Source organism: Mastigoproctus giganteus, chromosome 8 (genome assembly GCF_048544385.1).
Source record: "Mastigoproctus giganteus isolate SK-2022 chromosome 8, ASM4854438v1, whole genome shotgun sequence".
NCBI lineage: Eukaryota > Metazoa > Arthropoda > Arachnida > Uropygi > Thelyphonidae > Mastigoproctus > Mastigoproctus giganteus.
Window position 1 is genome coordinate 13427404 of NC_143582.1, and position 140173 is coordinate 13567576.

Sequence of the window (140173 nt, forward strand, 5' to 3'; positions counted from 1 at the left end):
ATTATGAAACTTAACTGTAAAGTTAATGTCTTTTGAAATTATGTTGGACATCATGGCAAGCTCCAACATTACATTTTAATGATAATATAAGCTTTAAAACGGGTTTTGAAGGCTAGCCACAAGATAGCTTATAGGACTGAATCTACTGGTAATGCCACCTGGTTCAGATAGTGAATAATCTTGCTGCCTCTACTCTGCCAGCTGTGAAGAAGGGAGTTTGAATAGTATGCATTTAGGCAGCACCAGCAAGGTCACATTATATTAAGGAGCAGAGCTGAAAATATCTTGCTGTGTGTAATAATTCATACACCAGGTATTTGCTAAGCACAGTGGTGAAACTACCATATTGCCAGGTCTGCCACCTTGTAGGCCCAATGGCTGGTCTGTTATGGTTGTTAAAGATCGTGCAATGGCCATTCAGCAATCTGGGGGGAGGGGGACCAGAATTTAGTTTCACCGCTGGCTAAGTCAGTCTTATTTTTCCTGAAAGAATTATTGGTTAGTTCTAATATGCTCAATTACTAGTTGCTTCAACTACCATCAATTCTCTATTATTCTAATTATTGAAGCATTGATTGCTCTTGCTCCCTTAGTTGCCCCTCAGTTGATCTTGTTCCAAAAAGCCTCTAACAGTATACTGGCTCTATGATTCCATCTGCTTTAATATTCCTTGTCAATGACTTTGTAATCTGGAATCTTCTCTTTCTGGTCTCCTTTTGCTAAGAAATCTCTTTATCCTATTCTGTCAAACTCATTTGTGGTCTCTATCAACACTTACAATTTGACAAATCATTCAGAATGTTTTGAATTTCTCTAATCTAACTTTCCTAACAGTGAAGTAATTTTTCTTGGTAATTTCAATGTTTACAACTCCAGGGGGTTAACCATCTAATTAATATTAGTACAAGCCATACAGTCCAAGGAAGCCAGAGGCTTTTGCTGTACCAAGCCAAAAAAAAAAAAAAAAAATAATAATAATAAAATAAATAAATAAAAACCAACCTTTGTGTGTGTGTGTGTGTGTGTGTGTGTGTTTTGCCTTTCTCCATAGCCACACTGATCCAGCAAGCCTTTGAATTTTGAACGATTAACAACTCATGAGCAAAAAGAAAACTTTCTACAATTCAGTAAACAATTCATCACCCTTAGTTTGAATTTATGCCCCTGGTAACTGTCATTTAATACCTTGAAAATTTTACCTCATTCAATTTCCTATCCCCTTTCAAAGCCTTATCAGCCTTGATTAGATCCCAACTAAGTTACTTAGTTACCATACTCTGTAGTCTGAAGTTTTATCTGAAGTCACTAAACATCCACAATCACCAGTTGCATTGCCTGTCACTGGACCTTTTCACGAAGCTTGATTTTGTTTTTTATTTTTTAAGTATGGCATTCCAAGTGTAATCTCACAATTCTCTTTCTCTTATACTGTAGAATTATAATTTCCCTATCTTACAAACAACTGTTGAATAAATCAACAGAACATCAGGGTGTAAGTTCTAGCATTTTCTGTTGAACATCAACAGAAAATGCTAGAACCAGAACAGTTCTAGCATCTTGATTTAAGTTAAACAATTAAAGTTAAGAAAATGAGTACATCATCCAGTGTGAAAAAATTATTTTATTTCCTAAGACATATACAAAACACATTTTTGGTATGATATTCTATCATTACTTCAGTGTCTTATTACTACCTCTACATGTGATCCCAATATATTCTCACTTCATGCAGGCCCAAGTCGAGTATTTTGCTAAAATCCAAACAATTTCAAAGTGTTTCCTGCATCCAACTAATGAGCTACACTATTATAACAGTTTATTGGGTTAAACAAGATTTTCCCTTTACAAATCAATGTTGCATTTCCCTGGGAATGCCATTTAAATAAAATAGATTTTCTGTTCCTACTCTTCACTCAAGACAGAATACAAGGCTCACCATATTATTAGTCACATGGACTTGACCCACATGTACTTCTATATCCATGCTCTTTGACACTTCATGATTTTCCCTGCTAGTGAAATCAGAACAGTCTAGTTGACAACTTTCCATTAAACCCATGTAGTCCTCATGGTTAACCACAATGGTCTGATACATTCCTTCTCCTTTTCCTTTAAAATAATTGGATATATGCCATCTATCTCAGGGCTTTACTTGACTTTGGGATCATAAGTTTCTTTTTGTCATTTCGGATTTACCTGTTGCATGCACCAGAAAGAAGAATCTAAATTAGGAGCAGTGTTCCTGCTATCTGACACATTATTCATAGCTAATGGTGCGCACACGGCAGGTTCCAATTATGCTAATGTTCAAACCAGAAGGTGCAATGTATTGCTGTTTCTGCTGAACATCTGAACCAACTGGAACGGTGAGAGCTAGTTATAATAAGACATGGCTATACTACTTCACTGTAGCATGGCATGGTTTACAAAGGATCCCCACCACCCAAAAAATTTCAGATAGCTCTCAGCTGACAAAATCATGGTGTCTTTGAGATTTGAAGGGTTAATTCTTGTATTTTCTGCCACACCATTCAACAGTTAATGCTTGGCATTACAGTAACTTGCTTCTTAATTATGTACCTACATCAGATCACAAAAAAAGGATGCAAAACTGTCAAAATGGAATCACTGCAAATTTAGCAACAGCAACCTTGGATTAGGAAATCACATGCTGCCCTCCTTATAGTCTGGATTTAGCCACCAATGTTTATCACTTGTCTGATCCATTAGAAGAGCACCTGGGAAGATAGAAATTCAAAACAGATCTTGAATTAGCAATACAGCCAGCCTACTTTTTTCTATGTTGCTGGCATTAGCATACCTTGCCCCAGTGATGGTAAAACCGTATCAGTGAAGAGGAAAAATAACTTGAAAAAGAGTAAATCAGGCATAAAAGAAGGATTCTGGCACATTTGCGTAATTTGTAAAATATACACATACATATTTTTGGATCAATCTTGCCCATCTGGGTGGTCCAGGTAAACCCTTAATCAGTAACTAACCTATAATTTTCATATCACTGTTTTCACAGTACTCAAATTCTTGTCATGAAGGGAATTTCATCTGTGAAGATCAATGAGAATTACCCACTCAATTAATCAGCTAGGCTATCAATGGCTTTCCTGCATCCATTACACAAGAGGCCCAATATTTTTTCCCTTCTTTGTGTTTATCAGTGTGTAAAACTTCATCCCTTTTCTTTATTATTTGGCCTATGATTTCACACATTTGGCCTGCACCAACTGAACCATTTCTATGGTACTGTTATGAATCTAGTTATGGCTATTATTATTATTATTATACATGAGCCATATGGTGCAAGGAAGCTTGAGGCTTATGCTGCACCAGCCAAAAAAAAAAAAAAAAATTTCTGAGTCACCCTGAGAGAGAGAGAGAGAGAGAGAGAGAGAGAGAGAGAGAGAGAAGTAGAAGGGAATCATCAAGAAAGAAGAATGATGATTATATATTATTATTAATATCTGTTTATTGCTCTGCTCTAGAGCCAACCCCTGGAGAGCAGTAAGCTATGGAGGGGGTGATTATTACATTCACAGGTTAAGGCAGGGACATGTGCCTTGGGTTACAAGGAACCACATGTGTGCTTAACCTGAAAGGAACAGTATTTACAGAATTCTTTAATTACATACTTGAAAATTGTGGAATACCGTAGCATCCCAAATTAAGCAAGATAATATTTGATCAAAAGTGCTGGATAAAACATGAAGTATATGTACAAGCAGGTATTTCCTTAGTTGAGGCAGTCCATATTTTCCTTCTGGTGGTTTCCCTGTGAATCATAATGATTTATGTATGTGTCCATTAGGTTTCTGGCATCTGTAGGTGTGCTGCTGGCAGATAAATTCTGCCAGCAGCACACCTAATATGCTCTATAACTGCTCCAAGCTCATTTTGTCCTATCAAACTAGTCAGTTCCTTATTCAATCTCGTTTTTTATTCCACCTCAGCAGCCTTCTTCTGAAATTCTCTAGGACTCACACAATCACTGAGAGATTGTGTAGGGCCCTAAAGAATGTAAGAAGAAAGCATAACAGCTTTCTCCTGGGACTACGACAGAAATCACAAGATGTCCACAGCCTCCAATAACTCCTGGAAACAGTAATTGCTGGAAAGTACCCTGCAGCTCCCATAGATGTCTGCCACAAGTAAAGACCAATCACAATCTTCCTCCTATATCTGTTTGTTGCTGCTGTCAATTAAGTATTTCTTGGGAAATAAATATGTCCTGTGAAGTTTTTTCAGACTAACCCCCCTCCAAAATCTGCTGAAGGGCATAACATACAGTAATTCCCCCCATGCTTACCTTCTTGTTTATTTTATTCTGTTTTATTTTCCTTATTTCAGTTCTGTTTACTGTTTTGTATATAGTTTAATGCATCATTATTTTGCCTGTACTTCAAAGAGTGGCAATTACCATTCAATAAATTTTTTTACAATCAAACTTCAGCACAGTAGTGTTCTATCTTTTATACTTCCTGTTACCTATGCATTTCAATTCCTATGTTATTACTGTTTAGATTTTACAATTTCTAAATTTAAATTCTGCCTAATCAACTGCTTTCTACTCAATAGGAAAGTTGGTCATAGTCCTTGGTTCGATCTAAAAATGCTAAGTGTACTTCTGAAATAAATGTAAACCAATTTCATTTGGGAAAAAAAAAAAAAAAAACTAATGCCTTCATAACCTCATTAGCATATACAATAGCATACACAATATATATATATATATTATAAGTATGCATACTTATTATAAGTAAGCAGATCCTTGTAATTTCTGATTCATGTGTTATTCCATGACTTCAAACAGACTAATATGACCTGTTGTGAATGTGGCGGCAGGGTTGGGGGGAGACTTTTCTGAAATGCATCCAGTAATTTGAAAATGTAAATTTCCAATAAACATATGACGTGGCTTTTGGGAACAGAGCAGATGGAATCTGTCATGGGCTGTCCAATCACTTCTAGCGCTAGCACAGAAATGCCAACTGAGCTTTTATCTGCATGACACAGAGTAACATTCTTACTACTAAGTAACCAGTACCAGAAGAATGGCACACAATAAAGAATAATCAAATCATGATGGTAAAGTGAAAACATATATCACATGCCTACCAAACCTTCAAATTACTATTATTTTCCAAAAGCTTTTCTGAACTCTATTTCAAGCAGAAACAAAATCCCTGGTATATACTATACGACACCAAAAGTATTTGGACACACACAGGCAGTGCAAAAAAAAAAAAAAAAAACTTAATTCAAAAACTTAACACATAGAGGAGCCACCTTTGTCCTGTCAAAAGGTGACTCCACTATGTGTTAAGTTTTTGAGTCATCTAAGCATACTTTCTACCAACTTCTGTTAACTGGTGACTGAAATTGGTCTCCATTCCTCCTGAGAAACTTCTTCCAAACTGCCACACAGCCAGTTTTGGAAAAGAACTATGTTGGCTGCAGAAACATTTCATTAATGATGAATTAACCAAATTCATTGCAGATGAATTTGATTAATTCATCCTACAAATGTTCCAGTGGGATGTTACTTAATGAGAATTAAGTAACATTAATATCTGTTTATTGCTCTGCTCTACAGCTAACCCCTGGAGAGCAGTAAGCTATGGAGGGGGTGATTATTACATGAGTTCCAGTCTCTGTGCCATCCAGTCCTATATGACCCTCACTGTATGCCATGCTGTGCTAATACTGACATATCTCATTTCCATATTACTGCTATAGTAGATAGCACATAATTGCCCAAAACATCCAAATAGGTCATGGATTTCACGGTTTCACATATTACGACCAAAGAGATCAAGTCTAAACAGTTCTAAACCATCAGACCACATCCGCCAAACTTTGTGGTTAAGATGATGCACTCAAGCAGGAAGTGCTCTCCAGGTAATCTCCACATACAAACACATCCATTAAAAGGGAACACCATGCAATGAGATTTGTCACTCCACAGCAATTTCTGCCACTGTTCTAGAGTCCGTGGTCAGAAATACTACTCCAAATGCTGTTTTGTAATGGTGATCGTGATATTGGTCTATGTATAGTTACTAAACCACTGAATCAAAGGCCATGCATCTCCCTATGGATGACTGAGGTACTGATTAGTGATGGGCATAACTGAATGATTAGTAATCAAGAGATTTCAATAATCAGATTCAAATGATATAATCGATTATGACCTCTTGCTTATGCCCATCACTAATACTGATGAATGTTCCAATGTCCTTTTGAACCTGCTCTGTGACGTTTCCTCTAAACAATATGCACGAGACACAAACTACCCTCTTTATGGTTCAATGAACACCTACAAGTTTGAGGCCATCCAGTTTTTTTGGAGACATCACCTATGGTCTTCCATCTTTGAATAACATCTGCTACAGTGAATTTTGGGTGGTACAGATGAAAAGCAGTTATGCACACAGAAAAATTATTATTGATGTGGCATCCAAATACATTCCACACTGGAAGTCTATAAGTTTGATCCACAACCAATATTAGCTGTATAAGCAGATCCACAAGATTTATACTGATAAGTCTAAGCTGATATGCATGTGCATACTTTTGGTCACATAGTATATAGAGTTTTGTATATTTTCAAAAAACCTAAGGACCATGAATTTTATTCATTAAAAGAGCTGTTAAGCAAATAATGACATTGCAAAAATTAGATCAAGACACACAAACAAATGTACATACACTACCTATATACCTTTAACATTACAATTTTTTGTATATTAGTACACAAAAATGTAAACTGCATGTCATTAAGTTTCAATTTTTCAGGTAAAAAAACCTTGAGTTTAGTGAAAAAGCTTCATAACTGTCCCCTGAAACAAAAAACAGTTCCTCCAGTCACATTTTCTAATCAATACAAAACAAAACACACTGCTGTTGTTACTGACAGTACTTGAAAAAGGATAATTTGTTTCATTCAAAAATATTCATGTATTAAAGAGGTGGAGAGTCTTTCTGAGCCGCCTCCAGTTACTGTTATACTAGGTTTGGCTTTTAAATAATATTAGTAATATACAAAATTATATATACGCAAAACAACAAAAAACACTCACCTCTTGTTCCGGATCCACTGCATTCTAAAATATTGGTTCACTTCTGTCATAAATCAGTATCTTCAAAATCAGAGAATGAATAAGATGTCTTCAGCCATAGATGAGTTCACCAATGATCCTGCATCTCTTTGATGTTTTATTTAATGAGTACCATTTAATAACATACCATTTCTTGCCTCAGATCAATTTACATTCTCTCTCTCTTTCTTGACACTTGTACAATTCCTCCCAAGGTTTATTTTAACTTCAACAAGAAATTATCACATTCTTTTGAAGGGATTAGCTTTCATTAATCCACAACTGATATTTACTGACTAGGTAATTATTTGGAAGTTTGATAAAAAAAAAAAAAAAATGAATACTACAGTAATCACACACTTCTCTACACTTTGGTTATTTATATTTAAAATTTAAATTAAATAAAACATAACATCCTTCTGTTCCTTCCTCGGCAAAAAAACAAAGGACCATTTCTTTGTTACAGCTACAGCAGGACTTTAAATAGAATGTAAGGCAACTATTTACTTTTAGTATTAATATGTCAAAAGATGCTAACAGATGCTACTATGCATTCTACTTTTCTGTCATTACTGTGTTTTAATTTGAATAGTAACACCAAAAGTGGCAATTTCAAAAACAGATGCTGCCACTGGCATAAGTAAGAACAGATATGTAAGACTTTCGGTTCAGATGGCTTCAAAACCCTTGGTTCTTCTGGCTTAGTGATGTTTGGGATATTAGAAACAAATGGCAAATCCAGCCTGCAGGACAGTAGCAATAATAGGCCAGCAACAAAAAGGGCAGCTGCTCTATTTGTACATTCTGAATATTCTTTAAAAAAATTTGGGTGGTTATATCTATATTCTGGAACTTGCTTCAAGCAAGTTCCAGAATATGCATCCTCCCATCCAGTTTTACTAATTTAACTAACAGAAATTTTAAATAAATTTCCTATCAATTATGTTCTGATTAAGATGATAATAAACAAATTCACTATAATTAACTACAAAATTTTCATATTTTTTGTGGGGGGGGCACATTATTTAAAAATAATATTTGCTCATATAATGCTTGAAAATTAAATTATAGATCTGGAAACTAACATAATAAAAAAAAAATGACATATAACAACATGCATGTTGTGAGGTATTGCAAAATACATATGGATAATTTGTCTAGAAAACCTAAAGATGTACTTTTAAAATCAGTTAATATTTATATTTATTTGAAAAAAGCTCTTAATACATGGGAGGAATAAAAAATGTCACAAATATGATAACACAGTTACATCCAGGGAATTTAATATAAGTGCACATTTTGCTGAAATATGGACTCTAATGAAACCATAAGAACCACCAAAACACAAACCAATCAAAGACATACTCCAAGATTTCCATGCTCCTGTATAATTTCCATAAATTGTCTGAATGGATCCATAATTTGAATAGCCCTTTAAATTTCGTTGCATAAATGCTAACTGGGATAAGATATGGGGGATAAGATAAGATATGGTGAAGGGAGTGGCTGATCAAGGAGAGAAAATTCTTTCATGTTCTTTGGACACTTCTGTACATTCCTAATAATTACACACTCTTGTGCTGGAAAATACCATCACTAATGGGTACTACCAGGTACTCCTAATCTGCAACAAATGTACATTAGTGCAACCTGTAGCACATAAACAAGGGGCCCAGAGATTTCTCAAAAACACCTTGCTCCCTTGTGCTGTCTCTACATGAAGGGATCACTGACCCATTTAACCCCAGGGACTCACATCTGGTGAGTATGGGCTTGGCAAACCCAGGGTCCTGAGCTGGATATCATCATTGTTCTCTTTCTTGGTGATTCCCCTCTCCCTCTCTCTCTCTCTCAGGGTAACTCAGAAAATTTTTTTTGGCTGGTGCAGAATAAGCCTCAGGCTTCCTTGCACCATATGGCTAATAATAATAATAATAATAATAATTTGTCACATAACTGTCTTACTCCACATGTGGTACAAAAAAGATAGTCATTTATCAGATTAGCATTAATTTTTCAAATGATGAATGTGATGCTATGCAAATATATATTTTTTGGATGGAACTCTATTTCAGAAAAGTAATAGCATCCCTTGGTATGTTGGATCACAAGAAACAATGTGATCCAGGGGGCCTCTGCTACTACTTTCTCGTGACGTTTCCGGTTATGGGTTCCTATGCGATTCACATTCCAGGGGTAATGTAGAGGAATACTTGCACACATTGAGCCCACACTGCCACAAAATGTGCACAACCCATTGTTAACTGTTGCACCGGCTGCAACAAACAGTTACAATGAATTTTCAAACTCTTCTGGCCTCAGCCATCCAGAGGTACAAAGTGAAATTTGTTTTATATCCTAACCAGAGGAGGAGGTGGAGGTTGGCCTCTTGTAATGGTGAACAGGCACACCAATCACCACCAATGGTGGTGACACTGTATTGTCAGTATGTGGAAAGTTCCTCCACTGTCCTGTTATCATTTTAATTTAGGTGGTGGCAGATTGCCACCTATGATGTGACAGTGACTCTCACCATTCTGGCAACCTCATGCCCCTTCAAAAGTCCACATAACATATGATGATTAGGGATGCCCAACACTAAATACTACCTATGAACTTACATATGCAATGCATATATAAACATTTCAGTAGAAATGTTCACAGGCAGATGGGTGGGGTATCTCTCTCTCTCACACACATACGCCATGAAATTATCTTAGGAATACCTTAATTTAAAGTGCAGTTAATTTTACAATTAATTAATAATAAGTTAACTTTTCAATGCCAGTCCTGGGGGAAAAAATGATATCAGGACTGCACTTAAATTTTTAAAACAAATATCTTCTCACAGTATTTTTTTAATCATGCAAATCTGCATATTATTATTAACTACTAAAAAATCAGTTCACATACTTCTTTATACACATACCAGGCAAACAAGAAATCTTTGCACTGGAAATGCAAGCCTTTTCACATATAAGATTGACCTCTCATAATTTTGAGGTCATTGTTATGAATTTATGAAAAATAAAAATTCTTTTCAGTGCAGGATTTTGTGTTCCTAACTTATGAAGAAGAATATAAAGTACATTTCCTGAATTTTAGTAGTTAATAACAATAATATTTTAGCAAACCTTAAAGCTGATATCACCTAAACTGCTAGAATTTGGCTAGTACACCTTTTGGCATTCAAATTGGCCATCTCAGCTTTCAGTACAAATAAATAGCATTATACTTCTTTCTTTGGGAAGTGTTATTTCTTCGTAGTGAAATGCTGAGGAAATTCATAATTGCTACTGCATAATGAGATCAATGCCATACATAAAAAGCATGATGACAAGTCAACACAAGTCTTTTCTAGCAAAAATGCTTGTTTTCTTAGCCTAAATATAAAGTAGTACTTGCACTTTGATATTTCATAGCTTTTAACAGGGGTTCTCATATTTTGCAATACTGCAGCCCCCTAAAATGATAACTGTTTGTTATTTGGTTTTTAGGAGCATTAGCAACTAAGGCCATATTGCTCCAGGGATATGCGGTGGTCATTCCCTGACCTTTCCGCATCCTCCGTATTTGGTGGTCATGGGCTCGAACCCAGGTCTAATCAAGAAGCGTGTGCTACGCACTGCTGCTCCTGCCCACCTGGCTACGGAGAAAATGAAAACTAGATTTGCATTACCTCCCCCTTTCCCCCATGAATAAAACTAACGATTTCATTTGGGTTAGATTTAGGCAATAAATAAATATATCACTTACTTTTAATGATTAAATTTTTATCTATATATCAAAACAGTATTAGAATCTAACTTCTTTATAAAAGAAAACCATTGCATTAGAAATAAACAATCGATTTAAAACAAATTTTTAAAAATTTTGCAACCCACAGTTTGAGAATCCCTAGCTTATAACTTTAGTAAGCTTTAACTATTATCATATAACTATTACAGCATATTTATTTTTAACATTACAATCTTACTATATAAATAGTAAAATTATGGCATTGAATTGCATAGCAAGTTAAAGAGTAACAGTACAATTCAAGTACTGGGTCTGTGTTATTTATAGAAATATGTAATTTAAATGACTATTCCAAAACCCAGAGCCAATCAAGAGCGTTTGGAGACACTACACAACTTTCAGTGATGTTATGCTCTTCAACTACTTGGTTCGTACAGCTGAAACTCTCAACACCTTCCAATAAAAGTTTTTTCTTTTTTTATCATTTATTTTTCCACTGAAAATTCCAAAAATCTTTGTCAATTATAGTGCAAAAGTAACTAGGCCTATTCTAATTACATGCATGTGCTGAAAAAAAAAAATTAGCACACACGCACACCTCTCACATCCGATTATAGAAGCCTGCACTCTTTTTATGCTTTATGGCAATGCATATTGTTACATGCTCTCTGGCTTTGCATCATCAAAGAGCCTGGCTAGTGTCCAATTATTGAAGTACATGGGTTTTCAATTGACATTTCACTCGCTGTTAGTCAAAGATAAGGGAAATAATATTGAAGAGAGGATGAAACCCATGTCTATAGCCCAGAGATGTTTTATTTTTAAAAAATAATTAAAAGTATGTTTTTTAATATAAAATATGGATGTTATATTCAAAAAAGATTGACAATAAAGGTAACATCAAAGTGTGAATTTTGAATTATTCCTTGCCAATTTTTAACCAATTAAGTGAGTGGGTGGGTTTGTGAGAAACAAAAAAAAAAAAAAATCTCTAGTGCACCAGGTTACAGGTTAAATAAGTATTCATGTTAAGTATTTACTAATTATTACATTGCAATAATTACTCTAGTTATCAGCGTCTCACATTCCAAAACTACTACCTGTTCCCTGGTAAAAAATATATTTTATAAATATTCGGTATTTTCTGGAACTATTCGTAAATTACAATATATGAAACCCTATGTAATCTAAATGGTACATGCACGAGGATTATTTTTACACACTTATTTTTTTAACTTCTTTTTGCAATCTAAAACCACTCCATTCACCCAGCTAAACTTAGAATATTTTTCAAGAAAAATCTTTTCTTCAGTTTAATCAAAAATTCAAAAAATCTCCAATGAATTGTCAAAATAATTTCCCCCCCCATAGGCACCTACATGTTTTTGTGCACTGGGTTAAGGTCTTATTAGTTGTCTGTTTTCAAAACAGATTCATTTACCACTGTTTTAAACTTATCAGTGCAATTTACGTCAAAGTTCTGCTCAAAACTTATCACTACAATTTCAATTTACTATCGAAACTGGTCAATTGCACGCAACCCAAAATAAAAGCAACTTCTAATATCCCAGGAAGAGCGGTTTTATTCTGCAAAAAAAAAATTCTTCTAGATATTTCTGAATGACAGATAAGGATTTAATGAAAAAATACTCTACTAGCTATACGGATAATAATCTAATAACTACTACGGAATATTCCTTAACTCCAATACCTTAACCTAATGAATCTCTTAATTAAGCAAAACAGCTAGTGTATCTAAAATTATTATATGCTTGCATAAATGGCATATATACATTGATAACCACACATACAAACATGACAGGGTTACATGAAACACCAATGAGCCATTCATTTTGTGATATGCAAAAATAAATATTTAATCGAAAACAACTGCTTTTTAGTTTAGAGCTTTTCAGTAAAATGAAACATTTTAAGCTATCAAACAGATAGAAAATGCTATCTGAAATTAAAGTGGTGCAGGCAGTAATAAAAAAATCATCCAAAACAAAGTATACCTTTAAAAATTGTATAACTCATACCATAGTCAGTGAGTTAGCATCACATGGAATCATAGCCTCACAAATAAAAGGCAATAGGTTGGATTTCAAAATGGGTTAGAAATGTTTATAAATCTACTGCAGACAATCTGGGTATATATTTGGAATAGCAAGAAAACCACCTGCTATAAAATGACTACTTTGCTTTCTAATTACTAACTTTTTTTGTATTTAAAAAGCAAAGCAAACAATGGTATAAATCCATGCAACGACCCAAACGTTTTAATAGAGAAGATGGCCAAATTAAAAATAGCAGCTGTGTATAGTTTACAAAGAATGCTGGCAATTGTTACTTTTCATGTTTTCATTTCTGTGAAATGCAAGTTAAAACGAGGAATTAAATAAACAGTGGTAAGAATATGACAACGATGAAAAAGTTTCTAAACATTTAAATTCTGCTATCAAAATAATGCAAAGAACACACATTAAAAAATCTATAAAAATAAATTGTATTTGTCGATATCACTATATTCAGCATGGCTACAACTGGAAATTGTGGCTTTGCTGTAATTAAGAAATAAGTATTCTACTTAAAATATTTCACATTGAGCAATCAAGAAACATCAAAAATACCAAAATATTTAAGATGGCTTCAGTTTATAAAAAGCAAACCCGTGTTTAAAAAACATTTGTACATGCATATATACAGACATATTTTCATATAAAAATATATTGTGTGTGTCTGCGTGTATATATACACAAATACCCATATTGTATTATGTAATATATATATCACACATCAATGGGTTGTACTTTATTTGGTGTATTATATGGAAACTTGTTTTTATTCAAATGAGTAGGCACTTGCTATTCACATTACAAAAATAAGGCATTTGTTGAATTTTTAATTCACAATTTAAATACGATCTTGCACTTCAACTATTTCAAAAGTACAAAGAAATGAGAACTGTACATATTTATTTCATTACTACCTGTTAAACAGACAAATATGTGATGGTTTACAGCAGTTTATTATGTGATGTTGTCTTTCAAGTGAATTTACAATCCAATTTAAGTATCAATTCTCTTGTCACTAGCTGTGAACTACATGACAAGAAAAACAAGTACTTGGATTTATGGTAAAAGAGAACTTCAAAGAAGCCAAAAAAAAAGAAAGGAAAAAATACTTTAAACCTCAATGTTTTATTTTGCATTTTGAAATGCAAAAATATTATTCCCAAATAAACTCCTGTACAACTGAAGTCAGGAATCAAATGAACATTTTTTTTTTTCCCTTTAAATTAAAAGGTACACAACTGTGCACTCTTTTCAGGACTGTATAAAATACAACTCGTTATGTATCCTCTTATGTCAATGCTTTGCAATATGCAATTATACACATTTTATAGTTGTTTCGTTTTTTTTATTCCATATATCCTCCTCCTCTTCCTCCTCGCACATTGCCCCTGTAAAATGACCGGCTGCGAAATGAACCTCGAAAACCCCGACCACCTCCATGAAACATGGAATTTCCTCCTCTTCCTGCCTGACCATTATGGTTGATTTTTCTTTGTTTGGATTTTTCATTATCATTTGGAAAATAATTGTCAACCAACTCTCCTTGCCGTACCCTTTTATTGGAATTTCCATAATTAATTCCTTCTGGTGGCACCACCTGGTTTTCCATAACCATTCTTTGTCTCAAGTCACTATCCTGAGGACCTAAAAATCTCATATCCCTGTCCTCTTTTGGGAAGGGATCATCAAGTGGGTAATGGGGCACTCCTCCAACAGAATTATGTTCTGCTTTTAAACTTGGGTGAGAAGCAAATTCCTTTTCCTCTTCATACTCTTGATTTTCAGACAATTCATGATTTCCATTATCTATCCTGTAAGGATCCTCATGGCCAAGATACCCAGATCCATGCCTCAAGTCAGATGTGTTTGTATTTGCTGATACTTGGCTATTATCTGCAAGTCTCATATCTCTATCACCATGATTATTGACATAAGACCACTCTGCTGGAGAAACTTCCACAATATTTTGCCCAAAATTAGGAACCTGCCGTTCATCATAATCTCTGTGGGTTTCCTGTTCCTTCATTTCACTCATGTGAAATGTATTTTCTTGGTCAGTATGAGGAACCAGTGGAGGAGGCTTGTTAGCTATCAAAGGAGTAGCCCCAGGTCTATCACCTAAAAGTGGAGCTCTAGGTGGATTTGGAGGATTACTTCTCTCTCCTTCTGAAACAGGCGGTCGAAAATATGATCCCTGATGTTTGACTCGTGCTGGACCAAACCTTGTTCGAGGACTACCTCTACCTCTATTTGGGTAATTAAATTGTGGTTGCTGATCCTGCATGCCAGCATTTGTGGTTCCTAATAGCGGCTGGGTGCCCATATTTGGAGGAGGATGATCAGGTAAAAGAGGCATTGGTGGCGGTGGCAACGGTGGTGGTGGTGGGGGTGGTGGTGGAGGCTGACTTACAGGAATATGCGTTTCCTCATTTCTTTGACTTTCCTCAGTAGGTGGTGCTAAAAGCAGAGGCTGCTTACTTTCCATCCACTGTTGTTGAAACTGCTTAGGTATTGGTTTTGAAAATGGTATCTTCTTTGTAACTTGAGATTTTTCAGAGGATGTTGTATCTTCATTTCCAAAATCCAGACCTGGTATCATGAGATTCTCATCTTCAGGTTCTGGGTCAGGAGGACGTAAATGGTCTGGTAAACCATGTTCTAGACCCATACCTGGAATGCATAAAGTAGTGCCAGATTCGTCATACTCCGATGATTCTTCTTGCCCCTTTGGAAGTGTGTTCAAATTGTACTTGTCACGCATTTTATCTCCTGGTCTATTTCTTGTCCAAAATTTACTAGTATGATCATTGGAGCCTGAACACAAAATATGGCCTAATGGATGCCAGGCTAGGGACCATACACAAGACTCATGTGCTTGTTCCATACCACCCACTTCTTTATCAGCCCCAACAACCCAAAACATAATAGAACCATCTGAACCACCACTAGCAAATAAATTCTCATGAATAGAATGCCAAGCTAAACTTGTAGCTTCCTTTTTATGACCACGAAATGTCTGAACCTCTTGGCTCATGTTTCTAATATCAAACAGTTTCAAAAGGTGGTCCCGTGATGCCGTGAGCAGCCAGTTGCCATTTTGGTTCCATTTAGCTTCCATCACAGTGCTTTTATGAGCATGAATGGTTGCCAGACTTTGGCCTGACTTTGGATCCCACAATTTAATGGGTTGTTGACTATCTTTGCTCCCAGAAACAATGAGTGATTTTTGTGGGTGCCAGTCAACACACTTAACATCTGCTCCATGACCTCGTAGAATCTTTTCTTCATAGCATTTCAGAAAATCCCAAATTCTAACAGTTCCATCATCTGAACATGTGGTAAATTTTGTATCTGTTGGGCAAAAGCTTATTCCACGAAGAGGTTCCTTATGAGCTTGAAACATCTTAACATTATTCATGTTACTTTGCCAGTATTTAACAAAACCTGCATGATCACCTGTTACCATCCACGAATCATTATGGCTCCACACCATACAACGTACTGGGGAATCATGGGCTTGAAGGATGGTCTCAAAATTAAACGTTAATCCATTCCACAAGGTAAATTCTCCGCTAGATGCACCAGTCACCAGTCGACGGCCTTCAGGAGTCCACGCTACACAAAATATCGGACACCGCATCTTATTAGTTGATATCCTAACAAATCTTGTAGTTACGGCATTTATGGGATTTTCCAACATACTTACAGTAGGCAACATCTCTATATAGTATCCCACATCTGGCTGAACAGCTCTTCTGTCACGGTGATCTCTCTGCCATACCCGATATTCGAGATATTTAACAATCGCAGAATTATAATCGACTGTTTTACGGGCAACAGCTTTACGCAAACGTTTACCATCAAATTCCGTATTTTGTACCTGTTGTAAATGTGGCCGATGTTGTGAATTGAAATAGTTCTGCGGCGGTGGAGGTTTTTGGTAGTTCTGAGTTTGATATCTTGGTCCGTGAAAAAACCTCTGCTGCTGTACTTGAGTAGTCATAATCACATAAATCAAACTATAATTAAGAAGTAAACAGCAAAACTAAAATAAAACTAGACTAAAGTTAAACGACTCTTTTGTCCCAAAGCATCACACACACACAACCCTCATTCCCAGCAAACTATTAAAGATGGCGCTTCTGCTTACTACTTCAAGCAAATGGAGGAAGGATATCTTTCTTGCTAATGGCAGCCTTAAAATAATGTCACATGACATGTTGAAAATAAGAAATTATTATTGCTTTTAAAAATACCAGTAGGTGCACAGTAAATACCCTCTAATAAACATTACTCTAATTTTATTAATTGTATTGATTTAATTGCGTAACAATATAAACGCTGCTGAACAATATATATATAAATCTAATGAACTAATACTAATATTTTACATAGGAAGACAGTAAGTAATATACTAATGTGATGTGTGGCATAATTTTTTTTGATATATGTTTAACCATCTGATTTACACCGTACGAAACAGGTTAGCTAGCAGGACATTCATATCCAACTTTTCAGTTTATAAAAATTTCTTTATTTATCACATGACTTATTTTACAACAAATGCTACTCTCAGTGGTTGCAGTAAATTTGAAATTTGGAATAGCTTTATAAACCAGTGCATGTAATATAGTGCCATTATTCAATTACGGGAATAAAAAGTTATCGTTCTTATTACTTTTCAATTTTTTTTTATTTTGTTTGACTTATTGATTTTATGCACAGATATCTGTTATACTGCACTATAAATATAGTACATTATTAGAAATGATTTTTAAAATACATTCTAAGCATAATGGAAGGTGACAGTGTGTGCCTTGATGTAAATATTCAGAACTGTACAGAATTATAATAATGCAGTAAGAAATTATAACGATGTGAATGAGATGATAGAATTTCTTATGGCGTAGTCTAATTACGTATATTTTAAGTTTATACTCCTATACCTGGAGTGCTAATCCCCCCCAAAAAAAAAAAATTGGAATTTTTTTTTCCCTTCACTGAAATGTATGCATAACCAATCGAAACTGAAAATACTCCGCAATAACATTGGGATATTGAATATATCCACTGGCATTAAAATTTTCAAAAATGTTATGCATTATTTACTTTTCCTAATTTTAAATAAGACGGGGGAAAGGGGTATTGACCTGAAAGGCTGTTGGATAACAGTTTGAAAGGGAAGTAATAATAATTTCAAAAATGTTCTACATTAACGAATTATTCACTTTTCCAAATTTTAATAAAATTGGGTAAGAAAAAAAAAAAAAGGCAGGTGGCTGCAGTGGTGAACATCAGCAGAGAGAGAACTAGTTATTTTTGTTATTGCCGCACTTAGCATTAGCAGAGGCATATGATGCAAGAAAGCAATCTTATACAGTATCAGTCAAAAAAAAAACAAAAAAACTTCCCATTTCACCCATCACTCCATGAGTCTGTCCACTTCTTCCTTGAATTTATGCTATCAACTTCCACAACAATAGATGGAAGTTTGTTCCAGCAATCAACTACCCACTGACTAAAAGCAATCTCTGCACATATATTCTGCAACTGCTTTCCTCAATTTGAATTTATGCTCCCTCAAGATGTAATCTGAGCAAGAGAAAGAATCCCATCAGCATTGAGCCTGCTCAATCCATTCAGGGCCTTATTCACCTCATAGGTACCTAGTCTCCAGATGCGGCAATTTGCAGAACTTAAGCCTTTATTGTAAAATGATCCCTTCGTTCCCCTCACTAATCTTGTTGCCTTTGTCTGCACTCGTTCTAGCAACTCTACATCCTTCCAAAAATGAGGCCTTCAGACCTATACGCAGTACTGAAGATGCGGCCTGACCATTGCCTTATACAAGGGGATAATCACCTCCTTATCCCTACTAGCAAAATTCCTGTATATCATTGACAAGACCCCCATGACCAGCTCTGGTAGCTTTTCTGCACTGCTGAGAAAACTTCATATCTGACTGCACAATTAGCCCCAGGTCTCTTTCATTCTCCACTACCCTGAGTGGAACACCACATAGTTGGTACATTTCTCTGAGGTTACTACTACCCATATGTTGCATTTGTCAATGTTAAACTTCGGTTGCCACTTCTCAGCCTATTTGCCCAATTTATATAGATCCTGTTGCAGTAGCATACTGTCATTAACAACCCTGCCAACCTTTGTATCATCTGCAAACTTTGACATTAAGCCTGATATACCTTCATCAATATCATTGATGAATATACAGAACAACAATAGGCCCAACACTGAACCCTAGGGGACTCCGCTAATAACATTAGTCCACAAAGAGCAGTGTCCGTTGATTACCACTCTCTGTCTTCTTTCAGTCAACCAACCTTTTATCCATTGTTTCAACTTGCTCTTAATGCTTTCCTAAAATCCAAGTATATGATATCAAAATTATTTTTTGCAACCAGTTCCTTTGTGACCATCATAGTATCCAATCAAATTGGTCAGACACGACTTCCCCTTAACAAACCATGCTGTGTCTGAATTATTACTTCTCTCATTTTGATACAATGATGTAGATAAAAAGTTAAAAACTATAATGAAGGAATAATAAAAATCACAGTCATTATACAGATATTAATTTTTTTTTATCGAAAATACATTAACTCTTCCACTTGATGGTTAAGGAGTGAACAGTAAAAATAAAACTATACTGAAGTTAAACAACTTATTTTTTGGCACAAAATCGTCACTCATACACACAGCACTCAATTCCCAACAATGGCCATTTTGTCATCCATTTGAAAAGGTCTGTATTTAAATCCTGTGACTGACTGGAGAAATTCTTAAAGGTCTCTTGAATTGAGGCTATAATTAATCATTCTCAGTTGGAGGTAGTTGGATTTTCCCCATGAATGATTTCAGATTTTTCCGGTTCTCACATCATACAAATTGGCCTATAAACACACATTTGGATTGACATAATGCCCAATAAGTCATATGAAGTTGACTACTGTATGAAGTGTTTTTGGTCGTGCTATGAACAAAGCTGTGAATTCCACAAAAATTCATAAACAACAATACAACTAGCAAAATTGCTGTATATCGATGATATGAGTTGAATCTTGTGAGCTGTCCTGGAAATAGGTTTGTATTAATTTATATTGCTGAAACAAAAAGTTTTCTGTCCGGTTAACCTCTTAAGTTATTTCACTTGATCTAGAACAGTGTTTCTCAACCTTTTTTTAATTATCGCCCCCTAAAGGACTTTTTTAGACACTTTTTTTTTTCTATTTGCCTCCCATGAAATTTTAAACAAGAAAATACTTTATACTTTCTCTTTTTATTCAATGGGATCCCTGAGTCTGATGCTTCTTAGCTAAAAGTTCAATGTTTGGTATAATGTAAATAAGTTTAATTCTAATGTCTCCTCTTGAACATATAACAATTCTGTTTCTTTCCTTTGTTAATATTTTATCTACTGAACTAAAACCACTTTCAACCCTATAAGACGTTGGAAAACAGCAGTGCTTTGGCCATTTCAGACCACATTGTTGGATAAAGAAGTTTAGTTGTTTTTCATTCCCCACAACTCACCATTCCACCTTTTTCGAATTTATATTTGCATTCTTCATTACATTTTAATTCAATGAGTTCTTGAATTTCTTCACTAGAAGACCCAGTATCACAACCTATTGGATCTAACATCCATGGCTTCACTTAGAAAGAAAATAAATCTGAAAATCTATTTTTAATTTCACCTTTTAAAGAATACAAATGATCTGAATAATTCTTACGATCATTCTCAGTGAGAGAATCATTAATTTCAGCTAACTCTTGCATATCATGAAATTGTTTTCTCATTAAATTGCTCTCAAATATTTCCAGTTTTTCAGTGAAGGCTTTTAATACGCATTTGCAGTCTATCACTGTAATTAATTTCCTTTGAAGCTGAAGTGATACTTCATTAAGTTTTCAAAAAATCCAAGCCATATAGTATATGTTGTTTTTGTGTTTGCTGATCTCCTTTGCTAAATCTGTCTCCTTCACTTTCTAAAAAACTAATTATTGTATCAAAAAGGTATATAAATCTTATTAGTTTCCTTTAGAAAGCCATTTGACTTCTATATGTAAAAGAAGCCTCACATACTGTTCTTCATTATCAACACAAAATTTTCTGAAAAGATGATCATATTTGCTATGTGACTTTATTTTATTGATGTTTTAATAACTGTACTGAGAGATTGATAAAGAACTGGACTGGACTAATATTTTTTGCAACCAGATGATGTCGGTGCACAATGCAGTGTATTGCAAGAACTTCAGGACATTCTTCCTACTTTAGGTGGACTATAAAACCTTTGTCTTCCAACCATGGAGATAGCACCATCAGTGGCACAGGATATCAAATTTTCCGATGGTACTTGTTTTTCATCAAACCATATTTTTACAGCATCAAAAATGGATGCTCCAGTACAGTCAGAGTTTCTATAGATTTTACAAACAACATCTCCTTGCAATTTGCAGTCATCATCGAAATAACGAACGTATGCCATTAGAAGGGTCTTATTGTCAGTAATGGATTCATCAATCTGAATAGAAAATTTTCTCATTTTTAGTTTGTCAATTAGCTGCTCTTCAATGTTAACTGATATCTCATCGATTTGTCTTCAAATCAAATCGTTGCTCAATAGCAATGCTTTTAGAATACTGGGAGGATTTTGATGCATCACTATTGAAATTACAGTCTCTAATGCGGGTCGTATCACAGTCTCAGCAACTGTATGAGCACTACCAGTTTTTGCAATGATTTCTGAAATTTTAAAAGATGCAATCATTCCATCGTCATTTATTTGTGTGTTCTTCTTAAATAAGGAAGTAACAGTGTTGCATTGCTCAAAATTCTGTTTTAAATTTTTAAAATATTCGATATGCTTACCAACTTTATCAGAATGTTTCTTTTAAGTGATGTAAAAGCCTTGATGTTTCATAACCTCATTTGAAAAAGAACTATTACACATGAGACACATAGGCTGTCTTGAGTCGAATGGGCTTTCAATAAACCGTAAGCTAGATATTCATCCAGATACTGTCAACACTTTTTCTTTTCAGCACTTGATACGATTGATGATGGATTGAATAACTACAAAGAATAAAATATAAAATATTTTTATTTAACTCTCATAGCCTGTCACTCACAAAAGCACCATGGATCAAGTATAAACAACTTCCACATGGAAACAATAAATCAATACTAATTGTCGCTTAGAAAGTAGAAACAATAGACTGAAACATTTCCTCATCCCATCCATGCCTCATATATTACCAATGAAACAAAAGAATAAATAAATAAACCATGCTGCCACCAAGGTCGCAGCTGTTAGAAAGGCACAAATGTGGAGAGGATTGTGGAGACATTACCTCTGAAAGCACTTAGGCATTTAATACCTATGAAAAGCAAAGGTGGTTGAATTAAATCAAGCTCACTATCTTCCTTTTATCAAAATTTCTGAGTCACTCTTAATATAATATACTTATATGTTAAAAATCAGTTGTCCCAGGAGAAAGGAAAACTCAATGAGAGAAATTAAATATTAAGGAATAAAATATCATCAAGTAGGGTTGATTTTTTTGCTCCCCAAAAACCAATTTTCGTCCCCATTGAGAATCCCTGATCTAAAAGGTTGAAATTTTGCTTGTAATACTCTAGCAGTGTGTGTGTGAGGACAAAGACACAACACGGTACCTGCCCACCCACTGATGAGAAACCAATAAGCTTCGAAACGGTGCTGCCTGGGTGGTGGTATCCGCCGAGAACAAGTAACATTAATCTTCTCCATAGGTGAAGCGTTACTTATTCGAGGTAATGCAATACCATGGCAACTTGTTTTTGAAAGTATTTACAATATGAGATAGAAATTATGTGTGCATTACCCATTCATAAGTAAACTCCTTCAACTAAAATACTGTTCAAGGCTTAGACCTAAATGGATGTCAGATGAACTGATGAGACTTGTGGCAGAGAAGAAAGATGCGTTGGATGCATATAAATTATCATGTGATACAGAAGCCTATGATATATATAAATTAGTCTGTAATCAAGTCACAAAGGAGGTTAGGCAACCTAAGGTAGGTTATGAGAAGTCTCTGGCAAAGAACAGCAGCCAAGACCTCTATGCTTATATTAACAGTAGAAGGAAGGGGTTGAATCACATTGGGCCACTCGATGTGAATGGGTTAACTGTTGATGATCCTGCTCAGGTTGCCGATAAATTGAATAGGTATTTTGCAACTACATTCACACAAGGAATTCTTTAAGGAAGGCAATGCCAGAAGTTTATCAAACTCTAATAGGGAGCTAAATGATTTTGTGATGACTGAAAGGAATGCGGAAGAAAAATTGTTGAAGTTAAACATGGAAAAGGTACTAGTAGTAGTAGGATAGTAGTAATGGCAAATGATGCAAGAAAGCAACCTTAGGGCAGTATTCCCAATGCAGACAAGCTGGAAATGGGGGTTAATATCAAATTTTAATAATAACCAGTAAATGAAACCCAAAAAAAACTGAGTTCTATCCTAAAAATTTCCATCTGAAAAAACACCAAAAGTCAGTGGCAAATTCATAGGTATGAACCTCATAGTAATAAAGGTCATGCACTTGAGATGAGAACAAAATTTATGCTGAAACTAAACACCAAGCTCATTAATTAAAGGTTAATATTGAAAAGGGGCAAGTCCAGAATTTTTTTTCTGCATGCCTTTTCAGTGGGTCACACATCAGGATTAAAGTTAAAAGGTGGCCTGCCAATGGTGAAACTATAAATTCTTCTCCCCAAATAGGATTTCCACGAAGTCCTCATGTTTACGAATAATAACCACAGCAAACCAGTAACAATATTGTAGAACTGGTTCTCAACCTTTTTTTTGTAATAATAAGAGGGAAAACTCCAACTCATGTCTGCATATACATATGCAGAGATGAATTAGAGAGATAGAAGCAGAGGGAAGGAATATTAATATACTAAATAAAGGAAAAGTTTTCCTTAATAAATATAAGTGCTGTGTATACGCAGGCCACCACAAATACATTTAAAATACTTTTATATATCTATAAATAACATTTTATATATGCCCTTCCAGTTGTAGAAAAGGCTGGTTTCAAGTTACATCATGATGAATGGATGGACAGAACTTTTATGGACTTTTTTTTCTCTCCCCGCACACTACGGCCAAGTTAGTCAGTCTTCAGTGATCATTGCATGGTTTTCCCCTCCTATAGACTTGGGTTTTTCATCCAGAAAGGACAAACTGACCATAGACCATGCAATTTATAGATGCAATATTCAATGACAACAACTAAGTTCATGGTTTTAGTTGTTTTGAGTTTTTATCAAAGCAACTAAGACCACAAGACCATTGTTTTTCATTTTTATATGTAAAATAATGAATTATTATGAAAACTGATATATTAAAACTTTATATAAAACATTAATGATAAACAATTTAACATTTTAAACGTGTGGAACGTGAGATCATGCTGAAATGGCCTGTGAAATGTGCAAATCTCTCTCCTCTACCCGGGCCGTTTTAACGCATAAGTGCACCCGGCGGATAACAGGGGCCTCGGCCTACTGGGGGCCTCACTTAGGGTTAGGAATGTGACTAAGAGAGACCCAGAAAAAAATTAAAACAAAATTTAAACTGAATTAGAGTAACATATCAACTCTGGTACTACACTGACAGTGGTAGAGAATGAAAAGAACCTGGGGGTAATTGTGCAGGCAGATATGAAGTTTTCTGAGCAGTGCAGATGGGCTGCAAGAGTAGCTCATGGTGTCTTTTCAATGATATACAGGAATTTTCTAGTAGGGATAAGGAGGTGATTATCCCCTTGTATAAGGCAATGTACTCAAGGCCACATCTTGAGTACTGTATACAGGTCTGGAGGCCTCATTTCAAGAAGGATGTAGAGCTGCTGGAACGAGTACAGACAAGGGTAGATGACTTTCATCAACCGGTGAAATACCACCACTTTGCTTATTGGAGACTTGAAGTGGTGAAACCCATGTTTAGTCTCTAGAGCAAAGTTTCCAGCATCCCCCTCCCCCCATACTTCTCCTTCAACCCATGCACGGTACTAAGTACTATAGGTTTTGATACCTTTCATGTTTGGGGTTTTCATAAAAAAAAAAAAAAAAACAAGATTAGTGAATGGAACACAGGGTTGCTCTTACGAAGAAAGGCTTAAGTTTTGCAAATTACAGTGTCTGGAGACTAGGCACCGGCGAGGTGATGTGATAGAGGTGTATAAAGCCTTGAATGGTTTGAGCATGCTCAGTGCTGATGGGATTCTTCCTCTTGCTCAGAATAATCACCTGAGAGGGCATAAATTCAAATTGAGGAAAGACAGATGTAGGATAGATGTGCAGAAATTTGCCTTTAGCCAGTGGGTAGTTGGTTGGTGGAACAGACTTCCATCCCTTGTTGTGGAAGTTGATGACCTAAATAAATTTAAGGCTCAGCTGGACAGGTATTTCAAATGAACAAGAGGGGTGAAATGGGAGTGGATTTTTTTTTTTTTTTTTTTTGGCTGATGCTGCATAAGCTTGCTTTCTTGAATCATATGCCTCTCCTGTATCCCCATCTTCTGTAACATCCTCACTACAACTGGTGCTGTCTGATAAGGATATTTCTCTTAATGTCACATTCCCTGATATAGAATCCATTCTTGTTGGGATCCACTCCCCTCATCTCATCCCCCGAAGCCAGTGTGTCAACTTTTATTGCTAAATATGGTCATCACATAATTATTTAAAATCTTGCCTTAGCTATTAATAAAATTTTATTGATTTTGTTTTAGATGTAATTAAATACTGTAAAAGTAATGATTTAAATGTAATTTGGATTGAAAATGGGTCTGGAACACTTCCTTTTGGGTTATGGAATGCATTATGATTTTCTCCATTTAACTAATTATTCATTATATGGGATTTCCATTTATGCATGGATTTTCAGGAATATAACCCTTACTTGTATTGAAGATACCCTGTACTTTGTATTGATCTTATTATTATTATTTTGTTTATTATTAGTAGTGCCATATGATGCAAGACAGCAAGCTTATAAAGTATCAGAAAAAAAAAAAAATCTCTTCCCACATCACCCGTTTGTCCCCTCCAATAATTTGTGTAGTTCTTCCTTAAATTTACTCAAACTACACACCACTACAACAGCAGTCTTCACAGTAGAAAGTCCCTTTTGGACTACAGAATATTGTATTGATGTACCTGATTACTGTAATATAAACAATATTGATATTACAGAGTTGAGCTAAGAGACAAACTATTTGAGATTGAAAATATGCCAGATCCCATGTACTATTAATGTTTACTTGGTCATATTTAAAGAGGCTGTGATGGAGTACACCAAACCAATAGGTTTGTTATTTGTTATTTGGTTTTTAGGAGCATTAGCAACCAATAGGCTTAATCATGAGATCATCTTTGAACTTGAGGGTTGAATTGAATCCTCTTGGATTGAAGAAGTGCCAGTTTCTCACCAGTCTACAAAGGAGAAGCCACGAATGGGATAGGCAACCAGATCATTCAGTTTGATCTTAGTGATGATGGAGGTCATGGTAGGGACACCAGATTTAAAAAAATAAAAAAATAGAAACATACCTGCCAAACTGGCAGCACAACACATGAAACTACATAGTACATATGCAAATCACAAAAACACATGGCTGTCACTTTACTTAATTTAGAAATGTACAGGTTCTGTCACAGATACCTTGTTTGATTTTTGTTGCTTTGTGCATTACAAACTTATTTCTATTGAGAAAAATGAGGAATCATTAAATATTTTATTTTGGTTGTTTTCTTTAATTACCTTAGTCTGAAATGTCATCCTTTAGAATTCATCTTACTTATAAAACCAAATTACAGATATAAGAAATTATAAATGTTTTAGTCCCAATAGTGTCAACAATTATTTCCTGCTGGGCAATTAACATGGGTAGCATCTAATAAATTTGATTTTAAAAAAATATCACTTACAAAATGCATGTGTAAACAAAATTTTCTTGTAACTTCTAAATAAAATGGGACTATTTGGTAACTGTTTTGTGTTTGTCAAAGCAATGGGACACCTCACTTAAAAACAGGAAATCTGGTAACTCTAGTCTCTGATCAAGGGTTCATTACAGGATCATCTTGAGAGCTATATTCTAAATGCACTATAACACATCTTTGTAAAAGGAAAGTGTTGCTTGACCAACCTGGTAAACTATTGTGATGTGGTCACACAAGAATTGGATACAAGAAACAAGTTTGATATTATATACGTTTAGATTTCAGCAAAGTATTTAATATCAGTCAATATGAATGGTTGTTATATAAGTGGGGGCATATTTGGATTACAGGCAAGATCTTCAGGTGGATTGAGGGTGGCTGAAGGATGGGAGACAGTGTTGTTATTATAAATGAATATTCTTCAGAAGTGGACCAGGTTTATCAATAGGATTCCTCAAGGTTTTGATGCTACATGAGTGGCCCAGCTAGGGCCACTCATGTTTCTGATTTTCTTGAATGATTTTGATGAGGGGATAAAGGGTTCAATGTTGAAATTTATATGTGATATGAAGATTGGGAGGGCATTTAACATTGCAAATCAGCCGGAGTTCCTTCAGAATGATTCGGACAGGTTTTATGGACACTCAAAGAAATGTTTTAACGCTCCTAAATGTTCTATATTTGGAAAACAATAGCCTAGTAATAACTTATATGCTAATTGATGTAGAGTTGGATGTTATGATACTGTCTGATATGAAGATTATCTATCATAAAATCATAGATAATCATTGCATCTAGGGAGGAGGATATTGTCCTATTATACATCATTGGTGAGACTATATTTGGAATGTTGTGTTTAAGGCTGGATGCTGCATCTAAAGAAAGGTATTCCCTTTATTTGAATGAACTTGGGGAAATGTTAAGTTAATGGCAACTCCAAGAACTAGAGCCAGCCTGTAGGCCATAGCTTTCTCACCTCTGCTTTAAATTAATCCTATTACATTCATAAAATTATAGTAAGCAGACTATACTATAAAATTCTATCAGTTGTTTCCATTTTAATTATACAATTGTTAATGACATTATGGTTTCAGTTGGATTATTTTATAATTTACAATATATTTAAATTTTGTGTGTTAATATTTTTCTTTTTCCTTTCTTTTTTTTTGCATTTTTTCATGATGTATGATACAGATCACATAGTCAATATGGTAAAGCTTCATGTCAAGCATCGTGATGAAAGTCAGTTTCTTTATGAAACCTCAGCTGGCATTGAAATATCAGAACTTCTTAAAGATATTGTTCCTATATATAATGGTAGACTTAAAGTTGAAAGAATTTGTGCAGGTATGCAACATCCTTTGGTATCCTTGATTTTTAGGTATGGAATTTTAACTATGCACATACTCATAGTGGAAGCTAGTTAGCATGAAATGTGAGAGCTAACACAAACATTTTGTGTGGAAGGTTTTAATACTGAAATTTTTTTGTTTTTTAAAATTCACACTTGTGGTTAAGCAATAAATGAATGAAGTGTATTCATGGTATGAAACAATTTGTACTGTGATTAATGAAACTAATTACTGCAGACAACTTATTTAAGATTTAATTGAGTATAGTTTATAAATAATTTACAATACACATTATTTGTTTATATCTGCCGCAGTGATTAATAGTTGGACAGAAGTTGTATAGGGCGCCTCCATAGCCAGGTGGGAAGGAGCAGCAGTGCGTAGCACACGCTTCTTGATTAGACCGGGGTTCGAGCCCATAACCACCAAATACAGAGGATGCGGAAAGGTCAGGGAATGACCACCGCATATCCCCGGAGCAATATGGCCTTAGTTGCTAATGCTCCTAAAAACCAAATAACAAACAAACAAACAAGTTGTATAGACACCCAAAATTAAAAATTTATAGTGTGAAGACATTTCTAGTATACTTTTAGAGTACATATTTCTAGATTGATAATTATACAAACACTGTAATACAAAATCATTGTTGCTTATTTTGTTGTTGTTGTTGCTTATTATTATTATTGCTCTCATTGTTGCTTATTTTTGCATACATTATTGAGATGCTTACATTTTGGCTGCAATTAGATTTATTTATTTTCATAAAAAACTTTTTAAAATGAAAAATAAGCAGCATTCAACTAGTAGCACTATTTTAATTTTTAATGCTGTGAATATTAAAGATTTTTTGGGGATTTGGCTTTCTTGCTTGCGTAGAAATCATTTTCTTGATAATTACTGGTTATTTATTGAATTTTTAATAAAAAAATTACGCAAAGATTATATCATTTTAAGTTACAGTTGTGAGGAAACAATTCCTAGCCAGTAATCAGATCCACTCACAGTCCCAACTAGGAGTTATTATTATTATTTTTTTGTTTAATAAGACTGTTGTTTCTAGTGATATTTTGTGATCTTCTTCTTATTATTATTAGCCATATAGTGCAAGGAAGCCTGAGGCTTATGCTGCACTGGCCAAAAAAAATTCTTATTTCTTATATTTCTCCCCCTCCCCAAAAAAAACCTGATTAAGTAATAGTAATAGTCATATAGTTCAAGGAAGCTGCAAGCTTTTGCTGCACTGGCAAAAAAAAAGTAGATAAGAAAATACAAATTATTTTATTCCCTCCTCACATAGAGATAACTCTTCAATTGACCTTTGAATTTATTCAAAAACTGTCAGCCTCACCTACCTGCAAAGGCAACTTATTTCAGCAATGAATGACTCACTGGCTAAATGTAAACTACAATCTAGTCTAAACCTCTTCCACTGTAATTTTAATTTATGCCCCTGAGTTCTGCAATTCTCTGTAACGAAAATTCCGCCATCATTCATTAATTTGATTGCTGTATAAAATTCACCAATACTTATTGATGGATTTAAATTAAGCACACTAGCTGGAGGTTTAAATAATGTTTTTATTTTCCATTTCTCTTTAAACCAATAATTATAAACTGAAAATTATTTGCATAGCAGCAGACTGAACACACACATGCTAGTCAATGTTGTTTCACATTAATCATTTTCATATATTTTTCTTATTATTGTCTATACGATATGTAATCTTTAAAAATACATCATAGACTTCTGAGAATTTCATTTCTTATAGTTCTCAGGAGTTAAGTATACATTTTTATTTAGTGGAGATGCACTTATAGATTTTTCTAACTGGAAGACAATTTCATTGTGCATTATTTGATATGTAATAAACCCTCAGTTTAACTCGCTGTGTGGAGATCTATTTGCTAAATCTAATTGTTCATTAAACTCAAAACAAATACATATAGTTACTGAAGTTGCTAGAACGTTATGAAGTAGTGCTATATAGCAGTTATTTGCATCCTTCTTGTTTAAAGTTGCCACATCTTGGGTTTGATATGAAGTCAAGTTTAAGTGTGCCCTGTTTAGGTTCAGGTTTTGTTGTCATTTCTCCAGGCTGTAGAATGGTATGAGGAAAAAAATCCATTCTATTTTGAGGCAAATGTGATATTATTGTATATTATTATATGCCTTTTTTTTTAGAATGTGTGTTAACTGAGAACTATTTAGTGCTTGCATCATAATGTTTACAACTGTTCCATTGATAATTTCTAAAACGGGAAATTGGAAATATATACAATTAAATATTTATCACAGAAGGCCTTATAATAGTTATTTTTTCTTTAATAATATTTAGCAAATTAATTTGTTTAGTTATAAAGTAATCTTAAAAATCTGTATTTTTCATGAAAAAATTTCAGGATAACCTTCACTACTTCATTGGTCCTTGAGGTTGTCACAGACATTCTCTCAGATATGCAAGACAAGCTGTACTTGCTACCTGGGAGTCTAAAACGTTGATGGAACTGATATTCGGGTGACACTCAAGTCAAGTGGACCCAATTTTGGCAAAGTCCGGACGGTCTGTGACAGCCAAATCCTCTGCTTGCACCTTCACGATGGTGGGACTGTTAGTAATCCTGGGTATAACCTCCAAGCACAATTACATGGTGGGTGACCACCCAGGTGTGAACCAACGTAAGCAGGGGTCGAGGTGTGGCACCCACACCACATGGAGGAACGCCACCCCTCTATGTTACCAGGCAGTACTAGGTGGTAGATGACTCTCATCAACCGGTGAAATACCACCACTTTGCTTATTGGAGGCTTGAAGTGGTGGAACCCATGTTTAGTCTCTAGAGCTAAGTTCCGGTCAACCCTTCCGTATCTCTTCCATCATGCAGTATGATTGATGACTTTTGAGGTTATGATGAACTTCGTGACGAGATCCAATATTCCTTACATTTCGAGGGTACAGTTCTAAAACGGTGTTCGCAGGCCGGCCGCTAGTTAGTACACCAGACCGAACCTATTCATAACTCTCTAGGAGGCTTCCAGATCAGCTAGTGTATAATCTTGCTACCTCTACTCTGCCAGATAGTGACTGGAGGGAGTCCGAGTAGTGTGTATGCGGGGAGCATTGTCGAGGCCACGTTATGTCAAGGATCTGGGTATATTCTTACCACATGTACGCCATATCCAAAAATTTCATTACTTCATACAGCATGTCCCACCCACTTTTTCTTACTATTGAATACACCATGAATTGTCAAACTAATAGAGCAAGCTTATCTGCGAAAAGATCTAAACCTCCCAAGGACTTCCTAATTCATTTCACAAATATACGTGGTCTCAATTCTAATCTCAACGATGTCCATTTCCACTTTCAGTCCGCCAATCCCCATGTACTTTTTCTGACAGAATCTCAGTTATCGGTTGATTCAACTTCTGCTCATCTCAGATGCCCAAATTATTCGCTGTATGATTCCTTTCGCCTCAAAGGTGGTACTTGTGCATATTTCCGTTCTGATATTCCCTGTCAGAGACTTGGCAATTTGGAATCTTCTCTCTTTGATCTTCTCTGGCTTAAAATCTCTCTACCTCATTGTGTCAAATTCATCTGTTGTCCCTACCGTTCTCCCAACTCCACTAATCACTTGAAGCTCTTTGACTTCCTCTCTTTGAAACTTGACTTTCTCCAGTCCAACTATCCTAACAGTGAGGTAATTTTCCTTGGTGATTTTAATGTTCACAACTCCAGCTGGCTTCCGTTTTCTAGTCACACCGACCCAGCTGGTCGAGATGCTGAGGCTTTTGCAATTACTAATGACCTAGCACAGATTGTTCATTTACCTACAAGAATACCAGACAGTCCTAATCATACAGCCAATACACTTGATCTTTTTCTCACAAACAACCCTTCTAAGTACACGGTCGAAGTGAGAGGTCCTTTAGGCACTTCAGATCACAACTTGGTGATTGTCTCTTCTCCAATGGAGCCTTTATCTCATGGCTATTCCCAACCTCGTGTTGTTTGGCATTACAAGAATGCAAAATGGGTTGACCTGCGAGACTTCTTTTCTTCTTTTCCTTGGTCGGATTACTGTTTCAAAACTTCTGATGTCAACGTTTGCTCAGATCGTGTCAGTGAAATTATTCTTCCAGGAATGGAATCCTTTATCCCACACTCCACTTTAAAATCTCGTCCTTTATCTAAACCTTGGTTTTCCAATAAATGTGCTAAGGCTGTCCAAGAGAAGAATGTTGCATATCATAATTGGCTTGTTTCTAATTCTTCAGTTTCATTTTCTGCCTACACCAAAGCTCGCAACAATTGTAAAGCAGTTATTAATCAGTCCAAACTAGAGTTTGAACAGGCTAAGAGTAGAAAACTTGCATCTTGCCCTAATGGTAGCCGAGCATTCTGATCTCTTGCCAAAGCTGTTGGCCGCAACTTTTGCCCATCTCTGCTCCCAACTCTGTCCAAACCAGATGGTTCTATTGTCACTTCAGCCAAGGATAAAGCTGACCTACTAGCATCCTATTTTTCTTCCAGCTCATGTATTAATGATCTTGGTAAAACACCTCCCACCATTCCCAACACGCTCCATTCAATGCCTCCTGTGGTCTTCCGCCAAAAGGATATCAGAAGGATTTTGATGAATCTTGATGCTAAGAAAGCTCCAGGTCCTGATGGTATTTCTCCACTTGTTTTCAAAACCTGTGCTCCTGAACTTACTCCTATTCTTTGCCACCTTTTTTCACTTTCTTATTCCAAAGGTGTTTTTCCTTCTGCTTGGAAATTTGTTCATATCTAGCCAGTTCCTAAAAAGGGTGACAAATCCCTCCCATCCAATTATCGTCCCATTGCAATTACTTCTACTCTTTCTAAAGTAATGGAGAAATCAATTAACCGCCAACTCTTAAACTACCTAAAAACTTTCCGTCTGATCAATGATTGCCAGTGTGGATTCCGTCAGTGTCGATCCACTGGTGATGTTCTGGCTTATGTTACCCATTTATGGACTAATTCAATGGAAAGGTTCGGTGAAACACAAGTAGTTGCTCTTGACATCTCAAAGGCTTTGAATCATGTTTGGCATAAAGGTCTTCTAAACAAGCTTCCATCTTATCGTTTGCCAACTGTTTTTAGTAATTGGGTATCCAGTTTTCTCTCTGATCGCTCACTGAGGGTGATGGTAGATGGCTCTCTGTCTTCTAACTTCTCCACTAATGCCGGTGTCCCCCAAGGTTCAGTTCTTTCCCCCACTCTTTTCCTCTTGTATATCAATGACCTTCTTCCATTGACTGGAAATCCTATCCATAGTTTTGCCGATGATAGCACATTGCATTCAACTTTCCATTTTGAGAAACCTTGTCCTGCTCAATCAGCTTCAACTTCGCGAAAATCTGCTACCAATTCTTTAAATGCCGATCTTCAGATAATTCTCCAGTGGGGCAAAGACAACTTAGTTGATTTCAACCCTTCTAAAACTCAGTCTTGTCTTATATCTCGCAAAAAGGATTCTTCTGCTCCTATGCTTATGTTTAGTGACACTCCGATTTCTAGGCAAAATGATATATCTCTTTTGGGGATTACCCTGACTTCTAATCTCTCTTGGCACAAGCACATTACAAATATTGCTTCCTCTGCATCTAAAAAACTTGGTTTTCTCTTTCGCTCTCGCCGTTACTTTTCTTCCAAACAGCTGCTCACTCTGTATAAATCGCAAATCCGCCCTGCCATGGAATATTGTTCCCACATCTGGGGTGGTGCCCCCAAAACCTCTCTCAGGCTTCTTGATTCCATTCAGAAGAGGGCAGTTAGGTTAATTAATGATTCATCTCTAACAGAGTCTCTCCACTCACTTTCTCATAGACGCACTGTTTCTGCTGCATGCCTCTTCTACAGATACTTCCATGGGCACTGTTCTTCTGAATTGGCTTCTATAATTCCCACTCTCTCTTTCAAAACAGTCCGAACACGTGCCGCCACCAGCCAACATCCATTTGCTGTTCAACTTCAAATCCACAGAACCAACTTTTCATCTTCCTCGTTTATTCATTCAACTGCCGTTTTCTGGAACAACCTTCCTTCATACATATTTCCTGAAAATTACAATCTACAGAAGTTCAAGTCCAATGTCAACAAATATCTTCTTTCATCTTCTCAACCTCCAACCCAAGCATGGTACTAAGTACTATAGGTTCTAATACCTCTCGTGTTTGTCGTTCACATAAAAAAAAAAAAAAAAAACTATCCCCCCCCTCCTTCCAGTCATTTTTCAGGTCAGAGATTTTAAAATGGTGGAATCTATTCATTGTCTGATAGTTTATCAACAGTTAATTTATATATTTATTAACTTATGTATCCTTTCTATATACAATGTATATAGAAAGGATAGACAGGACAGGAGGGGAGGAGGGGTTATGATATTAATTAAGAAACACATAAAGTCAAAGGAAGTGAAGCCAGTTGACATCGATGGACAGGGCAGTGTCGAGTCAGTTTGGTGTGACATAAGCATAGGGAAATCAAAATTGAGAGTAGGAGTGTGCTATAGGCCTAATGACTCTGATGAGTATAATAAGATATTGTACAGGGAAATAGAGTGGGCCAGTAAATCAGAGAGTCTTATAATGGGGGATTTTAATTTCCCAGATATTGACTGGAATTTGTGAGTTGGTCACTCGCACACTAGCAAGGCTTTTGTGGATTTATTGGATGATTGTTTTCTACATCAGCATGTTCGTGAGGCAACAAGAGGGAGCAATACTCTTGATCTGATTATCAGTAGTGATTCTTCATGCATTAAGAACCTGCAGATAAATGAACCACTAGGTGGCAGTGATCACAGTGTGTTGAAGTGGGATTTACTCAAGGAGGTAACTACCATCAGAGGTAAAGGGAAGGGCTTTTGTTTTCGTAAAGGCGACTATGATGGTCTGAGACAGTATTTAAATTCTATACAGTGGGACCAACTGATGATGTTACCAACAGCAAACTCAAAATGGGAAGCATTCAAGGAACTAATCTTGGTGGCTACCAGGCTTTACATACCAACTAAGAAATATTGTTCAAGGTTTAGGCCTAAATGGTTGTCAGATGGACTAATGAGACATGTGGCAGAGAAGAAAAATGCATGGGATACATACAAATTAATGGGTGACATGGAAGCCTATGATAGATATAAGTTGGTCTGTAACCAAGTCACAAAGGAGATTAGGCAGGCAAAGGCAGACTACGAAAAATCCTTGGCAAAGGATGCAAAGAAAAACAGAAAGGAGTTCTTTACATACTTGAACTCGAGAAGGAAAGGGATGAATCAGATTTGTCCACTGGATATTGATGGTTCAACAGTTGAGGATCCTGCTCAGGTGGCTAACAATCTAAACGAGTATTTTGCATCTACATTCACGCATGAGGAGTTATTCAGGAAGGAGAATGATGTAGGTAAAGTAAACATTGGCAGTGAGCTGGATGATTTTGTAATAACCGAGAGGAAAGTGGAGGAGAGATTGTTGAGGATAAACATAAAAAAGGCACCTGGGGTGGATGGGATCTATCCAGTTATATTAAAGGAGGCAGCAAAGGAAGTATGCAAACCCCTAGCCATAATTATGAGAACTTCTTTGGACTCAGGGGAGGTACCCATAGACTGGAGATGTGCAAATGTAACCCCAATTCACAAAGGAGGATCAAAGGCTGACACAAGTAATTATAGACCTGTTAGTTTAACTTCTGTTCCAGGTAAATTAATGGAGGCACTGGTTAAAGAAGCACTGCAGGATCATCTAGACAAGAATTCAGTTATAGCTCAGACGCAGCATGGTTTTGTTAAGGGCAGGTCTTGCCTGACCAATTTGATTGGATACTATGATGTAGTCACAAAAGAACTGGATGCAGGGAATAACTTTGATATTATATATTTGGATCTCAGAAAGGCTTTTGATACTGTTGCACATGGAAGACTGCTGCACAAATTGGAGCAGTGTGGCATTGGAGGCAAATTGCTGCTATGGATAAGGGGATGGTTGAGTGGCAGAAGACAGAGAGTGGTAATCAATGGACACTGCTCAACGTGGACTAATGTTATTAGTGGAGTTCCTCAAGGTTCAGTGTTGGGTCCATTGTTGTTTTCGGTGTTTATGAATGATATTGATGATGGGATATCAAGTTTAATGTCTAAGTTTGCAGATGATACAAAGGTTGGCAGGGTCGTTAAGGACACTACTGACGCTATGCTGCTGCAACAGGATCTGGAAAGGTTGAACAGATGGGCTGAGAGGTGGCAAATGAAGTTTAACATTGACAAATGTAAAGTACTACATATGGGTAACAGTAACCCCAGAGCAATGTATCAACTCTGCGGTACTACACTGACAGTGGTGGAGAATGAAAAGGACCTGGGGGTAATTGTGCAGGCAGATATGAAGTTCTCTGAGCAGTGCAGACGAGCTGCAAGAGTAGCTCATGGTGTCTTGTCAATGATATACAGGAATTTTTCTAGCAGGGATAAGGAGGTGATTATTCCCTTGTATAAGGCAATGGTTAGGCCACATCTTGAGTACTGTATACAGGTCTGGAGGCCTCATTTCAAGAAGGATGTAGAGCTGCTGGAACGGGTACAGAGAAGGGCAACAAGATTAGTAAATGGAACAAAGGGTTGCTCTTACGAAGAAAGGCTTAAGTTTTGCAAATTACAGAGTCTGGAGACTAGGCACCGGCGAGGTGATCTGATAGAGGTGTATAAGGCTTTGAATGGTTTGAGCATGCTCAATGCCAATGGGATTCTTCATCTTTCTCAGAATAATCACCTCAGAGGGCATAAATTCAAATTGAGGAAGGACAGATGTCGGATAGATGTGCGGAAATTTGCCTTTGGCCAGCGGGTGGTTGGTTGGTGGAACCGACTTCCATCACTTGTTGTTGAAGTTGATAGCCTAAACAAATTTAAAGCTCAACTGGACAGGTATTTCGACCGAACGGAGGGGTGAAATGGGAGAGGTTTTTTTTTTTTTTTTTTTTTGGCTGATGCTGAATAAGCTTGCTTTCTTGCATCATATGCCTCTACTAATGCTAATGCTAAATGCTAACTTTCTCAGCCAATGCTTTCCTCTGAAATTCATTCATTCATTGGCTGAGCAACAACACTGAGCCAGTGCTTTCAGAGGAAAAATGAAGGTTTGGTGGGGACTATTTATCTAGCTAAAAATTATATTACCACTGTTTTTTGGTCTTTCCTGATTGCCTGGCATTAAATTTTAAATTTAATTTAAATTTAATGTTTGCTCTTTAGAATAAAATAATAGAATAGAAACAATACAGTAGAATAAATTATATCACTTTACACAATGAATGTACCTTGAACATCAGAGAAATTATAAATCTCTCTCTCTCTCTCTCTCTCTCTCTCTCTCTCTCTCTCTCTCTCTCTCTCTCTCTCAATAGTTATTTTTATGAATATATCCAAATTAATTAACTGTGGTTGCTGCCTGCTTATGGATCTTGTACTTAAATCTTTCAAATAATTGTTAGAAATGACAGCTCATTAATGTTCCTTCCCTTTAGAATCTCTGACTAGTTGGCAGAGGTGGCAGCACATAAACCTACTAATAACAGATCCTTTAATGTTTTTCCTTGTTAATTTAAAAGAAAGGGATCAGTACAAATCATAAAATATTATTCCTTCTTTCATTCAGTACAGAAATAAATATTTTAAAAAATTATATTGTAGTATCAGTGATCCATCCAGGGCCTAAATTCATGTGCATTTAATTTCAGAAATGGAAGAATTAGCCAAACATGGTGTTTTGACTCCTCCTAACATGCAAGGATTAACAGAAGAACAAGTTTCAGAATTAAAACTGAAAGACGAATGGGCAGAAAAGTGCATTCCAAGTGGTGGTGGATATGTTGAAAAGAAAGATCCCATTGGAAGAAGATGTGGAAAAGGTGAGTTCTATGTATTATATTTTATATATTTAGGTATTTTTTTTGTATGCATCCATTTGACAGTCCTTAATCAGAATATAATAAGTGACTGTTAACAAGTCAAGAAACAATAAGGCAGTTATTGAGACAATGATCTTTGCACTGCAGTGATGGGACAGAACATATATCACTTGCCACTTGGTTCAGATTCCATCGTTGATTAGAAATTTCTTAGTACCTGCATATGGAATTATTATTATTATTATTATTATTATTATTATTATTATTAGCTATATGGTGCAAGGAAGCCTGAGGCTTATGCTGCACCAGCCAAAAAAAATTCCCGAGTTACCCTAAGAGAGAGAGAGTCAAAAGTAGAAGGGAAAGGGAATCACCAAGAAAGAGAAGAATGATGATTTCCAGCTCAGGACCCTGGGTTTGCCAAGCCTATACTCACTAGATGTGAGCCCCTGGGGCTAGTTTAGGAAGCCATGCCCTCTCCAATCTGTCATTTAATATATTTTTATATATATTTGGGCAGTTTTATTAGAATGCTGTTATGTTCTTAATTTTATTTTCCCAAATATCATCAATCAGTAACTAATGCTATTCTGTGTAAATTTATGTTTATTTCTCATGTTTATTTAATGAAAAAAATTTTGAGCCTACAGGCCAGTAAGGCTCCTGGGGTTGATGGCATATACCATATAATCTTTCAAGGGAGGCAGCAAGTGAGTGCATTGAACCATTGAGGCTAATTATGTGAGCATCACCTGACTCGGGGAGTGATTCCGTTGGATTGGAAAAGTGCCAATGTATCTCCAATACATAAGGGTGGTTCTAAGAGTGAAGTAGGAAATTACCAGCAGGTTAGTCTAACTTCAGTAGTAGGGAAAATCATTGAGACAATGATCGAAGTTGGAATTCAGGATCATTTAGATATAAATGGAATTCTTAAGGATACTCAGCATGGTTTTGTAAAGGGAAAATCATTAGCATTAGTAGAGGCATATGATGCAAGAAAACAAGCTTATGCAGCATCAGCCAAAAAAAAAAAAAAAAAAAAACCCACTCCCATTTCACCCCTCCGTTCATTCGAAATAACTGTCCAGCTGAGCCTTAAATTTATTTAGACTATCAACTTCCACAGACTTCCATCCCACAACAAGGGATGGAGTCTGTTCCACCAACCAACTACCCGCTGGCTAAAGGCAAATTTCCACAAATCTATCCTACATCTGTCTTTCCTCAATTTGAATTTATGCCCTCTCAGGTGATTATTCTGAGCAAGAGAAAGAATCCCATCGGTATTGAGCATGCTAAAACCATTCAAGGCTTTATACACCTCATGTTTAACTAATCTGGTTAGCTATTTTTGACAGGGTCACTCAAGAGCTGGACTTTGGGAATAATTTCGACATTGTTTATTTGGATTTCAGCAAAGCATTTGACTCAGTCCCACGCGAGCAGTTACTTTGTAAGCTGGAACAGTTTGGAATCATAGGGAAAAATCCTTAGATGGGGGCCGACCGGGCTAGCCGAGTGGGTAAAGTACCTGCTCGGCAACCCAAAGGTCGCGGGTTTGATTCCCGCCTCGGGCTTGGATCAAAGTACTGCAAAAAAACCTTGGGAGGTGCAATATGGCCACAGAAGCCGATGCGCCAACAACTACCAAATCAATCAAACCTTAGATGGATAGCTGGATGGCTTCAGGGCAGGAGGCAGAGGGTTGCGATAAATGATTATTCCTCAGATTGGGTTGTTGTAAAAAGTGAGGTTCCCTAATGATCAGTATTAGGACCACTGTTATTTTTGATTTTCATAAATGACATAGATGAAGGGATAGAGGGTGAGATGTCTAAATTTGCAGATGATGTAAAGATTGGTAGAGTAGTTAATGATCGCTGCCAAGCAGAGCTTCTTCAGAATGACCTAGATATACTTCAGGGACGGTCAGAAAAATGGGAGCTATGCTTTAATCCAGCAAAGTGTAATGTATTGCACCTGGGGAACAGTAACCCCAAAATAACTTATGCACTTGGCGGAGTGGAACTAAAGCTGGTAGTGGAGGAAATGATATGGTCAGACATGAAGTTCTCTGAGCACTGTAGACAGGTTGCAAGGAAGGCCCATGGTGTCCTATCGATGATTTATCAAACAATTGCTAGTAGAGATAAGGACATCATAATCCCATTATATAAGGCTATTGTTAGACCACACTTTAAATACAGTCAGTCCTCGTATAACACGTGTTTACACTACACGAATTCGATCATACACGATTTATAAATAGGGGAACGATATCTTATATAACACGAACCGAATTCGCTTATGCACGATTCGCCTTTGTGTTTACAAGAAATGGCAGTTGAACGCAGAATCACCCCAACCGAACGCAACACGATAGGAATGAAGAGAAGATTCTGAAAATGTATTTGTGTTTTTTATATCAGTGAAGGGGAAACACATTTCACCATAATAACGTAAAAACCAACACAATTCCAGCTATCGGTATAATCGCAAATGCAATTAGATCAAGTTTAGTACCAGTTTATAACAGATTCCACTAGCAGAAACGCAACTGGAAATTGTTTTTATTGTTTTATGGTAGTAACCCCTAGAAATGTGAGGTGTTAATAGTGTATCTCTGCCTTTATGGTGTTGTTTATTCAGTTGCTACACGCGCGCAGCTTTGTTTATGTGTATCAAGCGTGCCTCCTCGTTTTGTAATTGTGCTTTATTCCCTAAAAATGAGTAAAATTCTTAATTAAAAGGTGTGAAAAGGAAGCGTCCTGGTGAAGACACTGCAGATTCAGAGAGAAAAAGAAAAGCAATTATCGATAAACAGAGGCGGACTGGGTCAAGAATTCTTACCCGGGAAAATTTATTGTGGCCTCATAATATGGTTTATGGCCAAAATCACACCGGCCTCCGGCCCACCGGGGTTTCCCTGGTAAGGCTTATGGCCAGTCCGCCTCTGTCGACAGAGAAAAAATATGAAATTGTGAAACGCTTTGAGCGAAATGAAAGACCAAGTGATATTGCACTACAGACCTAAATGAGGCAATGCCGAGAATTACAAAGAATGCAGAGAAAATAGAAACAACTTTCATAGCAGGAACAACTCAAAGTGTAATTAAAATCCATTAGATTAAGACACAAAGAACTGGAAGAGATGGAACGGCTATCATCTGTTTGGATAGAAAATCAAACAAAAAACAAGTTTGCTTACGATAGAAGCAAAAGCAGTAGCAATATTTTATTACGTAGTAATAGTCGTAATAAAATACGGAAATATTTTATTCGTAAAAATTACTTACGTATTTTTTATTATTTATTATATTATAATAAAATATAATATAATAATAAAAAATATTATAAAAAATTATAATATTATTTTTTATTACGCATTTTAATCGTTAAAATACGTAAGTATTTTATAACGATTAAAATTACCCGATTATTTATTGTGTTTGGTAATGTTTTGGTTACATGTGTTCAATCTTGGGTGGTCAGCACCTAACCCTACTTTTCCCATAGGGCCTGTTGTTTATATTGCATGATTTTGCATTGCACGAGGGTTTATAGGAACACAACTATCGTACTATAAGAGGACCGACTGTACTGTGTTCAGGTATGGAGACCGCACCTAAAGAAAGATATTGTGCTTCTTGAAAGAGTCCACAGAACGGTAACTCTCCTGGTGAGATCGGCAAAAAGGCGTTCATATGAGGAAAGACTTTGAATGTGTGGGTTGCAGAGCTTGGAAACTAGGCACTTTAGAGGAGACTTGATTGAGGTGTTTAAGGCTCTGAGAGGCATAAGCAAAATGAATAAGGACAAAATTTTCATGGTTATAAATGATTCTAGAACTAGGGGCCATAATTTCAAGTTATGGGGGGAGTTGTTTAGACTGGATTGCAGGAAGTTTTATTTTAGCCAGCAAGTTATAAATTACTGGTTGTGGTGCATATAGTATTCATAATTGTCTCCAGTGTGCTGTTGACTATCTACCGATCGATATTGATTGTTTTGCAGTTAACATATACAAATACTTTTTTTATATACACAGTTAGAGTCAAAGAACTTAAAAACTTTTGTGAATTTGCAGGAGACAATTATTCAAAATTATTGGAACATGGAAATACAAGATTTTTGTCCATAGGACCATCAATTGACAGAATTTTAAGCATGTTTGGTGGACTTCGTTCATATTTTCTTTCTCAGGAGAAATGTCCTGTTGAAAAAATTATTTGAAGATCCCTGTTTGAAATTATGGTTGTCATTTGCAAGAGATCAAGTTTCAACATTCCAAACATATATTAGTTTTTTTGAAAAAGATAATATTTCAGCTACAGAAGTAGCTATGAATATTGAAAATCTTACAAACATATTAGAAGCCAGAAAAAACAAACTTTTTATAAAAACAGATGTTAAAAATAAACTAAAAATGTTAATAGATGGAGGTGAAATTAGTGAGGTCAAGTTTTTTGAAGTAGTTAAGAACTTTTATGAAACCAGCTTAGAATATGTAAACAAGTGGAAATGCAGCTTGGGAAATACTGAAAAATTTAAATGGGTATCACTGAGAAAGGTACCTGAATATAAAGAAATACAGGACAGTTTCAACGAGGAGCTTGTTACACAAACAAGAGCAGACAAAACTTGCACATTTGATCAGTGGGCATTTATAAAAGCAATAGTTGGACATATGGAATGAAGAAAACATTTCTGTATCTGATAAATGGGTTCAAATAATTTCTGAAAAATGTGAAAAATTAGCATTAGCAAGGGTATATGATGCAAAAAAAACAAGCTTATATAGCATCAGCCAAAAAAAAAAAAAAAAAAAAAAAAAAAACACACACACCCCCTTCTCATTTCACTCATCCACCCGCTCCAAATGTTTATCTAGTTCTGCCTTGAATCTGTTTAAGCTATCCACTTCTACAACAACATATGGAAGTTTATTCCACTAATCAACCATCTGCTGACTAAAGGAAAACTTCCACACATCTATCCTACAACTGTCTTTCCTCAATTTGAATTTATGCCCTCCCAGATGATTATTCTGAGCAAGAGGAAGAATCCCATCAGCATTGAGCATGCTGAAACCATTCAAGGCTTTATGCACCTCAATCAAATCACCTCGCAGGTGCCTAGTCTCAAGACAATGTAATCTACATCCTTCTTAAAATGAGGCCTCCAGACCGGTATACAGTACTCAAAGTGTGGCCTGACCATTGCCTTATACAAGGGGATAATCACCTCCTTATCCCTACTAGAAAAATTCCTGTATATCATTGACAACACACCATGGGGTACTCTTGCAGACCATCTGCACTGCTCAGAAAATTTCATATCTGCCTGCACAATTACCCCCAGGTCCTTTTCACTCTCTACCTCTGTCAGTATAGTACCACACAGTTGATACGTTACTCTGGGGTTACTGCTTCCCATATGCAGTACTTTACATTTGTCAATGTTAAACTTCAGTTACCACCTCTCAGCCCATCTACTCAACTTTTCTAGATTCTGTTGCAGCAGCATAGCGTCAGTAGTGTCCTTAACAACCCTGCCAACCTTCATATCATCTGCAAACTTGGACATTAAGCTTGATATACCATCGTCAATATCATTTATAAATACAGAAAACAGCAATGGACCCAACACTGAAACCTGGCGGACTCCACTAATAACGTTAGTCCACGAAGAGCAGTGTCCATTGATTACCACTCTCTGTCTTCTCCCACTCAACCATCCCTTTATCCATAGCAGCAGTTTGCCTCCAATGCCACACTGATCCAATTTGTGCAGCAGTCTTCCATGTGCCACAGTATCAGAAGCCTTTCTAAGATCCAAATATATGATATCAAAATTATTCTTTGCATCCAGTTCCTTTGTGACTACATCATAGTATCCAATCAAATTGGTCAGACAAGGCTTTCCCTTAACAAACCCATGCTGTATCCAAGCTATAACTGAAGTCTTGTCTAGGTGATCCTGCAATGGTACTTTAACCAGTGCCTCCATTAATTTCCCTGGAACAGAAGTTAAACTAACAGGTCTGAAATTACCTGTGTCTACCTTTGATCCTCCTTTGTAGATTGGGTTCACATTTGCACATTTCCAGTCCATGGATACCTCTGCTGAGTCCAAGGAAGCTCTCATAATTATGGCTAAGGGTTTGCTTACTTCCTTTGCTGCCTCCTTTAATATAACGATAGATTCCATGCACCCCAGGTGCCTTTCTTGTGTTTATCTTCAACAATTTTTCCTCCACTTTACTCTCAGTTATTACAAGATTATCTTGCTTACTGCCAGAGTTGATTACACCTCTGGCATTCCCCTCGCTGAATAACTCCTCATGTGTGAACGTCGATGCAAAATATTCATTTAGTTTGTTAGCTACCTGAGCAGGATCATCAACAGTTGAACCATTGATAACAAGTGGACCAATCTGATTCATCCACTTCCTTCTAGAGTTTACATAAGTAAAGAACTCTGTGCCGTTTTTATTTGCATCCTTTGTAAAAAGGTTTTCTCGTAATCTGCCTTTGCCTGCCTAACCTCCGTTGTGACTTGGTTACAGACCAGCTTATATCTATCATAGGCTTCTGTGTCACTTTTTCATTTATATGTATCCCATGCATTATTCTTCTCTGCCACATGTCTCATTAGTTCATCTGACATCCATTTAGGCCTAAACCTTGAACAATATTTCTTAGTTGGTATGAAAAGCCTAGTAGCTTTCAAGATTATTTCTTTGAATGCTTCCCATTTTGAATTTGCTGTTGGTAACATCGTCAGTTGGTCCCACCGTATAGAATTTAAATACTGTCTCAGATATTTAAATAAGTATTTAAATATCTGAGACAATTATTTAAATATTATAGTATTTAAATAGAATTTAAACACTATAGTCACCTTTAGGAAGCAAAAACCCTTCCCTTTACCTCTGATGGTAGATACCTCTTTGAGTAAATCCCACTTCAACACACTGTGATCATTGCCACCGGGTGATTCCTTTTTCTTAATGCATGAAGAATCACTACTGATAATCAGATAAAGAGTATTACTCCCTCTAGTTGCCTCCAAAACATGCTGATGTAGAAAACAATCATCCAATAAATCCACAAAAGCCTTGCTAGTGTGTGAGTGACCAACCCACAAATTCCAGTCAATCTCTAGAAAATTAAAATCCCCCATTATAAGACACTCTGATTTACTCTCCCACTCTATTTCTCTGCACAATTGCTCATTATACTCATCAGATTCATTAGTCCTATAACACACACCTACTGTCATTTTTCCTTTCCCAGTGCTTATGTCACACCAAACAGACTCAACATTGTATTGTCCACGAACATCAATTGGTTTCACTTCCTTAAATTTTTTGTGTTTCTTAACTAACAGCATAACCCCTCCTCCCTTCCTGTCCTGTCCTGTCTTGTCCTGTCCTGTCCTGTCCTGTCTATCCTTTCTGTACACATTGTACTCCCCAAATTCCAATTCTGCACTGCTTATGTCTGTGTGACACCATGTCTCTGATATCCCAACAATATCTGCCTTTGAAGACTTGACTAGCACTTCAAGCTCATCAAATTTATTAACTATACTCCTAGCATTGGTGTACATGCAATTATACATGCACCTGTTTCTACTCTTAGTTACCCTAACACAGTCCATATATTTACTTGTTCCACTATAACTTCCAGCAGTCCTGGAAATCCCCATTGCCTTGCTTTCCAGGCTGCTGCTCAATTGCATTTCAATAGAAGCAGTGCAAGAATCAGTTTCACCTCTGCCAGTGGCTACTGTTAATCTATTAGTCCGTGTATCCCCCCCAAGCTAGCTGTTTTTCAACCCACCTAACTCTGCCTCGATAGCATCAGCAAATATTCTTGCATCCTTTCTATTTAAGTGTATCCCATCCCTGTAGAAGCAGTCTCTCCTATTAACAAGCACAGACCAGGCTGAAAAAAATTCTACCCCTTGAGCCTTGCACAGTATCTCCAGGCCCGAATCGATCGACAAATGTCTAGCTTTCCAGGATTGTAGTAATGTGAAATTTGTTCTTTGCCTACCTAGAAGTACAGCTTCAATGGAGAGAATATTTTCCATAATGTGGTAAAAGGAGAGATCCAAGATAAGTGCTGAAACCTTGAAAGCCATGTTAATTATAAAGCAAAATTGTAATGTGGAGTGTGATAAGTTTTACGACAAGATCTTAAAAGACCAAAATTTGTTACGCAAAATACGTTCATCTGAAAAATATTCTTGGTGTGTCAATGTGACCTTGATGATGTGCAATTCCCCTCCACGTCGAATTCAAGAAGTGGACAAACTTTTGAAGTGAATGTATGGGTGAAATGGAAAGGTTTTTTTTTTTTTTTTTTTTGGCTGATGCTGTATAAGCTTGCTTTCTAATACTAAAAACATTTTGTCGAATATTTTTTTCTGCCCTTTCCGAACAACGTTTCTTTTACCCGTCCCATTTTGGCCTCAAGGAATTATGGTCATCCATGAGTCATAGAGGTAGGAGTGACATAGCCAGAAACATAAGGATGCTGAGAAAAAAAAACTTGGAATTTGGTTCAAAGCATCAGCTTGTTTATCATCCCGTTTTCATCGTTCCCCGTTGCATTTTGGTCTCAAGGAATTATGGTCAGCCTAGCAATGGATAAAGGGTTGGTTGAGTGGGAGAAGACAGAGAGTCAATCAATGGACTAATGTTATTAGTGGAGTTCCCTAGGGTTCAGTGTTGGGCCCATTGTTGTTTTCTGTATTTATCAATGATATTGATGAAGGTATATCAGGCTCAAAGTCCAAGTTTGCAGACAATACAAAGGTTGGTAAGATTGTTAATGACAGTAAGGACGTTATGCTACTGCAACAGGATCTAGAAAAGTTAGGCAGGTGAGTTGAGAGGTGGCAACTGAAGTTTAACATTGACAAATGCAAAGTACTGCATATGAGTAGCAGTAATCCCAGAGAAATGTACCAACTGTGTGGTACTACACTCAGGGTAGTGGAATGAAAAAGACCTGGGGGTAATCTTACAGTCTGATGTAAAGTTTTCTGAGTAGTCTAGACAGGCTGCCAGAGCAGATCATGGGGTCTTGTCAATGATATAGAGGAATTTTGCTAGCAGGGATAAGGAGGTGATTATCTCCTTGTATAAGGCAATGGTTAGACCACACCTTGAGTACTGCATACAGGTGTGGAGGCCTCATTTTAGGAAGGATGTAGAGCTGTTGGAACGAGTACAGAGAAGGGAAACAAGATTAGTGAATTGAACAAAGGGGTGCTCTTACAAAAAAGGCTTAAGTTCTGCAAATTGCAGCATCTGGAGACTAGGCATGTGCATGGTGAGCTGATTGAGGTGTATAAGGCCTTGGATAGTTTGAGCAGGCTCAACCTGGTGGGATTCTTCCTCTTCCTCTTGCTCATTACAAACCTGAGGGGGCATAAACTCAAATCAAGGAAAGACAGTTATAAAATAGATGGGTGAAAATTTGCCTTTAGCCAGCGAGTAGTTGATTGCTGGAACAAACGTCCATCTGTCATTGTGGAAGTTGAAAGCTTAAATAAATTCAAGGAAGAAGTGAACAAACTTTTGGAGTGAATGTATGGATGAAATGGAAAGTTTTTTTTTTTTTTGGCTGATGCTCTATAAGCTTGCTTTCTAATACAAAAACATTTAGTCTTAATTGTGTCTACAGTAATTTCAGGAGTATTATCAATGAAATGAGTGAATTCAAACTTCTAATTAGGAAAATTAACATTGGTATAATAGAGCTAACAAAAATTGTGCATGCTAGTATAGAACCTATGAGGAGCAAATTAGCTAGAATCAGAAGTATAATGAGAGAGATTGGCAGTAATCTTCAGATCAGAAAATTGTGAAGAGTATGACAAGAGACTTTACATTCAGATGGAATGGGCAAGCAAGGTTGAGTGTCTTATTATGGGTGATTTCATTTTTCCCCTTTATTGATTGGAGCAAGTGGGAAGGTAATTCACCATGGGGAAAAATTGAAAAATAGATAATTATTATTTGCCTCAGCATGTTAGGGAAATTACTAAGGACAACAATATTCTAAACTTGATTGCCATCTACAAACTAAATGATGATTAGGTTATAATACAGGGCTGGCATTACAGGAACCATTAGGAGGCCAACAGAGCAAAAAATAGGAATAAGGAGTTTTTCACAAGGGTCCAATCACATAGATTGAACCCTTGCATAATGGGTGCATGAAAGTCTTGGATAACCCAGTTGATGTTGCAGATGAATTGGGCAGATACTTTACACCAATATTTACAGATGAGAGATCCTTCAGGGTGAGGAGCAAGTGAAGCATGAAATGAGCAATATTGAAATCACAGAAGATTTTTTATTAGAAAAATGTTAGAGAGAGAGAGAGAGAGCTGTTAAGATAACCTGGGAGGGATTCCTTTCTTTGGGACTAGAGAAATGCTAATGTATCACCAATATCTATTTAGTATATTATAATATTTTCATAAAACAGTAAAAAACCATTTTTAAAATAAACCTGATTTTTTAAAATTCTTATCATGTAGCTCCTAATGAAAAGATGGCTGAAGTTATTAAAAAAACTGTTAGTGAAGCAAAAGCCAAAGTATCCAAAGTGAGTAAAACTGTTTTGTATTTTAATTATATTAAGGTGGTAAGATATGCTAAATGGAGTATTATGTGTGCTTTCAAGTAAAAATTATTAATAACAGATGCATATATATTATGATTATATATAATATATAGGGTGTGTCATTTAACTATTTGGTTTTAATTTTTGGAAGATTTTAGCATTAGTAGAGGCATTTGATGCAAAAAAGCAAGCTTATGCAGCATCAGCCAAAAAAAAAAAAAAAAAAAACCCACTTCCACTTCACCCTTCTGTTCGTTCAAAATACCTGTCCAGCTGAGCCTTAAACTTATTTAGGCTATCAACCTCCACGACAAGGGATGGAAGTCTGTTCCACCAACCAACCACCTGCTGGCTAAAGGCAAATTTCCGCACATCTATCCTACATCTGTCTTTCCTCAATTTGAATTTATGCCCTCTCAGGTGATTATTCTGAGCTAGAGGAAGAATCCCATCAGCATTGAGCATTCTCAAACCATTCAAGGCTTTATACACCTCTATCAGATCACCTCGCTGGTGCCTAGTCTCCAGACACTGTAATTTGCAAAACTTAAGCCTTTCTTCGTAAGAGCACCCCTTTGTTCCATTCACTAATCTTGTTGCCCTTCTCTGTACTCGTTCCAGCAGCTCTACATCCTTCTTGAAATGAGGCCTCCAGAACTGTATACAGAACTCTAGGTGTGGCCTGACCATTGCCTTATACAAGGGAATAATCACCTCCTTATCCCTGCTGGAAAAATTCCTGTATATCATTGACAATACTCCATGAGCTACTCTTGCAGCCCGTCTGCACTGCTCAGAGAACTTCATATCTGCCTGCACAACCACCCCCAAGTCCCTTTCATTCTCTACCACTGTCAGTGTAGTACCACAGAGTTGATACGTTGCTCTGGGGTTGCTGTTTCCCATGTGTAGTACTTTACATTTGTCAATGTTAAACTTCATTTGCCACCTCTCAAGCCCATCTGCTCAACCTTTCCAGATCCTGTTGCAGCAGCATAGTGTCAGTAGTGTCCTTGACAACCCTGTCAACCTTCGTATCATCTGCAAACTTGGACATTAAGCTTGATATACATACAATATCATTTATAAATACAGAAAACAATAATGGACCCAATACTGAACCCTGAGGGACTCCACTAATAACATTAGTCCACGATGAGCAGTGTCCATTGATTACTTCTCCCTCTCAACCACCCCTTTATCCATAGCAGCAATTTGCCTCCAATGCCACACTGATCCAATTTGTGCAGCAGTCTTCCATTTGCAACAGTATCAAAAGCCTTTCTAAGATCCAAGTATATAATATCAAAGCTATTCCCTGCATCCAGTTCTTTTGTGACTGCATCATAGTATCCAATCAAATTGGTCAGGCAAGACTTCCCCTTAACAAAACCATGCTGTGTCTGAGCTATAACTGAAGTCTTGTCTAAATGATCCTGCAGTGCTTCTTTAACCAGTGCCTCCATTAATTTTCCTGGAACAGAAGATAAGCTCACAGGTCTATAATTACTTGTGTCAGCCTTTGATCCTCCTTTGTGAATTGGGGTCACATTTGCACATTTCCAGTCTATTGGTACCTCCCCTGAGTCCAAGGAAGCTCTCAAAATTATGGCTAAGGGTTTGCTTACTTCCTTTGCTGCCTCCTTTAATATAACTGGATAGATCCCATCCACCTCGGGTGCCTTTCTTGTGTTTATCTTCAACAATTTCTGCTCCACTTTACTCCCAGTTATTTCAAGGTTCTGTAGCTTACTGCTAGAGTTGAATACACCTCTGGCATTCCCCTCGCTGAATAACTCCTCATGTGTGAATGTCGATGCAAAATATTCATTTAGTTTGTTAACTACCTGAGCAGGATCATCAACAGTTGACCCATCAATATCATGTGGACCAATCTGATTCATCCCCTTCCTTCTAGAGTTTACATAAGTAAAGAACTCTTTGCTGTTTTTCTTTGCATCCCTTGCCAAGAATTTCTCGTAATCTGCCTTCGCCTGCCTAACCTCCTTTGTAACTTGGTTGTATATCAACTTGTATCTATCGTAGGCTTCTGTGTCATGTGTTAATTTGTAAGTATCCCATGCATTTTTCTTCTCTGCCATATGCCTCATTAATTCATCTGACATCCATTTTGGCCTAAACCTTGAACAATATTTCTTAGTTGGTATGTAAAGCCTAGTAGCTTCCAAGATAAGTTCTTTGAATGCTTCCCATTTTGAATTGCTGTTGGTAACATCATCAGTTGGTCCCACTGTATAGAATTTAAATACTGTCTCAGTCCATCGTAGTCGCCTTTATGGAAGCAATAACCCTTCCCTTTACCCCTAATGGTAGTTACCTCTTTGAGTAAATCCCACTTCAGCACACTGTGATCACTGCCACCTAGTGGTTCATTTATCTGCAGATTCTTAATGCATGAAGAATCACTGCTGATAATCAAATCAAGAGTATTACTCCCTCTAGTTGCCTCCCGAACATGCTGATGTAGAAAACAATTATCCAATAAATCCACAAAAGCCCTGCTAGTGTGTGAGTGACCAGCCCTCAAATTCCAGTCAATATCTGGGAAATTAAAATCTCCCATTATAAGACTCTCTGATTTACTGGCCCACTCTATTTCCCTGTACAGTTTCTTATTATACTCATCAGAGTCATTAGGCCTATAGCACACTCCTACTCTCAATTTTGATCTCCCAATGCTTATGTCACACCAAACTGACTCAACACTGCACTGTCCAGCGATGTCAACTGGCTTCACTTCCTTGGTTTTTATGTGTTTCTTAACTAATAGCATAACCCCTCCCCCTTCCTATCCTGTCTATCCTTTCTGTAGACATTGTACTCCCCAAATTCCAGTTCTGCATCCCTTATATCTGTGTGACACCACGTCTCTGATATCCCAACAATATCTGCCTTCGATGTTTTGAGCAATACCTCAAATTCATCAAATTTATTTACTAAACTCCTAGCATTGGTGTACACGCAAGTATACCTGCACCTGTTTCTATTCTTAGCTACCCTAACACAACCCATGTGTTTACTTGTACCGCAATGGCTCCCCAGCAGTCTCTGAAATACCATGCATCTTGTTTTTCAGGCTTCTGCTCATTCTAATAGAAGCAGTGCAAGAATCTCTTTCACCTCTGCCAGTGGCTACTGTCAATCTATTGGTCTTTGTCTCCCCCCAAGCTAGCAGTTTTCCGACCCACCTAACACTGCCTCGATAGCATCAGCAAATATTCTTGCACCGTTTCTATTTAAGTGTATCCCATCCCTGTAGAAGCAATCTCTCCTGTTAACAAGTACAGTCCAGGCTGAAAAAAATTCTACCCCTTGAGCCTTGCACAATCTTTTCAGGGCCGAATTGATCGACAAGGCTCTCATCATATACTCCCTCCTATCGTGTCTGGGCAGAATTGCAGACACTTTTCAGAGAAATCTGAAAAGTGTCTGCAATTTCAGAGAAATCTGAAAATCTGAAAAGTGTCTGCAGAATTGCAGACACTTTTCAGATTTTCAGAGAAAACTTTTTTTTGCTAAATTTTTCCTGAACTTTCAAGATACTAATCAAAATCAATATAAAGTTTATAGGTAAGATTTTATTATTTCTAACTTAAAAGTTCACCTAATCAACTGCTTTTTTCTCAGTGAGAAAGTTTGTGTTCCCTGTTTAGTCAAAAAATATCAGTTTATTTTTTTGAAACTTGATTTACCAGCAGAAAGGAAGCACATCTCCCTCTCCTCCAATATCAAGTGTGTTTGGTGTGTAAAAAAGCTGCTTTTAACTGTTGTTTTCCACAAATGTATACTATAACTTGCTACTTCAACTTATGGGAATATAAAAAAAAAATATTGCACACAAATCATTGGTATTTAGTTAATAATTGAAATAGTAATAATTGTTTAGAATGATTGATTCAGATAAATGAATTACTAATGATCAAGCAAGTACAAAATCTAAAAACGCTACTTGAAAAAATGAACTTTCATTATTAAATTATATTTTTCATTCTGCGCAACATTTACAGATAGAGTTTTATGAACAAAGTAAAAGTAGTCACAAAATAGCATTTGTAAATTTGACATAATTTGGTAAAATATTTACCAAATTAAAAAGTTTTGTTAATTATGTAGTGTACATTTTAATACATTGCTAATAACTGCTATTTTGTATCTGTCTTTGAATGCTGCTAGCCTGATAACCTTTAAAAATAAAGTATCATTTAATAATGAAAATGTATTTTTCATGTTAACAGTTTCAGATTTTGTATACACTTGATTATTGGTGTTAGGCTAAAACTATGTGTCCAATATTTTCTTATCTGTGTTATTGCATTGTTGATGTTGCTTGCATGTATATTTCTTAATCATTCTCATTAATTATTACTACCTCAACTATTAATTACCAAATTACCAATCAAAATCATAACTTTGGTGTAGAATAATAATAGTGAGTGTATCATTGAAACAAAAAATATAATTATGGTTCTTTAAAGTTTTTTTTACAATTTTTATGGAACTTTTTTGGGACTTTCACTGTAATATTGGCCATTTGAATCAAATGAGAACAAATTTCCACCGTAAAGCCAGCTCCTAGCAGAAAACTTGCTGAACTCAAGCCTACACACATTCCGTGAACTCATCTCTGGGATTAAATGAAACACTGTGTATATACACAGATGCAAGAAGTAGCACAAGGTTTATGCTGAGGGTGTAATGCACACAGGTGCTGCAAGCATTGGAGTGCCTAGGGTGATAATAAGCTGTTTAATATTTGTAATATGTGCAGGATGGCAAACTTTTATCTCACATATCAAAATGAAACCTCTTCCAGCACTGCATAAATATGTATTTAAACTTTTAAAGTATAATGATCTTTTCCAGATACCTTCATGAAATTTTTAAATTAGTTTAATTAGTGAGTGCAGTTTCTTTTTTAAAAATGCTGATCTGATAATAGCTAAACAACAAAACCTTCTTTTTTCTTTTTTTTTGGCTGATGCTATATAAGCTTGCTTTCTTGCATTATTTGCCATTACTACTACTAATACCTATTAAATTATCCATTTTTGAATAGAAACTAGTGGATGCAGACATGTGCTTAACTCAGGTTTCAATCAAAGAAGCATTAGACATTCTTAAAGGCGTATCTATGATTGTGTATCCAATGGGATTGCCACCTTATGAACCCATCCGTCAAGAATTAGAAAATCAGGAGGATCTCTCTGGTACTCAGGTGTGTTTTACTAAATAGCACTACTCTAAATTCCTGATATTTCTCTAGTCATTATAGGAAATTTAAATTGATACCCTGGTGTTCAAAGAAAGTGCATCACCTAGGAATTTCACATTTCTAACCCTTTTTCGCAATGGTATGTTACATTAATGACTAGCATCACAAATAGAAATATAAACAAAAGATATTTATTAATAGTTAAGGCAATGCTAAGTAATATTTGATAGGTGCTCTCAAAATATTCCTAAATGAGCATTTGCAGCCTTTATACAGCAGAAATTGTTGTAAAACATGACAATTATGGCTGAAATGTTATCAGAAGCCATCAGTTTGCTTCAGTTTATCATTTTAAATGGAAAACAAAATGAAAAGTTCACCAGGTGCAAACTAATATTTAATTGTGCTGCCTCTGGCCCTGATGACAGCAGCACACTGTCGAGGCATTGACATGATCAATTTCTGAAGATAATCAGAAATTGATCATGGTTCCAATCAATTGATCATTCGTGGTTCCAAACACGGATTATGGCTTCCTGAAGTTCATGAAAGGTCTTTGGTTTCTTTCTAGCAACTGCAGATTCCACGTGATGCCTGTTGGCATCACGTGGAATCTGCTATAGGATACAGGTCCGGGCTGTTTCCTGGCCAGCTAACAGTTGTAATGGACCGTTTTTCCAACCATTTTTTCACCTGTAACAAATATAAACACATTACTGTCGAACCTCTAATGCAGAAATGAAGCTAAAGTAACTACAGAAGTGCCTACTTACACTTTTCACCCGATGACAAGGAGCAGAGTCGTCCTGAAAGATGCAGATACTTGGCAGGTTGAAATAGTCTCTAATGGTTGGAAGTAGTTTGCCTTCCAATATAGCCAGGTATCCATTGGCATTTACGGAACCTTTTATAAACCGCAGGTGATACTAAATGCACCCCCATATCATTTGGCTGGTAGGGAATTTCACTGTAGACACCATACATTCTGTATGGTATTCTACACAACGTCTACGGCGAATCATTTGTCTCCCATCAGAGCATGCAGGTTGAATTTCTTCTCATCCAAGAAAATAACTGACTTCCACTGCTCGGGTTGTTGTTGTTTTGGTTTTTAGGAGCATTAGCAACTAAGGCCATATTGCTCCAGGGATATGTGGTGGTCATTCCCTGACCTTTCTGCATCCTCCGTATTTGGTGGTCACAGTCTCGAACCCTGGTCTAATCAAGAAGCATGTGCTACGCACTGCTGCTCCTGCCCACCTGACTATGGAGATGCCACACTGCTCAGTGGGCCATTTGACATGCTCCTTACACCAAATTATTCGGACCTTTTTCATTTTTTGTGTGAGGAGAGGCTTCTTCTTAAGACGACAGGCTACAAGTCCATTTTTGAAGAAGCATCTTCTGACTTACTGCACTTGCTACCACTCCTGTATGTTCTTCCCATTCTCTTTTCAGCTCAGACGAAAAAGCTTTATGGTTTTTAAGGCATAAGCACTTGAAAATGTGGTCCCACACTCCACTTTAAAATCTCGTCCTTTATCTAAACCTTGGTTTTTCCAATAAATGTGCTAGGGCTGTTCAAGAGAAGAATGTTGCATATCATAATTGGCTTGTTTCTAATTCTTCAGTTTCATTTTCTGCCTACACCAAAGTTCTCAACAATTGTAAAGCAGTTATTAATCAGTCCAAACTACAGTTTGAACAGGCTAAGAGTAGAAAACTTGCTTCTTGCCCTAAAGGTAGCCGAGCATTCTGGTCCCTTGTCAAAGCTATTGGCCGCAACTTTTGCCCATCTCTGCTCCCACCTCTGTCCAAACCAGATAGTTCTGTTGTCACTTCAGCCAAGAATAAAGCTGACCTGCTAGCATCCCTTTTGATGATCTTGATAAAACACCTCCCACCTTTCCCAACACATTCCATTCAATGCCTCCTGTGGTCTTCCATCAAAAGGATGTCAGAAGGATTTTGACGAATCTTGGTGCTAAGAAAGCTCCAGGTCCCGATGGTATTTCTCCACTTGTTCTCAAAACCTATGCTCCTGAACTTGCTCCTATTCTTTGCCGTCTTTTTCACTTTCTTATTCCAAAGGTGTTTTTCCTTCTGCTTTTTAAATTTGCTCATATCCAGCCAGTTCCTAAAAAGGGTGACAAATCCCTCCCATCCAATTATCGTCCCATTGCAATTACTTCTACTATTTCTAAAGTAATGGAGAAATCAATTAACCGCCAACTCTTAAACTACCTAAAAACTTTCCGTCTGATCAATGATTGCCAGTGTGGATTCCGTCAGTGTCGATCCACTGGTGATGTTCTGGCTTATGTTACCCATTTATGGACTAATTCAATGGAAAGGTTCGGTGAAACACAAGTAGTTGCTCTTGACATCTCAAAGGCTTTGAATCATGTTTGGCATAAAGGTCTTCTAAACAAGCTTCCATCTTATCGTTTGCCAACTGTTTTTAGTAATTGGGTATCCAGTTTTCTCTCTGATCGCTCACTGAGGGTGATGGTAGATGGCTCTCTGTCTTCTAACTTCTCCACTAATGCTGGTGTCCCCCAAGGTTGTTCTTTCCTCCACTCTTTTCCTCTTGTATATTAATGACCTTCTTCCATTGACTGGAAATCCTATCCATAGTTTTGCCGATGATAGCACATTGCATTCCACTTTCCATTTTGAGAAACCTTGCCCTGTTCAATCAGCTTCAACTTCTCGAAAATCTGCTACCAATTCCTTAAATGCCGATCTTCAGGTAATTCTCCAGTGGGGCAAAGACAACTTAGTTGATTTAAACCCTTCTCAAACTCAGTCTTGTCTTATATCTCGTAAAAAGGATTCTTCTGCTCCCATGCCTATCTTTAATGACACTCTGATTTCTAGGCAAAATGATATATCTCTTTTGGGGATTACCCTGACTTCTAATCTCTCTTGGCACAAGCACATTACAAATATTGCTTCCTCTGCATCTAAAAAACTTGGGTTTCTCTTTCGCTCTCGCCGTTACTTTTCTTCCAAACAGCTGCTCACTCTGTATAAATCGCAAAACTGCCCTGCCATGGAATATTGTTCCCACATCTGGGGTGGTGCCCCCAAAACCTCTCTCAGACTTCTTGATTCCTTTCAGAAGAGGGCAGTTAATTAATGATTCATCTCTAACAGAGCCTCTGCACTAGCTGTCTCATAGACATACTGTTTCTGCTGCTTGCCTCTTCTACAGATACTTCCATGGGCACTGTTCTTCTGAATTGGCTTCTATAATTCCTGCTCTCTCTTTCAAAACAGTCCTAACATGTGCCGCCACCAGCCAACATCCATTTACTGTCCAACTTCAAACTCACAGAACCAACTTTATATCTTCCTCATTTATTCAATCAACTGCCGTTTTCTGGAACAACCTTCCTTCATACGTATTTCGTGAAAATTACAGTCTACAGAAGTTCAAGTCCAGTGTCAACAAATATCTTCTTTCATCTTCTGAACTTCCAACCCAAGCACAGTTCTAAGTACTATAGGTTCTAATACCTCTCATGTTTCGGGTTAACATAAAAAAAAAAAAAAAACGTGGTCCTATTTTGGCATAAGGACTTGTTTGCATCCGGTTCCTTTTTCCTATCAGTATTCTTGAGTTTGGAAAGAAATCTACTCACTGTCAACTGATTACAAGACACTATCAATATGATGGGAAGAACATCCTTGCTCGTGTAAAGCAACAATAGCATATTTCTTTATGGCATCAACTGCACATAACTCTTACAGAGCATTTTTATATAGCTGAAAGTAACAGCTGATGCAATATTATGTCATCACCTACACGTGTCAATCTTATCTGATGCAATCTGTAAGAAATTTTGCCGTATACTTACGTTATTCGGACAACAATTACAATTTTAAGTGGTGATGCACTTTCTTTGAACACCAGTGTATAATATTGTAATATTTTTGCATTTAGCAGATATGAGGTGAATATTGGACGAAAATGTTATCTTCAGGAAGGAAAAAAGCTATATATGTTTTTATTTATTTTATTTTTTATTGTCCTTTTTTTTGGTGGGAATGCTTGCCTTAAACTAAATTAATAGTCAACAGAAAGTTATGTTCTGTTCTTTTCCAAAGATGTTCTTTCACATTTTCAGATATTTCCAAACCCACTCTAATGGCTGCCATTATGGCTAAAGACTTGTGGACAAATGCGTTGTCTTGGTGAAATGAAATGACACCCCCCCATGTCACTTTTCTCTTTCAGTTTCTAATATGGTTTTCTAGTTAAACCTACCCATATGGTTTCTAGTTAACTGCACTCCTTTCTGAAAATAATAAATAAACATGATCATAGCTTCCATTTTGAGGAATTCTAAATGGTTCCTTCATCATTTCAGAGTTATTTATAAATATATATACAGTCGAACTTCCCTATAATGAATTCGATAAATCCACGAAAAAATTTGTTATAGAGAAATTTTGTTATACAGAGAATATCTTTTTTATTAAAAATTGTTATTTAATTAGAAAATGAAAATGAATCTACATTTATTTTTAATGTATTTTATTTCAAAAACACTTATTTAAATTACGTTTACACAATTTTCGCCGGTAAGTATCACAAATTAAAAAAATCTGTAATTTTCGTTTGCACAGTACAATTAAAAAATGTCTGATTCTCAAAGAAAACCTCACATTTGTTCAGAGCATTAAAAACATTATCAGGAACATTTTCACAAAACTGTAGACCCATATGAACCGTTTTAAAAGCGTTAATCATTTCTTCACGAGTTGGCTTTTCTATGGATTGTTCTGATGCGTCTTCAGCATCATCATTAATTTCTTCGTGATCATGGTCGCGTCTAACACTGTTCAGCAGTATTTCATCTTTATTTGGATGTTCTGATGTAGTCAGATCTTGATCTACATAAACATAACTATCCAGTGTTATTTCATTTTCGATGTTTCCGGATGATTCTAATAATGTTGAAAAGTTTTTCAGTTGTGAAAGGGGCAATTTATCTTGTTCGTCCAGTTGTTGTTCAATTTCTGTATTCAATGCAAATCCCGCTTTCGAAAAACAATTTTGAATAGTGTATTCAGTGACATCGTTTGTCCAAACTTTTGCCAGTTCAGAGATGCAATCTCTAAGGTTAATTGTAACCTCCAAGTTTCTATTTTCTGATAATGCATTGACAATCTTCATTATTATTCTCTTTCGATGATGAAATTTAAAATTTTTAATAATGCCTTGGTCCATTGGCGTTACGTTTGGTGGTAAAAACAACAACTTCACACTTAAGTTTGTCAGAAATACTGGCAGGATATGCTGGACAGTTGTCAGTTACCAACACGATTTTCCCTTTTTCTTTTGTTATATGCCTGTCTAGTTTTAATATCCAGTCTTTAAAGATATCACTTGTCATCCATGCTTTTTTATTAAAGCTGCAGTCAACTTCCAAAGATTTTATGCCCAAAGATTTTATTTAAAGTAAAGATTCTTCATGATATTGACCAGGGTTTTAAGAAAAAAGATGTTGCAGAGAAATATGGCATACCTGCAAGCAGCTTATCTACGATTTAAAAAAATCGAGAATCAATTTTAAATGCAATTGAAGGACGAGCAGACAAGAAGCGAATTAAGTTGTGTATATACGAAGATGTTGATAAAGCTTTTCTAAAATGGGTGCAAATGATACGTGAAAAGAATATACCAATATCGGGTCCAATAATTAAGCAACAAGCTCTGAAATTTGCACAGTCCCTGGGACATACAGAATTTAATGCAAGCACTGAGTGGCTAGATAAATTTAAGAAGCGCCACAGAATTGTGGAAAAGATTATTTGTGGAGAAAGTGTTAATGTAAGTGAAGAAGATTGCAACAGTTGGAGGAACAATACCTTAAAGAAGATTTTGGAAGAATATGAACCTAAGGGTGTTTTTAATGCTGACGAAATGGGTTTATTCTTTAAATATTTACCGAATAGAACACTTCCTTTTAAGGATGATAAATGTTTTGGCAGAACACAAAGCAAAGGAAGAATCACTGTGCTAGTTGGAGAAAATATGACAGGAAGTGAAAAATTAAGACTTTTAATCATCGGAAAATCAAAAAACCCAAGATGTTTTAGAGGCACAAAATCTTTGGAAGTCGACTACACCTTTAATAAAAAAGCATGGATGACCAGTGATATCTTTGAAGACTGGATATTAAAACTAGACAAGCGTATAACAAAAGAAAAAAGGAAAATCGTGTTGGTAACTGACAACTGTCCAGCACATCCTGCCAGTATTTCTGCCAAACTTAAAAGTGTGAAGTTATTGTTTTTTTGTTTTTACCACCAAACATGATGTCAAAACTCCAGCCAATGGACCAAGGCATTATTAAAAATTTTAAATTTCATTATCAAAAGAGAATAATAATGAAGATTGTCAATGCATTATCAGAAAATAGAAACTTGGAGGTTACAATTAACCTTAGAGATTGCATCTCTGAACTAGCAAAAGTTTGGACAAACAATATCACTGAATACACTATTCAAAATTGTTTTTCAAAAGCGTGATTTGCATTGAATACAGAAGTCGAACATCAACTGGATGAACAAGATGAACTGCCCCTTTCACAACTGAAAAACATTTGGACATTATTAGAATCGTTCGGAAACATCGAAAATAAAATAACACTGGATAGTTATGTTTATGTAGATCAAGATCTGACTACAACAGAACATCCAAATAAAGATGAAATACTGCTGAACAGTGTTAGACGCGACCATGATCACGAAGAAATTAACGATGACGCTGAAGACACATCAGAACAACCCATAGAAAAGCCAACTCGTGAAGAAATGATTAATGCTTTTAAAACGTTTCGTATGGGTCTACAGTTTTGTGAAAATGTTCCTGATAATGTTTTTAATGCTCTGAACAAATGTGAGGTTTTCTTTGAGAATCAAGACATTTTTTAATTGTACTGTGCAAAAAAAAATTAGATTTTTTTAAATTTGTAATACTTACCGGCGAAAATTGTGTAAACGTAATTTAAATAAATGTTTTTGAAATAAAATACATTAAAAATAAATGTAGATTCATTTTCATTTTCTAATTAAATAACAATTTCTAATAAAAAATATATTCTCTGTATAACGAAATTTCTCTATAACAAATTTTTTCACTAGATTTATCGAATTCGTTATAGGGAAGTTCGACTGTATATGTTTATATATCAGAGTTATATACCGGATGGTTATGCGTTTACCTATTCAGGAGACCATAGTGTCAAAATGGTTAGAGATAGCACTGTGAAAATTGATGGGTATGTCATTTAGGGTATGGGGAAGCGATTTGTAGAAGAAAAAAATTAGTTCAAATTTCCACCACCAGAGGAGAAATTGGCACTGTAAACATGAGATGGAATACTTAACTTAGGATTAGGTTTTAATGTCAGAACTTAGAAATCTACAGATATTGTTCTGTGTGCTTTCTTTCACTTGAGATGACATTCTGGAAATCCTCATGCATTTAAGGGCATCAATAAAGGCCCCCCTACCCGTGCATTTTCAATCGAACCAGAGAGCATGGATAACAATATCTCTCTCTTTGAGGATTGGTTTAAATACTGCTTCATTCCCAAGGTTGAAAAATATTGTAAAGACAGTGATGTTCCTTTCAAGATTTTGCTTCTATTAGATAATTCTCCTGGACATCCTACGCATCTAGATGATTTCAGTTCGAGCGTGAGAGTCATATTTCTACCACCAAACACAACTTCACTCATATAACCTATGGATCAGGGTGTTATTTCGAATTTAAAAGCATACTATTTATACACAACATTTGCTCAGGCATTGTCTGCAGTAGACGGTGAAAAAAATTTTACGTTAAGAGATTTTTGGAAATCTTACAATATTTGCCACGCCATCACTCACTCTGAAAACCCCAGTTTAGGAAACACTGGTTTAAAGCAAGCAGAGTTTGCATGAAGCATTGCATTGTGATACATCTAATATTAATATTGTAAAACCCTTCAAAATAAGCTGGCTTACTCTTTACCTCAAATAAGTCAGGGAATGACCACTTCCCATGCAAATAATTATATTATTTCTTATTCTCATTTGAGTACTACCACCCAGATGGCACTATTTCAGAGATGATTTCTCCCTATCAGTGAGTGGGTAGGCACTAATAATAGTATGCTGGAGTTGGCTCAGTTCAGTTTAGGCAAACCATTTGTTAATTTTTTTGAGGTTTGAGAAGCCATTTGTTAAATTATCACAAAACATCTCAACAACACAAAATTATTAATATGGATTTCCATCATTTTATCCTTCATTTATCTGCCTGTGATGCAGGCATTCAGTTTGCATCACAGTCCCCCTTTTCTGATTTGTTCAGATGCATACAGGATGAGGAATTCCCCAAGCTGTTCCAAATTCATCAGACAGACATTGCTACTTTTGATTGCACATACATCAGGAATAATAAATTGCTTTATGGTTTTTTAGGAAAAATGTTTAATTCGAATACTTACTTTAGTAAAAGCTGCTAGAAATAGATGCTGGTCATTTTTATGCTTTTACTGATTGATCAAATATCTAGCTAAGTGGTACATTTGAAGGGTGACTAATCTGAGGGAAAACACACTATCTGTATGTCAAAAACAGAATATGGCCTTACCAGTAGTGTGCTGGGTTGCTTCTGCAAGCTATTTGCTAAATATTTGCTAACACAATCCTGATCGACACCCAACTTAACAGCAGCTTTTTCATCCAAAAAGAAAAAAAATTATATTTCTTAAATACCTTACTTCTTCATTCCCAAGGTTGAAAAATATTGTAAAGACAGTGATGTTCCTTTCAAGATTTTGCTTCTATTAGATAATTCTCCTGGACATTCTACGCATCTAGATGATTTCAGTTCGAGCGTGAGAGTCATATTTCTACCACCAAACACGACTTCACTCATATAACCTATGGATCAGGGTGTTATTTCGAATTTAAAAGCATACTATTTATACACAACATTTGCTCAGGCATTGTCTGCAGTAGACGGTGAAAAAAATTTTACGTTAAGAGACTTTTGGAAATCTTACAATATTTGCCACGCCAAGAGAAATCAGAGCCATTGAAAATCAACATAAGAGGACATTTTTGTTATGCACATTTGGAGAGCACGTGAGAATAACACATAGAACTCAGAGAATTTAGTGGTTTTATTTCCCTGCCCCACCATGCATGTTTTGGCAATCTATTATTTTATTTTGTATCCAATTTCAGGTGTGATATTTTTTTGAAAATAGTATATTTGTTTTGTAGATGTTTACCTAAACCAACATGGGGTTTTTTTGTTTTTTTTTTTAAATTCAGGCCTCCTTAGAAGTCTTGGAAGAAACTTTTGCACAATTATGGTGGGCAGGAAAACAATTGGAATCAAATAAAAAACTTTCAGACTACATTGGATCAAATGAAAAAACAAAAATTGTTGTTAAGTTGCAAAAGGTAAGATAAGATCAGTTTTTCTTGTTCAGTTAATGTTTTTTTTAAGCTGTAGGATCTATTATCAGGCATGTCAAACTCGTTTTGCACCACGAGCCATATAAGCTATTTTGCATTAGGCTGAGGGCCACATGCCTTCAATACTCAAAAAATAAACAGAATGCAATTTTTACAATTACTGTATTTAGTATATAGATAACCTGTTTTGTATCCTAAGTTAGTTTTTAAATTAAAAATACTTTACAATATTTAATAAAAAATAAATAATAAAACCACAATTTATTATTATATCATGTTTTAGAGAACACTTGGCATCGTTTCCCACAAAGCAGATCATCAAAATTGGTTGAATGTCTTGAGCTGATGTAATCTTTAAGATTGATGATAGATGGCGATCGGTTAATCTTGACCTTTCTGGAGTTTTGTTATTTTTCATCGAAGTAAACAGTCGCTCTCATAAGTATGTGCTCCCAAACATAGCCAGTATATTCATAGCGACAGATAACATTTTTGGAAATCAACCTGCAGGTAAATAAATGTAAAAGTCTGGAATTCCAACTTCCATATATTTTTGCTTTAGCAAAGAGTCACATTGGATCTCAATTAATTCCATTTGTAAGCTCTCATCAACAATTTCAATATCAATAGACATAGGTGAAGTAAAAAGAGAAAACTGTAATTCACAGTTTTTGAAATCAGGAAATCTATCAAACTCCACATCTAACAACTTTATTTGGTGTGTATATTCTGTAAATTTTAAGTCAGGTGATTTTAACAACAGAGATTGGCAACTTTTAAAATGAGATGTTTTCTTTTTCTATTTGTTTGCGCCAAAGTAATAATTTTTCTTTGAAAACATTAATATTATCAAATAACATTGTAACAATGTGATATTTTCCTTGAAGTTTAAGATTAAGTTGGTTAAGATGACTTGTAATGTCAACTGAGAAGGCCAGATCCATTGTACATCTTTTAATTCAGTATATTCATAATTCTTTGTTTCCAAAGACATTATGATTTCATCCAGCAGCTCGAAGAATCATTTTAAGACTTTATGACTCGAAATCCATCAAACTTCTGTATAATAGGGTAGATCAGTGTGTGCACTTTCTATGTCTTCCAGAAATGAAACAAATTGTCGATGATTAAGTCTATATACTTGAATAAAATTTATAATTTTGGAGACTTTTTTTAGCACGTCTGATATTTGAAACCTTGGAACATAATACTTGCTGGTAAATAATGCAATGAAAATGTTCGAAATGATTATTACCATGTTGTTTGCATGTTTCTTTTAGTTTTACAATGACACCCTTAGTAATACCCATCATGGCAGGTACGGCATCAGTTGCAAGACAAACCAACTTGTTCAATGGTAATTTATATTTATTCAGAATTTCCATGAGTGCACCAAAAATATCAGCTCCAGTGGTTCTATCATGCATAGGAATAATTTCTAAAAGCTCTTCACTTTCAAGTTCACATCACACCCACGAATAAAAATGGCCAGTTGAGCAATATCTCGAATGTGTACTTTCGTCAATTGCAATAGAATAAGCTTCAAATGTGGATATCCTTGAATTGAGCTGATTTCTTAAATTCTCAGCTATTTCATCGATCCTATTAGCTACTGTGTTTCTACTTAAGCTTACACTTTTGAAGCTTTTTACTTTCTCTGGACTTATACTTTAATTAAACACTCACTAATAAAATCTCCTTCTGTAAAAGGTTTTGATTTGCTTGCAATTAAATGTGATAACAAGTAACTAGCTTTTACAGCTGCTGTATTTTCCTCAGAAGGTTTGGTAAACAAGTTTTGCTGTTTTTTAAAAATTGATTTCAATTCTAACAACTTACTTTCACAATGTTTCTCAACGTATTATCATAGATTTCGTTATGATGTGTATCATAATGTCCTGATATTGTATTATTTGCAGACTGAAATAGATTTACTACATATTAAGCATACTATTTTGCTCTTTTTCTGGATGCAGTAATAGTCTAGCTCCCATTTCTCTTGGAAGTTACGGCATTCTTCTTCGATTGTTCTTTTCTTACTCATTAGGGGTTGACGTAATGTTTATTATTATGCGCCTTTTTAATTTAATACAAATAAAACACAAAATTAACTGCACACAGTTAAAAATATAATTCACAAATATACAACTGAGCAAACACTTTGTGGTCTGTAGTACTCGAAGCTGCAGGTGGAGGCTTAAAAATGAAACATTGTGTCCTACCTTTTCTCTCTTTTTCGAGTGCTGCATTGAAAATTGCTTAAATGTAAAATTCAAAATAAATTATGTGAAAATAAAAATAAATTTGATTAGTATTTTTTTCCATTTCTTTTAATTAAAAAAAAAGATTTTCAAGAAATCTCAGCCGGCCACAGCCTTTTTGTTGGAGGGCTGCATGAGGCCTGCAGGCCGAGTGTTTGCATGTTTGATCTAGATAATTCAAAATTGAATTATCTAGATCCTACAGCTAAATAACTGAGGTAACTATTTCAGGTCTAGTCAAATGTTACTTTCAAGAAATTGTAAAAGATTAAAAGTTATGTGAAGCTTTCATTTCAGTTATATGTTTTTATTTGTTATGCAGGCAATTTAGACATTACTTGAAATTAAATCCCTTTAAAGAAGAACAAAGGTCTTGTTAATCGTTTTCCCCTTAGATTGTGGTACTATCGCAATGAGTTACCCTGATGTTATTCTACAAATAAACAACACTTTCCATGGGAGAAAAATATCCCCTCTTTATTTGTAATGCATTGGCACCACTCAGTTGGCTATTTCAGTGGTTGTTGCTATCTCACTGATGGGATGCCAAAAATGACCAATTAAGTATCATAATTCTGTTTTTAAATCCTAACTTATTCACGCTAACTTAAATTTAAAATTATCATCTATTTTATTCTAACATCAATGCAGATTATAAAAAAGGTGAGTACCATAATTAAATTAAATTAAGCTACGCTATTATATTGTGTTAAGTATCATTGCATTACAAATAGGTAGTATTTTACTTCTCTTTTGAAAAATTTTTCTAGTGCAACCTGCAAAATTATAATCTCTTTCAAAGAACTTGTATCCTATTTATTTTATTTTCTTCTACAGGAATCACATTTGCTTATGAAAAGGCTTTTGGTTTTTGGTTTGGTAGTTGTTGGCGCATCGGCTTCTGTGGCCATAGTGCACCTCCCAAGGTTTTTGCAGTGCTTTGATCCAAGCCCGAGGCGGGAATCGAACCCGCGACCTTTGGGTTTCCAGGCAGGCACTTTACCCACCTGGCTAGCCCGGTCGGCCTTGAAAAGGCCAAAGCCTTGCAGTTATTCAGAATTTAATTGAATAAATCTGTTAACAGGTCACTTATTCAAAAGGTCATTTTAATTTGAGTAACTAATAATCATTTAACTAACTTAATAAGAGCAAAAGAGTAAAATTTGCATTAGTATTAATAGTAAAGTAGCATAATGGTACAAGGAAGTGAACTTATTCTGCATCTGACGACAAAAAAAAAAAAAAAAAAAAAAAAACTTTTTTATATTATTCCAATGGTCATAAAGTGCCTGTTCAATTATTCCTTGAATTTTGCCACCCTTTCTTCTGCTGCCCTTGTAGCAACTATTTGAACATTTCATAACACATTGACCTTTAGGCAGTGTGTTGTGGAATGTTAAGGAAACTTGAGGTAGTGCTGAAAAACAGTATATGCCAATTTTACTAAATTAATTTTTATTAAATTATAAAATAAACTCTTGACGTAAACCCAGTTAAAAGTTTTTCTATATGTTAATTAAAATGATTCGTTAAATTTTGTTGCCAAAAAAAAAAAACAAGCCACTTTGCCTTAGCCTTCAAGGACATCAAATACTTTTAAACTTTTTTACAGTGTAAAGGCCATTTTTAATTGACTTGGTTTGATTTCTTGAAAGTTAAAAACTTTAAATTGTGACATTTTTAATAATACAGTACAGTAAACTGATGATATATTAAGGATTCCTTATGTGCTGTGATGTAATAACTAGATCATAAGTATAGAGTAGCTTAATTTTCAGCATTCACCTCATAGTAATCCACTTGGTTTTCCATTTATAATTTTAAAGCATAATAAAATTATTGTCCTTCTCTAAGAAGAAACTCATGAAGGCTAAAACCTGCAAGTGATGGCAACATATAACATTGCTCATACTGATGTTATATATGTACATGTGAGATATTAATTATAATAAAACAAATGTTATTTATTCTCAGGACAGCCACAGAGAGTCAGCAAAGTTTGTAATTAAAAGAAGAATTCTTTTATTGCCTATTTTGGTTAAAAATACCCATATATATTAACTATTACTTCATGTAAAACTGGAACCAAGTGATCAATCAGAACAAAATGTAATACCTGATAAGAGGAAAAGGAGGGAAAAATCTTTGAAACATCTTCCATGTAGCAAATGAGGACTCAGTAACATAACTTAGCATTAGTAGAGGCATACAATGCAAGAAAGCAAGCTTATGCAGCATCATTCAAAAATACCCTCCCATTTCACACCTCCATTCGTTCCAAATGGCAGTCCAGCTCAGCCTTAAATTTATTTAGGCTGTCAACTTCCACAACAAAAGATGGAAGTCTGTTCCACCAATTAACTACCTGCTGGCTAAAGGCAAATTTCTGCACATCTATTCTACAACTGTCTTTCCTCAATTTGAATCTATGCCCCCCTCAAGTTCTTAATCTGAGCAAGAGGAAAAATCCCATCAGCATTCAGCTTGCTTATCCCATTCAAGGCCTTATACACCTCAATCAGATCACCTTGCAGGTGCCGGCGCCTCCGTAGCCAGGTGGGAAGGAGCAGCAGTGCATAGCACACGCTTCTTGATTAGACCGGGGTTCGAGCCCGTCACCACCAAATACGGAGGATGCGTATATCTCGGAGCAATATGGCCTTAGTTGCTAATGCTCCTAAAAAAAAAAAAAAAAACTAAACCTCGCAAGTGCCTACTCTCCGGGCACTGCAGTTTGCAGAACTTAAGCCTTTCTTGGTAAGAGCACCCCTTTGTTCCCCTCACCAATCTTGTTGTCCTTCTTTGTACTCGTTCTAGCAACTCTACATCCTTCCTAAAATGAAGTCTCCAGACCTGTACACAATACTCTAGGTGTGACCTGACCATTGCCTTGTATTACGGGATAATCACCTCCCTGTCCCTGCTAGCAAATTTTCTATATATCATTCACAAGACTCCATGACCTGCCCTGGCAGCCCATTTGCACTGCTCAGCGAACTTCATATTTGACTGCACAATATTTACCCCCACGTCTTTTTAACTTTCCACTTCCCTGAGTGTAGTACGACACAGTTGGTACATTTCTCTTGGGTTATTGCTACCTATATGCAGTACTTTGCATTTGTCAATGTTAATCTTCAGTTGCCACTTCTCAGCCCACTACACCAACTTATCTAGATTAAGTTGGAGTAGCATACTGTCTTTATTGTCGTTAAGAATCCTGCCAACCTTTGTATCATCTGCAAACTTGGACATTAAACCTGATATACCTTCATCGATGTCATTGATAAATATACAAAACAACAATGGGCCCAACACCGAACCCTGGGGAACTTCACTAATAACATTTGACCACAAAGAGCAGTGTCCATTGATTACCACTCTCTGTTGTCTCCCACTCAACCATTCCTTTATCCATTGTAGCAACTTACCCTTAATGCTATACCTCTCCAATTTGTACAGCAGTCTTCCATGTGCAACAGTATCAAAAGCTTTCCTGAAATCCAAGTATATGATATCAAAATTATTTTTGGCATTCTGTTCCTTTGTGACAACATCTTAGTATCCAATCAAATTGGTCAGACAAGACCTCCCTTTAACAAACCCATGCTGTGTCTTAACTATTATAGCAGGCTTGTCTAGATGATCCTGTAGTTGTGTCACCTTTTGAATCCCCCTTTGTGAATTGGGGATACATTTGCACATCTCCAGTCCATGAGGACCTCCCCTGAATCCAAGGAAACTCTCATAATTATGGCTAAGGGTTTGCTTACTTCCTTTTCTGCCTCCTTTAATATAACTGGATAGATCCCGTCCACCCCAGGTGCCTTTAGCATTAGCATTAGTAGAGGCATATGATGCAAGAAAGCAAGCTTATTCAGCATCAGCCAAAAAAAAAGAAAAAAAAAAAACAACCACTACTCCCATTTCACCCCTCAATTCGTTCGAAATACCTGTCCAGCTGAGCCTTAAATTTGTTTAGTTCCTTATGTTTAACTTCAACAATTTCTCCTCCACTTTGCTCTCAGTTATTACAAAATCACTTAGCTCCCTGTTAGCATTTGATAAACTTCTGGCACTCCCCCTCATTGAATAATTCCTCATGTGTGAATGTAGATGCAAAATACTCATTCAGTTTATCAACTACATGAGCATGCTCATCAATAGTCAACCCATCTATGTTAGGTGGTCCAATCTGATTCATTCCTTTCCTTCTAGATTTTACATAAGTAAAGAACTCTTTGCTGTTTTTCTTTGCATCCTTTACCAAAGATTTCTCGTAATCTGCATTCATCTGCCTAACCTCCTTTGTGACTTTATTACAGACTAGCTTATATCTTCCATAGGCTTCTGTGTCACCTGATACTTTATATGCATCCCATACATTTTTCTTCTCTGCTATGAACCTCATTAATTCATCTGACATCCATTTAGACCTAACCCTTGAACAGTATTTCTTAGTTGGAATGAAAAGCCTAGTAGCCTTCAAAATTAAGTCCCTGAAGGCTTCCCATTTAGAATTCAACATTGGTAACATCATTAGTTGATCCCACTTTACAGAATTTAAAAACTTTCTGAGACCCCTATAGTCACCTTTACAAAAGCAAAAGCCCTTCTCTTTAGCCTTGATGGTAGTTACATCTTTAAGTAATTCCCACATTAGTACATTTGTGATCACTGCCACCTGGTGATTCCTTTATCTGCAGATTCTTAATGCATGAAGAATCACTACTGATAATCAGATAAAGAGTATTACTCCCTCTAGTTGCCTCCCAAACATGCTGATGTAGAAACCAGTCATCCAATAAATCCACAAAAGTCCTGCTAGTGTGTGAGTGACCAACCAACAAGTTCCAGTCAGTATTCTGGAAAGTTAAAATTCCCCATTATAAGACATTCTGATTCTGGCCCACTCTTATTTTTCTGCACAATTGCTCATTATGCTCATCAGATTCATAAAGCCTATAACACATACCTACTGTCATTTTTCCTTTCCCAGTGCTTATGTCACACCAAACAGACTCAACATTGCATTGTCCACCAACATCAATTGGATGCACTTCCTTAGATTTTATGTTTCCTAACTAACAGCATAACCCCTCCTCCCTTCCTGTCCTGTCTATCCTTTCTTTACACATTGTACTCCCCAAATTCCAATTCTGCACTGCTTATGTCTGTGTGACACCATGTCTCTGATATCCCAACAATATCTGCCTTTGATGTCTTGACTAGCACTTCAAGCTCATCAAATTTATTAACTATACTCTTAGCATTGGTGTACATTCAAGTATACATGCACCTGTTTCTACTCTTAGTCACCCTAACACAGCCCATGTATTTACTTGTTCCACTATGACTCCCAGCAGTCCTGGAAATCTCCATTGCCTTGTTTTCTAGGCTGCTGCTTATTCTAATAGAAGCAGTGCAAGAATCACTTTTGCCTCTGCCTGCGGCCACTGTTAACCTTTTTTAGTCTGTGTATCCCTCCTACACAGACCTCAAACAAGCAGTTCCACCCACCGTAGGCCTGATAGGCAGCAGGCAAAGTGATTCTTGCACCCTTTCTATTTAAGTGTACCCCATCCCTTTAGAAGCAGTCTCTCCTGTCAACAAGCGCAGACCAGGCTGAAAAAAATTCTACCCCTTGAGCCTTGCACAATCTCTCCAGGGCCGAATTGATCAACAAGGCTCTCATCATATACTCCCTCCTATTGTGTCTGGGCAGAATTGCAGACACTTTCACATTCAACCCTAACTCATGACTTTTTTTCAACATTGATCTGTACTTGTTGAGTAAATCAGCAGATCTCTTACTCTTAATGTCATTAGTTCCAACCTGTACAACAATATCACCTTTTGTGCTCTTAAAAGATGATATCTGCTCTACAACATCATCAACTTTTGCCCCCTAGCAGATATACCCTGGTCCTGTTCCACCTATCCTTCTTGCATAGTATATTCTCCGTCTCCCTGACAATAGAGTCACCAACAATAACTAGTTCCTGTGGGACCAGAGCATTCTGCCTTGGGGATTGCCTCTGTGTTGTCTGATGCACAGGAGTGACTTCTGCCGTTGAGCTGGGCAGCTGAGAGCTTGATGGCTCCCTCATTAATTTCTTCAAGGGCATTTATCCTACACCTCAAGTTCTCATAGATGCCCATCAGAATGCTTAGTTGGCACCTTCTGACTTCACCAAATTCAGTGATTGGAGGGGCATATTTTCTCTTTCTAGGATGGCACAAACAAGGGCACATTTATTATTCAAATCAAGGAAAGATAATTGTAGGTTGGATATAAGAATTCTCCTTTAGTGAGAGATAGAACAAGTTGCCACCTAGCCTAGCCTTTTAGCCAGAGAGCTTATGTAAATTTAAAGAAGGATTAGATAAATACTGTATTTGGTAGAAGTAGATGAAATATAAAAGTAAAGAAGCATTTATTTTTATTTTATTAATTTTCTAATTTAAATTTAATTTTTTGAAAACATATGCAACATATGCATTGCTTCCATATATCATTCTGTCATTTTAATAATAAATATTAACTGCCAAATTAATACTAAAATACTGTGTTTACCATAATAGAGATGAAAAAGACTACTGTATAAGTGTCTTTGAACTAATTACAGCAATGCCAAATGCATGTTCATCAGACTTATGAGCACAGAAATATAATCACATGACAATATATATATTGTCATGCAGTTAGCATGCACAACGTCAGTGGCTAACTGCAACAAAATTGATATGATTATATGATAAAATGTTAAACAAGATTTTATTGAGCATTTTATCGCTTGGTATATTTTGTTATTTATTCAATCTTTTATTGGCTGAATATATAATAAATATCACTTGCAACAATTCTCTTTTTCTTAATTTTAAAATACTTATATAATTTTGAAGTACATGTAATAAATTAATAATTAACCATAATATGTAGAATAAACTAAAATTTGAAAATTAATAAAATAAACTAATAAAATATTTAGAAAAAAAACAAAATATTTTAACAGTTTTTTTGGATTCTTGACTGCTTTAAGTGACTTTATTATTGATTAATTTTTTTTATACAGCATTTACAATGTCTCCCAATAATTTATGGTCATCCCATGTCCACTGTGTATTTAAAGTTGTTTGCCATGTTAGCTGATAATTTATAATATGTTACATATGTTTTTTTTTTTTTTTTAATGCAGAAGTACTAGTAATTCAGCAGCAGAAAATAGAAATATTTCTCTCTCAGTAGTAAGGAATTAAATGCATAACTCTTACCTGTTATTAGAGTAGTGTACATATTCCAACTTTCCTGAATTATTCAGAAGTTTTCCAATAATTGGGTGGGTCTTCCAGTTTTGTGTTATTTTTCAAATATGCAGATATTTTTTTTTTTTTTTAATTATGGCGCTACTAAATTTAATGATATACACTTAAAGCTGATATTAAGTTGCTCTGCTCACGTTTAACTCAAGTAGAGTAACCTTCCACTGGTGTAATTACATTTACAACATTAGGTGAACAATTGTATATCTGGATTTCATATATATTTGTTAGAATATGTATGAAATTTAGAATATACATTTTGATAAGTATGCTTATGTATTTGATTTTTGTAATAAATATGCAACTTTTAATCTAATTTCAGCACTTGCTTTTTTTTTTTTTATAAGTATCATTAATGACTCAAGTAGAATTGTTTGTTTGTTATTTGGTTTTTAGGAGCATTAGCATCTAAGGCCATATTGCTCCGGGGATATGCGATGGTCATTCTCTGACCTTTCCGCATCCTCCGTATTTGGTAGTCATGGGCTTGAACCCCGATCTAATCAAGAAGCGTGTGCTATGCACTGCTGCTCCTGCCCACCTGGCTACGGAGGTGCCGCTCAAGTAGAATTTAGTGAAACATCATTGTTACTGTTTAAGATTAGGTCACTTTGAATTTGTTGAGCAGTGTGACTGTGCTGCAATAGTTGATTTGCATAAGTCGGCTTGGTGTACTATAGCAACTTCAACCAAGCCGTGAAACAAAGGTTTGCATTGGCCAGTACTACATAATAGAACAGAAAAAAATAAATTAATTAAGCAAAAAAAGACAAAACAAAAAGAAGTTAAAATGTAGTTTATTGCATTTCATGATGATGAGCATAATTTACCTGAATTAATGCAGAATAGGAGATGCATTAATTTAGTTATCATTAATTTAGAAATAAAAAGTCTGGAGATGCTATTTGAACAATGCTAGAATGCAATTTTGGCACATTCCAGCTAAAGCTTGATTTCTATTAAAAATCTTCTGATTTTTGATTACTAAATATTTGTAGGTATAAATGTAAGTATACACTGTACTGCTATTGCACATCTACTATTTTCCTGAAAAATAAGGTGCCTCCGTAGCCAGGTAGGCAGGAGCAGCAGTGTGTGACACACGCTTCTTGATTAGACCGGGGTTCGAGCCTGTGACCACCAAATACGGAGGATGCGGAAAGGTCAGGGAATGACCACCACATATCCCCGGAGCAATATGGCCTTAGTTGCTAATGCTCCTAAAAACCAAATAACATAACATAACAAACCTGAAAAATAAAATAATAATAATAATAATAATTAAATATAAGCTCATCAGTAATCAGTAGTGCTTTCTTTTTTAATAGAGAGGACAAGGTGCTCCAGCTAGAGAACCTATTGTATCTCCTGAAGACCAGAAACAGATGATGTTGCTTGCTCACCGAAGGCAAGAAGAATTAAAGGTACTATTTTTATTATTTGTTTTCAAAATTAAAGAAAGCTATAATTTTCCTCAGCGTGAAGGGAATTCCTTCTAATCTTTATCTCCTTACATTACATCACTTTTACATTAACTTGTTTTTTTCCTTTTCCATTGTTTTTATAAAAAAATGTGTTTATTTTTCTCTTAATTACAATTCTTATTTTCATAGAAACTGGAAGAAGCAGAAGATGACACTTATTTGAATTCATCTTGGGCTGATAACAAATCACTACAAAGATCATTTCAAGGTCTGAAGGAAGTTAAATGGCGTCCTTGTTGAAAAACAAATGTAGGATCATCAGATAACTTGTACATTTCTTAAAACTATCATGTATATTTCTTTTCATGCTACTATAATTATTTATTGTTGTCATCATTATCATTGTCACCATAATACAGGGTAGTTTTTTTGTTTTGTTTTTTTTTATTCAAGATCCTATGAAATGATTAGTAACTTTTGCTTAAGACGAGCTAAATGCTAGAAACTAGGTGTAATGCACATTATACTGTATCACAGAAAGTAATGCTACCTATCAACATATATTCCTTGAATGTAATAATGCACGTAATATCAGAGCAGATAAGATCATGCTAAATCCTATTTCCTAACAAAGATTTTATTATTTTGTTTAAAACTACAGTGTTAAGATGCACCTCCATTGTGCTAGCTGCTGACATATAAGCATTGCCACTTTCAAGATCACAATGTATATTATTGCCAGTTTTGTTGCTTTCTGAAAGCTCTTTCAATTGAATAGTGCCTCCTCTGTGACAGAAAATAAATATGATATTGTTCTCTCACATGATTGGAAGTGGTCTGGGGTTTGGTTCCCATTAAAGTCTTGGAGAACTCTCTATCAAGACTCTTTTTACTTCTAATGACGGGAGGAGATAATTAGCCAATCTCATATGGTGGTTTTTCTCTCCAACACTCAGATTTTTTTCCTTCCATACATAAACCAGCAAAAGAATGTATAACATTTACAGGCAGGATATACTTATTTTATGTTCTTGGTTACTTTAGCATTTATTGCCTTAAGCGATCCAATCCTGTAAAACATTGTTATTAGTTTTATGGATTTTAAAATAGAAAAAACATCCTGTATTTCAATTTTGCCTTATGCAGAGTGTGTTATTCCAAACTAGTAGTATTTAATTTGCAATATCACATGAAAAAAAACTGACATAACTTTGTGAAAAGAAACTTTGTTTAACAGTATAAATAATTCAGTTTTCATTCTTAAAAGCTAAGTCAGATAAATGTGGACCCACCCACCTCTCGTTTCTGATCCATGCTAAAAATTTTCCGTAAACAAAAATATTATATGAGTAAATATTTTACTCATATAATATTTTGGAATAAACAAAATATTATATGAGTAAAAATTCTATTATAAATTCAGCAGTATTCAGGCAGTCGCCAAAAAACTTCCCTTCAGATATCCTCACAGAAAAAAGTCAGTGAAGTCAGGGAACCTTGGAGACCATGAAATGTTGCTAAATCTTGAAACAACATGTTTAGGGAATGTGTTACATGAGATTGTAGTGCCATGAAAAATGTGGGCTGCTGTGCTGTCTTGTTGGAAATAAACCCTGTTCTGGTCTCTTCCTAGTCTTGAAATTTATTTTGTAGATCTACAATAAATGAATGTATTGTCTTCCCTTCACCCTTTTTTCATCCTCCTCTCCTCGAAACTGTATGGTCTTATGATTCTGAATGCTGCAATTGTGCACTAGTAATCCTTTTACTGTGCAGTGGCTTTTCATGCAGTTCACTATGATTTCTTTGAGACCAATAGGAATGGTGGAAATATCTAAAGGGGAAAGTTTTACTTGATTACCCTTTGAACCTTGCTGAATTAAAAGAGCAGATTCCACAAGCAGAGTGATTGATGAAAACTTGTTACATTGTGTTATGGAAAAATTGCATTTTAATAAATATAACATTATTTATACTTTCATAAAATATGTCAGTTTGTTCAACTAGTAAAAAGGTAAACTGCAGCCATTATCAACCCACTGCAGGATGGAAGCCTCCTCAGCAATTCATGGTGAGGGAAATGGACCATAAGTACTCCACCACTATTTTGCAGTGCTGCACTCTGTATATATATAATTTAAAATTGAACTTAAATTGTATTTTTGTTCAATTTAGCAGTCACATTTCACTTTTCTATATAATAAAACTGTTTATATGCATACACTTGCTTTGTATCACATATCATATTTACCTCTTGCTAAATAAACACAGTTGCAAGCATTACTTTCTTTGCAGATTCTTTTATGTTGGATTTCATAAATACATTCAGTAAAAGTAAACAAGTAACTGTTCTGATAACTGTATTTGCATTTCTCTGTGTATTTCAGTAGAGAGCAAATGAATTACAACAATTCATTAGATGTCCCTTAAATCAGTGGTTCTCAACCTTTCTTTGCTCATAGCCCACTTCTGAGTTTCATTCACCTCTGTGTCCTCACCCCTCATAATTTTTAATTATAATAATGATGTAATGTTTATAATAAATAACTTTATCAACTGCACTTTTTATTTATAACATGTATTATTTGTTTATAATATAAGGAATATTAACAATAAAAAAGGGGTTTATCAACTACAATCTTTATTTATAATAGAATTTTTACTCATATAATATTTTATTTATTCACAATATACAATTATGCTCCTAACAAAACATATTACAATAATATTATTGTCCCTTAGTTTAGCGAGATCCTTGCAGATCTCACTAATTTCTTTTTTATATTAGTAATAATTTTATTTTGGAAGTGAACTTTTCATGGCCCACTTAACAGTTTCCATGGCCCTCAATTTTATGACTTTTACCTGTGGCCCCCTCAGAAATACAGCATGGCCCCCATTGAGAACCACTGCCTTAAAACCAAAGTCTGGAACTCAGGAAATTTAAATCTTAAATTTAATATAATAAGTTATATAATATTATATATTATATAATATTATATTAATATTTAATATAATAAGTGTAGGAGCATTTTTTTATGAATACATTCATACATTTTGATATTTCAACAGCAATCATAATTCTCTAATATTACCATAATCAATCATAATCAATATTACCAAACAGTAACTTATCGGACATATCTGACATATTCCAGCAAAAGGTTTTCTTAAATAGCAAGATCTGTTGAAAAAATGGAAAGAGCTGCTACACGCAGCTCTTGGATTTGAATAACTCAAGAATTCAACCAATTATATGTTATAACCTCAATTCAAATTTTGATGGTAAAGCCCACATATTTGACTGAAACTAAGCAGTTTGGTCAAATGAGAAATTAATTGATGCAATATAATGAATGATGTTTTTTCCTACAAAACATAGTTCATTATGTAAATTTGGTTGAAGTAGCACAAATTTTTGCAAGGACAACAATCTGGAATTTAGTGCTCTTTTAATTTTGAACAATGCCCTTGGTTATCCTCAGGATTTAAATGATGGAAATCTAAATTCTAAAGTGGTGCTTCTTCCTGCTAACATCACTTCATTGCTCTAGCTCATAGCTCAAACCTTGATTGGAACCTTCAAGTGGTATTATGCACATCACAGTGCTGCACTGCAATCAGTTGGATCAGCTGACAAGGAGGGCATCCCAACATTAAAGGATTTGTGGAGAGCTCTATCATATGGCATGCAATTAGCATGGGAGATTTTTGGGCAGAAGTCATGCAATCAATCATGAATGAGTCAAGGAAGAAACATTTCCTAATTTTTTATCAGTTTTGAAGTCTCTAAGTGATGTTCCTAAGTGGATCACCAGAGAAGTTGTTATTCTGGGAGGTCAAGCTTGACTTAGAAATGGTTGAGGCAAATATTGATGAGTTAGTTGTATCTCATACATAGGAGTTGACCAATGAGAACCTTGCTGAATTGCAACAATCCATTGAGACCAGAATAAATGGCAGAGATGATACTATGGTTTCTTCAACTCCACTGAAGTACTTAGCTTTAAAAGATATTTGTCAGGTCTTTGAATTTATGAATTTAGAAAAATTCTTAAATTGTTTGAAGAAAAGGACCCTAATGATGAGAGGAGCTTTTCATAGGAACATAACCTAATACAAGAATTTTTATAAACAAAATGAGGAGTGCAGTTCGGCTGAAGCTGTATCAGTTGATAGACCACAGCCAGCAGAAGCAGCTTCACCCCTTCCAAAAAAAGATTTCAAAACCTCTAACCCTCTAGGTCACTGAATTCCTTTTAATAGTCTTATTTAAGTAAAATATTCTAACTTCTTAATTAATAAACCAAGTTGAGTAAATATAGTTGAAAAAAAAATTAAGGTACAAAACTGTATTAATTGCATTATTTTAGTCATTATTTTACATTTTTTAATTATCTAGTATTTTTATCTTAATACTTTTAGTAATGCTATGTTATCTTTTTGTAACATGCAGACTTTTTTCCTCCAAAAAGCTAGAACATATCTTCCAGTTATAACATCTAAGTCTGTGAACAAAGCCATTTTACTTCAAGGTTTAGCTACATCTTCAGGAACACATCCCCATTAGATTAAGGGGTTGCCTGTGCATCATTTGATTGAATATTATTTTCAATAGAGAAAGGTGTTTTCAGGAACACATCATTGGGATTCTGATATATTTCTTATGAAAAATTACAGTTGTTGAGAATAGTGGGTGTAATTTTAGGAAGGAATTTATCAAGTTCATAAATGCCTAATGACTCTGATGAGTATAATAAGAAATTGTACAGGGAAATAGAGTGGGCCAGTAAATCAGAGAATCTTATAATGGGGGATTTTAATTTCCCAGATATTGACTGGAATTTGGGGGCTGGTCACTCACACACTAGCAAGGCTTTTGTGGATTTATTGGATGATTGTTTTCTACATCAGCATGTTCGGGAGGCAACTACAGGGAGTAATACTCTTGATTTGATTATCAGTAGTGATTCTTCATGCATTAAGAATCTGCAGGAAAATGAACCACTAGGTGGCAGTGAACACAGTGTGCTGAAGTGGGATTTACTCAAAGAGGTAACTACCATTAGTTGTAAAGGGAAGGGTTATTGCTTTCTTAAAGGCGACTACGATGGACTGAGACAGTATTTAAATTCTATACAGTGGGACCAACTGATGATGTTACCAACAGCAAATTCAAAATGGGAAGCATTCAAAGAACTTATCTTGGAAGCTGCTAGGCTTTACATACCAACTAAGAAATATTGTTCAAGGTTTAGGCCTAAGTGGATGTCAGATGAACTAATGAGACATATGGCAGAGAAGAAAAATGCATGGGATACATACAAATTAACACGTGACACAGAAGCCTATGATAGATACAAGTTGATCTGTAACCAAGTTACAAAGGAGGTTAGGCAGGCGAAGGCAGATTACGAGAAATCTTTGGCAAGGGATGCAAAGAAAAACAGCAAAGAGTTCTTTACTTATGTAAACTCTAGAAGGAAGGGGATGAATCAGATTGGTCCACTTGATATCGATGGGTCAACTGTTGATGATCCTGCTCAGGTAGCTAACAAACTAAATGAATATTTTGCATCGACATTCACACATGAGGAGTTATTCATCGAGGGGAATGCCAGAGGTGTATTCAACTCTGGTAGTAAGCTAGAGAATCTTGTAATAACTGAGAGTAAAGTGGACGAGAAATTGTTGAAGATAAATACAAGAAAGGCACCTGGGGTGGATGGGATCTATCCAGTTATATTAAAGGAGGCAGCAAAGGAAGTAAGCAAACCCTTAGCCATAATTATGAGAGCTTCCTTGGACTCAGGGGAAGTACCCATGGACTGGAGATGTGCAAATGTGACCTCAGTTCACAAAGGAGGATCAAAGGGCAACACAAGTAATTATAGACCTGTTAGTTTAACTTCTGTTCCCGGAAAATTAATGGAGGCACTGGTTAAAGAAGCACTGCAAGATCATCTAGACAAGAATTCAGTTATAGCTCGTACACAGCATGGTTTTGTTAAGGGGAAGTCTTGCCTGACCAATTTGATTGGATACTATGATGCAGCCACAAAAGAACTGGATGCAGGGAATAACTTTGATATTATATACTTGGATCTTAGAAAGGCTTTTGATACTGTTGCACATGGAAGACTGCTGCACAAATTGGAGCAGTGTGGCATTGGAGGCAAATTGCTGCTATGGATAAAGGGGTGGTTGAGAGGGAGAAGTAATCAATGGACACTGCTCATCGTGGACTAATGTTATTAGTGGAGTCCCTCAGGGTTCAGTATTGGGTCCATTATTGTTTTCTGTATTTATAAATGATATTGATGATGGTATATCAAGCTTAATGTCCAAGTTTGCAGACGATACGAAGGTTGGCAGGGTTGTCAAGGACACTACTGACCCTATGCTACTGCAACAGGATCTGGAAAGGTTGAGCAGATGGGCTGAGAGGTGGCAAATGAAGTTTAACATTGACAAATGTAAAGTACTACATATGGGAAACAGCAACCCCAGAGCAACGTATCAACTCTGTGGTACTACACTGACAGTGGTAGAGAATGAAAGGGACCTGGAGGTGGTTGTGCAGGCAGATATGAAGATACATCATGAGCTACTCTTGCAGATGGCTGCAAGAGTAGCTCATGGTGTATTGTCGATGATATATAGAAATTTTTCTAGCAGTGATAAGGAGGTGATTTTTCCCTTGTATAAGGCAATGGTCAGGCCACATCTAGAGTACTGTATACAGGTCTGGAGGCCTCATTTCAAGAAGGATGTAGAGATGCTGGAACGAGTACAGAGAAGGGCAACAAGATTGGTGAATGGAACAAAGGGGTGCTCTTACGAAGAAAGGCTTAAGTTTTGCAAATTACAGTGTCTGGAGACTAGGCATCAGTGAGGTGATCTGATAGAGGTGTATAAAGCCTTGAATGGTTTGAGCATGCTCAATGCTGATGGGATTCTTCCTCTTGCTCAGAATAATCACCTGAGAAGGCATAAATTCAAATTGAGGAAAGACAGATGTAGGATAGACGTGAGGAAATTTGCCTTTAGCCAGTGGGTGGTTGGTTGGTGGAACAGACTTCCATCCCTTGTCGTGGAGGTTGATAGCCTGAATAAGTTTAAGGTTTAGCTGGACAGGTATTTCGAACGAACAGAGGGGTAAAGTGGAAGTGGTTATTTTTTATTTATTTTATTTTATTATTTATTTTTTTTTGGCTGATGCTGCATAAGCTTGCTTTCTTGCATCAAATGCCTCTACTAATGCTAATGCTAATGCAGGAGTTAAAATGAGAAAAAAGAATGGTAGAATTCTGACCTGCTATCTTTGAATGAGAGTACAATAGTACTATCTGGGAACATGAAAGAGAGGAGTAAAGATAAACAAAAGTTACGACTGTTGACATCAGCAAGGAAATAAAATACAAAACTCTGAAGCTGAATTGTCAAAGTTAGCGAGTAATGGTATACTTTATTTTTATCTGAAACAACCTTTGCCATTTGTAAATTGTGGAATTATAATGGAAAGGCAAGAATTTGGATGAGCATGTAGAATAAAGGTTTGTATTCATTTAATGTTGATTTTGGTAACAAATTTTGAGGGGCCAGGATCAGATTTAAAAGAATAATCCTACTAATAAAATGAAGATTAAAAATTATGTAAGTTATTCTGTTTATCATTACAATGGCAACCAAAGTGGGGCTGAGAATGGTTGCAGAAAAGAGTTTCATCAGAGAAGACTTTGACAGCAAATTATGATCTGAGTTAGCTGATGGACTGTCACAATTTGCAAAAAGGTTATTGGTGTGGAAAAGATCCAAGTATTAGATGAATAATTAAGATTATGTGAATATAGGAGAATGATTAGAATTATCAGAATATGAGAGAGTGATTAGGATTATCAGAATATGAGAGAGCGATTAGGATTATGTGAATGTAGGTAGTTTAGATTTTAAAATTTTTCACCCTCCTATATTCAGATTAATTTAAAAATTAAGTTAAATCATTGGAGTAAAGCATCAGGATCAGATAAAGTAGCAGTTATGGATGTAGTAAAGATATGGAGTTTCAAAAGGACATGATTGTGGGAACTTGTGCAGTGGATACTTCCATATCGGACACATCTTGTCGGTTGCTCATGTCCCACTGTGGTTAAAGATACAAAGAATGGAGGGTAAAACTACCTCCCACTGACAGAACCGTAAAGGATTATGCAAGGTGGATGTTCATGGTAAGCAAACATGGTTCATAGTGAACAATGGGCTGGATGGCAGGTCACTGTGCAACAGTCAATATCACAATATAATATAGCAAATGCAGGAACAATGTCCCAAATGACGTGCCACACACTCAGATGTATGGAGTTCCACAGCAGATAATCCAAGAGACCCTCTCCTTGACAACATTGATTCAACACTGGAGGACTGGAAACAAGTGCTAGTTCGATAAGTCCAAATACCTGGTGTAACACGCCAACAGATGCCTTTGTGTTCTGATGCAAGAAACTCAAGTTCATGGACCCATTGGACATGGTGCCCAATGTCCGAGCAGGTGGTGTTTTTGTTTGCCTAATATGAGACATATTTTTTCTGGCAAGAACTGAGACCCCCCCCCCCCCTTAGTATTTCACTGGTGGGGTCTACTGGCAACTCTTAGAAGACATAAATGGGATGTTCCAAGATAATGTATCACATCATGGGCCCACAGAGTGCACAAGTGGTTTGAGGAACGTAGTGAAGATATCTACCATCTTGATTGGCCTCTAAATTTGTCTGACCTCAATCCAATTGAAACACCTGCAGGATGTTTTGAAGTGAGGCATATAGACACACAACCATAGTCTATTCTGACACTGGAAAGCTTGTAGGCATCATGGCTGTAGATCCTTATGGACATCTATGTAAACAATGGTCCAACATGGTATTAAGTAGGTGACCATAATTCAGGGATCACTGAGTGTATTTTTGGTGGAAAGTAGCTGGAATGCTTCCAAAGCTCAGTCATGAAACTAGCCTGTAGGTCAGTTTTCCACCATAATTTTATTTGGCTAACATTCATCTTTCAGATTCAGAGTCGCAGGCCCTAGTAAATGCCATAAGCTTCTAACACCATTCACACATTTACTCATTTCTCACATTTACACATTCACACATTTATCTTCTAACACATTTACTCCTATGTATCATCACAGTTCATAATCACTTCTTCCACACTGTATGGAAAAGACGGCTTGAAATCCCATCTGCACAATAAGAATTTGCATGGACTTATTTTCAGACTGTGATGAGTTATCTGGTTTTGATTTTTTGCCAAGTATCTAAGGTCACATGCAGGGCTGGCGGTAGATTGTTCAGCGCCCGTCTGCAAAATAGCTGTTTTTAACGACCCTTTACAAAAAAAAAAAAAAAAAAAACATCAAAAAAGATACGTTGCATGTTTTAGTGTAACATGAACAGAATATTAGAATAAATATGAAATTTTATTTGAAACAGGTTTATTCACAAAATTATTATTTTTCTTGATTTCATATTTATAAAATTAGAAATAATTTCCTTTACATCTAATTCAGCACATACATCATTTTTAATTTTTTTTTTTTTTTTATGTGACCCCCAAACACAAGAGGTATTAGAACCTATAGTACTTAGTACCGTGCTTGGGTTTGAGGTTAAGAAGACGAAAGAAGATATTTGTTCACATTGGACTTGAACTTCTGTAGATTGTAATTTTCAGGAAATACGTATGAAGGAAGGTTGCTCCAGAAAATGCCAGTTGAATGAATAAATGAGGAAGATGAAAAGTTGGTTCTGTGGGTTTGAAGTTGGACAGTAAATGATGTTGGCTAGTGGCGGCACGTGTTCGGACTGTTTTGAAAGAGAGAGCAGGAATTATAGAAGCCAATTCAGAAGAACAGTGCCCATGGAAGTATCTGTAGAAGAGGCATGCAGCAGAAACAGTGCATCTATGAGAAAGCGAGTGGAGAGACTCTGTTAGAGATGAATCATTAATTAACCTAACTGCCCTCTTCTGAATGGAATCAAGAAGCCTGAGAGAGGTTTTGGGAGCACCACCCCAGATGTGGGAACAATATTCCATGGCAGGGCGGATTTGCGATTTATACAGAGTGAGCAGCTGTTTGGAAGAAAAGTAACGCCGAGAGCGAAAGAGAAAACCAAGTTTTTTAGATGAAGAGGAAGCAATATTTGTAATGTGCTTGTGCCAAGAGAGATTAGAAGTCAGGGTAATCCCCAAAAGAGATATATCGTTTTGCCTAGAAATCGGAGTGTCACTAAAAATAAGCAGAGGAGCAGAAGAATCCTTTTTGCGAGATATAAGACAAGACTGAGTTTTAGAAGGGTTTAAATCAACTAAGTTGTCTTTGCCCCACTGGAGAATTACCTGAAGATCGGCATTTAAGGAATTGGTAGCAGATTTTCAAGAAGTTGAAGCTGATTGAGCAGGACAAGGTTTCTCAAAATGGAAAGTTGAATGCAATGTGCTATCATCGGCAAAACTATGGATAGGATTTCCAGACAATGGAAGAAGGTCAATGATATACAAGAGGAAAAGAGTGGGGGAAAGAACTGAACCTTGGGGGACACCGGCATTTATGGAGAAGTTAGAAGACAGAGAGCCATCTACCATAACCCTCAGTGAGCGATCAGAGAGAAAACTGGATAACCAATTACTAAAAACAGTTGGCAAACCATAAGATGGAAGCTTGTTTAGAAGACCTTTATGCCAAACACGATCAAAAGCCTTTGAGATGTCAAGAGCAACTACTTGTGTTTCACCGAACCTTTCCATTGAATTAGTCCATAAATGGGTAACATAAGCCAGAATATCTCCAGTGGATCAACACTGACGGAATCCATACTGGTGATCGTGATCGTTGATCAGACGGAAGGTTTCTAGGTAGTTTAAGAGTTGGCGGTTAATTGATTTCTCCATTACTTTAAAAAGAGTAGAAGTAATTGCAATGGGACGATAATTGGATGGGAAGGATTTGTCACCCTTTTTAGGAACTGGCTGGATATGAGCAAATTTCCAAGCAGAAGGAAAAGCACCTTTGGAATAAGAAAGTGAAAAAAGGCGGCAAAGAATAGGAGTAAGTTCAGGAGCACAGGTTTTGAGAACAAGTGGAGAAATACATACCAACTAAGAAATATTGTTCAAGGTTTAGGCCTAAATGGTTGTCAGATGAACTAATGAGACATGTGGCAGAGAAGAAAAATGCATGGGATACATACAAATTAATGGGTGACATGGAAGCCTATGATAGATATAAGTTGGTCTGTAACCAAGTCACAAAGGAGATTAGGCAGGAAAAGGCAGACTACGAAAAATCCTTGGCAAAGGATGCAAAGAAAAACAGAAAAGAGTTCTTTACTTATTTAAACTCAAAAAGGAAAGGGATGAATCAGATTGGTCCACTGGATATTGATGGTTCAACAGTTGAGGATCCTGCTCAGGTGGCTAACAATCTAAAGGAATATTTTGCATCTACATTCACGCATGAGGAGTTATTCAGGAAGGAGAATGATGTAGGTAAAGTAAACATTGGCAGTGAGCTGGATGATTTTGTAATAACTGAGAGGAAAGTGGAGGAGAGATTGTTGAGGATAAACATAAAAAAGGCACCTGGGGTGGATGGGATCTATCCAGTTATATTAAAGGAGGCAGCAAAGGAAGTAAGCAAACCCATAGCCATAATTATGAGAGCTTCTTTGGACTCAGGGGAGGTACCCATAGACTGGAGATGTGTAAATGTAACCCCAATTCACAAAGGAGGATCAAAGGCTGACACAAGTAATTATAGACCTGTTAGTTTAACTTCTATTCCAGGTAAATTAATGGAGGCACTGGTTAAAGAAGCACTGCAGGATCATCTAGACAAGAATTCAGTTATAGCTCAGACGCAGCATGGTTTTGTTAAGGGGCAGGTCTTGCCTGACCAATCTGATTGGATACTATGATGTAGTCACAAAAGAACTGGATGCAGGGAATAACTTTGATATTATATATTTGGATCTTAGAAAGGCTTTTGATACTGTTGCACATGGAAGACTGCTGCACAAATTGGAGCAGTGTGGCATTGGAGGCAAATTGCTGCTATGGATAAGGGGATGGTTGAGTGGCAGAAGACAGAGAGTGGTAATCAATAGACACTGCTCAACGTGGACTAATGTTATTAGTGGAGTACCTCAGGGTTCAGTCTTGGGGCCGTTGTTGTTTTCGGTGTTTATGAATGATATTGATGATGGTATATCAAGCTTAATGTCCAAGTTTGCAGATGATACAGAGGTTGGCAGGGTTGTTAAGGATACCACTGACGCTATGCTGCTGCGAAAGGATCTGGAAAGGTTGAACAGATGGGCTGAGAGGTGGCAAATGAAGTTTAACATTGACAAATGTAAAGTACTACATATGGGAAACAGTAACCCCAGAGCAACGTATCAACTCTGCAGTACTACACTGACAGTGGTGGAGAATGAAAAAGACCTGGTGGTAATTGTGCAGGCAGATATGAAGTTCTCTGAGCAGTGCAGACGGGCTGCAAGAGTAGCTCATCGTGTCTTGTCAATGATATACAGGAATTTTTCTAGCAGGGATAAGGAGGTGATTATTCCCTTGTATAAGGCAATGGTTAGGCCACATCTTGAGTACTGTATACAGGTCTGGAGGCCTCATTTCAAGAAGGATGTAGAGCTGCTGGAACGGGTACAGAGAAGGGCAACAAGATTAGTGAATGGAACAAAGGGTTGCTCTTACGAAGAAAGGCTTAAGTTTTGCAAATTACAGAGTCTGGAGACTAGGCACCGGCGAGGTGATCTAATAGAGGTGTATAAGGCTTTGAGCATGCTCAATGCCAATGGGATTCTTCATCTTGCTCAGAATAATCAGCTCAGACGGCATAAATTCAAATTGAGGAAGGACGGATGTCGGATAGATGTGCGGAAATTTGCCTTTGGCCAGCGGGTGGTTGGTTGGTGGAACCGACTTCCATCACTTGTTGTTGAAGTTGATAGCCTAAACAAATTTAAGGCTCAACTGGACAGGTATTTCGAGCGAACGGAGGAGTGAAATGGGAGGGGTGTGTTTTTTTTTTTTTTTGGCTGATGCTGAATAAGCTTGCTTTCTTGCATCATATGCCTCTACTAATGCTAATGCTAATGCTAAAAATACCATCAGGACCTGGAGCTTTCTTAGCATCAAGATTCATCAAAATCCTTCTGATATCCTTTTGGCGGAAGACCACAGGAGGCATTGAATGGAGCGTGTTGGGAATGGTGGGAGGTGTTTTACCAAGATGATTAATACATGAACTAGAAGAAAAATGGGACGCTAGCAGTTCAGCTTTATCCTTGGCTGAAGTGGCAACAGAACCTTCTGGTTTGGACAGAGGTGGGAGCAAAGATGGGCAAAAGTTGCGGCCAATAGCTTTGGCAAGAGACCCGAATGCTCGGCTACCATTAGGGCAAGAAGCAAGTTTTCAACTCTTAGCCTGTTCAAACTCTAGTTTGGACTGATTAATAACTGCTTTACAACTATTGCGAGCTTTGGTGTAGGCAAAAAATGAAACTGAAGAATTAGAAACAAGCCAATTACGATATGCAACATTCTTCTCTTGGACAGCCTTAGCACATTTATTGGAAACCAAGGTTTAGATAAAGGACGAGATTTTAAAGTGGAGTGTGGGAAAAGGGATTCCATTCCTGCAAGAATAATTTCACTGACACGATCTGAGCAAACGTTGACATCAGAAGTTTTGAAACAGTAATCTGACCAAGGAAAAGAAGAAAAGAAGTCTCGCAGGTCATCCCATTTTGCATTCTTGTAATGCCAAACAACACGTGGTTGGGAATAGCCATGAGATAAAGGTTCCATTGGAGAAGAGACAATTACCAAGTTAAGTGCCTAAAGGACCTCTCACTTCGACCGTGTACTTAGAAGGGTTGTTTGTGAGAAAAAGATCAAGCGTATTGGCTGTATGATTAGGATTGTCCGGTATTCTTGTAGCTAAATGAACAATCTGTGCTAGGTCATTAGTAATTGCAAAAGCCTCAGCATCTCGACCTGCTGGGTCGGTGTGACTAGAAAACGGAAGCCAGCTGGAGTTGTGAACATTAAAATCACCAAGGTAGGAAAGTTGGACTGGAGAAAGTCAAGTTGCAAAGAGAGGAAGTCAAAGAGCTCCAAGTGATTAGTGGAGTTGGGAGAACGGTAGAGACAACAGATGAATTTGACACAATGAGGTAGAGAGATTTTAAACCAGAGAAGATCAAAGAGAGGAGATTCCAAATTGCCAAGTCTCTGACAGGGAATATCAGAACGGACATATGCACAAGTACCACCTTTGAGGCGAAAGGAATCATACAGCGAATAATTTGGGCATCTGAGATGACCAGTAGATGAATCAACCAATAACTGAGATTCTGTCAGAAGAAGTACATGGCGTTTCGCAGACTACAAGTCCGGTAATAATGCCAAATCGCCTGCATCTTCCTCAGGTAATGTTTTATTTATTTCTTGGCTGATTTTATCAATACAGTACTTCCAATTCCCGACTATAGAACAAAAGCAGTTGGCTACGCCGTCGGTTCCTCTCTCTAGGGCCACGCTCACCGCTGGCTACTTCTTCCCCCCACTTGTGTTCTGGGGATAACTCGGGGCTTTTCGAGGCGTTGATGTGCGGCTTCAGATCATCACACGGGCCCGACGCTTTCGTTCGGCGGCTTTTTCAGTCCTCTTGAGGCGTAAAAAATTTCAACCCCGTTAAACCTCCGGTAGACCTTTCAGAAGAAATCAAATTACTCAGGAGCAACCCCTTACAATTGCTTTATTATAGCTTTATTGGTCTTTGACCCAAACCATACAACCCTTAGACATGAGCTCAAGAGAAACATCCTCATCGTCGGCTGACGAGAATGCTGTAGCAGACGATTCAGACCAAGTTGGCCTCCAGCCTCCCAAAGTCAACAAGTCCAAGAAAAAGAAACAGAAAAGTAAGAGGAGAGCAAAAACCAGAACACCCCAGTCTCCTCAAACCATACTAGAATTTCTCAACAAAGTGCCTCTTGATGAATCTGACCCTGTGATCTCATCTAAGTTTCAATTTAACACTTCAACGCCAGTAGTAGTTCGCCTAGCCCCTGTCCCTCCTACTCTGCAAACTTCACAGGCAAGCTCTCCCTACACTGGGAAATTACAGACCACTCTCTCTCCAACAGCTATAAGTGCTCCTGCCTCCCAGGCAGCTTAAGGGCCCTCCCCTAATCTAGCAGAGAGTCCTGGAACATTATCTGTCAACTATCAACCAATCTTCCTACCCCATCAGGGACCCCTAAGACCTCCTCTGCCAAACAACCAGAGAGACCACGCAGAGCATTGGAGCAGACTGAGGCAGAAGGCCTCCCCCAATCTAGAAAACTAACCGTCACAGTAACTACACCTTCTGCATACCCTACAACTGACAAACCTATAGATGAAGACTCTCCAACCCATCAAATAATATCTGCTTTACATAGGAATCTTGTGACCTTTCTTAATCAAGATAATAGTCGATTCAACAGACAAGCGGCAAGTTATGTTCAAGAACTCTGGGCCACCCTTGAATCTATTACCACTGCCCTCCTCATCGACAGCGAGAAACTAAAAACCACTAACGAGGAACTTAAGACAAGAACCTCCATCCTTGAGAAGGTGCTGGACACTATACCGAATCTTCCTACACCACGGCTACAAGCATATAAAGAATGCGGGGCAAAACAAACGCCACAGCGCGTCCCGACATACTCGGAAGCGCTGAGGATCCCAATAGCAACGGAAACCCAACCAACCGCAGAGACGCACCAGAAGAGGAAAACACTGTTGCCAACACCAAACCTGGTGATACTCCGACCAAAGGAGACTGGCAAGATCCCCTCTAGTGAGGAATTAAAAACAAAAGTAATTAGTAATATGAGGGAGGACCTTAAAAATACAAGAATAAAAGGAATACGGAAAATGAGAGACGTAGGACTAGTAATTGAAACCGAAACTAGACAAGAAATACAAAGTATCATAGAAAACCCCAAAATAGACGCTCTCGGATTAACGGCCCAGTCGCCCAAAAGGAAGGGACCGTCAATAATAATCTATGACGTCAATCCAGAAGTCACAGCAGCCCAGCTGGCAGAAGAGCTCTACCTCAGGAATCTGCAAAAGGAAATACCAGACAAAGAAACACACGAAGTAATAACCACAAAGTTTCATATAAAGGCGAGAGGAGGAATAAACAACAACTGGAGTGTGGAGCTTATACCGGAAGCATGGCAAGTCTTAAAGGACAGAACAAGGGTATATATTGAGTGGGGCAGCTACCGATTCCGGGAGCGAGTGGTGGTCCCGAAATGCTTTAGATGCTGCAAGTTCGAACACACTACGCATGTCTGCACCCAGACAGTTCCAACTTGTGGACACTGCACAGAGAAGGGACACGCCTTTACAGACTGTCCACACAAAGACAAGGAAGCCACCTGCGCAAACTGTAAGGCAATGAAAATAGAACACGCGCATTCAATCAAGGACCCGAAGTGCCCAGTCTACCTTAAAGCCAAAAGCATATACCAAAATAGAATCGATTATGGGGACAAGAAATAAAAAAAAGTATAATATAGCAATGATTAAGATAATCCAGACTAACGCGCAACGAGCCAAAACAGTGGCAGACCAAATCAGGGTCAGGGCCGATGAGGAAGACACCGACATAATCATATTGCAGGAGCCATACGTTCACGCAAAGCGGGTGGTGGGGTATCCACTGCAATATAAGGCCGTCCACACGGAGGAGGACACCCCATGGGCAGCGGTCCTAGTCAGGAACACCAAAATCACTGCAACAAAAGTAACTCAACTGTGCACGACCTGGGCTGCCTGTGCCCAGCTCATTACAGCACTAGGCTCCCTATATGTAGTGGCCCTTTACAGCAGGCCACGACAGGAAATTGAGACCACAATCAACTACCTGCGCCGTCTCCAAAACACTCTGCCGAATGAAAAAATAATTATAGGAGCCGATGTAAACTGTCGCTCTCCACTATGGCACAGCGTTACTGCCGACAGAAGAGGAACAACAAATGGGCAGCAACTCGAAAACTATCTGATAGGATCACAATTTGTTGTACTGAACCAACCGCACCATCTGCCAACATTCTGCAACACCCTCTGGGAGGCCACCATCGATATCACCCTAGCAACTAGGAACCTGGCGAACCACGTGACCGACTGGAGGGTGGAAGACGCTTGGACCACCTCGGACCATCGAGTCATCACCTGCAAAGTAACAAGAACGCTGCCAAGAACAACAGCAAATATACAAACACCCCACAGATACGCAGTTGCCAAGGCAGATTGGCCCCAATACAAAGAGCTACTAACTACAGCGGTTAACAACAAACCTCCGTCCCTAGATCCACAGAATAATCCGAACGAACTGCAGAAGGCAATTACTAAATTGATGATAGATATCAGCAACCAAACTATCAGGAAGAAACACCCCCGACTGGGCGCAGTCCCCTGGTGGACCTGGGACATTGCCATGCTCCGGCGACAAATGAACAAGAGTAGGAAGGACTTCCAGAGGGCCCGAAGAACATGGCCAGCAAATGAGGTTGAAGCCCTGAGGCAAATATATAGACAAATAAGAAACCGGTACACTGACGCCATAAAGACAAGTAAAAGACGCTCTTGGGAGTCCTTGGTCTCCACAGCAGGGAACAATGACCCCTGGGGCATTGTCTACAAAGTAACAACCAATAGACTGCCTAGGGGGGGGGGGTGATTTCTACCACTAGGACTCGGCAGGGAGATCTCACCACAACCTGGGAGCAGTCGATGAATAACATACTCGACAGAATATATCAAAAACCAAATATGTTAACTATGCCAGGTCAGAAACAGACATGCGACAGAAACGATAACTACAGAAACCAGGCGATTGAGCCTCCCTTCACCCTGGATGAACTCAGCGTGGCCGCTAGTAGGGTCAGAAATAGAAAATTCCCGGGCCTCGATCTTATTGAGCCTGAAATACTCAAGAAAACCGTGGAATACAATCCGCACCTACTCCTAACACTATACAATAGATGCTTGGAAACAGGACATTTCCCAACTGCATGGAAAACAGCAAATTTAAAACTAATACTGAAAAATCCTACTAAAAATCCAGAATTTCCGGATTCATATCGACCCATCGCACTGCTCCCAGTGGCAAGCAAATTGTTTGAAAAATTACTCCATGTGAGAGTTATAAAACACTATGAAGCGGCAGGCCTACATGCCAGAAATCAGTATGGCTTCAGACCAGGATCCTCAACCGTGGACGCACTGGGAAACTTGCTAAGGATTTTCCAGGATTGTAGACGAAAGTATCTGCTGCTCATCTCTGTTGACTTTGCTGGGGCGTTTGATTCACTTTGGTGGCCAAGCGTCCTGGCAAGGTTGAGGGAGGCTGAGGTGCCTCTTAACCTCTACAAAGTAATCGAAAGCTATTTAACACAAAGAAGAGTGGAAATCAATGTACACTATCAAAAAATAACAAGAGAGGTGCACAGAGGATGTCCGCAGGGGTCGGTGCTTGGGCCGCTTCTGTGGACAATGGTCCTCGATGAATTCCTGACTATGGACCTGGGTTCTGTGGCAGTACACGCCTTCGCGGACGACTTGACATTGACGGTAGAGGCGGACTCCAGGGCCCAATTGGAGACGCTGGCAAATCAGGCACTGCAGCGGCTGCAGCAATGGGCATCAAAGAACCAGCTGAAAATATCGTCAGACAAGACCTCATCGATCCTGCTAAAGGGGACTCTGCAACTACGACGACCCCCGCAAATTACAATCAACAATGTAACAATCAAATTTGTGAGCCAACTGAAGTATTTGGGCGTTATCCTAGATAAAAACTTGACGTTCCAGCCGCATCTGAAATACATCAGAAGAAAAATCAGAGGATACTCTGGACTGGTAACCAGAATCACAAGGAAAGATTGGGGACTCAAGAAAAAAGCACTGATACTTTACTATAAAACAACCTTCCTGCCTGCAATCACCTATGCTGCAGCGGTGTGGTATCCAAAAACGACACTGGTAGTCAACAAAAGAACACTAGAAATGACCCAAAGGACCATACTGCTATCAACAACGCGCGCCTGCAGCACGGTAAGTACCCCAGCTTTGCAGGTACTTGCTGGAGCGCTCCCTCTGGACCTGGAGGCAGTTCAGGCGGGGCTACTGTTTTTGCTGGCCAGGGGTGTGGCCGCTACCTACCAAGGATACACGACAGACCCGGCGGGCAACCTAAAACACGAAAAAAATAGGCTACAGACCCACCTCCTAGATCTTTGGCAGAGAAGATGGACAGAGACTACAAAAGGCGAAGTAACAAAAAGATTTCTACCAGACCTCCAGAAAATATACCCAAAGCAGCCACCGTGGTACTTCCCAGGGTACCATATGACAACACTATTAACCGGACACGGACCCTACAAGGAGAAGCTGTTTGGCTTCCGACTCGTTGAGGACCCCAACTGCATATGTGGGGAAAGTGAAAGCTGGAGCCACATAGTCTATGATTGTCAACACTATGAAGACCTCAGAGGGCTACTAATAACAATGTTAAGATACTTCCCAAAATTACTGGAGCACCACTTCCTGGACACTGAGGATGAATATAGGGCACTCTCCCAGTATGCGCAAGACTTATTCACCAGGAGAAAAACACTAATAGCTATCTACAGCAACGTACACAGAGATTGACAAAAATTGGCGCCAAATGTGACAAAAAAAAAAAAAACTGAAACCCTGCAGAGGACCAGTACTTGGACAAGAAGAGTGCTGATCACACGGAAGAGAAAAGCAAGGACGGGGGAATGCAGCACAGACAGTAGAGAACAGACTAAACGCAGCACAGTTGCAAACAGCTTGATGGCGATCTGAAGAGGACACCCTCGCCCTCTTCACCTATTATTCCCACTTCCTTGGGGGGAGGGGACATTTTTTGTTCCTTCTCCTCCACCCCCAAACTTCTACTCTGGTGGGGCATGGGCATGCCCCACTGAAAACTGGGGCTATCTACTCTATTGGCCCCATATTTCTGTCTTTCCCCCCCAATCTTCGGTCTCCCTCCCCTCTCTACCTTCATCATAGCGAAAGCCCCACACGTCAAAAACTTAATATGATAAAATTACCTTACGCCCAAAACTCGGCCTAGCAAACCAAAGCGACATAACCCCAGCGCAGATTTTTTATTTACTTATATATATATATATTTTTTTTATTTGTTTTTTATTATTATTATTTTTTTTTATTTTATTTTATTTTATTTTATTATATATATATTTTTTTTAAGGTCCTAGCCGCCGAAATCCCAGGAAATTAAGCGGCAGGACCTGCCAGGGTGAATCTACAGCTACTGGGTTCCTGGTCTGCCTCCACGGGGCGTAAGTGGGACAACGTTGGGCCTCAATAGGGGTCCAACGGCTAAATGACCAGATGAACAACGGTACAGAACACAACACATGAACAATTCCCACACACTTTTAAATCTCTGGCATTTCCCAGTGAACTGGTTCACCACAATGAAAGCAACGCGGAGATGGGGGAAACCCCTGGTGCCGTAAGACAACAACACACACTTACACTTATTACAAGTGGAAATGGACATCGTTGAGATTAGAATTGAGACCACGTATATTTGTGAAATGAATTAGGAAGTCCTTGGGAGGTTTAGGTCTTTTCGCAGATAAGCTTGCTCTATTAGTTTGACAATTCATGGTGTATTCAATAGTAAGAAAAAGTAGGTGGGACATGCTGTATGAAGTAATGAAATTTTTGGATATGGCGTACATGTGGTAAGTATATACCCAGATCCTTGACATAACGTGGCCTCGACAATGCTCCCTGCATACACACTACTCGGACTCCCTCCAGTCACTATTTGGCAGAGTGGAGGTAGCAAGATTATACACTAGTTGATCCGGAAGCTTCCTAGAGAGTTACCAATAGGTTCAGTCCGGTGTACTAACTAGCGGCCGGCCTGCGAACACCGTTTTAGAGCTGTACCCTCGAAATGTAAGGAATATTGGATCTCGCCACGACGTTCATCATAACCTCAAAAGTCATCAATCATACTGCATGATGGAAGAGATAGGGAAGGGTTGACCGGAACTTAGCTCTAGAGACTAAACATGGGTTCCACCACTTCAAGCCTCCAATAAGCAAAGTGGTGGTACAAGCCTCTCTTGTGAAATACTCATTCGTAAATATGTCTTAATTAAATTTAATTTAAAAAATGAACGTTCACTGCTTGCTACACTAACAGGAATGGTCAATAATATTCTTAAAACAGTCGTTAAGTTAGGAAAGGATCAATTATTATATACAATAAACTGAAGAACATCAAAACAGTTTTGAATTTTTAAGTTATCTTTATTGAAAATGTCTATACATCGGAGAAGATGAAAAGAAATATAATTCTTGCACAGTTGCAAAAAAACTAATTGTGTCTGCATTGACTTTTGCTGCATCATCGTTAAATTTGTAGTATGAGAAGCACAGGGGACGTAAAAGGCATGAGGATTTGTGTTTAAGAGCATACTTTGAAAGCCCATTTCTTCTCCCGTTCATATTCGCCCGTTGTCGTACCCTTGACCTGTTATATCTTCAGTGAATCTTGGAAAAATGGAATGTTCCATTTTTCCAATAGTTTATTATGGTTTCATTTAAACCTTAGCCTGTAGAGTCATCAACTTCCAAAAAACAAAAAGTTTTCACTGATTTCGACTTCCATTGCCATAGCAAACAAAATGTATGATAATACTTATCTTTTCTGTTTTACTTGCATCAGGTGTGCAGTCCAAGATCATTGAATAGTATTTAGCCTTTCGAATTGATAATACAAATTTTATCCCTTATTCCATTTTTTTAAAATTTGCGATATTTCATTTTGACTATCTTTACTTAAATAATGAATGCAACATTTTTGCCGTAGAGCTCTTTCTACGTGGGTTTCCATAACTGGGTCAAACTTATCAAACAGTTTGACTAATTTAATAAAGTTTCCGTTATCCTTTTGATATAATGTATCTGATGATCTTTGAAATGCTAACTGTTGGCCACCGAGGAATTTTACTATTTCAGTCAATCTTTCTTAAACATTTGACCAATGTTTTTTCTCATGTTTTTTGAAAAAAAGCCGTGTTTTTTTCAAACACATGTTTTGTGTTTGAAAGTCAACAGTTATTTTATTTTTCAGATTCTTCTCAAGTTCATTCCATTTTAAAAAATTTTTCGTGCAAGTCATACTGGTCTCATGTCTATGTAAAGTTTTGGATACGTTTCCGCAGTCATCGTATCCTTTTACGAGGCTACTAAAAAAAAAGCTTACAACAAAAACAGAATTTGCGGTTAACGAATAAATAAGCCATGTCCGTGTTACCAACTCTCCGTTTTCCATTTTTCTATTATAATATGTATCGCTAAATTTACATCCATTCAATATTTATCCATTTTGCTGGATCTTCCAAATTTACATTAAAACTAACGATTTTTCATTTATAAGAATGTCTTGCTCCGAATTATCTTGAAACAATTCTTCACTTAAGACGTTTTCCATGTCATGATTTAAAGAATTTTTAATTACCTCGAGATCTGAATCACCAATTAATTCCTCATGGTCTTGATCAGTCGTAATATTCTCATTTAATCTGGCTGATGAACTTGGATTGGATGTCTCTTCGTCAACAATTGGTTCTGATGTGTAAGTTGGATACAGTCTAAATCCGCAGCATTCTTCACTTTTTTTTAATGAAATGAGTTAGTACTGTTGTTGTTGTTGTTATTTGCTTTTTAGGAGCATTAGCAACTAAGGCCATATTGCTCCGGTGCGGTGGTCATTCCCCGACCTTTCCGCATGCTCCGTATTTGGTGATGACGGGCTCGAACCCCGGTCTAATCAAGAAGCGTGTGCTACGCACTGCTGCTCCTTCCCACCTGGCTACGGAGGCGCCTGAGTTAGTGCACTGGCTTGTTTTTGAATGGCAGCATCTTTCGTGGCCTTCATTTACGATTTCTTCTTCTTTGATTCCATTTTTAATTAAATTTTAGACTGAAATTTAATAATAAAAAATAAATTGGGGTTAATTCCAAAATGCCAATTGTTTTTAAAAAATATTCCCACTAATATTTAAAATATATTAGTGGGTATTTTATCTGTTTGTATGTACAAACAGATACATACAAACGGATTATAACATTTTTATTCATGGTCAGGGACAAAGGTGTCCTCATGTTGTTGTGAAAACCGCAATTGGACGTCAAAACCATAAATTTAACCAAACTGTAGACTTTGGAGCGAACTGAAGTAGACACTGAACTCTGCCTGGTAATTTTTTATTTGCTCTTTGAACCATATGGCTAGGGTCTGTGATTTTTTGGGGCCCCGTAAAACAGTTTTATTATACATTTTTTTCATTATTTTATTTTAAATAAATTTGTAATGTTTCGCGCTGATCAATCAAAGCATCTTTGCATGCCGCACTATCTGGTGAATCATCGTGTATACCACACCAGGCGCGGTATACACGATGATTCACCAGATAGCGCTAGTCGCACATTGATTAGGTAGATTTAGTTACTTAATCAATATAAATGTATTTTTATATTTAGTAATAGGCGACCTTTTTTTAACCCATTCAACTGTCCTCCATTACAATTTCTGAAAGGTGGCAACCCTAGGTGGGGTTCGATTTTTCCTTAGTTCGCCATTTCCCTGAACACCACGGGTTAAGCACTAATTACAAGAGGGGTTCGTCCCATTGTACTGTTCATTTTCAGAACGCCACAGACAATGTAGAATGTATTCAGCATCATAGCTCTGTTTTATACTATCTTTTCATCTTATGAAACACGAGTTCAGGGAACCCCGTGAGTGCACTTACACTTTGATAATACTTAACTGACTACAAAACAAACAAATCTCCAGGCGAGAAATTAAAGAATATTACTAGTTTGTGTACACATTTTAATAAAAATGTGTAAAAATAATAAAAATCCAAAGTAGGCTCTCGATTTTCCGCGATAGATGGTAAAAATAAAATCCTGGATAATCGAATTCCCGGTTAATCCAAAAAGAACGAAAAATGTTCAGCAATGTACCCAAAAAATATGACGATAGATTAAAAAAACGAAAAAAAAAAAATTACGACTCGCTAGACACGTGTCCAATAGGATGCTCTCCTTATTTTTTAGATGTCGATTTTAAATCCAGTAGCTTCGCTTTATTTTTACTATGCGCGCATGGTTTGATCACGAATATTATAATGGTTCAGTAAAGATTTAACGGATGCACCGTTTTCAAACTTTTGAATATTTTCAAAGTTTTTTTCAATTGAAAACAACTCTTTTGCGTTTACCCATCACTTTTCACGATTTCTAAATAAAAAATATTTACTATAAAAAAAAAATTCCTGACAAATACTGAAACGAAATTTGCCTTTTTCGGTGCGATGGAACACAAGATTCCATGCTATGCACTAAAACGGACTAAGCATTTGTTCTTTTTCCGTTGTTTATTTGAGCGGCGGGTGTGAAGACGAGTTTACAGAGACCCCACCTCTATCGTGAGGCCCGAAGCTAGCGCCTCATGGACCTATTTATAAGTACAGTCTGTCCTCGTATAGCACGATAGTTGTGTTCCTAGAAACCCTCGTGCAATGCAAAATCGTGCAATATAAACAACAGGCCCTATGGGAAAAGTGGGGTTAGGTGCCGACCACCCAAGATTGAACACACATTTGGAACCAAAACATTACCAAACACAATAAATAATCGGGTAATTTTAATCGTTATAAAATACGTAAGTATTTTATAACGATTGAAACTTGTGATTAAAATACGTAACTTGTATTTTAATCACAATTACGTGATTTTAATTACGACTATTTTAATTATGTAACTTGTGATTAAAATACGTAATAAAAAATAATATAATATTTTTTATTATAATATAATAAATAATAAAAAATATTTATTTTTTTATTATTTATTATATTATAATAAAGTATTTTTAGTATTTAAAAAGTATTTTTTACGAATAAAATACGTATTTTATTCGTAAAAAATTTATTATGTTAAATAAAATAGTCGTAATAAAATACTTACGTATTTTATAATACGTAAGTATAAATTATAATACGTAAGTCGTAATAAAATGCTTACGTATTTTATTACGACTATTACGTAATAAAATATTGCTAATGCTTTTGCTTCTATCGTAAGCAAACTTGTTTTTTGTTTGATTTTCTATCCAAACAGATAGAAAATCGAAAAACAGATAGAAAAGACAGCCGTTCCATCTCTTCCAATTCTTGTGTCTTAATCTAATGGATTTTAATTACACTTTGAGTTGTTCCTGCTATGAAAGTTGTTTTTATTTTCTCCGCATTCTTTGTAATTTTCGGCGTTGCCTCATTTAGGTCTGTAGCACGTGCAATATCACATGGTCTTTCATTTAGCTCAAAGCGTTTCACAATTTCATATTTTTTTCTCTATCGACAGAGGCGGACTGGCCATAAGCCTTACCGGGGAAACCCCGGTGGGCCGGAGGCCGGTGTGATTTTGGCCATAAACCGTAGTATGAGGCCACCATAAATTTTCCCGGGTAAGAATTTTTGACTCAGTCCGCCTCTGTTTATCGATATTGCTTTTTTTTTTCTCTCTGAATCTGCAGTGTCTTCGCCAGGACGCTTCCTTTTCACATCTTTTAAGTATTTTACTCATTTTTAAGGCACAATTACAAAACGAGGAGGCACCCTTAATACACATAAACAAAGCTGCGCGCGTGTAGCAACTGAATAAACAACTCCGTAAAGGCCGCGATACACTAACACCTTACATTTTACTAAAGCACATTTCTGGGGGTTACTACCATAAAACAATAAAAACAATTTCCAGTTGTGTTTCTGCTAGTGGAATCTGTTATAAACTGGTCGTAAACTCGATCTAATTGCAATTGCAAATTATCGATAGCTGGAATTGTGTGGGTTTTTACGTTATTATGGTGAAATGTGTTTCCCCTTCACTGATATAAAACACATAAATACATTTTCAGAATCTTCTTCAGTTCTATCGTGTTGCGTTCAGTTGGGGTGATTCCGCGTTCGACTGCCATTTCTTGTAAACACAAAGGCGAATCGTGTATAAGCGAATTCGGTTCGTGTTATATAAGATATCGTTCCCCTATTTATAAATCGTGTATGATCGAATTCGTGTAATGTAAACACGTGTTATACGAGGACCGACTGTACGGCCCTGCTGTTAATTGTTGCTAAGACCATAAATTGATTCATAGAAATCCAATGTTCCTAAGTGCACATAATTGAACTATAGTGCACTGTATAATTAGTGGACACAATTTAGTATGTTTTATTATTTATTAAACATGATACATTTATGGCTGAACTTTTTGGAAGCGGAGCCCCCTTGCTTGGCGCCCGCCTGCAACGCAGGCCTTGCAGGCTCGCTTCCGCCTGTCCTGGTCACGTGTCATTATTGGTATATAGTGGCTGGTCAGTGCTCTTTTATGGACCGAAAAATCTTAGTTTTAAGGAAAAAAAATTTTTTTCTGCATGTAACTTGTGAAAAAAATCCCATAAAACCATAAAAGTTCTATCTAGATGGGACTCGAACCCAGAATTTTTCTGTATGGTGTGAAAACAATTATAACAGAGGAAAAACTATAAATACTCAGTTTCTTCTCTGAAATTTCTGAACAGGCCTATGTTCTTAAGGAACCATATCAAACTAGCCATTGGGCTCTTCTTCTGTGGTGGGAGGCACCTCCGTAGCCAGGAGCAGCAGTGCGTAGCACACGCTTCTTGATTAGACCAGGGTTCAAGCCCGTGACCACCAAATACGGCGGATGCGGAAAGGTCAGGGAATGACCACCGCATATCCCCGGAGCAATATGGCCTTAGTTGCTAATGCTCCTAAATAAACAAATAACAACAACAGGCCTGCTGGTATGGCAGTTTTGCCACTGGGTCATAACCGTTGTAATTGTCATGAAAGTCTAAGAGATCCTGTGTTTGGGCATGGTTTGATGCTATTCAGATGGACCAGAAAATATGTGCAATTTACATACATGATATATTTATGCCTCATGACCTCATTTGCCTCGACAGAAATCCAAAAACAACAACATTGCAAGACTGACAAGTTTTGGACTACCTTGTCCATAGCCTCTAGAAAATTTCATGTAGTGTTGCAATTTCTGAGAGGATTTGATATGTACACGTTCCGTGTGTAAAATACAGCACTCATTACCACCTTGCATCAAGCATCTGAGTACTGCACTTGAAACTAACCTATACTGTTTGTCCTAGAGTTTATCTCTTCTGTGATTATGGCAGTTAATTCCATGTATATTTTAACTCTTATTCTAAAGTCTGTTTTTCCAGAACAAAGCTGGGGTTTCATAATTTAGCTCTCTTTCTACTATTCTGCAGACGTAGTACGATTTGAAGAGGATCGACGACTAAGGTGATATTGCTCCGTGCATACTGTCTGTAAATTGTGCATGTTCTGAGGTCGATTTTCTGTTTGCTGTACAAAAAATCATGCTATCTTCGCCTGAGATTGACTAGCTCAGCCACGTCGTGAAAAAGTCCCATAAAAATTCTTCACGTCATTGACAGAATTCGAACTCAAGTCTTTTCCACCCAGTGTGAGGAAGACGTTGATTCTGCCAATTGTGCCACCCACGAGGGCTCTACAGCCATTAGAATGCACGCTGTTCTAATTGATGATTTTATATTTTTTAAAATTAAAACCAAAGCACTTTGATTACCGAACTAAAAAAAAAAAAAAATTCCAAAACGCAGTGAAAACTGATGTACAATATAACATTTAAAGGCGTTGGTTAAACCTTATGAAAAGTATTCCTGTTAATATTTTCCGCTTTCAATTCTGTCCAAGTCAGAAATATTGATGTACAGTTTGTCTACTTGGAGCTCCCGATGATTTCTGTTAGCCTATGGTCAGGGATGGTCTTAGGATTTTCTAAAGGGAGAGACTAAAGAAGGGTTTGAAGGAGTCATTAAGCTTCAACCATCATCTAGCAGTAAAAAAATCCACATTTTCTGACCCTCCCTGCAGTGCTCCTTTACCTGTTCTCAGTAATGTTCCAGGCACTGTAACATTATTGGTACTGCACGTGGTTAGAGGGGTAAAACAATTCATTTTCCTTTACACTTGTGGACAGTAGTCGATCTGATATATATTATCGTACCTAAAATCACGAATTCCATTCCTAATCGATTACCAAATTAGGTAATGCAGGAAATTATGTTTAACTAAAAAATACACTTTTTTGGCCAATAAAGGTGATTAGTGATTAGCTGTGAATTAATTTCAAATGTATATACTAAACGATAAGTACGAGGAAAGAACTACAAAGTTTCAGAGGAGAATGAAACTGGTATGTCATGAGACATTTTCAACATATGGTGACAATGTCTTTATGCTCAAAAATTAAATCTTTTCAAGATTTAATTTAAATTTTGCAAATTTTGCAATTTAATTTGAAATGAATTTTGCAAATTCATTATTCAGTTCAAGTATACATAATTTCATTTCAAAGATATTCGTTGGAGGGGTACCAAGACCTAACAGTATGAGCGTACCCAGTCCGTATCAATAGAACTATTTGTAAAATAATCAGAGAAATTTACTTCAATACAGTACGTAGAACACTTCCTAGCAGTATTAGCATTAGCATTAGCATTAGTAGAGGCATTTGATGCAAGAAAGCAAGCTTATGCAGCATCAGCCAAAAAAAAAAAAAAAAACTAACAGTATGAGAGCACTACGTACTCTCATACTGTTAGGTCTTGGTACCCCTCCAACGAATATCTTTGAAGTCTTCTACGTACTATATTGAGGTAAACTTCTCCGATTATTTTACAAATATTGATATCAACATAGAACGTATTGAGCATTACAGCTCTGGTTCATACTGTCAAATTCATTTTTTAAACTCTTAATGACTATTTCATTCACTTCCTTTCTCTCCCTGTATAACCTACCGATACACATAATTATGGGGGATTTTTTCAACAGGGAAGTGTTATATTTGAGGTAAACTTCTCTGGTTATTTTACAAATATTGATATCAACGTAGAACTCATTGAGCATTACAACTCTGGTTCATACTATCAAGTATAAATAGAACGTATCACATACCATGATACCACCTCCAGCCACAGTGGCAGACATAAGACCTTTGCGAAGTTCATGCCATACTTTCACTGCACCATTGGTGCAAAGAAGCGTAAATCAAGACATGTCAAAAACACATGACCTTTTTCCACTGTTTCACAGTCTAGTCTTGGCAAGACCACTATAAACTATTTATTAGGGTCACCTGGAATATTTATTTCATCTACCCATGTGTATTGTGTCTGTAAATTACGTGTAGTCCCTGGTCGATTTGCTTGATTTTGCTGGACGAAAAATCGCGGATTCCGGGGATGAAAAAAGCCCATAAAAGTTCCTCGAACCCGGGCCTTTTCCACCCGGTGCGGGGAGGACAGTGATGAAACCATTGTGCTACCCAGCCTATCTGCGCAGACGCAGCACCATTATAGTCGAATCGTTAGATTTTTTTTTTTTTCTGTTGTAAATGGGTGTAAATAATCTGTTGTAAATTGAAATTTGCAGTTATTTGCTGTACATTGGACCTTCTGACGCGCAACTCGCTTTAAGTTACTGGGGTTTCGTTCTTGGAGTACCAACCTTTTGTCGCATTTTTTTCACTTTTAGATCTTTTCGTCTTCCACTCATTCTATATTTTTTTGAGACGGTTGCTTTCGACTCACAAGTGATTTCCTTTGTTTTCTCAATTGTAAATTCTTCTAAACGTGTTCCAATAACACCTTTCTGAAAATGGAAGGATCATCTATCTGCCCCGTGGCTTAATCGATTAAGAAGCCCCAGGAAAGAGTGCGGTATTAGCATTAGTAGAGGCATATGATGCAAAAATGCAAGCTTATATAGTATCAACCAAAAAAAAAAAAAAAAAAGAGCACCTTCCATTTCACCCATCCATTCACTCCAAATATTAGTCTAGGTCTGCCCTGAACTTGTTAAAGTTGTTGACTTAATACTGCAATGGATGGAAGTTTGTTACAACTATCAACCACCAGCTGGCTGAAGGCAAATCTATTCTATTTCTGCATATCTATTCTATAATTATCTTCCCTCAATTTGAATTTTTGTCTCAGGTGACTAATCAAAGAATCCCATCAGCATTATGCTTGCTCAAACCATTCAAGGCATTATACACCTCAATGAGATCACCTCGGAGGTGCCTAGTTTCCAGAAGCTGTAATTTGCAGAACTTGTCTTTCTTGGTAAGAGGACCCCTTCGTTCCTCTCACCAATCTTGTGCCCTTCTCTGTACTCGTTCCAGCAGCTCAACATCTTTCTTAAAATGAGGCCTCCAGACTTGTATACAGCACTCAAGGTGTAGCCTGACCATTGCCTTATACAAGGGGACAATCGCCCCCTTATCCCTGCTAGCAAAATTCCTGTATATCATTGACAAAACCTCATGAACTACCCTGACAGCCTGTCTGCACTACTCAGAAAACCTCCTATCTGACTGCATTCATTCTCCAGTACCCCGAGTGTAGTATCACACAGTCGGTACATTACTCTGGGGTTACTGTTACCAATATGCAGTACATTGCATTTGTCAATGTTAAACTTCAATTGTTACCTCTCACCCCACCTGCTCAACTTTTCTAGATCCCGTTGCAGTAGTGTCTATCATTACTGTCATTAACAACCCTGCTGGCCTTCATATCACTTGCAAACTTAGACATTAACCCTAATATACCTGCATCAATATATATGATAAATACTGAAAACAACAATGGGCCTAACATCGAACCCTGGGAGACTCCACTAATAACATTAGTCCACGAAGAGCAGTGTCCATCTATAACCACGCTCTGTCTGCTCCCACTCAACCATCCTTTTATCCATTGCAGCAACTTGCCCTTAATGTCATACTGTTCCAATTTGTACAGTAGTCTTCCATGTGCCACAGTTTCAAAGCTTTGCATTTATCTGATACTAAGGAACTTGTGTTCATGCCATGTGACAAACTAGATTTGCATCCATACGTTTAATTTTCTGTTGAAGTGAATTACAAAAGGCTTTTAATTTTTTGGCCACTGGGAACCCCGGGGCTCACATCTGGTGAGTGTGGGCTTAGCAAATCCAGGGTCCTGAGCTGGATATCATCATTTTTCCCTTTCTTGGTGATTCCTTTCTACTTCTCTCTCTCTCTATCTTAGGATAACTCGGGGAATTTTTTTTTTTTTTTTTGGCTGGTGCAGTATACGCCTCAGGCTTCCTTGTACCATATGGCTAATAATAATAATAATAATAATAATAATAATAATAATAATAATAATAATAATAATAAATAAATAAAACAATATTTTTAATACGAGTGAAGTCCATAATTCAGAACTGTATAGAGTTTAAAATTGTGCTCTGCAAATGTATGGTTAATTTTATCATTGATTTTTTAAATTTAATTTCTTGCTGTTTTTGATGTGAAAACATCTATAGCGGCACTAGAGTAAAATCGATTGGTAACGAAATTTTCTTGCAACGGAAATGACGCAATTGATGTAACAGAAATGATGCAATTGATTGTTAACGAAATTTTTGATGAGAAAACATCTATGGCGGTACTAGAGTTGGTTCTTTGGGGATTTATTAGGCGCATCGGCATCTGTGGCCATAGTGCTCCTACACTAGAGTAAAATCGATTGGTAACGATTTTACTCTAGTGATTTACTCTAACGTTAATTCGGTAGAGTAAGCAATATTATGCAAGAATAAAATGCAGACTTTAATAAAATGTGCTTCTCAAGATTTTGTTCAACGTCAACTTTCTAGGTAGCGTATCAAACCGTTCAAAATTTTAAACGGTTTTACAATTGCGATATAATTTTGAGATAATATTATGCAAGAAAAAAAGCAGAATATTATGCAAGAAAGCTGGTAGTAATATTATGCAAGATTTTGATCAACATCAACCTTCTAAGTAGCGTGTTTCGATCAACCCGTTCAAAAATTTAAACGGTTTTTCTCTAGTGCCGCAGAATCCCAAAAAAAATATCACTCAGAAAAAATATCCCATTTTCTTGTTATTATTAAAATAAGATTATTTAATTAGGTAAAACTCCAGATCTTGGGAACAATTCCATATTTCGACTAACGGTTACTTCTAATATTAAACAGTGAAAAAATCGCAAAATTTGATACTGTGATGCGGAAATCAATACAAACTACTGTTTCACTGCAATAGACGTTAGTGCTTATGCACGTGATAGTGATTCATATAAAAATTCAAATGTTGGAAGACACTGTTCTCTTAGTAACCTAATGGTTACTTCTAATATTAAATAGTGAAAAAATCACAAAATTTGATACTGCTTTCCCCGCCCACTGTCCTCCTAGGTTGATATACCTAGGGCGTTTATTCCCCACTTGACGCTGTTTTCAAATCGCAAACTCGTTTACCGATTTTAATACAGCGGGATAGGGGGGAACAGCTTATCACCCCCCCTCGACGACACAAAACAGTCAGAAATAAAACGCCTTCACAATAATCACCCAATCAGAATTCGACCGCACAATCAATCCCTTCTACGACTTCTAGACAAGTGTTACCCAAATAATGGATTTAGCCTTTAAATATTATTAAGATTATTATAATACTTAAACGTTTGATTATAATTTGTATGATTTTTTTGCAAATTTTAATCTGCGATTTTGATATAATTAAATTGTGATTATTGTTAGTAATGTGTGTTAAGTATTATAGTAATAATTAGAAAATGGGATTTTTTTCCGAGGGATATTTTTACCAGAGATATTTATACCTGTTACCAGTGCCGCCATAGATGTTTTCACATAAAAAAAAAAAAAAAAAAATCCTTCGTGCGTACAGGGTACATGCACTGCTTTTTTTTTTTTTTTTTGACAATGTTTTTAAAGGTATTAGGGTTTTATGGAAGATTTAAATTTAAATTTAAGGCATCGAAGGACTTCTCATCAATAAAACAAATAAAAGATGAGAGGGTAGTGGTTATACAGGACCCGGAGAAGGTTACGGAAAGGTGGAAAGACTATTTTAAGAAGCTATTAAATGAGGAAAACCCAAGAGCACTATGCGAGGATGGAGATATGAATGTGAGAGTAGTGGAAGGCATAAGCAGGAAAGAAGTGGAAAGCGCACTCAGAAAAATGAAGAGAGGGAAAGCAGTAGGTGCTGATCAGATACCAGTAGATGTATGGAGTAGTCTGGAAGAAGAAGGGATTGATATCTTATGGGACTTGATGGAAAAACTGTGGCAGCAGGAGAGGATACCCAATGAGTGGAGGGAAAGTATACTTGTGCCAATCTTTAAAGGAAAGGGTGATGTGCAGGAATGTGGGAACTACAGGGGAATAAAGTTAATGTCTCATTCGATGAAGATCTGGGAAAGGATTGTGGAAGGAAGGTTAAGGCAGGAGATGGAAATAGGAGAGGAACAGTTTGGTTTCATGCCGGGAAGAGGAGCAACAGATGCGGTCTTTGCTTTAAGGCAAGTGATGGAAAGACACACAGGGAGATGCAAGTAGAATTGTAGATGGTGTTTATAGACCTGGAAAAAGCATATGATAGAGTGCCCAGACAAGAGGTATGGAGATGTATGAGGGAGAAGGGTACATCGGAAAAGTACGTAAGGCTTGTGAAGGATATGTACGAGGGAGCGGTGACTCAGGTTAAGAGCAGTGTAGGTATGACTGAGGGGGTTCTCTGTAGAAGTTGGACTGCACCAGGGATCAGCTCTCAGCCCATATCTGTTTCATCTGGTAATGGATGTGTTGGTGAGAGAAGTGAAGAGTAGACATGAAGGAATGATATTGTACTGTGCGAATCATCCCAAGGAAAGGCAGAGAAGAAATTGAAGGAGTGGAGGAAAGCGTTGGAAGATAGAGGCATGAGGATAAGTAGAATAAAGACAGAATATATGGTACTGAATGGAGAAGTTGAGAGTTCTATAAAACTACAGGAGGAAACGCTACCATCTCTTTCGAAATTTAAGTATCCGGGATCGAACGTTGAGAGGGATGGAGGATTGAGTGTAGAAATACAGCGCAGAGTGCAATGTGGATGGCTGAACTGGAGAAAGATGAGTGGGGTGCTGTGTGATAAGAAAGTTAATTATAGAATGAAGGGAAGAGTGTATAAAACTGTGGTTAGACCCGCATTGATGTACGGTGCTGAGACATTGGCGATTACAAGGGCCCAGGAGAAGAAGATGGAAGTGGCGAAGATGAGAATGCTAAGATGGATGTGTGGTGTGACGAGGAGGGACAGGTTAAGAAATGACTACATTAGAGGTACGGTTAAGGTGGGCCTCTGAGTAAAAAAATACAGGAATCTAGGTTGAGGTGGCTTGGTCATGTGGAACGAAGAAGTGAGGAGAATGTAGGGAAGAGGTGTGAAAAGCTGGAGGTGATAGGGAAGAGGAAGAGGGAGGAGACCTAAGCTGAGATGAAAGGACAAGGTGGCAGAGGATTTGAAAGAGAGAGGATGGAGGAGAGAGAGGAAGCCCTGGTTAGAAAGGAATGGAGGAAGAGAATTAAGGAAGGGAATGCCGATCCCATATGAACGTGGAAGAAGCCGAAGACAAAGAAGAAGATGGAAGATTTAAATTTGTAACAGCACTTCGTGGCCTATTAGGGTTTGAAAAATGAGGCTTAGCCACCGAACCAACCTATAAAAAATAACAATAAATAAATCATAATGTACATATTTTTCGCATTGGGAAAAATAGGTACTGTACATGTACATTATTGATTGACAGAATTTTCGTTCATTAACGAACGTTTCGAGTTTTTCAAGAGGTGGCGCTGGGAACGCTTGTGCATTTGTTGTCATAACATTCGCTAGATTGCGTATTTCGTGCTGTTTTACGGGTACGTTGTTTTTCAGCAGTATGGCGTTGTTACGTTCAGTATCTAGAAGTCTTAGTCCTGTTGTGAGAAATCGACTTACTCTTACTCCAAAATCGGCATCATACCATGCGAATGTGAGTAAATAGAACACTGAAAATGTATAAATATATATGCTTAATAAAATAAATTTTATTTGCTTGGTATCTAATTTTTTTTCTAGGATGAACTTCAGAACGGTGCGCTCACTTGACTCATTGATATGCTTGAATCCATCCCGAATTAGTGGCGTAACATAACCTAACCTTTTTTTACTAATTATTAATCATTAATTGCTTGAATCCGTCCCGAATTAGTGGCGTAACATAACATAACCTTTTTTTCACTGGAGTGCGCACTAGTTCTTAATTTAAGGTTTTGATATTTGTGAATATCATACATCTACTACTGACCTGTAGTAAGCACAAATCCTGCTAATTACAGAGCATCTTATACTGAATAGTAAAATAAAGAAAAAAATACAGAAATATTTGGTGTAATATTTCTGCGTATATACCTAAGGGTTGATCCAGCTATGATTATCTGTAAGATTATGCTTATTTATTATATCTATGCACAATTTTTTTTTAAGAGTTGGTGGAAGTGGAGTACTAAAACTAAACAGTGTACAGAATTTTCATTTTGATACTATTATTATTATTATTATTAGCATATGGTGCAAGGAAGCCTAAGGCTTATGCTGCACCAGCCAAAAAAAAAAAAAAAAAAAAAAAGATTTTGAATTACCCAGAGAGAGAGAGAGAGAGAGAGAGAGAGAGAACAAGAATCAGAAGGGAATCACCAAGAAAAAGAAGAATGATGATATCCAGCTCAGGACCCTGGGTGTGCCAAGCCCATACTCACCAGATGTGAGCGACCGTGCCAAAACATGGGCGACCAGGCTCGCAGCAGGTGCATCCCTGCTAGGGACGAAAAAATGCAATTAATTTTAAGTTATAGGTGGCACAATGTGAAATGTTTGCCCCAGGTGCTTAATTAGCTAGACACGACCGTTTATATACTTCTGCTGCATACTGTAGACAGTCATGGCCTGATGCTGTCAGATGGAAAAAAAAATTCAGTTCCAAAACTGCAGGGATTAGATATATATATATTCAACCAAAATGGTTCAATAAATAAAAAAATCACCCTCCGTAAATCATGAAGCCATATTATTATTATTAGCTATATATATAGCGCAAGGAATCCTGAGGCTTATGCTGCATCAGCCAAAAAAAAATTTCTGAATTACCCTTAGAGAGAGAGAGAGAGAGAGAGAGAGAGAGAGAACAAGAACAAGAGTCAGAAGTAGAAGGGAATCACCAAGAAAGAGAAGAATGATGATATCCAGCTCAGGATCCTAGGTACGCCAAGCCCATATTCACCAGATGTGAGTCCCTGGGGTATAAATAACATAATTTCATAACATTATTCATGATTAATATATATATATATATAAATTAATAGCAGTATATTGAAAATTTGGATAACATTTAAGAATTAATAAAAAATTTAAAATATTTTGAAATCATTTTGTAACTTTTGAGGCATACATTAAGAAAGGCTTTTTTAAGGGCATTTTACCAGAACATATTTTTATGTTTTTTTTTTTTTTAAGGAGTGCTTATGTGCTGTAATGTAATAACTAGATCGTATGTATAGCTATACATACGATCTACATATTTTTATGTTAAATAGTTTTTCAGAACTTGCTTGTGCAGAAGGATAAATTACATAAACTGTTTTTAAAACATTAAAAAACTGAAGGAATATAATTTTCCTGTATTCAATCCACAAGATAAATGTAGGAAAACAGATTGTGTTTTGGTATCGTGCAGAAAACAAATAGAATAAGAAAAAAAATAAATTATAAAAATAACTGAATTTCATTTTGCTTTCATGGCAATTTATTTTATAAGCTGAAATTCAGATATTCCAAAATTGCTGTGATGAACATTCAGATTTTGATGTAGCAGCTATTAACATGATGTGAGGGCTTAGATATTGCTAGGAATAAATGCTTAGAAATAAAATTATGGTTGGCTGAAACCTACCAGATGAAGAAATCACCATTATTTTTTTATGGGAGCAGTGGAATCTACATTTCTGGTGACATTGATTCTGCTGGATTTTTGTGAGTCCAATGAAATAAGAATATATTTTTGTATTGCATGTAACTGAATCTCAGCCATTAAGTCATAACCTTCATATAAAACATTCTTTCTTGATAATGACTGTGCCACTCATTTGGTGAGGTCTGGGTCTGATTCTTCCAATTGTTGATGACATCAACCACTGGATGAATTTCTCAAGTCCTCTTCAGTCGAGGCGGTAATTAGCTGATACATTATTCTGAGTCACATTCCAAATTATCCTGAGTTTTTTTTTTTAGCTCGTACAACATGCAAATTGGCCTGTGAACACAAGCACTTCTATGGGCATTGCTCATAATACAAATATGAGGTACAAACTCCATTTGCCATTAAAATAATATGTATTTCCTGGGTGATGTGTATAACCCACATAACTACTATTGAGAGAGTTAAGTATTATACTGGAAAGCCTACTATACATCCAACTCCGTTCTTTGCTCTGTCTTCTTGGAATTTTCTTTTTTTTTTTTTTTTTTTTTGCAAGATTATGGAAAAATTATGCTTCTAAGTTTTAAGGCATTAAAAACTTTTCATATTATTTCATTAGGGTGCCCATGTAGAGTCAGATAAAAATTATAAAGACAAAATAATGCACTCATCTTTCAAATAAAAATTCAGATTTAATGCAGACCATTGCCAAACTAAAAAGAAAAATAAAACATATTTACCAGACACTAGAACAATCTTTTTGTCTCTTCATTTGTAGTTATTAAAATATTTAAGGTATTTAAAAAAATGAATTTTATATTTAAATTAAATATAAATTTTAAGTAAAATTGCATTACAAGATTACAGTAGCCTAAAATTTAGATTTAATATTTAACTTAATTTTTTTTATTTTAATAACAATTGAATAGATAGAGTCAAAATATTGCTTGAGAAATGGATTATACATTTCTGAACTGCATACTTGTATTATGAATATGGGAATATTTAAATGTGCTGACCATTGAGCAACCTTAATCCTGCTGCTTTTTCAATTTGATATTTAATTTCTCAAGAATTTTAATTATAATTTCAATATATATGTTTACCCTAATAGGTCCTAGACCATTATGAAAATCCCAGAAATGTTGGCTCTCTTGATAAGAGTGATAAGAATGTTGGTACTGGATTAGTTGGTGCACCAGCTTGTGGAGATGTAATGAAGTTACAGGTAAAGTAGAGAGCACTACTGTATTCATATAATTCTGATTAAATATAAAATTACCATTTTAGCAGTATGAATATAGATTGAAGTTCCAATAAATCAGGAATGTTAATTTTTAATTTAGCACTACCAAACTATACAAGTTTGGTTGTGCTCTAAGGGCAATCGAAAAAATTAATGATATAGTTCTTTTTAATTTTATAATAGATTAAGTTGCAAATCATATTAATAATATTTCAAACTGTTGTTTCTTCCTTATATATTTGTCTTTTATTTCACTCCTAAAATTCACCATCTAGAAAGTTGAAATGAAATATGTTAGAAAGCTTATCACCGAGAATAGTTTATGAGAATAAACAGGATTAAATAAATAGCTTTTAATTATAAAATTATGTAATTCAACCAGAATTTGAACCACTTCTTAATTGCTACTTATGAGAGTTTGTAACTTGGTCACTTTGCTGTTGTGGGGTAGTAGTAGTCTTTAATAAAGTTGTTATAATAATGACAGGAGAAAGGTGCTTCAAGCTGCATGTGACTGATTGCAAATTATATTATATTAAATGGTTTAACATTGAGCATAGGTAAATATTTAGTAGTTTCATTTCATCACATTCAAAAAGTTTTGGTTTTTTTATGGCTATGTAATAAATTGTGCTTTTTGAAGAGGGTTTGAAGTGAGAGCAACACATTTCTCCTCATTGATAACCCTCTGCTCATAATAATATTGTCAGTACTGCAAATAAAAAGCTAGGTCTTATGTAAAGATCTATGGAACTTAAATATTTAAAATAATTAAATGCACATGGCATAATACTTTAAGAGTTTAGTATCTATATAATATCGGTGTTTAGATACACCATAGACACTCTTAAAAAACTACAAAGTAGTTGTTGTGGGCATCATTTGCTCTTTCTCATATTGTGCTCTGCCTTCACGACGAGTTGCCATGATGCTGCACTACCTCAAATAAGTAAAGCTTCACTAATAGAGAAGACTATTGTTACTTATTCTCAGTGAGTACCACCACCCAGACATGTTTCAAGTCTATTGGCCTATCATCAGTGGGTGGGCAGGTACCCTAGTATTGCAGACATGACGACCCAGTTGTGAAGTTAATCGCACAATATGAGAGATGCCAAAAGGTGTATAAGATAATATTTAAAATAATTAAATGCACATGGCATAATACTTTAAGAGTTTAGTATCTATATAATATCGGTGTTTAGATACACCATAGACACTCTTAAAAAACTACAAAATAGTTGTTGTGGGCTTAACTTCACAACTGGGTCGTCATGTCTGCAATACTAGGGTACCTGCCCACCCACTGATGATAGGCCAATAGCCTTGAAACATGTCTGGGTGGTGGTACTCACTGAGAATAAGTAACAATAGTCTTCTCTATTAGTGAAGCGTTACTTATTTGAGGTAGTGCAGCATCATGGCAACTCGTCGTGAAGGCAGAGCACAATATGAGAAAGAGCAAATGATGCCCACAACAACTACTTCGTAGTTTTTTAAGAGTGTCTATGGTGTATCTAAACACCGATATTATATAGATACTTAAATAGTACTGATTTCATTATTCAAATTTTGAAATATATGTACCATACTACCAGTTATTAATATGAGTATTAGTAGTGGCAAATGATGCAAGGAGGAAGCTTATATAGCATCAGCCATGATTTTTAATAATTTTTTAAGCTTTTCTTAAATTTATTCAAACTATCTACCTCCACAACACCAGGTGGAAGTTTGTTCCAACAGTCAGTTACTCTCTTGCTGAAAGCAAATTTGCCCACATCTATCCTGCAACCATCCTTTCCAATTTAAATTTGTCTTCCAATGCACGTTATACAAGAAAGAATAAGGATGCCATTAGCTTTTAGTTTACTCAATTCATTTAAAGGGTGACATGAGTAATTACAGACCAGTTAGTTCAACTTTTGTTCTGGGTAAAATAATGGAGTCACTGGTTAAAGATGCATTGCACAATCATCTAGACAAGACTGCAGCAATAATTCAGACAGAGCATGGGTTTGTTTTCTGACAAATTTAATTGGATATTATGATGTGGTTACAAAGGAACTGGATGCAAAAAATAATTTTGGCACTGTTGCACATGGAAGACTACTGTACAAATTGAAGCAGAATGGTATTAAGGGTAAGTTGCTACAATGGATTAAAGGATGATTGAGTGGGAGAAGACAGAGGGTGGCAATCAATGGGCACTGCTCTTCGTGGACTAATGTTATTAGTGGAGTCCCACAGGGTTGGGTGTTGGGTCCACTGTTGTTTTGTATATTTATCAGTGATATTGATGAAGGTATATCAGGCTTAGTGTCGAAGTTTGCAGATGATACAAAGGTTGGCAGGGTTGTTAATGGCAGCGTGCTACTGCAACAGGATCTAGAAAATTTGGGAAGATGGGCTGAGAAGTGGCAACTAAAGTTTAACATTGACAAATGCAAAGTACTGCATATAGGTAGAAATAACCCCAGAGGAACGTACTAACTGTGTGATACTACACTTAGGGTGGTAGAAAATGAAAAAGACCTGGGAGTAATTGTGCAGTCAGATATGAAGTTTTCTGAGCAATGCAGACAGGCTGCCAGAGCAAGTCATGGGGTTTTGTCAATGTTATAGAGGAATTTTGCTGTTGTTGTTATTTGGTTTTTAGGAGCGTTAGCAGCTAAGGCCATATTGCTCCTGGGATATGCGGTGATCATTCCCTGACCCTTCTGCATCCTCCGTATTTGGTGGTCACAGGCTCGAACCCCGGTTAATCAAGAAGCGTGTGCTATGCACTGCTTCTCCTGCCCACCTGGCAACGGAGGCGACAGGAATTTTGCTAGCAGGGAAAAGGTGGTGATTGTCCCTCTGTATAAGACAATGGTCAGGCCATGCTTTGAGTACTGCCTACAGGTCTGTAGGCCTCATTTTAGGAAGGATGTAGATTTGCTTGAGTGTGTACAGAGAAAGGCAACAAGATTGGTGAGGAGAATGAAGGGATCCTCTTACCAAGAGAGGCTTAAGTTCTGCAAATTGCAGTGGCTGGAGACTAGGCATCTGCGAGGTGATCTGATTGAGGTGTATAAGGCCTTGAATGGGTTGAGCATGCTGAATTCTGATGGGATTCTTCCACTTGTTCAGATTACGAACCTAAGCGGGCATAAATTCAAATTGAGGAAAAACAGTTAATAGAATAGATGTGCGGAAATTTTCCTTTAGCTAGCGGGTGGTTAATTGCTGGAACAAACTTCCATCTGTCGTTGTGGAAGTTATAGGTTAAATAAATTTAAGGAGAAAGTGGACAAACATTTAGAGGGAATGGTTGTGTGAATTTTTTTTGGCTGATGCTACATAGGCTCACATGCTTGCTTTCTTGCATCACATGCCACTATTACTAAAGCCGTAAACACTTTCTATGCCTATACATATATCAATTGGAACAAATTCAAAAAAATTTTAGTAATGTGTGTTTCAGAATTCATCTAGATCAGGGGTTCTTAACCTTTTTTTTTTTTTTATTACTGTACTTTTTTAAAAAAATTTGGAGTTATTGCACCACCAGACTAGTAAATCATAAATTATGTCAGTGTTTTTATGTATTTGTAATTAATTTTCAGTTTTTTTTTTTCTTATGGGTTCATAATTAGGTGTACCAATAGGTACACACACTGTGCTTTGAGAACCTATGATCTAGATTATATTGCTTGTGATTATTATTATTGGTGTAAGTACTGTAAACCTTTAGGCACATCATTTCACAATTTATGTACTTCATTTATATGTATTACAGCTGAACAGTAACCACATCTAAATTTAGAATGCCTTATTTTTCTTGCTTAAATGTGACTGGCAGCAAAGCATGTGGCAGGCGACCATATGGCTGATGTAATATATTGATTTTGAAAGTTTCTAAAAATAGCAAAAGATTATGTTGGCAGTGTGTGCAGCATAGATGAGTGTGAAGGGGGAATGCTAGCCTATGCAATAACAGTTATATACTGCATACAATTTAATTCTTTACACACAATTTTAATTTATATGAAATTATATATGGTAAGTTTAATCATATTTTCTATATTAATTTGTAACTTTATATTTTTTTGTGTTGTAACAATAAAATGTATATAACTTTATTGATTTTAGTCTTGCCTTAGGTTTAAAAACAGAAAAGTCTAAATAAAACATGAAATAAAGCAACAAAAGATAGTATGAAATGAAAACTATGATGTTTTAATGTGCCAAGCATAATAAAAGGAAACATAAAATATATCTCAAATTGAAATCCATATAATATACCACATTTCTAAATTATCTTTGTAAAAAGGGGAGTGATTAATGATGTATCTGTAATTAACTTTTTTTATTTTCTTTCTTTAATTTTTTTTATTTATATGCATTTTATGTTGTTTTAATATGTGAAATATGTATACTCTATTTATTTACTTTCAACTTTCCTAACAGTGAGATGATTTTCCTTGGTGATTTTAGCATTCACAACTCCAGCTGTCTTCAGTTTTCTAGTTACATGGACCCAGCTGATTGAGATGCTGAGACTTTCACAGTTACTAATGAATGCACATGGATTGTTCATTTACATACCAGACAATCGTAACAAAACACCCAATACTCTTAATTTTTTTTTTCTCACTAATGCCCTTAAAAGTACACAGTGAAGGTGAGTGGTCCCCTAAGCATCTCACATCACAACTTGGTGATGGTTTCCTCTCCAATGGAGCTTTTCTCTTGTGGCCATTCTCAGCCTCGTGTTGTGTGGCATTACAAGAATGCATGGGTTGATCCAAGATTTCATTTCTTTTCCTTGGTTGGATTGCCGTTTTTAAATCTTCTGATGTCAGTGAAATTATTATTGTAGGAATGAAATCCTTTATTCCACACTCCATCTTAAATTCTCATAAATTGGAAAGGGCCTCTGTCTCTGGGATTCATTCTAAGATAAATATATTTCAGTAGTACCGGAAAGACATAAAAACAATAAGGTTTAAGCAAAAAAAAAAATCTTTAATACTGGTAAGCTAAGTAAAACAAAATAAATAAATCTACCCAAAGCTTTTGGACTTGTGTAGTCCTTCTTCAGTTGGGGAATGAGCGACATTATAAAATAAAGAATACCAAGTGCCCAGCCATAGTGGTAATGCAAGGTGAAACATGTGACACAGGTGCAGGAACAATCAGTTGTTGGAAGTAGAGGCTTGTGGTTGTAACTGTAGTGTTTGAGTATGAAGTGTGTGCCAATGCTTATCATTCTGGAGGATAACTGCTTTCATGATTGGATGGATGCATCCTTCTTAAAAGCACTTCATACTCAAGCACTACAGTTACAACCACAAGCCTCTACTTCCAACAACTGATTGTTCCTGCACCTGTGTCACACGTTTCACCTCGTATGACCACCATGGCTGGGCGCCTGGTATTCTTTATTTTATAATAACACTCATTCCCCACCTGAAGAAGGACTACATAAGTCTGAAAGCTTTTGGTAGATTTATTTATTTTGCTTTTGTTTTATTTAGCTTACCAAAGGATTTTTTTTTCTTAAACCTTATTGTTTTTATCCGTCTCTCCGATAGTATTGAAATATATATCTTAAATTCTCATCTTTTATCAAAACCTTGATTTTCCAATAAATGTGCAAAGGCTGTCAAGATAAGAATTTTTTTTTTTTTTTTTTTTTTTATCTTCTGCTTGGAAATTGCTCATATCCAACCAGTTCCTAAAAAGTATAAAATTATAACAAATCTCATCCATCCAGTTATCATCCCATTGAACTTCTACTCTTTCCACAGTATTGGAGAAATACATTAACCACTTAACTCTTAAACTGTCTTAAAACCTTCCATTTGATCAATGATCGCTATTATGAATTGTGTCAGTGTCGACCCACCATTGATATACTGGCATATGTTACACATCTGCGAACAAATTCAGTGGAAAAGTTTAGTGAAACTCAAGCACTTTCTTGCCAGTTCTATGGCTTTTGATTGTGTTTGGCATAAATGTCTTCTAAACAAGCATTTGATCTTATGGAATGCTGAGTGTTTTTTGCAATTCAATGTCCAGTTCTCTCTCTGACTTTTCTACTAATGCTGATGTTCCACAAGGTTCAGTTCTTTCTCCCACAATTTTCCTCTTATATATCAATGACCTTCTTCCAATGATTGGAAATTGTATCTATAGTTTTGCAAATGATAGCATGTTGCAATTCACCTTACACTTTGAGAAACTTTGCCCTGACAAAGGGGATCATCTTGAATATTCACTGCTAATTCCTTGATTACTATCTCTAGGTAATTCTCCATTGGGGCAAAGATAACTTAGTAACTTTTGATCCTCCTAAAACTCCATCCTGTCTTATATCTTGCAAAAAGGAGTCTATTGTTTCTATGTCTATCTTCGATAACACTCTGATCTCTAGAGAAGATCACATATTTCTATTAGGAATTACTTGGACTTCTAATCTCACTTGGCATAGACAGATCACAAATATTGGTTCCTCTGCATATAAAATGTCAGGAAAGCTTTTGATACTGTTGCACATAAAAGACTGCTATATAAATTGGAGCAGTGTGGCTTTAAGGGAAAGTTATTGCTATGATAAAGGAATGGTGAGTGGGAGAGGACAGAGTGGTTATTAATGGACATTGCTCTTCATGGACTAATGTTATTAGTGGATTTCCCAAGTGTTCAGTGTTGCCCTATTATTGTTTTCTGTACAGTGGATCCCCACTTTACGATTGTTTCACCGTATGATCAAATCACTTCATGATGGATTCTCTGTTCACTATACAATATGTGGTAAGTGCCAGTCATTGTGATCACGTTTGCAAATTGAATTTTAATTCTATTAAACAGAATAGGAGGAATATTATCCACAGGCTATAAAAGTAAAGATATAAAGCACAAATTTACACTTTATTACTTTGCCAATGAACAAAATTAAATGATACGTAAAAATTGGAAGAATATTTTCCACAGTTAGCTAGCAAAATAAAAATAAATTTATGCTTATGTACATAGCTTAATTACAGTTGTAATATGTACATGCTAACTAATTGATATTTCTCTTCAGTGACATTTTTTTTTTTTTTTTGTAAAAGAAATGTCACTGAAAAAAATTTAAAACAGTAAAAAAGATAAGCAATCAATAACAAAGAACACAGCACGCCTAAAATTGCAACTAACATGATACAAGCAAGCGAGATACAAAGTTACAAGTTTACGAAAATTAAAAAAGGAATGAGGCAAAGATTCTGAAAATTTATGTTTTTTATATGATTGAAGATTCCATGGAAGGAGAAAAATTTCACCATAATAATGTAAAAATGCGCAGAATTCCAACTATCGGTGCTATCTCAAATGCAATAAGATCGAGTTACTACCCTTTTATGATAGATTGAACTAACAGAAAAGTGCAATAAACTGGAAACTGCAAATTGTTTTTATTGTTTTATGGTTGTGACCTCCAGAAATGTGCTTTAGAAAAATATCACAAAGGCGTTCAAAATTGATTCTTATAATCGAACATATGATAATGATGAAAGTGTAGTGCATTTTAATGATTTGAATTGGTTTTCTGAAATTTGATTCTACAAAGTGGCTGATTCTACTAACCAGTGACCACGTTAAAGGCTGCTTATTTCTTTCACTTTATACTAATTGTGGCATGTGATGCAAGAAAGAAAGCGTATGAGCTTATGTATCATCAGCCAAAAATAAAAAATTCACACACCCATTCCCTCTAAATGTTTGTCCAGTTCCTCCTTAAATTTATTTAACCTATCAAGTTAATAACCTATCAAGTTGTGAAGGCAGTCACAATATGAGATATAACCAAAATGATGCCAATTTAATTAAAAACTACTTTGGTAGATAGCTGTGTTAGAATGATGCATTTGCACTAACCTGCATATTAGTCATTCTACCTCGTTGCATGATGCCTTTGCCCTTAAATACTTTATAACCTATCAACTTCCACAATGACAGATGGAAGTTTGTTCCGGCAATTAACCACCCGCTGGCTAAAGGAAAATTTACGTACATCTATTCTACAGCTGTCTTTCCTCAATTTGAATTTACACTCCTTTAGGTTCGTAATCTGAACAAGTGGAAGAATCCCATCAGAATTCAGTGTGCTCAACCCATTCAAGGCCTTATACACCTCAATCAAATCACCTCGCAGGCCTAGTCTCCAGCCGCTGCAAATTACAGAACTTAAGTCTCTCTTGGTAAGAGGATCCCTTCAATCCCCTCACCAATCTTGTTGCCCTTTATGATGGGCTTGGCTTACGATTTTCTCTGACCGTAGCTTTTCCTCTCAGCCAATAGCAGCCTTTGTAAATGTGTTGACCACATGATTTGTTTTTGCAGTTGAAATGATTTTTTGTGTGTGCTTTAATTGGTATGCACAATTTTCATTATAAAAATCGCCTTTTAGAGAGATAGCTTAGTTAAATAGCAAAAATTTCCACTTCCGAGGTTTTGGAATGAATTACCAAAAAACAATGTGTTATTGGGTTAATATTGAATATTTTCACAATACGATGGTGTCTCTGGATCAGATTAATATCGTAAAGTGGTGGTCCACTGTATTTGCTGGTGTAGAAAGCAGTCATCCAACACACCTAAAAAAGACTGATACTGTGTGAGCAACCAGCCCACAATTTCCAGTCAATATCTAGGAAGTTAAAATCGTCCATTAGAAGACATTCTGATTTACTGACCTACTCTATTTGTTTTTGTACAGGGTGTTCGTTGAAATGATCACAGTCATTTGGCTTATAATGTACTCCTGTTCTCATTTTTATTTTCCCGGTGCTTATGTCACACCAGACTGAGTGAACACTGACCATTCATTTCAGGTGGGTGCACTGCCTAAGATTCTATGTATTTCTTAACCAAGAGAAGTACATAGTACTCACTATATTCAAATTCTGCATTACCTATGTTTGATGGCCTAATGTTCCCAATATTCCTACAGTGTCTACATTTTATGACTAAACCAGTACTTCAAATTCATGAAATTTATTCACCGTACTCCTAGCATTATTGTGCAAGCATGTATTTGAGTGCCTGTTTTGGGCTTAGCAATCCTTATATTAAAGCTCTGAGAGGCATAAGTAAAATGAATGAGGGCGAAATTTTCTTCCCATGTTGACACCAGCAGACCTAGTAATCCCTCACTCCTAGTTTTCATGTTCAGTAGAAGCAGTGAAAGAATCTATTTTACCTCTTCTTATGGCTGCCATTAAACTATTAGTCTGTATATGTCCCTCCCCAATTAGTTTTCCATCCCACTTGAGACATTGCTTTAACCATTCTCTTTAAGTATATCCCATTCAAAATTGATTCTTACAGGTAAAAATATTGTTAATATTTTTACCAATATTGTTAATAGGCACAGACCATGCTGTAAGAAAGTCTACTCTGTGTGCCTTGGAGCCAAATTGATTGACAAGACTTACTTTGTACTCTGCCCTATCATGTCTTAGAAAATTCTAGACACTTTGAAATTTAATCCTAGCTTATGGCTCTTTCTCAACATTGCCTTTTACCTGTTAAAGAAATCTTCAGATCACATATTCTTAAGATCATTAATGACAACTTCTACAATCACCTTTTGTATCCTTAAAAGATGATATGCCCTTGTTCTACATCATTAATTTCCATCCCTGACAGACATACACTTGTCCCATTCTACCTATCCTTTTTGCAATATATTTCCTGTTTCCCCGAGAATAGATTGATATATTGGAGGAATAGCAACTGTAGTGAGCAGCTCATTATCTGTTGTTGACATTAAGAATTAAGAATTGGGCTCTGCTGTGTTATACAGATCTGCAGTGTTGAATTATATGTATATTCAAAATTTCAGGGAATGGCATAGGTCACCTGCCCTGGAGCTTTTTGGGTGGGGGGATATTCTTTGGACAATTCACTGTATTCTGAAAATATAGTTTAAACAGGCACTGCACTGTTTTTATTCTCACACATCTCAGTCTCATTTTTTTTTTTTTCATATGGCTTAAATTATTGCTATGTACTTTCTAAACATAGTGATTTGAAGATTTTCTCATTTTGCTCTCTTATTTCCAAAAACAAAACACCCTTCAACTAGAGCTTAGCTTTAGATATAAACCATATTAAATGCTGGCTATAGCAAACAATATTAGTGGCTTCTGAAGTTAAGTGCCAGTTGCAGACCACACCCAAGACTAGTTTGTACATTCAGTTCATCTGAAGTTTTTTTAATTCTTTAGTTACTTTTTATTACTCAATATTGAAAACACTGTTATACAATACCAAAATCAAAATATATGCGATTTATGCCGAACTTATTATAATTCACCTAATGGGGGGGGGGGGGGGGAAGAACTGCTTCTTCAGCTGAATTCTGTAATGCTTTCAGCAACATTTTACTTTAATATAAAATGAGATATTCTTTCAGGAGAAACTAATGGAATATAAAAGGGAGGCATTTGCAATTGCAACCCATTATAACAAATTCCACAGATACTGTGTATGCATGACAAGGAATGAGATTATTGGACTTATGTACTCATCTGTTTAAATTTGTTTGTTTAGAGTATAATGGCTTATTTTGATTTCAGATAAAAGTGGATGGCAGTGGTAAAATAATTGATGCTAAGTTTAAGACATTTGGTTGCGGATCTGCTATAGCTTCAAGTTCCTTGGCAACAGAATGGGTGAAAGGAAAATCAGTAAGGAGTTTTGTTCATTCTAATTTTCATATTTATGTAGATAAATGGGCCTGTAGTACTGAATTCCATGACGATAAATAAGTACTGTACTGTTTGATCCAGAAAGTTTAATAAACGAAATGACATGTAGCTTTCGGGGTTAAATGGACCCCCTTCATTGGCAATTCTAACGTCTTTATCTTGTTAAATTGTCGATGAAGGGGTCCATTTAACCCCAAAAGCTACATGTCATTTCGTTTATTAAACTTTCTGGATCAAACAGTACAGTACTTATTTAATTTTCATATTATTCTTTAATCACAGAATTGAGCTTCATGTTTGAAATTTTGAGTTATCATATTTTCCAGAACAAAAATGCACTTTATTCTTGGAAAATATTGTCCAAAACTTCCTCTGCATCTTATGGTCCATAAGTATAGTAAGTGCATTTAGTGATGTTTTTATCTCTAGTGACGTTACAACCTAGAGAAACTATGTTCAAAACATCTGGGTGGCCTTCTGAAAAGCTAGCTCTAAATAGCTCTTTTTCAGTGTGTAACCATTTCAGATTGCATGTAATGGAGGCAACAAAAAGGGTAGCTGTTGAATTAAATACTGACTTTTCTGCAGTTCCTGGTCTTTAAGCCATTGAATATCTCTAAAACACCTATGTGTGAGGAGTGGACCAACTAGATGGAGAGACCAAATCTTGATTTGACACCATCATGATGAAAGAAGTGACCACAAATTTCATAAATGGGTGAAAATTTTGTGGGAGTTAAGTGAAACTCAAAATATTTGCTGTTTTTCAAGAAATTTGAAATCAGCAGTGCCATTGATGGCACTTAAGATGTTAAAACCTCTGAAGAATGTGAATATGTAGAATATTAGTAAGTGATGAATGTTATGGCAGTGACAGTGAGTTCTTGGCATTCTACAATGATAAAAGTACTTTACCCTAATATTTTGTTTAATAAGCAATTGTGAATGTGTTTCCAATATATGCAAAAATTTTCCAAAATATGCCTTCTGAAATGTGATGTAATCTGGAAAATATGGTAAATGAATATTTGTACTTTAAATTTAAAGAGGGCTCTCTCTCTCTCTCTCTCTCTCTCTCTCTCTCTCTCTCTCTCTCTGATAAGTAAACTGCTAAAATTATATTAATGTGTCCAATAATTGTTTAAATTTGAATCTACATCATTGATTATTTTTTAATTTTGTATAATGACATGAATTTATTCATGTCATCATACAAAATGCACCACGCACCTGCTCATGTATAATTTTCTCACATAGGTTTTTGATTTCTGCTTTGATTTTGCTTGCTTTATGATATTATGCATTGGAAGTGAGGGATTTGAGGAATGATTATTTTTAGATAACAACAGTAAAGATATTTTTCATGCTTACTATCCAATACATTGTCAAAATAAGATGAAAATTATAAAGTGCACTATTTTAAACAGCTTACATTTTTTCCATAAAAGTATCGAGTGTTGCTTATAATGCAATGGCACCTTCTTGTGGGACAGTTTTTCCACACCTTCTCCATGGTTAATTAGCTGTTCTATTTGAACAGCTAGTGTAAACACCTCATGAGAGGTGTGTGCATGCACCTAGTCGTGGAGGTAGCTGTTTTACAGTACAACAAATGCTGGCTGCTGGCATAGATCTCGTGCATGTGCCTTACATTCTCAATGCCAAAAGTCTGATTCTGCCCAGTGACTCATTCATTGTTTTATAACATACATCCACCTCGTGCACGTGTCTACTTTGTTTGACACATGATCACACCCGGTCTTGTATTGATATTCTATATACAACGTATTTCCAGCTGAAGAAGGGGCACATTATCCTGAAAACTCCTGTTTTGTATCTTAACTTATATGTACCTTATCTTACTCTATAATTTATTGATATAATCAAAGCCTATGATTGTCATGCTCATTATTAAAAATTTCTTTTTTCAACCAGATGTTTTTTCATTAAGTTGGGTACTTTTCAAATAAATTTTTATTCAAATAAAAATTAGAATAAAAAATTATTCCTTATTTATTTATTCATGATTCATTGTTCAAGTTAATTGTTATTCATTGGAGAAGGAATTTATTTTTATTCAAACTCAAATATATTATTATTTTACATGGTTTACGTATTCAGTTAATTGTTTATTCTTGTACTACAGAAACAGACGAAAGGGTGGAGAATGTGATGTCAAAATTAGCAGACAGTGTGTGGATTGGGAGAGTGATTAACGATCGGCATCAAGCAGCACTCCTTCAGAATGATTAGGACAGGCTTCAAGTATGGTCAAAAATGTAGCTGTGTTTTAATGCAACAAAATGCAAGTTCTTTACAGTTAGGGACTAGTAACCCAAAAATAACATAACACTTAGTAAGGTTGAATTAAAAATAGTAGTAGAGGAAAAGGTATTTGGAAGTTATGATACAGTTGGACATGTAGTTCTCCAAGTAGTGTAGATGGGTGGCAAGGAAGGTCTATGGTGTCCTTCCTCTTGATGATTTATTGAATATTTCCTTGTAGAGATAGGGAGGTCATAATACCACTGCATAAAGCAATTGTAAGATCACACTCGGAATACTGTCAAATATGGAGGCCACACCTAAAATTAAAAAAAAAAAAAAGATCAAACTTCTTGAAAGGTCCCAAAGACAGGCAATCCACTTGGTGACATCTACAAAGGGACACTTGTATGAGGAAAGGCTTTGAATATGTGTGCTACAGAGCTTGGTAACTAAGGCACCCTAGGAGAACCTGATTGGAATCTATTGTAGGAACAATAATCCTACTCTGACTTATGCATCTACCATAACAATCAGTAATTTGGTTTGTTTGTACATTGTAATATAGTTCAATCTGCCACTTTCCAAAGTTTGACTTTCCATGTTTTGGTTCCTCTCTCCTCCAACTCAAGCATTGGTAAAACCTTTTAAAACTGCCATGTGAGACCAAATAATGGCAAAGAGCATAATGATGTGCATAGAATATGTGTTGCAAAACCTTAAAAGAGTTTTAGTGATTTTAATAGATATGCATCTTTGTCTTTCATTAGAACTTTTGAGTTTATTGTAATATTTGTTCTTATGTTTTTACACTGATGAGGGATACAGTAAAATACCTCAAATATTTTGCTGGTTTTTAATTATGTATTAATTGAAGTTGTTTAGGTTATTTGAGCACCGTTCACAGTATTAAAATGCATATGCAGCATTTTTTTTTTATTAACTGTAATTAGCAATTGTATACAACTGATAATTACAGTAAATTATCAGTTAAATAAAATACAAATACAGTGTATTTGTATTTTATTTAGCCACAGTTACAATTAAAGTTATTAAGTGATATGTCTTATAATTTTTCCAAGGTAAATGAAGCTCTTACAATCAAGAATGCTGACATAGCAAAAGAACTTAATCTACCTCCAGTTAAGCTGCACTGTTCAAGTAAGTTTGATTCTTTCCTATATTTAAAATGTCATTTCTGTGTAATAAAATATTTGCATTAAAGATTAAAATGAAAAAAAAAAAAAATCTGTTTACATGAGTGAACAATAAAGAATATTGTTAGAATTTATCTACTTTCTGATGAAGTATTTGTACATATTCTTGGCTCTATAACAACTCCAAAATTTTTATAAATTCGGCTATCTTTTAGGATCTTTATTAGATCTATCTTCGAGGCCAAGAAATGGAGTATTCATGCCAGTTACATCAAATGAATAACTGAGAATCATTCTCATTATGATGTTAAATGACCTTTAGTGTAAACTGTGTACATGGAGAGATATCAAGAAAGTCATAATGCCATGGCAGACCTATAAAGTAAGTTGGAGTTTGAGAGAAGAAAATGAAATTCTAAATGGAGTTACTAAACGTGAGACAACTTCCATGTCACTTACAGGCTACCGAGAGCAAATATTTATCCTAAACTTTTTGAAATCGTATCACAGGAATCCGTGAGACATTGTATTCCTATCAGTAGAAAGCATCAAGATTTAAGTTAGCATGTGACTGTTGACTGCCCAAGTTAAAGAAAAGTTTGATAATTGAAACTTGAATTTTTTTTATGAAGAATTTACTGCAGAATTTTAGAGTATCTGTGTCAGTAATTATGGATATTTAGGCACCTGTATAGTATAGCAGAAATAGAATGTCTTCTGGGTCTGTCTGTTGTTGCCAGACAAAAGGTTACTGGAACAAATTACTGGCATTATAAATGAGCTGAGATTTCTAAAGTCTATAGCTTGGATAAAATTCTGAATCACGATAAGGCACAGTCATGAACACATTATGCAAAGGAAATTGCATGTCTTATATGGTATTTGGAATTCCATATTTGACCATAGTAAATGTCTAGTACAGTTGAACCCCCCCCCCCCAAATCTGGCGATCAACCCAAGAATGGCCAAATTTAGCATTCTGGTTCACCATTTGCCTAGGCAGGCAGAGTCTTAGAATTGATTGGTTGTGGAGGATGAAAATAAATTTAAACTGAGCCATAATTGCCATAATCTATTGCCATTCATGAACAAGATTAGAGATTTGTTGATAATTAGTGATGGGTTACACACAGATTTTGTCTTATGATTCATATATAAAACATTAAGCTGATCTAACTCAGCCGCCAAACACTAAGTGACTTATAGGTTGTATTTGTAAGCATTATTGACACGTTAACATTATCCATTTGTCCACCTAAAAAAAGGCCGACCGGGCTAGCCGGGTGGGTAAAGTGTTTGCCTGGCAAGCCAAAGGTCGCGGTTTCGAATCCCGCCATGGGCTTGGATCAAAGTACTGCAAAAACCTTGGGAGGTGCATTATGGCCACAGAAGCCGATGCGCCAACAACTACCAAAAAAAAAAACCTAAAAAAAGAAGAGTAAACGGCCTATAGGGTTGTGGTGGTTTAAAGCATAAAATTCAAGATGTCAGGTCTTGTGTAAAAGTTTTTATTATAAATAAAACTCAACACTAGAACTCCAGGGAAGTGATGATGTGAAAATATCAGCATTGATTGCATTTAATTTTACACTAAATTATCAGCAATAAAATATCAGCATTTTATTTTACACAGTTGATGGACTGTAAAATAAAATAATTTTTATTCTTACTGTACAGTATAAAATTTTTCCATGTACTGTATGTTGTCTTTCTCTTGATATAGGATATACTTGTACAGCACTGTGTAAAATAAGTTGCAGTATAGAAGTACAGGTACCCCTTGTATAACACGGTAGTTAGGTTCCTATAAAATCTTGTGTAGCGTGAAACCATATTATATGGGACTAAGAACCAGTACAAAAAAGGGGTGTTGCGTTCCAAAAGCTAACAAAAATACACCATTTTTTAAATAACTATTGGAAACTTAATTTTTATTAAAAACAGTAATAACTGATGCGTCTTACAAACTTTGAACATATATGTCAGATAATGTACGTTCATTTAATTTTCTTCCTCTTCATCACTGCTAAGCACAATCAAATTAGAACGTTTTCTCTGTTGTAGAATATCTTCACCTTCTGAACTTTCTTCTGCAGCAGCTAGATTTCGTGTATCTTCTGCTCTCTTTAAAAAATCAGTAATCTGGGTTTGTTTGCTTTTGCTTGATAGATCTTTTAAATTTCATCGTATAGAGCTAAGCATTTTTTAAGCTCTCTTTTGAACTTTATGCTCTTTTCCGTCAAAGGATCTGCACTCAAAGAATAAGAATTTCAAAATTTTGAACTTAAAACTTTCATCTCCGCTATCATCCTCTGACTTGATTTAGTTTACCTGCAATGCCATTTACACCAAATCTTGAGTGCTTTTTCCATTTTCTCAATTATTGGCACTCGGGGACAAGCTGTCATATTTGCGGAAATTAAAGGTCCTGCAACAACAGCAGTTCTAATTTTCTGTTCATTTTTCTTTATGGTTCGGATTGTTGCTTCATTTAAATTTAAACTTTTTGCAACGTATGATACCTTTTACCCTTTTTTAAGACGATTCAAAATTTGTATCTTTGATTCTAGAGAAATTGTTTCTTTTGAGTGGTGCTTTTTTTACTTTCCTTAGGCATAATTTATGGCTGGAATTTAATTCACAACAAAGAAATTATTCCAATGCGGTTCTTAAGAACAAAGTTTAGTAATACATACCCAGAAAAATTTATAAATGATCAAATAAAAACCAAAATAACCTTACAAAAACTTTAAAAATCATGAACTGCATACTTCGAAGTCACAATTTTTTATGGTCTCAAATAAGCACAAGTTCAATAGCACAGAACCTAACACGGGGATTACCCAAAAATTTTTTTTTGCATAATGACTAGCGAGTCAATAGCGGGAATTCACAAAAAAGAATGGAAATGTTTAAAAATTACATCCAATTCCTGCTATAATAGCAGGGTCCCCCCCACACACACAAAAGCTCGAAATTACCTTGTTATGTGAGGTTTGCCGCAATTCTCAAAACCATGTTATATATAAGTACCTTGTTGTGCGAGCATTTCTGGAATTTATCAATTGTGTTAGAGCAAAACCATGTTGTAGAAGTACCATATTATACAAGGGCTGCCTGTACTGCATTCTTTCTCAAAAACAAGACTCTTGACCCTTACAATATTCTGAATTTCAGGGTATATTCTAAGTGTCAAGGTGTGCATGTTTGTGTCTGAGAGAAAGCATTTTGTTACATTGGCAAAGGCTCTGCAAAAACCAGTAGCATTTGTCAAAGCACAATTTGGTGACAAAAGGATGACTAAAGCAAATTACATAATATGCATAGAGGCAATTGTTTTTTCTTTTTATTATTAGCTGTTGTATACTGATAAAATATAGAATATATTTCTATTACAGTGCTTGCTGAAGATGCAATTCGTGCAGCCTTGAAGGACTATAAAATAAAACAGGAAATTACTGGAGAGAAGACTAGTGGATCTCCTCCAAAAGGAGATTAACTTGTGTGAAATACAAAATGTAGCAAGAGCCAAATATGCTTAAAAAGATTATTTGAAGTTTTATTTATTTTGTAAATTTTTTAAGATGTCACTGTATGACATGTATGATATATATTGCACTAAGATGATACACGTATAGAAATCTGCTTTGCCGTGTAGGAAATTCCCTTATATTAAAAAGTGCATCAGTTGTTTGTGGTCTTTACAGTTTATCAGCAGAGTATAAATGGTAATAAACATATTCAATATATTTTTTTAATATAATGTAGTTTAAACTAGTCGATATAATGATTGTATTTTGAACCTTTACGAATGATTTACAGTGAATTTTGTATTCAGTAATGGTTAACTGAATAATAATGAAGATCAATTGAAAATTTAGTAAAAGCACTAAAATTTTATTTTTTATAATTAAAGCAAAAGACTGTGTCTTTCAGATTCCATGCAAGCATATATGTTTCATTTAGGGGTGCAAATAATGGAAGGTTAAATATTATATGAATTTCTAAACTTTACAAATGAAGATGATAGCAGTTGTTGTTAGAGATTTTCAAGTGTCTTGGTCAAACTTAGTGGAAGATAAAATTTAATGGGAAGTGACATTTTAAAGCCTATAAACTAAAAATAGAAAAAACTTAATTGGTTGGACTAAAATCCTTGTCTTTAGTTTCAAGTTAAACTATCTTTACATTTCAAATGCAAAATTTACAGTTTTTAACCAATATTCCCGGCACTTGCTGAACTCTACATTTCTCATGCTGCTGCTCTACTTTTGCATTCATTAGGGAGATAATCTGCCCCTCCTGGGGAGACATTGAAACATCTTATGAAGGAAGTTAAAATCTCTCGAAGAGGTTTTAACTTCCTTCATAGGTGTAGCCTGAGTAGTTTGAAAAAGTCTAAGGGCTGAAACTTTAGTTTTAGTAATTGCAAACTTTAATTCCTTAAGAGTTATGTTTGTTTTGTAACTTCAGTTCTCATCGAATTTTTATCCACATGTTGCTCTTAAATGAATGTTATTCTTCATGAGTTAGAAATATAGCATTCATTTAAGATCTGCCACTGCCTAGCTTTAAAAGAAAATGGACAGTGGTTTAAGAAAATAATGCTTTACTGCCTGGGGACCATATTTTTTCCTCTTATGATAGTGACTGAGCTTGGGGGTTTCGGCTCTTTAGAAATCATTACATTTATTCAGAAGTTAACCAAAAGTAACCGATATTGTTTTCAATCAGATAACTTCCCCAAGACAGTGAGTCCTTATTCTTTAAAAACTTCAAAGTGCAATTTTGTGCTTTGAGGTTTTTGCAAATTGCTAAAATATTCCTGAAATCAAATGGTTTGAAGTGTGTGTTTGGGAAATTTCAGAATTGGCTAGCATCTTTGTTAACTTGTACCATATCATCTTACAGAACTTTTACCATGTCAGCCTACCTCAAAACAAAATAAAAAATTAGGTAACATATGCATTGTTACATTTGAGGTGTATTTGATTATCAAATAACATAATGCAAGAATTAAAAACATCTATATCATATTTGAGATGTTTACTAACATGGTAGGCAATCAAATTGCATTATGTCATAATAATGGCAGCAACCAAAACAATACACTCGTGTTAAAAGAAAGTGCATCAACCCTTAACATTGTAATTGTCGTCTGAATAACATAAGTATATGGCAATATTTCTTACAGATTGCATCAGCTGTTACTTTCAGCTATATAAGCATGCTCTACAAGTGTTTGTCATTCCTTGCTTGTGTCAAGATGGCGAGTTACGTGCAGTTGACGCCACGAAGAAAGAGTGCTATTGTTACTTTATGATGAGGAAGGAACCTGCATGGCTCTGATGGGAGACAAACGATTCGGCATAGACGTGAAGAATGCCATCCAGACTGCATGGTGTCTACGTTGAAATTCCCTACCTGCTGTACTTGCTATATTGGAAGGCAAATTGCTGCCAACCATTAGAAACCATTTCAACTTGCCAAGTAACTGCATCTTTCAGAACGACTCTGCTCCTTGTCATTGTGCCAAAAGTGTAAGTAGGCACTTCTGTAGTTACTTTAGCTTTATTTCTGCATTAGAGGTTCAACAGTTAAGTGTTTACATTTGTTACAGGTGAAAAAATGTTGGAAGAACGGTCCATTACAACTCTTAGCTGGCCAGGAAACAGCCCAGACCCGAATCCTGTAGAGAACTGTTGGCATTGTGTGGAATCTGCAGTTGCCAGAAAGAAACCAAAGACCCTTCGTAAACTTCAGGAAGCCATAATTTTTGTTCGGAACCATGAACTATCAGTTGATTATCTTCAAAAATTGATCTTGTCAATGTCTCAACAGTGCTGCTGTCATCAGGGCCAGAGGCAGTTCAACTAAATATTGGTTTGTACCTGGTGAACTCATATGATGTGTATTGATGCAATTCAAGTGCTGTCTGGTAAAATACCAGAAGACCTTGTGATTTGTTCTGGCTTAATGTACTTCAGTAGAAATGCCTTGTCTAGGGCATTTCTATTTTAGGAATTTGGTCATGCCTGGAAGGCAGGGTGGGGCAGCAGGTCATGGGAGAGGAGAAGAATCCACGATGAGCTTATAAAAATATGGCAACTGAGATGGAACAGAAAGGCAGAAACACTCGTGCATTCCTACTCTTCTGTCTGTACTGTTAACTATAAACTGAAGCCTTGGCTTAGTGCCTTCTGGTTTGTTTCTGTGGGGAGATAGAGATAGGTATCCATGTCATGTTTGATTGTCTGTACTACTTAGATTGACAGAGGGGCATTCACATTGAATAGAGAAACTTTACCTAGTTTATTTTTTAGCCACGAGATATTTCGAATATTTTCATCTAATGTAGACAAGGTTTTTAAAAGGGTTCTGTGGGTGGCATACCTCCTTGAGGAGTGGACTGAAACTGGAGGCATTGGTATGTTAAGTTCATGTTAATACTCAATCAGGAAAAATATTTAAGAATTTTAATTTTAGACTTGCATATGGGCTTATTGCCCAGGGAGCACACTTAGAGTGAGATTCTTAATATTATTTATATTTGTATGATACTGTGTGGGACAACTATAATAGCCTCTTCAAGGCATTAAATAGCTTTCTTAAAGCCCCTGAGGTTTTTTCTTGATAATTGGTGATTCTGTATATTGTGGCGGGGGGGGGGGTACAGTGAATCTACACAGCGATTAAAAATGAAGAGAACAGGAGGAAAAGTTGAATGAGAAATAAGTTGTTAGCTTAAGTTGAGGCCCCTCCATAGCCAGGTGGGAAGGAGCAGCAGTACATAGCACACACTTCTTGATTAGACCGGGGTTCGAGCCCGTCACCACCAAATACGGAGGATGTGGAAAGGTTAGGGAATGACCACCACATATGCCCGGAGCAATATGGCCTTAGTTGCTAATGCTCCTAAAAACCAAATAACAAACATAAACAAACAGCTTAAGTTGATCCCGGATGTCTCTGACAATCAAAAGGTCACCAAGTTGTTGAATTAAGTGATTTGGGATGAACCTCTGTATGAAATGGAGCTATTGATTATATTACCACTGAAAGGAGATAGATTTCTCTGAGGCTGAGAGATCCTACAGTGTTATTTCATGGACTGGAGGGGGTGAGGTTCTGTAATAATGCTGGTGAAACATTTGCTAATTGTTATCCTAGGATCTCTTATACTGATGGTTTGTCTTGGGTTTTTCAAGGAGTATTAATAGCATTTATAAATGACATCACATAATTGTTAAATTATAAATACAATGGATTCTGGTTATTTGGGCCACTGGTTAATCGGGACAACCGTTTATTTGGGGCAAATCTTAAAAAACAGAACCCAATCGAGAAAATAGCCAGGGTTTACTTCGCTTATTTGGGACAACATGCTGTTTAACCCAGGAGCCCTCGGAGACTGCAGCACTCGAGATTACCCTACGATTGTCTTCGACCGTAACATGTGGTTTGGTCGGATTTCTGGAGGTCACAACCATAAAACAAAAACAATTAGCAGTCACTTGTTTATTGGGCTTTTCTGTTCGTGCAATCTTTCATAAGTGGATAGTAAATTCGATCTTATTGAATATGCGATAATACCGACAGCTGGAATTCTGTGGGTTATTATGGTGAAGTGTGTTTACACTTCCATGAAATCTTCAATAATATAAAAAAAATTAATTTTCATAATCTCTTCATTCCTATTTTTTAAGCTTCGTAACTTATTACTTCATTCTCACTTGCATGTATCGTATTACTTGCAATTTGTGTGTGCCGTGTTCTTTGTTATTGATTGCTAATCTTTTTACTGTTTTAAATTTTAACCCCCACCCACAAATGTCAGTGAACAGAAATGTCAACTAGTTAGTATGTACATATTACAGTACATATTAATTAATCCAATTATCACGTATCATTTAATTTTTTAATTGGTAAGGTAATAAAGGGTAAATTTGTTCTTAATATATCTTTACTTTTATAGACTGTGGATAATATTCCTCCTATTTTCACTAATTAGGATCTGTTTAATAGAATTAAAATTTAATTCACAAACGTGATCACAATGACCGGTGCATACTACACATCGTATAGTGAATGGTACTTTACTATGGTGACACCATTGTAACGTGATTTGATTGTACAGTGAACCAATTGTAAAGCAGGGGTCCATTGTATTTTTAACTTTTTTTACATGAAACTTCGGATAATTGGGGCAGCTGCTTAATCGGGCCAAAATGCACTAGTCCTGATGTATCTCAAATAACCAGAATTGACTGTATTTATAATGTTTAATTCTTTTCAGGATAAGGCCCAATTTTAAGGATTTTAAAAACATAATATTCCCCATATATATATATAAGAAAAATTTTTAAAACAAAATAAAAAATTAGGGAGGGAGAGGAAAAAAGGAGCCTGCTATGCAAACGGATTTGCTTTACACACTGAGTGTGCCACTTAATTAAGCACACCTGCTTAAGTAAATCCCCTTTAGCTCTCAGATGCCTATCTGCGATGACCTATTTCTGTCTTTGTCGAGGATAGGTCATCGCATCTGAAGACTGAATTGGATTTAACTGCTGTCAGAAGGTACAGTGGACCCAGGAGCCCTTAACACGCTGGAGGATGGAAATGTGTGGTCTGACAAATCCTAATTCCTATTGTTTCATACTGATGGGAAGACCAGAATGAGACAGTCCAAGTCCATCTTGACAGATGTCAATAATGCAAGCTGGATGTTTGTCGTGTAATGGTGTGATCTTGGTGCACATTAGGTCCCTTGATACCAGTGGAGCAATATTTGGATACCACAGGTTACCGGGAAATTTTTTCAGACCAGACATATCTCTTCATGGTTGTGTCTGTCTGCAAATTGCCATGTTACAAGGCCAGAACTGTACAGAACTGGTTCCAGGAATGTGAGAATGAATTGAATTCAGCCTACTGCAGTGGCTTCCCCAGACACTAGGTCTCAATCCAATTGAGCACCAATTGATACCGTAGGTTGACAGCCAGATCAAGCTCTTTTCTTTGTAGCAAAGATCTTCAACCATTCAATTTGCAAAAACTGTAGGAAGCAATTGAGACTAGCATCCTTGTGGCATGTTTTTGACACCTCATTGAGTCCATGCCATGATAAATCTAGGCTGTTCTGGGAGCTAAAGGGAATTTACTTAGGCAAGCTTAATTAAGTGGCACACTCTGTGTAAAGCAAATCTGTTTGCATAGCAGGCTGAAACAATTATACTTTTGCCTGAATGCACGTGAAATTTTGCCTCAAATGTGGGTCGTAAAATGGAAATCTCTGATAGAATACTCTGTCTATGAAAGCTTTGCTCATGTTGTCAAGAGTAAGGCCCCTGGCTTAACAACCATTCAAAAGTGAGAAAGTATAATCCAGGGAAGCAAATCCCCTATATAGGAAAGGGTCCTATTCTGTAAACAGAGAATAAGAGAAAGGGAAAAAAAGTTTTGTTATTTCCATTAGAAAACAGAGGCAAAGTGTAACCAGAGCAGGGTGTAACAGACAGAACAGTTAGTAGTCATTCTAGAGGAGAATCCTCCAGTGATATTCAGGCAGTTACAGTTTTTGGAATCACACCCACAGACATTTTTTTAATGTTTGCTGTAGTTGATGCATATCAGCATCATATGGTACTACAATTTATGTGTTGTTACCACATATAAGTGTTCAAAAAACACTCAAGTGTTGCTCCATAATGCATATCATTCTTAAGCAGTCAATATATGAGTGGCACATGAAATCAACTGCTCGTTTCTGCCAGCACACTGACTGAACTATTAGCAGCAATGTTTTGTTTATAGCTTGGTACAAATTGTTTTGTTTTTTGCTTGTGTTGAGGTTAGTTTATGTACATGAAGTCAACTTCCAATAAAATTTTGAGTTTTTTCTGATTTACAACTCAGCCCAAAAGTAAGCATCTGCATTTAACTCTGAATTCCAGACTTTTACTTTTCAGTCAATATTTCAGAATTTTCGGAATGTTCCTAAAATTGCAGCATGTTGAATGCACTCTGAAATACAGGCTGGCAGCAAACATGTTAAGAAGGAAAGATTAACTTTAGTAGTTAGTTGCAAAACTAACTTTAGTAGTTTATTTTTTCTTAAATGTAAGTTTGCACAGTCAGGTTTATCCCAAGAGAAAAGGCTACCCATTTGCTGAAGAACACAAGGCAATCTCAAAGCAAAAAAGGAACGTAGGAGGAACAATTAATAAACAATAAGCAAAGATAATTCTAACCATACTATTTAATATGATGTGTGAGTGAGAATATGAGCATGAAATTCCTGTACCCATTAGAAAATATCTCAAACAGGAAACAGTGGTTGGGTTCTTCCCTTATTAGCAATAATTTTACGTGTCCCTAATCTGCTTTAACACTGTTAATGTTAACCAATAAGAATGAAATAATCTTTGCACAAACTGATTTAATTCTCTTCTTTTGAAATAAATTTATATTATCTCAATCTGGAAACTGCTCATTAATTGTTTAACATTTTAGTTATTAATGAAGGTATAGTAATGTCTAAATTACATGAGAAATGGAGCATAGCTCATCTAATGATGTTTGGGATCATGACATCATCATCAGCCATTTTCAATCCACTGCAGGATGAAGGCCTCTCCAGCAACTTTCCAGTTCCTTCTGTTTTGAGCACTGGCCATCCATTTACTACCCACAAACTCATGAATTTCATCTATCCATCTCCGCCTTTGTCTTCCAGGTTTTCTTCTAGCTCCTCTTGGATACCATTCTGTTATTTTCTTGGGCAGGACACATAGCTCGAAGACATGATGACAGATGGACTAAAAACGTCCATCTGTCCATTTGACAGATGGACGTTTTTAGTCCATCTGTCATCATGTCTTCGAGCTATGTGTCCTGCCCAAGACCATTTTAGTTCTTTAGTTTTGATAAGGATGTCCTTTACTTGAGTTTGTTGCCTAATCCATGTGTTTCTCTTCTTATCTAACAGTCTGATTCCCAATATGATTCGTTCCATTCTTTGCTGTGTAGTTCTCAGCTTCTCTTCCATTCTTTTGGTGAGTGCCCAAGTTTCACTTCCATAAGTCATGGTGGGGAGTATACATTGGTTCATTATTTTACGTTTCAGACAAACTGGGATATTGCTCTTCAGTATGTGACTATATTTCCTGAATGCTATCCATCCAAAATTTATTCTTCTCTTGACTTCCAGCCATTTATCATTATTACAGCTAATAACTTGTCCCAGATAAGTATATAACTCCACCTTTTCAATTACTGCTCCTTCAATCATTATTTCCTTTTCTGTGGTATACTTGTTCATCATTACTTTTGTTTTAGCCATATTCATCTTTAGTCCAAAATCCTTACTAGCTGTGCATAACTGATTAAGATTTTCCTCTAATTATGTGGGATCATGGCTTATGACCACAATGTCATCTGCAAATCGTAAATGGTTTAGGTACTCTCCGTTCACATTGACTCCTTTCTGCAACCAGTCTAATCTTCTGAAAGCTTCCTCAAGGGCAGCAGTAAACAGCTTCGGAGATATTGTGTCTCCTTGTCGAACTCCTTTCTCAATTTTAAATTTCCTACTGTCTTTGTCTAGTCTAATAAAGGAGGTAGCACTCTCATATATTTTCTTCAAAATCATAATATATGGGGTATCAATGCCTTGTCTTTCCAGTGTCCGAAACATTGCCTTATACTGTATGGAGTCGAATGCCTTTTCATAATCCACAAATGCCAGGCATAATGGTGTTTTATATTCATTTGCTTTCTCCATTAGCTCTGATATTATGTGAAGGTGATCCATAGTTGAGAATCCTGTCCTAAAGCCAGCTTGCTCTTTCGGGTGATTCTCATCAAGTATTCTTTCTGATCTGTTAGTAATGACCCTTGTGAACAACTTGTAGATGTGGGATAACAACCTAATTGGTCTATAATTTCCAATTTCTGATTTATCTCCTTTCTTATGCAGCAAAACTATGATTGCATTATTCCACTGCTTAGGCGTCACACCTTTTCTAATGCACTTTGTGAAGAGCCTTGCCAGTTTTTGTGTTATGTCTCTTCCTCCCAATTTTAACAACTCTACAGTAACTTCATCTTCCCCCGGGGCTTTCTGATTCTTCATTTTCTTCAATGCATGTTCTACCTCATCAGGAAGAATATTGGGTATGTCGTATGTGTTGCTACTTTGCAATCCATCTTCCCCACTGCTGGCATCATTCCCCTGCTCCTTGTAAACTCTTTATAGTAGTCTTCTGCTATTTGAATTATGCCTTCTCTGCTGTTTATAAGTACACCATCGCTATTCTTCAGTTTCAGTATCATTTGTCTTTCTGTATTACTGCTCATGGCTGCTGATTTAAATCCTTTGTTTTCCCTTAATGCTTGTTCTACTTTTCTTGTGTTAAATCTTCTTATGTCCTCTCTGAGTCTCTTTCTAATGGCTTTGCATAACTCAGTATACTCAATTTTCTCCCTGTCAGTGTTTTTCTTGCTTTTCATTTGTCTTCAGTTCATCATGACAAGTGTTTCTTGACTAATTTTTTCTTCTTTGGATTTCTTTTTCCCTATAGGTTTCTTGGGCTTTATCACTTTCAAAAAGTTGTAATATTCCTCGTCAATATCTTGGTCCTCAGCAGTTTGCAGAAGCTCATACTTGTTCTTAAGTTCCAGTACATACTGCTTTTTCTCCTCTTCTGTTATCTCAAAGACCTTTGTATTATTTACTCGAGTCAGTTTTTTCCTTTCCTTTCCTACATCTATATCAAGTGTACATCTTACCATTCTGTGATCACTTCCAACATTTACCTTATTCAGGATGGTAACATCATTCAAAATATATCTTCTGTTAGTGAGGATGAAGTCGATTTCATTAGTAGTTAATCCATTTGGACTCTTCCATGTCCACTTTTTGTTCACCCTTTTCTTGAAAAAAGTGTT

At 36.4% G+C, this 140173-nt stretch overlaps 3 protein-coding genes across 3 annotated transcripts; 2 read left to right on the forward strand and 1 right to left on the reverse strand.

Annotated features, from left to right (window-relative positions):
- Nucleotides 1-14217: 14217 nt before the first annotated feature.
- Wdr33 (WD repeat domain 33) lies at nucleotides 14218-17052 on the reverse strand. The gene has a single exon (XM_090379567.1). The coding sequence runs from the start codon at nucleotides 16926-16928 to the stop codon at nucleotides 14271-14273; it is 2658 nt and encodes an 885-aa protein (XP_090235693.1). The 5' UTR covers nucleotides 16929-17052; the 3' UTR covers nucleotides 14218-14270.
- A 277-nt stretch (nucleotides 17053-17329) lies between these two features.
- Nucleotides 17330-75640, forward strand: LOC150081268 (cilia- and flagella-associated protein 298). Its single transcript, XM_090379007.1, has 8 exons — nucleotides 17330-17408; nucleotides 28147-28299; nucleotides 38072-38242; nucleotides 48809-48876; nucleotides 53972-54130; nucleotides 63473-63604; nucleotides 74532-74627; nucleotides 74817-75640. The coding sequence occupies exons 2-8, from the start codon at nucleotides 28161-28163 to the stop codon at nucleotides 74925-74927; spliced, it is 876 nt and encodes a 291-aa protein (XP_090235133.1). The 5' UTR covers nucleotides 17330-17408; nucleotides 28147-28160; the 3' UTR covers nucleotides 74928-75640.
- A 34022-nt stretch (nucleotides 75641-109662) lies between these two features.
- IscU (Iron-sulfur cluster assembly enzyme) lies at nucleotides 109663-130912 on the forward strand. Its single transcript, XM_090379017.1, has 5 exons — nucleotides 109663-109823; nucleotides 112921-113034; nucleotides 123669-123779; nucleotides 127148-127226; nucleotides 130621-130912. Exons 1-5 carry the CDS (start codon nucleotides 109731-109733, stop codon nucleotides 130719-130721), a joined length of 498 nt encoding a protein of 165 aa, XP_090235143.1. The 5' UTR covers nucleotides 109663-109730; the 3' UTR covers nucleotides 130722-130912.
- The last annotated feature ends 9261 nt before the right edge of the window (nucleotides 130913-140173 follow it).

What these genes read in the sequence shown, in the direction of transcription:
- Wdr33 (XM_090379567.1), bottom strand. Translation starts at nt 16,928, where the DNA reads ATGACTACTCAAGTACAGCAGCAGAGGTTTTTTCACGGACCAAGATAT.
- LOC150081268 (XM_090379007.1), top strand. Translation starts at nt 28,161, where the DNA reads ATGGTAAAGCTTCATGTCAAGCATCGTGATGAAAGTCAGTTTCTTTAT. An exon ending in CAAAAGCCAAAGTATCCAAA is followed by an intron (nt 48,877 to 53,971) that starts GTGAGTAAAACT and finishes ATTTTTGAATAG; the next exon opens with AAACTAGTGGATGCAGACAT. An exon ending in TTGTTGTTAAGTTGCAAAAG is followed by an intron (nt 63,605 to 74,531) that starts GTAAGATAAGAT and finishes CTTTTTTAATAG; the next exon opens with AGAGGACAAGGTGCTCCAGC.
- IscU (XM_090379017.1), top strand. Translation starts at nt 109,731, where the DNA reads ATGGCGTTGTTACGTTCAGTATCTAGAAGTCTTAGTCCTGTTGTGAGA. An exon ending in CGGCATCATACCATGCGAAT is followed by an intron (nt 109,824 to 112,920) that starts GTGAGTAAATAG and finishes TTACCCTAATAG; the next exon opens with GTCCTAGACCATTATGAAAA. An exon ending in GAGATGTAATGAAGTTACAG is followed by an intron (nt 113,035 to 123,668) that starts GTAAAGTAGAGA and finishes TTTTGATTTCAG; the next exon opens with ATAAAAGTGGATGGCAGTGG.